Raw genomic sequence first — 144,179 nt, forward strand, 5'->3', positions numbered from 1 at the left:
CTTCAATCATCCTGACATTTGATTTAATAAACCATTTTAGTTTGAACTTTGAATCTGTGTCTTGCTTCAAGATGTTTTCACACCTCCCAGATCAACTGCCCTCAAATGCCCTCAATTGTATATTTTCTGACCAGAAGAGTGTGGTCCATACTGTCTCAGGTTACCAGTATCCATTGTGCTCTGCTATCCTCTTACTTCTCTTACTGCCAGTCTTGGTGGCTTTGCAGGTTGCTGGGTCACACCTGGTTATCGACGCCAGTGCCCTCTTTTACCAATGGACACCTTGTTCCATCCTTAGGACATAAGTGTGTATCTGCTTTCCCACTCATCAATTACCTGGTTACTTCTCTAGTACCTTAAGAGGTGTGCATCCAGTGCTGCTAGCACCAGCTTGTCTGGCACAGGAATGGTACCCTCTTTCTTTGGAAAGGTGAATAGATGTTCCTGTGAGCTGCCTCATAAATCCAGGGTTTATGATGTGCCCATTAGATAACTAACAACCCTTGGTATTAGAAGGGTCCATCCAGCTAATGGCAAGCACAATATAGGGGCAGCATGGTCCTCCCAGGTCATTTCAGAAAGTGGCTCCTGACTTCCTATGTTAATTATGGTTACCAGAAAAGTTTAATCCAACTTGGAAGGCCTACGTGAGATCCTGTGTATCAAAGAATGTGTATTCCTTTACTGCCTCTTTTCCTTTCTTATAAATCAGTGAATATATAAATATAGAGGTCAGGCATTCTAGGGCTGCATACCTTATTGGATGGTTAGACTATTTGGGAATACCCTTTAATTATGCATCTTTTGCTTGACATCTGAGCTACAAATACACCAAAATATTTGTCTTTGTTCCTTAGGGATGTAAATATAGATTTGACTGTGTTTTGTTATTGGTAAAATAATTAAGATAATGAAGATGTATACCTCAAGGCCCTTTCTTTAGTCTTATCTCATTCATAAGAGTGTCAGATGCTGGTGCTTAAGAGTTCAAAGGATGAGTATATGTCCCTAACACTGCTGCATGTTTGTTTTCTCAGAGAGTGAAGACTCCTTCTAGGTTTGAAGAATGCCATTCAAAATCTCACGATCACCCAAAATCGTGCATTGTCTTTTGCCTAAAATGCTAAGAGAACCATTCCCTGACAAGCTCTTTTATTCCCTTTGAATGTCCTTCCCCTGTCTTCTAATGAGTACTTCGGGAGGGCAGGAGAGGGGTGCTACGCATAGGCACCAATTCCTGCGTGATGCGTATGCGGTGTGGGCACTAGAGCGTGATTAGCCATTGAAATGTTGTGTAACTACAAACCAAGCACACACGGAAGAAGGGACTCTCTCATTTGCATAAGGCAAATGCCAGTGCAAATGACTGAATGTCCCATTTTTAATGTGTCCGCAAAGTTAGCAGGTGTTTAATAGGATAGATCTGTGGCACCTTCTGCTCTACAGATAGTGGCTTCTGCAGGGCAAAGATCCTAATGTGCAGTTTATGAAGAAAACACATTTTCATTCATTCCATCCTTGATTGTGTGATACCAATAAATACATGTATTACACTATCTACATATGTGCAAATGTTTTCATAAAATATTCATGGCCTACATGGCCTATGACCTCTATGGCACAGAAAACTTCCCCAGGTCCATACAATAGAAGATACGTTGTTGCTTGAGACCCTAAAGGTATGTAGGCCTTCCGTAGATCGCTTGAGGATGAGAAATCTACACAGCAGACCACACACTTTGGCACCGGGTGATCTCATACCCCAGGCCATGGAATGGGTGCAGTGGACTAAATGCACATAATAATTCAGGACATGCTAATGTTTGGAGTTGAAGATGATCAAGCCATTGCTTACTTCTGAGGCAAAAGTATGCAACTTAAGGATGCAGCCCCTATTATATGCCATTCTTGTTCCCATTTCCCTCTTCATTCTGGTCGTTTTGGTTTGTGAGAGTGTTGGACCTTAGTCTGTGCAAGAGATCTAATATCTTCGACTGTTTTGTGCTGGCCCAGCCTGCAGGAACTCTCAATGCTTCTTGTTCAGTCTGCTAACTCCTATTTAAACCTGATGGGGAAAACAATGAGACAGTGGCATGTGCTCTCTTCGAGCAAGCAATGGAAAATGTTAACTGCAGCAAAAGTGAGTTGGCCTGCATATAAAATCAGAAACAAGATATGTAGTATTTATCATGGCTGGTGACCAACCTAATCCAGTGAAAATGTGTCAGGAGTTAGCCACTCCATCCGTTGCTCAGTACAAAGCAACCTTTTTTTCAGTAAATGTTCTCCTTTGCTCAGTGCCAAATGCACATAGGCTTTTGGATTCATGTTTATGTGACAGAAACAACCTAGGCTCTATGTTCTTATATCGCCAGGCTTTTTTCACTGAGCTTTTTTGCCGACAATTTTTGGCCGAAAAAAACTCATCAAATTTCTTTTTTTATATTTGGGGGTTCCCCCACAACCCCCCTAACCTATTTTGTAGTCCCCATACCCCAAACCCCTCTATCCCTTATATGCCCTTACCCACCCACCCCCTATATTTTTCAATGAGTTTTTCGGCCGAAAATCTTTGGCAAAAAAGGCAGTGAAAAAAAGCCTGGCAATGTAATAACGTCTTACCGTTTTACCAGACCTGGGAGTTAGGGGTAAGAATGTTTCTTTTTTTGAAGAATTGTCAGTTCAGGAGATAGGACAAGGACACTGGCAGTGGCTGAATTGTAACATATTTGTGGCAAATGAGATGAACATTTTGATAGAACAAACAAACTCATTAAACACTCGCTTTGGTTTCAGGCTAAGGCTACCAGTTAGCTCATCTTGCCACCCAGAAATAACAAACAGTGGAACGAAGTAATGTGGAAAGCAATGTTTTGTTAACAACGTTCAGAGACAGTGGAATATATGCCTTGATGCTCCATCTCTGATTTTGTTATTTAATATATTTTGATTCAACTTTGCATGCGCAGACTTCTGAAAATGTCTGGGTCTGTTTCTTGGTATATAAAAATGTAGTAATCAGCCCCGCTCAGGGGGGCGTATAAAATGGGTAAAGACCCACCATTCCGAGCCCAAGTAGGCCAGAGTGAAGCATATTGTGCAAGCACTATCTCCCATAAAAACAACAACAAGATGTCCGCTGCCATAGGAAAAGTGAGTAGTCCCTTTTGTATTTCCATGGTGGCTGCAGGCAAGAGGAGCACCGGAAGTGGTGCACAAAGCTCCGGTCCAGCAGGTAAGTGGGGAGGGAGGAAGGGAGGTGGGGAAAGGGTGAGAGATGTCTTTGGGAGTCAGGGTGGTGGGAATGAGGCTCCCCGTTACCTCCCCACTGTCAAAATGGTTTCACCCAGGGAAGGGCTTAGGGTGGCTGGAAAAAACTGGCAGTACACAGAGTGTTCTCACCTGCTTTTCCAGCCACCTGATTTGCTGAACGCACTTCCCCAGGTGTGAATGTCCTATCCCCTTTCACTCTTCAGTTGGACTGGATGGATCACCTAGCTATCATATTTTCCATTACCTCATCAATTTCCATTGGACAAAAATATTATTTACCTTTTACTGAATTAAATCTATTTACCATTCTAACAATTTGAAAACTGAATGTTTTCATCCATTTATCAAAGATGTTTTTCAAAACATTGAACCCCCTGTCTGCCTTAACCCTCAGATCTATCTTTATACAAAGTTGCTATTAGATATCACTGATTCTGTTGCTGCACACAAAGCTGTTTTAGTGCAACCTTTTTATTAATCCTAGAATCCTCCCACTGTGTGCTCTAAACTCGTGCTAGTAATGAGGGCTCAGAGAAAATTGGCAAAGCCAAATTCTGAGGCCAAAAGACTTGTCCTTAGGAAAGTCAGGACATATAAATGACCTATAAAACAAGCAAAGGAACTTTTCTTTCTGTTGAGATCAAGGCTACAAAAGATTCGAACAAACAGGGGCCAGATTACAGAAATTGTGCACCAGTACAACTGAAAAGCTGCAAGGTATTAGTACTTGGGCAAAGTTTACCTAGTGCAAACACATTGAGTCATATTAGAAAACCTTTGCAACATGACAAGACAAGTGCATTCTTGTACGGTATTAGCACTTTGTTAAATGTTGCCGTGGTGCTAATACAGATCTTCAAAAAACTGAAACCGATAGAGAACAAAACCACTCCCCTTCCCACAAAGCCAATTTCCTTGAGCTGGCACTAACAAAGCCCCAATCGTTTTAAAGAAAAAATAGATACAATATGTTCTTCTCTTAAGACCTCCCAGACTCCCCCCATCCTTATCAGCCCCTGAATTCCCAGCCAGACAAATCTTTAACTACTTTTAATTTCCACCCTTTCTCGGAAATGATTGATTTGGTGCCTAAAATGAATGCTGCATTTTTCTGCAGCAATACTTGGAACACCCATATTGTTCAGGGTTGTATCATCAAGCCCTCTCCTTTTAATACTGATTTAAGTAATGAGTCTCTTGAAACAAGCTCATTGACTACCAATGTGAAAACGGGCATGGAGCACTCCCCATCTAAAAAAAACTAACATTGATCCCTGTGCCGGATAATTACAGACCTATTTCTAACATGTTTTTCCTTGCAAAAAATATTGGAGAGAGTCATAAACACAAAACTACAAATCGTTGCTGAATCCAATACACTACTGGGCTAACATGAGTTGAGTTTCTACACTTAACGTTTGTGATCATCTGCTCTGGAGAGTTGATGAACACTCTGACTCCTTGCTGCTCTTACTCAATCTTTTTGTTGCTTTCAACACCCCAGACCATGATCTGATCCTTCGATGGGTTCATTATGTGGCTAGGATGTCAAGCAAAGCGATTTGCTATTTTGTATTGCTTTCAGATTACATTGTTTGTTTTTACCTCACTTGCTTTAATGGGGTAAGCCCACTTACCTCTGTTATTTAATATCTACTTAAAACTGTTTTACAATCTAACAAAACAAAGCTAAACCAAACTGACAAACTCTCCTCCTTGGAGACTTTAACTTAGGGCTTCATGATATTAATGACAAAAATGCATCAAACATCAGCAATAGCATAAACGATCTAGGCCTCATACAAAGGCTTGCACAATCCACGCACGCCAAAGGGCGACAACTAAACTGGATTACTGATTGCAACTGCAACATTTCTATCATGTCTGACCACCCTCTCGCATGGACAGCCCACAATGCCATCCTCTTCTTCATTCCAAGAGACACCCCTAACTATGAGAAATCCATAGCCCCCTCGAGACTAGCAAGAAACCCATGAAACATAACAGCGGCCAACTTAGTGCCACTTCTACAACCGCTCCTACAGGCAAACATAGCCCCCGAGTCTAATGAAGACCCCTCGCACCTGGTAAATCTCTACAACACTACCATACTAAACGCCATCAACAAAATAGCACCTCAAAAGCTTCGCAAAGCCAAGCCTCACACCCACCTCAATACCTGGTTCACCCCACAATTGAGAACTCTGTGGAAAAACAAAAGAGCAGCCAAATCTAGCTGGAGAAATACCCCATCACTTCTCAATAAAGAACATTTTATATCAGCCTCTACTACCTACAAATCTGCCATGTTCTTAGCCAAATCAGACTCCTACAACAAACATATTCAAAACACTAAATCTAACACCAGAGAATTGTTTAACATCCTCAAAGAATTAGAATCACCCACACCCCCTCCTACAACTTGCCTGAAGGACACCACTTGGTGTCAGAACATCCAAAAGGCTTTATCAGACAAAATTGAGCTCCCACAAAGAAAGATTGAAAATAAAAAAAGCCACTATAACAAATAACCTACCTGCTCCCACCACAAATATACCACCCTCTGCCCAACTCAACGTATTCAAATTTACCCCACTCCGCATCAGAGAAGTAGAAGACATAATACTACGTCTCAAACCGTCCAGATGCATGGGTGTCATTTGCCCAGCACCTATCATAAAAGAAACAGTGAAGGAGATCGCCCCGTTTATCACCTCTCTTATCAATGCTTCCTTTAAATCCAATACCATCCCCACAAATCTCAAGGACGCGTGGGGCATGCAACTCCTTAAAAAACAATCCCTTGACCCCAATAATCCTTCCAACTAAAGACCTATCACCACCGTACCTTTCCTTTTGAAGATCATAGACAGAGCAGCCTATTTGCAGATCCAACACCACCTGGAAAGCAATAATCTGCTAGGGCTACGCCAATCCGGATCTGACCTAGACATGGAACTGAAACAGCCCTAATTGATCTAGTAACCCAAATCCAAAATATCAAGGACTCAGGCAATCTTGCCATCCTTCCCTTAATAGATCTATCAGCGGCTTTTGACTTGGTCGACCATAAAACCCTCTGTAATCATCTCTCCTCAGCAGCCCACTTTTCCAACGAAGCAATCACCTGGATCCAGTCATTTCAGAACAACGGAACAACCAGAGTGTTCGCACCCTCTGCCTCTGCACCCCCTTCGTCTGTCACTTGCGGAGTTCCACAAGGCTCCTGTGTCTCCCCTACACTCTACAACATATTCACAAAACCTCTTTTTGACATACTTGACAAACTGGGCCTATCTTACACTAACTACACTGACGACACGCAAATCCTCATACACATCACAAGCAACCACGACACAGACTCACAACGACTCAACAACATCTATCTTATCATCCAAGAATGGATGGCACAACACGGGCTCTGCCTCAACGATGACAAGACTGAAAGACTGAGCTTCTCCTTGTGGGTACCCAAGCCAGACTCAACAAACTTGACAACAAATTTGACACCTTCAATATTGATTTCAACAATATCAAAGTATCCAAAGACTCCTCCATCTCTCTTGGCAAGCAAATCAACGCTACCGCCTCTAAGACTGCTTACACATGTAAGCTCATCAATGCATGCAGACCTTTCCTGGCGACTGCAAATTGCATCACCTTGGCCTGCGGGCTACTACTAACCAAACTAGACTACTGCAATGCTCTGTACCTAGGCACTAGTCAGCACAATCTAAATAAATTACAGATATATCAAAACAATGCCCTAAGAGCAGCCACCAACTTCCCCAGAAAACTACATATCTCAGAGTTGAGACGGAGTGTTCACTGGATCTCAATCAACCAAAGAATCAAATTCAAAACTCTCTCCCTCTTACACAAATGTATATGTAATCAAGCACCCAAATCCCTCTGCGACAAATTAAAACTACAACCTTCATTAAGACAAACGAGATCTTTCAACTCAAACCCATCATACCAAAGTTCAAACTGCAAAAGGCAGGGGGCAAAAGCTTCCCAGTGCTAGCAGCCAAAACTTGGAATGCACTACCTCCCAACATCAGGTTAGAACCCTCCTTCCGGAAAATTCAGACATGGGGCCAAATTCTGGCTCTGTCTGAACGAAAACTAATCCACCTCATCTGCAATGTCCTAACATTGTTTATCTATAAACATTCTAGTCACTAGTTATCTACAATGAATACACCTACTGCTGCGTACTGTCTATGCCTGTAACTGGCAATCTAGGCCTGTAAACAATGTGATTTACAATCCCTGTAATTGTAAGTTTAGTTTAGTTTAGTTTATTATTTGCAATGCGCTCCAGACCCGAGGGTATTCAGGCGCAAGGCACAAAGATATTCAAAGCTTGGTTCCAACATGTAAAATACATTTTTGTGCAGGTGCCGATTGGTTACATGTGGGCACAATAAGGTTACGATATATACAGGCAGATACATTGAGGCATGCATAGTTTTACAAAGTAGTTGATGCGGTCGGTGCATGCAGTGTAGAGAGGGGTGCCGGGCAAAGTCAGCAAGGTATATGCCTAGATGTCGGCATCTTTGAGCCAACTAGTGATGCTCTGTCTCTGGTAATTGATGCCTGTATTTGTAAATATAAATATGCTCCTATATGTACCCAGGAAATGTGCCCAGTTGCCTCAGGGCTATGTGAGCTATATAAATAAAATACAATACAATAAAACACTACAATCTCTGGAGTTGGTGCTCCATTGTTAGGCTGATGAATCTCAGTTCTATTATAAGCACCAAGGGAAACTTAGCCGGGAATCCATCCTCTCCAATATTAAGAAGTGGATGATTGTCAACTGGCTGAGTCGATTAGGATTCCCTCATCAAGAAAAGGGAAACTCAATCAAGCCTCATTTTACATTTTCACAGTGGACTAACAGCCACGGACTTGAACTCAAAAAGGGTGATCTTTGATTCTTCACTCTCAATGAGTCTTCAGATGAATCATGTTGTTAGATCCGGTAATATCTACTTCAGGCTTTTCTGCCGAGTATGATCTTATCTTTCAAAAGAACATCTTAGTAGCATTGCAAGAGTCATTGGGCCTCATTACGAGTTTGGAGGCAGCCATGCCCTTACCAAGGGCATGGCTGCCTCTAAACTCGGGTCCGGGTTCATGGTCCCTGAATGGGGAAATACCGGGCCTTTCCGACCTTGGAGGGCCCGGTATTTCCCCATTCAGGGAACCTGGACCTGGACCATCCCCATTCCCATTTGAGCCCCCATAGGGCTTAATGGGAATGGGGAGCATGCTAAAACGGGCCCGTTAATGACGGGCCCATTGTTAGCATGCTGCTCCCTTCGCGGGACCCGCAAAGGACGTCTGGTGAAACCAGCCGTCCAGAGTGGGTCCCGCGAGGGGACCTCATTATGGGGCAGTACGGGGTTAACGGCTCCGGCACCTAAACCGGCGCTGTTAACCCCTTACCCCTCCTCCCGTAATGAGGCCCATTGCCTACTCTAAATTAGACTACCCCAATGCTATTTATCTGGGATCCCCCAAAATATCAGTTGCAGTGTCTTCAAATAATACGAAATTGTGTAACTGAAATTGTTACTAGGAACTCGCACATGGATCATATTTCCCCGATCCTCGCACACTTACATTGCATACCTGTGGAGGCTTGAAGTAAATTTAAGGTAGCCACAATAGTCTTTCAATCTTCAACATTTATACATCATACTTGTCTTCCCAAATTGTTTTTACAAACCCTTTAAAACGTTACGTTCCTCCTCTCTCACATTGGCTTAACCCCCTAGATATACCCTCAAACCTGCAGGGGGCAAAACCTTGTCAGCTCAGAGCATAAAATAACACAACAAAACATAAAATGGCAATTCTTATTTAAATTGGCAAAAACAGGGTGAAAATACGAATGCCACAACACCGTCTCTTGTCTTACCCGGCACTTGTTGTGGTCTGTAGTACCAGGAGATGGCTGCTTTGACAGAATCCCACACTATGCCCAGTGCTTTAAGTGGCATACAAAATTGAGGGGGCGGGGGCTCTGGAAAAGGGCATGGCCTAAAGAGGCATGGCCAAACAGGCAGCAGGTAAGTGCCACCTCTTCACCCAACCACTGTGTGAGGGTGATGTTCCCTTCATCTCTTAGATAAAGAGATGACTGTCATTGGCCAACTCCACATCTTCTCTTCCTTAATGCTGGTTCCAGCTGCCGCCAGGCATCCCTTTAATAAAAAAATGCAGCGATCACTTTCAGACCTCTCTGCTGCATTTTATAGTTAAAGGGATGCTTGGAGTGGGCCGGCGCAACCATTAAGGTTGAAAAGGCTTGGCCTCTAAAAGCTGATGCTTTTTTTTCCTAAAGCCTGAAGCTCTTTCAAATGAGTGAGAGCTTCAGGCTTTAGAAAAAAGACCTTGGATTCTAGTGGTTGAATTTTCTTCAATAATCGTGGCACTGGCCCCGTGCATCTCTTGGTTAAAGGGGTGCCTGGCAGGTTCCTGCACCACCATTACAGAAGAGAACGCCTTATATTCTAAAACCTGATGCTCTTGCACATGAGCGAGAGCTTCAGGCTTTAGAAAAAAAAGGCCTGCCCTAAACGGGCTCATTGGCTGGGGCTGCCAGGTGGCTTTAGAGGGCCCGAGCAGCACCCCGTCACAGAACAATTTTTCGGAGACTGCAAGGGCTCTGCCCCGGTTAGCCCTGGCCCACTTAAAGCCCTGACAATGATGAGATGATGGACTAGCTCATGATGGACTAGCTCGATCCGCCAAAACATGTCTGACTGAAAACTTGTTTAGGGACGATTTAGAAAAGTTTTCTTTCCAACCAAACCTTTCAATGTTTTTTGTTTCTTTACTTTTAAACGCTTTTTCGAGTAGCGGTCTGCAAACACAATGTTTGTTTCCTCGTTGTGTTTGCCATGTAAAATTCAAAAATGCCCCTTTGAGGAGTCGAACATACAACAAAAAATGAGTGTCCAAATGCGTTTCAAGAGAAAGATCAATGTTTGGAAAGCAGCTCTCTTCACATAATGGCTCAGATGCGGGCAATCGTCTGTTAGAATGCGGCTACAAATGCGCGCGTGTGGCATTCCATTATGCGAGCCTAAATCGCTTTTTAGCTGAGCAGAACGTACAGCATGATTGCTTTCGAGACTCTGCAAAAGGGAGATCATATCGCATATCCTGGAACAACTTAATTAACTCCCAATTACACAATTACACTAAAAGCACAATTCTATTGGCTTTGCTTGGGATGCAAAATAATATTTCAGAAGAACCTGGCTCAAATGACACAGAGACGATCTTGCTGAAATACATCAAACCAACAAGTTCTGGTTTCTGACCTAAATTAGAAAAGGCTAAAGCAAAGCAGAGGATGCTGCCGGGGTTCATAGTATTCCGAGCTGTTAGAAAACTTCAAGGCATAGTAAGGAAAAGTGATCACGTGTTTCACATTTCAATGGATAAGGGAAGGTGTAGAAACAATACCTAGCTCGCTGGTGATGGCTGGTGAATCTTTAAGCTGCTGTGGCGAAAACAATTTCTCTGAAATGGCGGCAGCAAGCAGGTGAGTGGAAACTCCCTTTGAGGTGGTTGAAGGCTTTTCCCCAAGAAATATACATTAAAAAAAAATAACGAAATCGTTTTGTACAGCTCATTTTTTTTAGTGACGTTTAATCCTAAATGCTATGTGATATTGGCAGTACTATGGGGGGGGGGCGCGTGAAATTTATTTTTTTGCAAAATATTTGATTGATTTTTATGGCAAAAGGCCAGAAAATCGAGGCCATGTCATCATAACAGAATGGCAAATAACAGACGATAACCAACCATTTCCTAATCAAAAACATGAACCTTGCACATGTTCCTCAGTGCTTAGGTTTGCATGGCACCTGAGTTATGCCCAGTACAATAAGAACTCCAGGAGAAGTATTCAGAAACACCACACCAAGAAAAGACCCTGTGCCAGCAAGAAGCTAAATTTATATGTAACCTAGGAACAACATCAATGGACTAGATCCTGAACAAATAATAATGACACTAAACCACGTCATTAAGGTTTTGCTAGCTCACTTATAGTCCACCGGACTGTATGAAAATCCAAATCCCACCCACAACTACATATTTTGTCATTATTGGACCAATAACATGATCATACCTTACCGTGGCTGGACCAGAGATACACAAAATCACCACACAGAGCCCCTAATAAGATACAATAGTTAAACATTTACGACAGACTAAGACTAATAGAATACGGGCGTTACTGAATAAAACCACTTATATAGAGCATGGTGTGATTTATCGAATCAATAATTGATAAAAACCTTCTGACTCCTCTTTGACGGACAAGTAGACTGAATTGATGAATAGGGTTAACCGAAGGCCATATAGCCACCTGCTTGATCCATAGGACTAATTGACCATTGGTACCTAATAAGACTGAACACTTTTGACTTACCTAGACTAGTTGAACCTATCCTGTGCTCTATGTCTAGCCTAGATGGTCTTAAAACCATCTTAAAGAATGGTCTTAACAATGTTCTTAAAACCAAAGTAAATGGTCTTAAAACCATTTAAACAATGAAGAGCAGATTTATCTGCAACACAAATCTCGTTAACGACACAAATCTTGGAAGAGCAGATATATCGGTAACATTAATACCTTTAACACGCCAAATCTTGGAAGTGCGTCAGAGTCAGGACATGCATGGATTGGACAAGACCATTGATACATCTGGTTTGTTGCTTAATATAATTTAAATTTAAGAATAGATTTCTGGCACTGGGCCACATGCATTTTGAAAGTATTCAATTCTTAAATCATGCCAGGCAGGGAAAAGAACTATAAAATTCTGCCAAAATGGGAATATCTGCATGACCCGCGATCGCAGGAAAAATGGAACCGGCCATTAAGGCGAATGACGTCACCGCATTGCAGCAGTTGACGTCATCACGCTCACAGCATGTTATAATGCACTTTCAGGATGGTGGCAACAGAAACAGAAGTGGAGCGCCGCCATCCTGAAAGATTTAAGCCCACACAAGGACTATCACGTAACCACAAGGTAAGGAGCTAGTGTGATGCCTCCTTAGCGATAGAATGAGGACTCCTAACTTTAAAAATGTTGTGGCGCTATTACGTAATCACCAGGTATGGAACTAGTGTAATGCCTTCTTAGCAATAGAATGAGGACTCCTAACCTTAAAATGTTGTGGGGTTATCCTGTGGAGTAAATAGCTAAGTTCTAAAATAATGTTAACAACTCAACTCCAACAATAGATCAATAGATGGTACACTTAATAACGCATAGGAGCATGGATACTGAATGGACACTCTTGAGTGAAATTGGTACTTATACATAGCTTTAATCTTCTTACAGACACACCAAAATGATGAGCACATATAATTTAAATCAATAAGATGAACCCTCGAAGCACCTTACTTTAAACTAAAGGTAAGCCTCTGGCAAACTACTGAAAGGGGCAATAACAATTGGAATTAGGGCATTCAATGGACAACGAGACTGATACGATATCTGACCTTTTCACTCATATACTATCTAAAGGAATACTTGGATCTAATACCAGGAAGACTTCTACCTAAACCACGAGTACCCCGTACCATTTTCAAGGTAAACATAACCGAACCCTGATCATGATTATGCTTCCCTTACATGTTGAATAAGGTGTACTTAAATAAATCAATTTTTCTTTGAAAATTGCAATAACATTACAATCATGGGACCACTGTGAATGCTATGTGAAGCAACATCACATGATATGAGAATCATAAAATATTAGACAATTGAAGAGAAGATAGATTCTGACTCGACCCATGTAAGACCCACATGATAGTAACTGACCAACTCGAAGTGATACAGGACATACCCTACCCTGACCTAACCAACACTACTCCACTTTCTTTCCCTTATTTTTTACTCCTCTCTTTCTCGTCTTTCCTAAACAGAGCTACTACGAATAACTATTGACTTTCAATTGCTCAGAATAGGATGCACATTGATGTATGGGAATTCTGTATGATGTGAGGATTTTTTCTCAAAGCACGGTATATATAGTTTATGAGTAAAATTTGAACATGAACCAACTATATGACTTAGATGCACAACACCGTATTGTACACATTGCTTTTATATCTGTGCCTTGATAAAGCCCAGGTAAGGGCAAAACATTTGCACATGCCTCCAAAGGGAGTAAGTTGGCACCTTCTAAATATTTTTGAAGAAAGAGTCTTTCAAATAGTTGAATTTGATTTGGTCCAGAACCAATAAAATATTTATTTCACAAAAACCTCGGGTTACAAGAATTCTCACTTAAAAGACAAAATGCTAGACACAGGCAACCCAACACCTCCAAGCGGGATACTAACTTTCTGACTGACTAGTGGATATCAGTCACTGTTGGGTTCCGCTGCCAAGCCAGACCAATACAGTAAACTTTGAAACTAAAAATACAACAGACACTCAATTAATAAGTAATTGAGATTAGTTGCCCTGATATTACCCTCTACCAACCTATCACGTGTTTGGTTATCTACCCACCCATTGACTGGCCATGGCCATACTAACCCCTACGGCCATTTGCATCCACTTCCTGCCCCTCCCCACCCAAAAGACGTTCTCCTGGGATCTCTTTGACCTTGCTTTAATCAAGACTTCTCATCAAACTTTGTAGTCAAGTCGCTTGAAGTGTTTTTTTTCAAAACAGTCTTCTGCGAGTTAATGAATTCATTGGAGCTGTAAACGCATTAATGGTATAATACAATGTCTGAACCAGGTCTGCCTACAACCACTCACATTTTATAGGCACTGTGACTGTCCTTCACTGAAGTAATGTTAAATACAAGCATTGGCAAAGCCAGCAGTGTTGGCTTGTGTACAATTATTAGGCATTTGCCAGGCACTGCTGTTATATGCCCAGCTACTCGCACCATTTTGCAGCTGCTACAATTGATGGCCCGTTACTACCACTAGGGCAGTGCCTGGCAAATGCCTTTCCCATGCCTACACAAAACTGTTGGCATTGCTTGTTTATTTTACTTTAGGTGTTGTAAGATGGCCAACACTGTTGCAGCGACTTGGAAGCATTCTGGAAAGGGGGTACAAAGAACAATGTTGTGGTCAGAGCTGAAAAATGAAGACAAACAGTTCAGTAGGGTAACACTGCATTAGGTGTGACGCAGTGTTATCAGTCACAACAAGAACTTGCAAAAAGCCCCAAGAGATCAATAACCATGGTGGCAGAGGTTATGGGGCGGTGCCCCACCTGGGGCTGCTTTCAAGTCTTGATGAGCCCGTCCATATTGGAAAGTAGTGGCATAGTTTTGGCTGGTTCCCCAGCAGGCGTCCTCCACCCCCTTTGCACCAACACCTACTTCAGCCACTGGCAGACGAACGTGGCCTGTCCTGATATGACGTTTCCGTCTCAGCTTTAGTTATGTGCGCATAATTCGGATGCTCTGTGAGCTGAGGCAGTTCGTAGAAAGGCAAGGATGAGTTAAGGTCGGTGGCGAACTCTAAGCAGATTAGGAAGCAACATCTAGGATCCTCCGCGCTTCCCGGTCGGACATTTTTTGTGCCTGTTTCTGAGTTACTGCGTATGCACTGGGAGGGTGCTTGACGAGGATGATTTTACAGATTCAAAAACTCCATTTCCTGCTGTCAAACTCCTTGATAAAATTGAAGTGCAAGGCATATGAGCGCCATGAAATTCCTTTCCCAGGCCCAGGGATGTGTGTCTGATTGTTATGATGTCTCCTCCTCTTGACAGGAATTCCCACAAGCTGGGTAAACACGGGCATTCTTTCCCTGGCCCAGCCTGATAAAATATACGGCGTGCGAGTGCGTGTGCGCGTACACATTCCCATATCATGGAAAACACGGCCAATGTATCCCGACAAACAACACTCCCCCACCACTGGAGAGGGGGGCCTGTCAGATGTGAAGTGCACTTTGTTTTCTGACATCTTAAGTATAGATGCTGTATTAGCCGTCTGTATTATCATCAGCTCTCAGGCAGTGGCATTCCCCCCCTCCCCCCATCACTGGTAGTGTTCGAAGATGCAGAGCTACCTGAAAGCAGGGGTGTTGCTAGGTCTGGGAAAGATCCGGGGCTACGCTAATGTAGGGACTGGCGGGACTCGGGGCTAGCTAGACTTTTGGTTGTAGCTGCTGAGATTCTATCCAGGCTACAACCAAAAGACCTGGAGCTATAGGCCCCTAAGCCCCGCCTAGCAACGCCTCAGCTTGAAAGGCTGCTACCAGCGTGCACCCACAGAACGGGCATGTTACCTGGTGTCAGTGCTTTAAGTGGGATTGGAAGTCGAGGGGTGTGGGGGGGGTAGTTTGGGGTGTGTTGCTTAAGGCACGGCCCCTAACGAGAGCCCCCCTATTAAGGGGGGGGCTGCTGGTAAAATTTGGAGCTGGGGCACACTGGCTTTATTACCTTTGATGCGCCCAGCCCCTCCTCTTAAACAAAAGAAGAGGCTTGCCGCACCAAAAGGCATGACACCAGTGTGCCCCAGCTCGCACGCAACAGGCAGCCCTTTCATTCAAGGAGTCCGCTTTAACCACGGGCTCCTTGAATGAAAGGTCTGTACTTGAAACAGGAGGAGGGCTGGAGGTACCAGCCTCTCCTTTTGTTTTCGGGTAACTAACAAGTCATCACCCAAGATGGGTGATCACTAGTTAGTTACCTGAAACAAAAGGAGAGCTGGGCAGTCCAGCCCTCCTCCTGTTTCAGGTGCATCAGGCAGCCTGCACTGCATGATTACTCCTGCTGCTTAGTGCTGACACCTGCAGGCAGCTCGTGTAACCGTGCAGCCTCTACACGGGCTGCCTGAGGTGTCAGCTTGCTGGGGCGAGTCAGGTGTGGGCCCGGCAGGGCCCCGGCTCAGGAGCACTTTCTGGAGACTTCCGGGGCCTGGCCCGCGCAGGCCCTGGCCCACTTAAAGCCATGCCTGTTGTGACTGGACCTGTGGTCACACAGGCCAGTCTGATCAGTGTTTGGGAGCATGCAGAGCTATTCAGTTGTCACAGTTGCAGGCTGGCTTATAGGGCACACGGGCCAGCCGAGGGGTTGCTGGAGGCACTCAGCAGATACAGTTTCAGGGATCGCCCTGCTGGCTGTGGTCACGTGGCAAGACATCAGCTTCTGGGGGCTCCGGGACACCCAGGTTACACATGCTGATCTAAATTAAAGTTCTGGCAGATGCCGCGCCACAGCTCTCCTCCAGTCAGGAGCTCTATGACACTTGATGCAGCGTGACCCCTGTTGCACCGCTTCCCAGCATGGAGCAAAATGAAGGAGAACTCAGCTTTCCTCTGTTGTTCTTCTTGCTCCGATCCAGAGTGCAGAACCAAAACCTTTCATTTTCCTGAAAAACTATGATCCCCAGAGCGCACACAGAGCAGCCGCTTTAATTTTTCCCTCTCACCGCCCTCTCACTCCTGGCCCGGGGCATTCATGTAGAGCCTTCTCCCCAATTCTGAAAACAAACACGTGCGCTGACTTATTTAATTATTTAAAACTCCGAAACACACGGCCCAGGTTGTTCAGAGGGAGCATTGGCATGGCATGGAGCAGGTGTATGATTTATTTGGGTGGGGGACTTTCAAGTTCCCATTCAGAAACATTTTCTGTTTCAATGCCCCTTGATCGGGACTCCTCTGGGGCGTCTGGGGGCTCTGGCAGCAAACTACCAGCTGACACTGTGGCTTGCGGGGACTCACCTTCTTGCCTCCCAGTCTGGAGATATCTGGCAAGTAAAATGTAGCAACGACTTAGGGATCGCACCTGCACCAGGCTCTCCCATGTGGGGTAGATCTTGATGGCACAGGAAGGCTGCACTCCGCTCTCCCATCAGGCAGGAGATTTTATGCATTGGATGTCCATGCAACAAATGCACTTTCTTAGTGGGGGCATCCCATTGCTGCGCCCCCCCAGTCACACCACCCCCTATGTTCATCACATTCACCCCCCCCCTCTTAACAGACCCCCTGGGGGGAATTTCCCAGAATAGAAGACCAACCCAGTTTTCAAGATGGAAATCACAATGCCAAAGCAAACTTTATTTACATAAAGTCAAGGAGTTATCTTACAGGCGATCCGTTTCTCCAACACACCGCATGTTCTTCTATGCCGGGTGTGGCTTCTTAAGGACGCCCCCCACTGTCCGTGTCCAGAGGACCCTTCCGGTTGAGCCTGTCCCTCCCTACCGATTTTCTCTCTACCCATGGCCATTTCTTGTTTACTTTTCCGAACTTCTTCCACATTCCACAGACACCTTTTCGGTGTCCTTAATCACAGTACATGTTTTCTTCTACTCTGATACACATTTCACAGACACTTTTTTCAGTGTCCTTAATCACAGTACACATTTGCTTCTACTCTGTGCCCCCGTTCCCCTTCTCCGTACCTACTCTTCCTTTGTTTCTTTCCTGTTCCCTTGTTCTACCTCCCAACCTTCTAATTCAAGCGCTGAGTGATTCCTGCTTCGCTTCTATCTACCATTTCCCATCTCGGTGTGCTACTATTCTCCTTCATTCCTCCCCCTTAGCCATCTTCAATGATCTTACCCGAGTCTGATTCACAGAACTAGCCTTCTTGTCCCCCCGGACCCTACCCCCGTTCCATTTAACCCTCCCACTTCACTTCCTGAGTCTCATCCTCCCCACTATTTATTCTTTTCCATTTCGCCCCCCCTTGCCCCCTCCATGTTCTGTTCTCTGTATTCCATTACGCCCGCCCCCCTTTGCCTCCATGTTCTGATCTCTCTATTCCCCAAGTTGACCCGTCTTTTCTCCCCCCGCCTTGCACTTACTACTCCCAAACCACTTAGAGCATTTCCCCCTGCCGCCCCTCGAGCCCTTCCCCGTCCCCACTTACTCTTCCCCTAGGTATTTCCCTTCAGTTATCCCTTCTCCTACTTGTTTTCATTCCCAACCTTACAGTGCCACCTTCTTCTTGTCCCCCCACTTCCCTTCTTACCCTTTCCGTTTTCTTCATTCTCCCCTCCCCACCCCCTACTCGCATTTGGGGTTGGAATGACTTCCAAGCCCCCTAACCCTCCCCCTTTTCCCGGGGCCTCCCAGGAGTCTATTACTCCTGGATGCCGTGGATTCTAAGCTATTGGCTGAGCAGTTCCCCACGGGTCTGCCAGGGCTTTCTAGTGGATCGACCTGTGACTCCGTCAAGACTCTCTGCTGGTTGCCGGCGGCAGAGAGTTCCCCCCAGAGAACAGGTCGTAGCTCCCCGCGGGGACCGGGAGCTAGTCCCATAGCCCCACTCATCCTGTTCCAGCACTCTCATTTGCTCGCCATTCCTTGCCCTGGGGGGACGCCGGAGAGGGGGTGCTGCCCCCCCACATCTGAGTACCCCACATCTCCCTCACCCCGTCACTTGGCCCTTTGTACTGCATGACCCATGCTCCTTAGTGTCTTCACACACACCCCGAACTTGTCAATGCCTCCTTCAAGAAACTTTGAACTTGTTTTTGACATATGTCAACTCAATTGACACCAGGATCCAATTCACGTTCGAGATTGGACATCCGAGTATACATTTTCTGGATGTTTTAGTGACCCCTCAAGTACCCACATTTAACACCAACGTATATCACAAACCAACGGATAAAAACAAGCTTTTACATAGAATGAGTTTTCATCCTCTGGCCACAATAAAAGGTTTACCATATAACCAATTACTTCGGATAAATAGAATCATCAACACAGATGGTCAATATGAACAAGAGAAAGAGAGAATGCTGAACACATTCAAACAACGTGGATACAAAGAGGACGAACTAACAGCTGCATCAGACAAAGTAAGGGCGCAAGACATATCTACTCTGCTGGCTACTAAAACTAAAACCACCACAGAGAAACCACTAGTATATGTGAGTAGATATAGCGTCCAGTCTCCTAAAATCAAGAGAGTCATACTCAAACATTGGCCCATATTTACTTGTGACGACAAGCTCCAAAATCTATTTGAAGAAAGACCAGTTTTTGTGTGATGCTGGAAATGCATCGGAGGGACAGGGCCTCCGTATCCTTGTCCTTACTGCTTTTTATCGTGTGTTCTGTCGTGTTTTCCGCGCAGGAGTTCATGTGGAGCTCTCTTTCTTTTGGTTTGGTGAATGGACCTGTGGGATACCCTTATGGCACCCATGGGTGGGGGTACAACCCTGTGCCCCTAGTGTATGTTTTTGGGCACCTGTGGGTGGCCCACAGAGCAGGGTATGGGCTGGTGGCAGCTCCATGCTGAATTTGACAGGCGCGCTGAGTATCCTCCATTTTGGGATACCCCGGCCCTGCCATTGGGATCAGTTGATCCCTGATGGAAAACAAGATGGCCCCGGTGGCCTCTTGCTTTCTATTACCCTTTCCCTTGTTTTCCCAAAGTCCTGGGGAGCCCTGACTCTGTCCCTTCCCCCTGACTGGCTGTTGGATGGAGAAAGACCAGTTTTTGCCAACCAAAGAAGTGGCAATTTGAGAGATTTGCTGGTCAAAACCAAACCAAAGAAAAATACAAGCTACATTTCAAAGAAGCAAGGAACTTTTCCCTGTATGTCATGCAGCAACTGTAATAATATCATTAAAGGCAACACTGTGACGCATCCCAGAACGGGACAAAAGATCAGCATCAAAAGCTATTCAACGTGCATGACAGAAAAAGTTATATATTGCATTAAATGCCCCTGTGGCTTGTTGTACATTGGTCAAACAAGCAGAAAAGCGCGAGTTAGATGGAACAAGCATAAATCAAACATAAAAACCAAAAATCAGCACTCTCCAATTGCTAGACATTTCAATCACGCAAACCACCAAGTTTCACAAATGCATTGTCAAATTTTGGAAGCCATCAATGTTTCAAACAGTGGGTTAAGCATAACCAACAAACTACAACAACGTGAAGCATATTGGATAGACTAGACAAGGTCTCCCCTCGGGGATTGAAGGAAGAACTGGATCTGCATTGCTTTATTTAATTCACCTGGTGTAATAGGACTTGTATGCTATATGGTCAAAAGAAACAGGCAAAGTGCAACACGCCTGAGAGTGGAGTTTAGCAGCACTGATTAGAATAACACTGCAGTATACATATTTGTATTTTTGATACTTATTGTTGTTTTCATGAATTAGGTACAGCCATGTTTTGATACATGCTAACATAACTAATTTCTCTTGTTTTCTTGAGCAATGTAGGGTTGTAGTCGTTAGTCAATTTTGTAGCTGTGTGAAATAAACAGCAGCAAGTTAATGTAAACAATTAATTTCATACACTTTAAGGTAAGCATGAGTAGACATAATGTATTGAGGAGAGCTATGTCTTTTACAGGTAATCATAAACATTCAAAAGTTTTTATAATTATGCTTCTATAGAATTGGTATGGACCTGTAGTCACACATTAATCAGTATTGCTTGACGCGCATGATCATGCACTCTAAGCTCAAACTAGCCCATGCATTTGCTTATCACAGCAAATGATATTCTTTACCACCTATTCAAAATAGTTTAAATGCTTTTTCACAGCGCGTTGCTGCAGTGTTGTTGGAATTTCCGGACGACCTGCACTAGCGCTAACAACAGCACCCCGGTTGCCTTGGCAACCAGCAGCATTGACCAAGCCGCTTCACAACACACATGTACGCTATGATGCTTATATCTGCGTTACCTTGGTAACGTGTAGTTTTTGGAACTGCCGACATCTCGGCAACAGAACGCATTGAGACGCGCTACTCGTTGCAGCAGCAAGATACAGGTGAGCGATCACAGCGGAGCTAACTTTTATCTGGTCCCCCTCAAATATTGATCGATCCGAGCACTAACTTATAGTCTTGTACAACGCAGGTCCCACGTACATGAGAGCAGACGCGCCAGACACACGCTCTGCACTTCAAATCCACCACGGTTATCACTGCGCTACATAAACTTATGGTATAAGTTTAACTACCTTCATGACAAGGTATGAGGATACATTATTAGTAGGCATATGTTTGAATCATCTAATCTGTTTATAGTTTAATGATACACCGTATGTATTGGGATATTAGAAAGGAATTGTTTTCTAATTACTCCTGCAGAATTCGCAACTGTAAGGATAGTCACATGTAGACTGGATTTGATGAATGGGATCTCACCTTGGACTCCCTTAAGCAGGACAAAATTATCTTAAGTGGCCGCATCAAAAAACATGGCCTAAGTTCATCTATATGCAGGTACTGGTGCTACAATTAATCATATAGATTGCAAAACTGAACGTAAGGGTTTGGTTGAGCCAAGAGGCATGCACTAAGATTCAATATATGTGAATTAACATGTTTAACAACTTAAGATGTATGTGACTCAGATACCAAAGCACAATGTATGTAATATTGTTATTGGATACACCCCGTCGACTAAAATAGGTACTTTTTGTTTGCTTTTTATTAAATAGAATTTGCCCTGAGAAGGACCAAAGGTTGGGTCCGAAATGCATTGGCAATTAGCATGAATTCTGCCTCCTCATTTTAAGATGGACCTCTAACATTAAAATACATTAATTGCAGCATTGGCAAGTCTTTTTATTTAGCCAGTTGAATGGCAATCTATGGACTATTTTTTCAACAGTATATTAATTTGATTTAATTCTGCAGCAGTCTTTAATACACCATTGGCGACCCAAGGTCTTGTGGATGATTGTTCATTGGACATTGTTTTTTTCCCGCAATTCCATGGCCATTAGAGCAGCCCCAACATCGGACAAATGAGTCCTATCAGGCCCAAAATAACCTGGTACTTTCAGTGTGATCAATGGGTGGCGGATCCATCCCATTCCTTTGCTTTTTAAATATCCCCCCCATCCTAGAGTTCACCTTCCTTCTTGCGATTTCTATTGCCCTGTGGCACAATGCCCCCCTCCACTCTTGCCTAGCGATTATTTCGGACCAAATCACCTCCGTTCCCTGAAACACCCTCCCCACCCGCGTGAGTATGGTACTCATGGTCGCCGTCAGGTCTCTTCTTCCCCTCGCCACCAAGTCGTTGCCCCATGTGTAGCACTAAGATGTCATGAGATTTGTGCTATTGCGCTGCCCGTTCCATAGTACCCCATAGTTGGTCCCACCGCGGACCAGCCTTTGCGATCCAGCAAATATGAGTATGCTGGAAACCCATGTTGACATCCCTATTCGCCATCCTCGCTTTCTCTGCTGCTCTGGCCACACTCAGTTGCAGAGAGGGAGGGCAGGAACCGAGAGAGAGAGAAAGCCAAGAGAATGTTGATGGTTTATATAGGCGGTCTCTCTCGGTCCGCGCCCCACCCCCCATGCACTCTCGGGGACGGGAGGTTAGCTGGCCAGGAGCCCTCACTAAGGGCCGGCACCCACCATGGCCTCCTTTGTCGTTGCGTTCGCCTGCCATTCTTTCTTCAAACAGCTCTGGTCATGGAGAAAGCCGCAGGCACAGTTGGGGCCTTGCAGCATGAGTGTGGGCTATTGTACTGGCGAGCGTCGGCTGCGGCAGATGACTGGACAGCCGATGGCATCACAGAAGGGCTCCAAGCCTTCGTCGGCATTGTTGTGACTGGACTTATGGTCACACAGGCCAGTCCGATCAGTGCTGGGGGAACCCATCATGCTATTCAGATTTCACAGTTGCGTGCTGGATCACCAGAAGGGTTGCAGGGATCCACCTGCTAGCCGTGGTCAGATGGCAAGACATCAGCTCCCGGGGGCTCCCAGACTAGAAGCTGTGCTGTGTTCACGCAGCAGGACAGTGGCATGGGGGCACCCAGGTTACAAATGCTGATCTGGGGACACCCAGATCAGCAGGGTGGCAGGACTGTGGTCAAACGGTGTCAGCCTGCAAGCCCAACAAATGAGACACAGAGACAGAAGTGCCATGGAGTCTGCTCGACACGTGTGTGCGGAAGCTCCTTATATTTACAGTCAGTCATGATGTCATGACACATCATTAAAGGGGCAGCACCACATTTTCCAAATAGTGAGTCAATCCCAGGGCATGCTCCTTTAGACATGACTGCTGTAAAACAAATTCTTAGAATCAGTATGTGGGGCCTCTGAGTCGGCCAAGAACCGCATGAACACTAATTGCCAGAAGACACGAAAAGGTCAAAAGATCACAATAATGTTAGCAAATGTAAATAAATAAATGGATGCTATTAGTTATAATTATAAATACAGCCTTTAATTAGCAACCTCCTCCAGATAGGGTAATATGAATGGTACATTCCTTACATCTTTTGCTTATTTTTCAAACAGAGCATTTTATAACACTAAACCCTTGAAGACCCAGACACCATGATAAAGGCAGAAGTGAAGTGAGGGCCTTAAACAAAACTTTGCTACCATTAACCAATACTCACCCCCACTGATGATTTACAGCTCTCAGTAACCAGAGACAATAGATGTGGATTCGGTGGAGTGGACAGGAGTTCAGTGGTACTAACTGGGCTAGACAGAGGAAGATGGGTCATACATATCGTGGAGGAAGCTAAGAAACAAAATTCGGTTAAAGATTTGCGGGAATAGGAGGAGGAGTGGTTGGCTTGGAGCACTGAGAGTGTCAGGGCACTGTGGCAGAGAGGGAACCACATGAGGAACGGGCTTCCCAGAGGAAGCAGGCGAGGCAGTGAAAGAGAGGTCAGCATGTGTGGGACATGCAGTGTCAAGCTTGCCAGTGAGTGAAGCGAAGAACGGGGCAAGCTCAGACCAATAGGTAAGGATCAGGAATTAGCCAAGTGGAATGGCTGAAGTGCGCAAGGCAGTTACTAAAGTCTATTTTATAAATCTTGTAAGTAAGCAATTTGATCAAAATGTAATTCATTGGTTTTGGTGGGTAATGTAGACAGAATGGGCAACAGGATTTAAAGTAGCAGGGGGAAATTTGCACAAGATTCGGAAAAAAAATATATTTTAAGCCAGTGATTTGTGGATGTTTGAGCCTGCTAATGTGACAGAGTGAGTCGCAATTCCAGCATTACCGTAACATTGTGTCATGCGCCCTGCAAATTGGCGCTTGTGGAGCCAGTGGAGGTCTCGCCTCCATTAATGTGCCATCACGTTTTGTGTGCTGCGCTACACGCGGTTTAGTTGTTTCCATCATGGCCAACCACTGGGAGGTTCTTATTCCCCCATCTCCAGTGGTCGAAGTGTATGAAAAGAAGTAGTGGAGCTATGTTCCCTACTGGCCTGCACCGCTCCCCACAAACCCCATTGATGCACCCCCTCCCATGCACAATAAAAACCCCAAAGCACATGCGCCTGATGTTTAAGGGAGCATCCAGTGCAGGGCACTGAAAGTGAAAGCTTCAAAGTGTTCCTACGCCTTTATTTTAAAACGAAACCGTTCCGGAACGGTTTCTTTTTAAAATAAAAGTATAGGAGCTGTAAAACCTATTTAAAAGAAGCATAGGAACACCGCTCCCGACCGCTCCCGCTCACTTCGACCACTGCCCATCTCCCAGTGGTCAGCGCGTTGCAACCCAGTTCCAGCTTTCCGCTTTTGGTAATACACTATTTTCCTCTTTAGGATCCCTAGCTTGCTTTCCGTTTCTCCGGCTCCAGAGGGATTTTCCCTCCACCCTTGCCTTTCTTTCACTTCTCCCACCGGCTCTCCGGTGTCTCTCCCTCGATTTCCCCTTCTCTTCGCTGTGCTGCAGGTCCTGCTCTGTCCGCATTCCTGCTGGTCCTCTCTGTTTTTGCCGTCTCACCCGCCGTTCTCATGTTCTCTTCTATTTTTCCTTTTTTCCCTTAGTCTGTCTAGCGGATCCTTCGTCCGCTTTCCTCTCTCATTGTGGTTGATCCTCGACATTCCTTTGAGGGCTCCTCTCTCCCTGTCTCTGCCCACTCTACGTTTCTTCTTGTAAGAGGATTCAATACAGCACTACAGCTAAGTCAACGCCTAGTCTAGAATACTGAATGAAAACCCTTATTGATATATCTTTATGTCCAGTTCATGTGTTCTGGATGACTACCCCTATATAACACCCCTCTCTTGGAATCCTCCTGACCCCACTGAGCCAAGAAGTAGTTCTGTTTTGCAAGTTGAAAGGTTTATTTGATAATTTAAACAATAGATATATATATCACACTTTATAATAAATTAATAATTGAATATCACACTTAATCTGATATGATAAAGATTAACAACGGAGAATCTAGCATTAGCACACTTCTTTATAATCACTAAGGAGTTGACATGAAATGGATAAGGTAGCACACTGGTAAATAGAGACAGAAGAATAATGTGGTAGAGAATGCTTTATAGATTTCAAATGGATGCAATGTTGAATGAAATGCAGTACAGAAAATACTCAATATGATTTCAACAAAACAATGTAATCGCTTTTCTCTGGCAATTCACCCCCCCCCTTTTATGCAATGCAAGGAAATGGAAGGTAGGCACACAGTTCTCAGAAATGCAATCAAATGTGATTCAGTTCACCCCAGCAACTTAGACTACAGAAGTTTACAACACAGGCAAAATGCTTTGATATGTGCTGGCAATGGAGTGAAAATATGTTAAAATGCTTTTAATTCCCTCTAGAGGTTCAGGGTGAGTGGTATCTAGTTAATATTAGTCCAGGCTCACTCTTGCAATGATTCAGGGATAATTAGCAGGTTAAACGAATTTCTGGCAAATAGAAGGCCTAAGACAGCCTAGGATCTCAGCTTCCAGATGAAAGTTACTGCAAGTCTCTAAGACAAACGGTCGCAGAGATATGAGCGATTTTGTGAAGGTCGTTTTTCAGATTTGAAATTTTTAAGTTCAAAAAGACAAGTGACAGCTAGCAACTAGAAAATGACAGGTGACAGTTAGGAGGCAGTTCTACTTAGATTAAAATAGATTAAATTATATTATTTTAACTAAGAGATTGGTTCTGCACAGTTCTACTAGGTACTCACACTATATTCTTGAATTAAATGGGCCTCATCACGGATCTGGTCAGGTTTTAGACTGGACTCTGGTCTGGTCTCTGCACTTCACAGTGATCTGGGTCAGCTCTGCTCTGCTGGTCTGGTCTAGATAGATTGAAGTCTCTATGTTGGCTTTCTGGAGGTTGATGGAGGTAGAGTATGGATTTTTCCGGCAGAGCTTCCAGCTGCAGATGGAAATGAAGGTCCCTATCTGTCCTGTCTGTCTGCTTTTATGTGTTTTGAAAGTGGGTGTGTGTGCAGCATCACTAGCCCCTACCCCTCTCCACTTGCCATTGGTAAAATTTCCATTTCTCACTTGATTGGGGAAGGAACTGTGAGTCAGAGCGATGTCATTTTATGGCTTGCAGAGAGGACACTCCCCTGTCAAATTGCACACAATCTATATTTGATAAAAAAAGACATATTTGCCCAGGTAAACATTTGTTTAAAATTACATGCACCCCTTACATATCACAGGAGGTACCCCCTGTTCAAACTTTGCTCTTCCTGGGGGCTTGCATTCAGAAATGGCACATATTTCACTTTTTAACTGATTTTGCAATTTCGGACATTAACCCAAATTTACACACATGTGCGCAAGGAGTATGGACATTAATTGATGAAGTGTCAGATTTTTCACATGCACACATTTTGAGTAATATCCTCTTTTCCGCTAAAACCCCCCTGAACATACCACCGGGTCCTAACACGTCTTAAAATGTGGGCAGAAAAATCACAAGAATTATGGTATCATTTATAAAATTTTCACATGTCCGCTCTATGAATGATCCATCTTTTTAGAGTTATGTTCTGGCCCCAAAGGGGTGTGGTTTCCCCCCAGCACAAGGTTGAATTTCTGGTTTTTCCAGTTCTGCCAAGCCAGCTTGCTCTCACAGGCAGTGCCCCTCCCCTGTTCTTCAGGAGGAAGCCACTTTTTACGACCCCCATAATAAAACCTTTGCCTGAGTCAGGACAGGGCTTTGTTCAGAGCTCCTGTATTCTGTGGGGGCTCCCATTAATTCAATTATCAGAGAGATGGCATATCCTTAGTGTGGCCAGCAAAAGGCAGATAGGCCTGGGAACACAGCTGTGACTCAAGTTTCACTCCTGATGGGGGTAGTTGCCAGGCAAAATTGGAATCTCTTTAAGCCAGTTTTTAGCTACATGTCATTTCTGTTCCCCAGTTTTTTTGCATTCAAATAAACTAACAATTTCACATATGCAGCTCGACTGCTGATTCTAAGTTTAAAACTATGACATTTAAACAATTGCAACCTATGTGACACTCAAAAGTAGGTCACTCAGTCAATTTGAACATTTAGATTTTTTAGTGTCTTTCAGTCCACATTTACTTAAACTGCTGAAATCCACAGCTCAGCCAGTCTTGTTATACACCTTCAAGTCACTTCAGAATGTAACTTTACATTGGATCCACCTCTCAGTAAGTCTTTCCTTGGCCTGTTTTGGGTTCATTTATTCAGTTTTACAAACAAAAGTAAAATCTGGTGTTTTAAAACGCCGGCTTTTGGATAGTGGTGAGTACTGGTACTGCACCCATTTTTGGGATTTAAGAAATGAATTCCCCACAATTTTAGGTTGCTTTTTGGCAATCATCATTGCCATTCCCAATGGTTTCAGGCTACTGTGTGGGTAGTCCAATGGTGGTTTTAGGCAGTGTCCTTCTGTGCCCATAACATCGGCAAAAATGAGTGGCAGCCTATTCTTCATGCATTTCCCTGTGCATTTTCTGGGAAGCTCTGGCCATCATGATGTTTTCCATGTCAGTACTGCACAGTTTTGAGGTAGGGCTTGGATGCGTGGATAAAAACATCCCACAAGCCCCCCTCTTGCGATGGCCATTCTATTTCACTAATGGGACTCGCAAGACCTGGGATGTTTCCTCATCTTCTTCCAATAGATGGCACAGTTCAGCATCTTTTCCTCCATCCGGTATTGATTGATCGGTTCTCCTCGCCGGTCCTGATGGGAATATTGGGCGGTACACGGGGCCCCTTGCGTCTCTGCTCCCGGTCTCCGGATCGTCCTCCTTGGCCCGTCTCCAGCTTTTCTTTCTCCTAGGACGACAAAGGAAGAGCGGCAATACCTACTCATAGACGTTTTTCCACCACTGTTGAGATAGTGGGGCAGCATATGTATTTTATCATAACGAAACATTACATTCTTATTTTGACAAAACAAACAGTATAACTAAGAGGCAGTTTCATGCAAATCACAATATTTTAGAGACTAGATGTGGTATGTTTTATGGTTGGAACTGAATTAGTCTGAGACAGTACCCGCTAGGATTCCAGAGGATTCCTCCAGTTGTTGCAGAGTGTGCCTGGGATGGCAACATTTCAACTGGTTTATGTGGACCCACTTGTCTTCCCCCGCTGCCAATCCGCCTTCGGGGATGCGGATCTTGTAGGCCACAGGGGAGAGCTTGTCGATGATCTCAAAGGGTCCCTTCCATGTAGGCAAGAATTTCCGCTGTTTTGCCTGGTTTCTTTGGAAGTTGTATAGATAGACCCGGTCCCCCACCTGATATTCCTACCTGGAAGTTTTCAGGTCATAATGGGTCTTCATGCTATCAGCCAATCTTTCTAGATTCCGCTGAGCATAAGCAAAAGCATGTTGAAGGTGTTTCCTTAAATTCTCCACATACTCATGAATAGTGGAGGCATTTATCAGTGTCTGCTCTTGGGTCCTGTAGAGCAAATGCTGAGGAAGCACCATCTTGCGCCCAGTCATCAACTCGAATGGTGACATTTTGGTTGCAGATGAAGGGGTAGATCTGATGGCCATTAGGACCAGAGGTAATCGGATATCCCAACTTGGCCCAGAATCTGCCACAAACTTCTTTAATATGCTCACAATGGTTCGGTTATATCTCTCTACTGCCCCAGAAGAAGCTGGTCTATAAGCAATATGTAGCTTTCTCTTGACCCCCAGTATCTCCCCCATCTTTGTCATTACTTCACTGGTGAAGTGGCTACCTCTACCTGACTCAATCCTTTGAAGTAGGCCGAAACGGGAAAAGATGTGGTTAATCATCAGGGCAGCTGCAGTTTCTGCCTTGCAATTTGGGGCTGGGAGACATTCCACCCACTTGGTAAACAAGCATGTCACAGTCAACATGTACTTATTCCCCCTAGCAGAGCGAATCACAGGGCCTACAAAGTCGATTTGTAAATCTGACCATGGCAGTGTCATCCCCCTCTTTTGGAGAGGTGCACGGTGCGTGAGGGATGATGGCTGAAATTGTGCACACACAAGACACCCCTTCAAGTATTGGTCGAGGTCCTGCCCCATGTGTGGCCAGTATGCAACCTCTCTTAAGATTTCCAATGTTGTGTGAAACCCCCTATGACTGGCGGTGGCTGCATCATGGGCGTGACTTAACATCAGGCTTCGGAATGAGGTAGGAACCACCCACTGATCGTGGCCAGCTTTGGATTTCCTTACCAACAAACCGTCTTGGATTCGGAACATTTTTGGACATTTCATCAACACTCTTAGGTCCTCTTTCCCAATGTAATCAGTATCCGTCAGGGGAAAGTTCTCAGGGTCCTCAAGGTGCTGGTAAAATTTACCAATTATTGGATCCCCCTTCTGAGCGGTAATCAAATCAGCATCAGGGGTCTCCTTACTCCATTGTGCAATTGAAAGGTCGTTGTGAGCATTTGTCTGGGACCTAGTGATAGCAGTGACCTGGATTTCCGCCAACAGGGACTCAATCTCAATTAGATCCCCTTGGATGGCCCCGGTTTTGGCCAGCTGATCAGCTAAGTCATTTCCAGTTTTGTCTGGTCCCTCTACTTTGGAATGACCCTTGATCTTTTTCCAATAGATGGTCCTCTCATTCGAGGTGACCAGATCATCAATGTTTTGGATCAACTTCCCATGTTTCAAGGGTTTGTTGTTAGCACATAACATGCCTCTGGTTTTCCAATTAACCAGGTGCTCCACGAACCCGTTCCGTACATAATCCGAATCTGTGATTATGACCAGTTCGTGGAGTTGATGCTGGACAGCAGTGAGGATGGCCTGATGCACAGCCATCAATTCTGCCACCTGACTACTTCGGGGACCAATTTTGTATCCAACGGAGGGTTCTGGGGACTCATTCACCCATGCATTCCCTACGCCGGCCACCAGTTCTTTCTCCCCGTTGTTGTCAACATGGTAAGAGCATCCATCCACATAGACAGTGGGCATTCCCTCACACTTGTCTTCTTCAAAGACTTTGTGGGGGGAATTAAGGTATGCCTCCATGTTGTCCTTTATTTTTAGACTTTCGTCCTCGAGACAGTTTTCTCTGGCACAATCATGCAAGTCAGCCAGACCTTGCGCGAGGGGACTCTTCTTGTTTTGGCCATATCTGACCTCCACAGGAAAGCCTTGCATTGATAGAATCCAGGAAGTAATTCGGGAATTACTCACATTTCCGGCCCGGATTCTGTCACTTTGGAGATATTGCAGAGGCTGGTGTGGAGTCTCCACTATGATGTGTTCCCCCTGGATAAACGGGCGGTAATTCTTCAATGCCCACACCGTTGCCAGGAGTGCCTTCTCACAATCGTTGAATTTTTCCTCCACAGAGGATAAAGTTTTGCTCGCATAGGAGATTACTTTATTGACCTTGTCATGCTTTTGGTATAATACTGCCGTCAAGCACGTATTTGAGAACCCCGTCTCCAGGAAGAACTCCTTGTTTCTGACAGGGTAAGCTAGGCAGGGCGCTTGCGAGAGGCTTCTTTTGAGTTGTCTTACTGCCTCGGCTTGTTCTGGACCCCATTCCCACTTGACCCCCCCCTTCAGGAGATGAATCAGGGGTCTGGTGATCTCTGTGTAGCCCTCAATGAACTTTCTGCTGTAATTAGTCAGTCCAAGGAGGCTCCTTAGTTCCCGCAGAGTTGTGGGGTCTTTCAGTTTCTGAAGTGCTTCCACTTTCTTTTCCTGGGGACAGAGACCCTGAGGAGTAATCTCATGCCCCAAGAAATTAACAAGGGTTCTGCACCACTGTGCTTTTTGAAAGGAAAGTTTTGCTCCGGCGGCCCTCAACTGTGTCAGAACATAACGGATCTCCGCTATGTGTTCCTCAACAGTTGAGCTTTTGATGAGGACATCATCTACATAAGCCAGGTTACCCCTCGCACCCAGGTCGGGCATGGCCTTATGTAGGAAAATGTTGAATTCATTGCCGGAGTTGAGGTATCCGAAGGGAGTCCGGGTCCATGTATACTGCTGGCCCCCAAAGGTAAAAGCCAGTTTGTATTGGTCCTCCCTGCTGACAGGCACGGTCCAGTATCCATTGGTCAGGTCTATTGCAGTGAATACCTGTGACCCCTGAATCTGGGCCAGCCCTTGGTCAATGTAGGGAAGAGGCCATCGGGAAGTATGGACCCGTTTGTTGAGCTCCCTGAGGTCGGCGCAGAGTCTCCACTGGCCGTTTGGCTTCAATATTCCCAGCACCGGATTATTGAAGGTGCTGTGGACTGGACAGATTATTCCCCGGGACTCAAGGTTCTTAATTATTTCAGTAAGGGACTCCATTGATGCGAGAGGCAAGCGATATTGCTTCACAAACACAGGAGTCATGCCGGGGTCCGTGGGGATTGTTGTTGTGTGGATGTCAGTGCGACCACAATCATATGAGTCTACCGCAAAGAGATCTTGGAAATCCAAGAAAACTTGTTTCAACTTTTGCTTTTGTTCCAGAGTCACACAGGCATCAGCTAGGTTGACTCTCTCTTCCACCATCTGCCTGAAGCCTGGAAAGACTTCTGGTTTGGCTATCTCAGCGGCCTCCTCCAACTGGGTGGAGAAGTCCCTGGTCAGAGTGCTGATTTGGACTGGAGGCTTCAGGTGGGAAAGGCAGCCCTCATGAACCTGGAAAATCACCTCATCCCTCCTGAAGTCACAAGTCACATCTTCCTTACCATAAGGGCAAGAAGTGTACACCAGGAAGTTCCCCCCATGCCGGGTAAAAATCCTGTCTGGTGTTGTATTGTCCTCACTGTCACTGTCAACGCGGTCCTTGGGGATTGGCCCTAACAGTTCATTACCTAAATCAATGGAAAAATGTCGGTCATCAACCGCCATTCCAATAATGGTGGCTGCGGCTAGAGTAATACTCTTTAAGTCGCTGTTATCCACCTCTATTAGAATGGTGTCATGTTCTATGTTGACTAATGGTGTTGGGTTTACCCCTAACCCTTGCTGTTGGAGAGAAGCATTTAGATGTATGTAAGCATCAGGGTTTTTCAACTCTTGTCCCCTTTTAACTTTCACTTCCAGGGAGAATTGTCGGGTCCTTTCTGGCATGGTGACTTCCTCTTTAACCTGAATTTCAACTGCATAAGGTAGCAATTGAGCTGACCTAAATGCTTTTTCTGGATCATCAAAGCCCATGGGATTATCCGCTAATCGGGACCAAGCTTTGAAGTTTATTAGGTCCAAACTAATGGCAAAGCGATTGAGAATGTCACTGCCTAAGTAAAAGGCGGCAGGGACGTCTCGCACGACCCAACAATTGTGGACTATGCTCTTGTTGCCATTGGAGATTTTGAGCATACACCTGTTTGGCAGGAGATGTTTGGAATTAGGTGCTTCCAGGTCCATTTCCCATTTGTCTATCAGTTTGAAGGTGGGAATGGCTGGATCTTTTGGGAGTTGGCGAAACATGGCTTCGCTGATGAAGCTCTTACCGTTGCTCACACATACTCGGGCGAGAACAGAGTCCTTCCCATCATTTAACTGAACAGGGATGAACAACTGCTCTCCAATTTGCTGAATATCCGCCAGGCTCTGAGCTGATTTCACATCTTCCTGGACTATAGGAGTGGGAGTTTCTGATTGTGGATTAGTATAGAATTTCAGAGTGTTTCCTTCCAGCGTGGAATACCACCTTAAACTGGAAGGAAGGTTGATTTTCAGAAATAGAGAGGACCCCCCATCACCAGTCTGTTGTCCTACTGCTATTACTGTCACGTCTGGAATCTGGTTGTTCTGGAAGTGAAATTCTACTTGGTCAGATTTTTGTTCAACCATGTGGCAGGTGCCGTTTAAACTAACATGGTTGACACTCTGTTTTAATTTTATTGGTCGGCTAGTCTGGGTCCAGAGGACCTTGTTTACGCAATCTATTAGGGGTGACAACCTTCTCAGGAGGTCATTCCCTAGTAAACAAGGAGTGCCCTCTGGGGTCACAACTATGACCGGGTGTTTCAACTTGTGTTGCCCGATCTTAATGTCCAAGTCTGCAGTCCCCTCAACGGGAATTTCCTTCCCGTCAAAGTTCTGCAGTTGTCCAGGAAGAGAGGTGAGAGGAATTTGGTAATTCTCTCCCCTTCCTGCATTCAGTTCGTCAAAGGCCCTTCTGGACAGAAGGGTAGCTTGAGATCCCGTGTCCACCAGTGCCAAAATTGTGCCCTGCCCCTGTACTTGTACTGGGGCATAATATCTTCCCTCCTTCTCCTCAAGGGGGAACAGATAATGTACATTTTTGGACAACTGGTGGGCTAATTTTCTGGTTTTGGACATTGCAAGAGAAGAAATTTGGGCAGAAATCTGTGGAGAGCCTTGGGATTCTGAAAGAAAAAGTTGGCAACTGGAGATCAGAGCCATTGTGGGTTCCCCTGGTTCCAGTTCTGGGCCGCCCCCCCCTTTTTGGAGGCAGTCCTCAGGACGGGTTTGAACCAGGGGATTTTCTTGCTGTTGGTTCTGGGATGAGATGGTGGGCGGCGGTAGCTCAGTCTCCCCATCTCCCCAGTCTGGATTTGCATCCTTAGGGACCCATTTTTCTTTGGGAGGAGTTGCCCCATCTCTGAAGGAGAAGATCCTTTTCCCAGGATCCTCTGAGGATCCCTCTCCCTCAACTTGGAAGATCTGTACCTCCTCCTCAAACTGAGTCTGTTTGGGTCTTTTGTTTCTCCTACCACCCCTCTGCTCCTTAGGAGGCAGACTTTCAGGGGCAGGAGATTTTGTTTCCGGTTCCTGGGTTTCCAGGGGCTGTTTACAAGTGAGGAAGGAAGCTTCCTCCAAGGCTTTACACACCCCTTCCCCTTGTGCCTCCTCCCTGGGAACCGGTGAGTTATCGGGGTGCTGCCCCCGTCATTGTTCTGGAGCACCAGGTCCAGAGTTGGGTGCGTTCTGCACCGGCACGCCGATCTGAGGGTTCTGCTGAGCCCTCAGTATGTGACCCAGATCCCGCGCCATGTTTTGAACCTGGCGCTCTAACTGGGAAACCCGCTCAGGCTGATACGGGGCCCTGTTTTCTCCCCTGGGCTGATCCCGGGAAGGGTAGCTATCCCTTCTTTGGTAGTACCCCTGGTTGGGAAGATTTGGGTACCCCTCCACCCTTGGCCTCCCCTCTCCCGGATTAGGTTGTCTGGGCTCAGGGAATTGGGGAAAGAAGGATGGATGGTTTTGGGGCTGAAAGTCGGGTGGATATCTGGGGAAAAAGTTCTGCCCAGGGTTTGGTAAATTTCTGCCCTCCTGTGGGAAGTTTGGAGGGAAGTTCCCTGGGTTCGGTGCTCGGTTGGATCCCCCCCCTTGGGCTGGGGGAGTCCACACATAACCCAGGATTGGACTGTTACCTTTGTAGCGAGGACTTACATAGTCAGGAGAGCGAGGGACCCCATTGGGGGGACCACCTCTTTCACTCCCTGGCTGTGACTGGCCCGAGGACCTCCTGGGCCTAGGATTATTAGGTGCAGGTAGGTTTTTAGGCCCCCCCATCTCCAAATCCAAAACGGGGGTGACCTTTACCTCTGCCACCTTAGCAGCAGCAGGGATGCTGTTGGCTTTGGGTTTTTTCTGGGCATTACTTTTGCTATCTACCGGTTTCTGCACCTCATAGATCCGGGTAGCCTGTTCAATGACCCAGTCTAAAGATCTTTTCTCGTGAAAATCCCTCACGAGCTGGGTCATTATGTATTTGGGCAAGGCATGAAAAAATGTTTTAATTAATTCTCTACTGTCTGTGCGCACCCTTCTGGTGGTCTGCGCAAAAGCACGCTTTAACTCCTGCACAAATTCTTGTGGGGCCTGAGCCTCCCTACATTGTAAATTGTAGGCTGCCTTGCGAGCCTCTTGAGGATTTCTATGAATGGAAAAATGTTTCAAGATGGCCGCCTTATAGGTGGACCATCTTAAATGATTTTGGTCCTCCAGCCCCGCAAAGAAACTGGAGTATTCCGGGGAGAAGGTCCACTTTACATATTGAATACAGCTTTGGCTGTCCTTCAAATGGAAAGTCTCCATCATTTGCTCAAACAACTCTAAGTGCTCCCAAACAGAATACTTAGCGTTCTTATGGTAAGGCGTGATGACGCTCCTGATCGCCTTAATCTGCTTTAAGGGGTCCTTAAGCAAGGCCCTTTTTGCCTTATTGGCCTTTTTGGTTCGGGTAACCCTTGTCCATTCATCCTCTGACTCAGAGGCACTGCTCCCAGAGGTTCCTGTCTGCTCTTCCAGGTTTTTCCGGATTCTGCGAGCCTGGGAATGGCTGGCAGAATGTGGGGACCTGGTCTCCTGTGTCCTGCGCAGTTCAGAGGAGTCTTCAGATTCCTCCTTGCTGCCAGGATTTGATGGGTACCCCCCCACTGACCTAACTGGGCAGAGGTTTTCAGGATGCCCTTAATGGGCCTACTCTCCTGGGGTTCCCCATTAAATTGCACTGTGCTTGGGTGCCCATACCCGGATGCCTGCCCCTCCATTCCTGGGTGGTACTGGCCTATGAGCCCCATGCTTTTGGCTGGATAGTAATCTGCCATCCCTGTGGCCCTGTGCTCATGTGCGCCAGGGGACATGGGGGTGGCAGAGTCCAGGGACTGAAAGGTATGAGGGCCTCTGGTACTAGGGCTCCTGAGGTTATGCTCCGGAGTTTCCATTTCCCAGCGAACCTCATCTCTATCCGCCCCTGCTCCCTGTTGCAATGCAAGAGCCTGCATTTGTGCCTTCAGTTCCTCAGTCAAGGCCTTACTAGACTCTATCAGTCTCTCCTGCATCGCTACCTGTTGTTGGAGCCTATCATTGTGTTGACAGAGGGCCTCATTTTCCCTCTGTGCTTCCTGATTGGTCCTGGAGCATTGGGCCAGTCTTTGCTGCAGGAGGGTTACCTCCTGATTCCCATCCCTACTGGCCTGCTCCTTTCTTGCCAGAGCATCTTCCACCCTTCTGGTGTGCTCTAACAAGTTTGCATGCTCTTTTTGGAGATCACCCAGCTCCTGGAGGGCCAAGTGATTTTCTTCCATTTTTCTTTTTAACTGGCAGACTTCCTGGCCTAAGGTGTCCCTTTCCTGACTAAGAGCCTGCATCTGTGCCGCCAGGTCATCCCTCTGCCTTTGAAGGGCACCAGCTTTCCGGCGCTCTTCATCAAACTCTGCCTGGGTATCCAGGTCTTTCAGAATCAGTTTATTGCTTTCTGCCTTTTCCCTATCTAGGTGGCCTTGCAGGGTGACTACCTGCTCAGAACATACCCTGTTGAAGTCCAGTTGTTGCTCCAGCCTTTTCTGGCTTTGCAGTAGGGAGTCCAAACCTTCTTGGTGTTCCTTCTGCAAGGCCAGAAATCTGGTATCCTGTTCTGACTTTTCCTTTTGCAGCACATCCATATCCTCCTTTATTTTAGTGATGTACTGTCTGGTCTCATTTTCTGACTCCTGGCTTCTGTGCAGCCTTTGCTCAGAAGAGTCCAGATCAGATTGGGCCTTCTCTAACGCCATCTGTTGCCTTTTTGCCAGATCATGGCCTTCAGCACATTTATTCTGTATGGCTCCCATATATAAATATAAATATGCCGCTATCCTAACAATCTTGTCGTGTTCATCTTTGGCCTTAGGAGCCATATATAGTTCACTCAGGGCCACATGTAATGGACCCTGATCTCTCCATAGGTCTGACCCTGTTTCAGTGGCCTGTCGCGTGATGGCCTGCAACCAGGCATCCTGGCCCTGCTCAGCCCATTCACCTCTCACAAATAGTTTATGTAAGAAGTGCTCTCTGGCTATTTTCATATCTACCAAGGTCGTCATTCTAGGGATTGGTCTCTGTCCTGACTTACAGAAGTTAGTATTTTATTTTTGCAGAACAGAACTTTTCTTGGAGTGTCCCTTTTGAGGAATGCTTCACAGCGTAATGCAGCGTGGTGATCCGACTGGATGTATGTATCCCGTCAGTTAGCACACTGTATTAAGCTGCACAAGTGGTATTCTAACCCAGAATCCCGGCTACGAGCCCCCAATTTGTAAGAGGATTCAATTCAGCACTACAGCTAAGTCAACGCCTAGTCTACAATACTGAATGAAAACCCTTATTGATATATCTTTATGTCCAGTTCATGCGTTCTGGATGACTACCCCTATATAACACCCCTCTCTTGGAATCCTCCTGACCCCACTGAGCCAAGAAGTAGTTCTGTTTTGCAAGTTAAAAGGTTTATTTGATAATTTAAACAATAGATATATATATATCACACTTTATAATAAATTAATAATTGAATATCACACTTAATCTGATATGATAAAGATTAACAACGGAGAATCTAGCACTAGCACACTTCTTTATAATCACTAAGGAGTTGACATGAAATGGATAAGGTAGCACACTGGTAAATAGGGACAGAAGAATAATGTGGTAGAGAATGCTTTATAGATTTCAAATGGATGCAATGTTGAATGAAATGCAGTACAGAAAATACTCAATATGATTTCAACAAAACAATGTAATCACTTTTCTCTGGCAATTCACCCCCCCCCCCCTTTTATGCAATGCAAGGAAATGGAAGGGAGGCACACAGTTCTCAGAAATGCAATCAAATGTGATTCAGTTCACCCCAGCAACTTAGACTACAGAAGTTTACAACACAGGCAAAATGCTTTGATATGTGCTGGCAATGGAGTGAAAATATGTTAAAATGCTTTTAATTCCCTCTAGAGGTTCAGGGTGAGTGGTATCTAGTTAATATTAGTCCAGGCTCACTCTTGCAATGATTCAGGGATAATTAGCAGGTTAAACGAATTTCTGGCAAATAGAAGGCAAGCAGCAGCAGATTTTTACACGTGAAGAAATTTGCAAATCGGGCGCGATTACAGAGGAACTACAAGGATTATCACTATCGTTTTGGGGTCCAAAGACAGCCTAGGATCTCAGCTTCCAGATGAAAGTTACTGCAAGTCTCTAAGACTAACGGTCGCGGAGATATGAGCGATTTTGTGAAGGTCGTTTTTCAGATTTGAAATTTTTAAGTTCAAAAAGACAAGTGACAGCTAGCAACTAGAAAATGACAGGTGACAGTTAGGAGGCAGTTCTACTTAGATTAAAATAGATTAAATTATATTATTTTAACTAAGAGATTGGTTCTGCACAGTTCTACTAGGTACTCACACTATATTCTTGAATTAAATGGGCCTCATCACGGATCTGGTCAGGTTTTAGACTGGACTCTGGTCTGGTCTGGTCCCTGCACTTCACAGTGATCTGGGTAAGCTCTGCTCTGCTGGTCTGGTCTGGGTCTGGTCTGGATAGATTGAAGTCTCTATGTTGGCTTTCTGGAGGTTGATGGAGGTAGAGTATGGATTTTTCCGGCAGAGCTTCCAGCTGCAGATGGAAATGAAGGTCCCTATCTGTCCTTTCTGTCTGCTTTTATGTGTTTTGAAAGTGGGTGTGTGTGCAGCATCACTAGCCCCTACCCCTCTCCACTTGCCATTGGTCAAATTTCCATTTCTCACTTGATTGGGGAAGGAACTGTGAGTCAGAGCGATGTCATTTTATGGCTTGCAGAGAGGACACTCCCCTGTCAAATTGCACACAATCTATATTTGATAAAAAAAGACATATTTGCCCAGGTAAACATTTGTTTAAAATTACATGCACCCCTTACATATCACAGGAGGTACCCCCTGTTCAAACTTTGCTCTTCCTGGGGGCTTGCATTCAGAAATGGCACATATTTCACTTTTTAACTGATTTTGCAATTTCGGACATTAACCCAAACTTACACACATGTGCGCAAGGAGTATGGACATTAATTGATGAAGTGTCAGATTTTTCACATGCACACATTTTGAGTAATATCCTCTTTTCCGCTAAAACCCCCCTGAACATACCACCGGGTCCTAACACGTCTTAAAATGTGGGCAGAAAAATCACAAGAATTATGGTATCATTTATAAAATTTTCACATGTCCGCTCTATGAATGATCCATCCTTTTAGAGTTATGTTCGGGCCCCAAAGGGGTGTGGTTTCCCCCCAGCACAAGGTTGAATTTCTGGTTTTTCCAGTTCTGCCAAGCCAGCTTGCTCTCACAGGCAGTGCCCCTCCCCTGTTCTTCAGGAGGAAGCCACTTTTTACGACCCCCATAATAAAACCTTTGCCTGAGTCAGGACAGGGCTTTGTTCAGAGCTCCTGTATTCTGTGGGGGCTCCCCTTAATTCAATTATCAGAGAGATGGCATATCCTTAGTGTGGCCAGCAAAAGGCAGATAGGCCTGTGAACACAGCTGTGACTCAAGTTTCACTCCTGATGGGGGTAGTTGCCAGGCACAATTGGAATCTCTTTAAGCCAGTTTTTAGCTACATGTCATTTCTGTTCCCCAGTTTTTTTGCATTCAAATAAACTAACAATTTCACATATGCAGCCAGAATGCTGATTCTAAGTTTAAAACTATGACATTTAAACAATTGCAACCTATGTGACACTCAAAAGTAGGTCACTCAGTCAATTTGAACATTTAGATTTTTTAGTGTCTTTCAGTCCACATTTACTTAAACTGCTGAAATCCACAGCTCAGCCAGTCTTGTTATACACCTTAAAGTCACTTCAGAATGTAACTTTACATTGGATCCACCTCTCAGTAAGTCTTTCCTTGTCCTGTTTTGGGTTCATTTATTCAGTTTTACAAACAAAAGTAAAATCTGGTGTTTTAAAACGCCGGCTTTTGGATAGTGGTGAGTACTGGTACTGCACCCATTTTTGGGATTTAAGAAATGAATTCCCCACAATTATAGGTTGCTTTTTGGCAATCAGCATTGCCATTCCAAATGGTTTCAGGCTACTGTGTGGGTAGTCCAATGGTGGTTTTAGGCAGTGTCCTTCTGTGCCCATAACATCGGCAAAAATGAGTGGCAGCCTATTCTTCATGCATTTCCCTGTGCATTTTCTGGGAAGCTCTGGCCATCATGATGTTTTCCATGTCAGTACTGCACAGTTTTGAGGTAGGGCTTGGATGCGTGGATAAAAACATCCCACATTCTCAAACCGCTGCTGCTGTGGTTCGCACACTGTGTGCACGGATCCGCTGCTTTCTACCTGTTACCTTTTTTATTTAGTCGGTCTGATCTTCTTGTCCTGGAGGATATCCTGGTGCCTCACGTAGGAATTCAACTTACGGCTCCTGATCACCTATCATTCAGGGTTTTTTGTGGCATTGGAGGCTTTTTCCCCGCTTCCCTGGGTATTCCGGGAGAGGGGCCACTGACTCTGTGAATACCCAACAGTCACAGTGGCTTCCTTCTGGGGTAGGCCCAATTTACACAAAAAAAGGATTTCAGAACTCGAGGACGAAAGAAGGTGCCATCTCCTAGCTCCAGTTCAGCAGGTGAAGAGGAAGGGGACTCATTTAAAACTGAAAGTGAACCTTCGGAAGCCAACCTTGACGCCAACAAGATACCATGGCAACAGCCGAGCAAGTCCAAGAACTAGTGGCCGCGGTCTAGGCCGTTACATTGGAAGTACAGAATTTGAAGACGGAAAATACTGTTCTCCATCAGCTGGTTACTACTAAGAACAAAACCCTGCTGAACTTCCTCCTATGGCTTTAGCCTCTGGCAAATATGACGGCTCTCCTAAAAGGTTAAAAGAATTCATTGAAACCCAGTGCATTTTACCTTCAGAGCTGGCTATTACGCCAAAGACCACTCAAGGGTTGGTTTCATGATTTCCAACAGTGTAGGCAATGCCCTGGCTTGGGCGACTCCTCTGGTCACCTCTGCCAACCCAGTGCTTCATGATTACGTAGGATTTCTGACCCTGTTGAAGCAAGCCTTCGAAAGACCAGAGACCACTTATGTAGCATGCAAAGATCTCCTCGACGTGTGCCAAGGCAATACCGACTTACTGTTTTACATCACAACATTCAAACAACTAGCCTCCACTGCAGGTTGGTCTGAGCAGGCTCAATTTGCCATTTGTAGGCGAGGACTTAAGGAGGAGATCAAAGACGAGCTTGCAAGGACCCCACGTCCGCCTACATTCCCCAATCTGTTATTTGATGTACTGCAGATCAACTACAGGCTCTCCGAACGCAGATCCGAGCGAAAGAAGATGAAAAAGAGCTTTTTGGCGCCCCGCGCTTTCTGGAGCTGTTCCTCAATCTCCTTCCCGCCCCACCAAGACACTCACCAGTAGCCAGGCAAACAATTTGTTGATCGAAAAGGAACTTCTGGCCATGAAGGCAGCTTGTGAGGAGTGGCGACACCTGTTACAGGGAGGTATCCATCCATTCCTTATACGGACCGACCATATGAATCTTAAAGTCATCCAGCAGATGGAGTGTGTCAATTCCCACCAGGCTCGGTGGACACATTAGTTACTTCTCACAGTTTCACTTCTACATCACCTATCTCCCTGGTACTCTCACCATACTGGCGGATGGCCGATCCCATCGTGATATGAGAAATAAGAACTTGGAAGCACCAGTCGAACGTCTTTTCCCAAGGAACAGGATTGTCTTGGCAGTTTCATCTTTTTGAAAGGAAGTAAGGGAGACCAGGATTCCGGTTATCCTCGGAATATCTTGGTTGCTCAAACACAATCCTACTATTGATTGGGCAATAAAACAGCTATGTTTCAAGTCAACTCACTGTCGGGGGAACTGCCTCAACACGGCTGAAGTGGAGACTCTTAAGGCAGCGGCGGCGATGGAAGCAGTGGGCATTCATTGTTTACCCACCCGCTTCTCCCATACAGTCCCCCACCCACTTCTCTTCTGCACTTATCAGATATACCCTATCTGCTTAAACTAGCACTTGCCACTTGCTGGCTGCACTACCAACTTTATTTAATTATTTATTTTATTTATTCTGTTCTCTCCTCTGTTCCGCACTTTCCCTTCCATGTACTTTACCCCTTTTCCCTTTACCTTGCACTTGCGTGTTGTCAATATCACTGGGCCTAGTAAGATAGTTGTTTTGTTCAACCCTGTTCTACTCCCTTTGCCTGGTTGCTCTCTGAAACACTTGTGTATGAGTGTGATATAAATAAAATATCATATATTATATCATATCATATATCATATCATATCATACCCACAGAAGTCAAGGAATTCCAGGAGGTTTTTGTGAACAAGGTTCCCTTTAAGCTCCCTCTGCACAAACCAGAAGACTCTGCTATAGATCTGATTCCCAACACTCTTGTGCCTTTCTGCAGAATGTACTCACTCTCCCTGAGGGAAAAGAACATTCTTAGGAAATATTTGGACCATCTCATTCTCCGGCAGGTGCTTCCCTATTTTTCATACCTAAGAGGGTTTCACAGGAACTTAGGCCGTGCATCGACTTCTGTGGTCTCAATAAGGTCACTATCCGGGATCGGTACCCGATGCCACTCATCTCCAATATCTTGGAAGCTGTCCAGGGAGCTAAATATTCACCAAACTCGATCTTCGGAATGTTTACCATCAGCTCAGGATTTGTTCCGGAGATGAATGGAAGACGGCCTTTTGCACTCCATTCGCCACTTTGAAAATAAGGTCATGCCTTTTGATCTCATCAACGGACATGTGATATTTCAAAGATTCATGGACCGTTTCTTCTCGGACTTACTATTCCATTCCATCATAGTATATCTTGATGACATCCTGGTTTTCTCTACTTCCGAACATGACCATCATTATCATTTGAGAGAAGTACTGCACTGGCTTCAGACTCACCACCTTTTGGCCACACTGGAAAAGTGTGCATTCGGGGTGAAGTCTATTTCTTTCCACCTTACTGTCGGGCATCAAAGTAGGGAAGGAACCTTGGATCTCCTTCAATGTTCTTTCTATTGTCTGGGTATGTCAAGGGATGTCAAGGAGTACACCAAGGCGTGTCCTGTATGCGCTTGCAGCAAACATCGCACCCAGAAGACCATTGGTCTGCTTGAACAAGGATCTCGCCAACACATCATTGGAGTCACATTACCACCGACTTTATAGTAGAATTACCAATCTCCCAAGTTTGTTTTTGCAATATGGTTACGGTGGATACCTTCTCGAAACAAACACATTTCTCTACTCTCTCTGGGTTACCATCTGCTCCTAGGATGTCTGAAGTGTTTAATAAGGACATTTTTCGTATTCATGGTCTACCCGACAAGATAGTTTCGGACAGAGGCAGTCAGTACACTTCCAGGTTCTGGAAAGCTCTTTGTTGTAGGCTCGGGATCAAGAGGGCATTATTATCCGGTTACCATCCCCAAACCAATGAACAGACTGAACGCATTAAGAGTACTCTTGAAAAATACCTCTGCTGCTTTGCTAACCAGTCCCAAGAAAATTGTGTTTCTTTCTTGCCCACAGCAGAATTAGTTTACAACAATTCCCTCCATTCTGTATTGGTCATGAGTCCTTTTTTTTATGCACATATGGACAACATCCTCAGGGTATTTTACCCTTACTTCCTCTTCGGTCTAGTGTTCCCTCGATTGAGGACAGTTTAGCCCAAATTACCATAGCACACCAAAAGGCGCTTATCAGCCTTCAGGACAGTGGGAACAGATACAAGAAAAAAGCAGATTGCCATCAAGAGGAGGGTCTACATTGGGAGGCCGGATCTCAAGTCTGGTTGTCCACCCAATAACTACCTCATTGGGTCTGCCCTTCTAAACTCTCTCCCCTCTTTTTAGGCCCCTTTGAGATTCTGGCTAAAATCAATCCCGTGTCCTATCATTTGAAGCTCCCTTGAGGTCTCAAACGCATTCATCTGGTCTTCCATTCATCCCTTCTTTGCCCAGTCGATCCTGACCCAGCACGCCGACCTATACCTCGTACTCACTCTGTTTCTACTGATCTTATGATCTCCCAGAGGAGTACGAGTGGCACAGATTTGTCCGGAGGGGACGGGTGGAATACCTGGTGAGATGGAAAGGGTATCCCACTTCAGAAAGTTCTTGGGAACCAAGCTCTCAAGTTCATGCCCCTCCTTTGGTCCATAAGTTTCATCGGGCACATCCGGGGAAACCTGGTTGCCCCCGGTTGACTAGGGGGCATACTGTCACGCGCCCTGCAAATTGGCGCTTGTGGAGCCAGTGGAGGTCTCACCTCCATTAATGTGCCATCACGTTTTGTGTGCTGCGCTACAAGTGGTGTAGTTGTTTCCTTCTTGGCTGCTAGCTAGCAGGTTCTTATTGCTCCATCTCCCAGTGCTTTGGGTAATACTCTGTTTTCCTCTTTATGCTTGCTTGCCTGCTTTCCCTTTCTACAGCTGCACAGGGATTTTCCCTCCGCCCATGCCTTTCTTTCGCTTCTCCCACCGGCTCTCTGGTGTCTCTCCCTGGCTTTCCCCTTCTCTTCGCTGCACTGCAGGTCCCGCCTTGTCCGTGCTCCTGCTGGTCCTCTCTGTTTTCGCCATCGCACCCGGCGTTCTCTTGCTCTCTTCTATTTTTCCTTTTTTCCCTAATACTGTCTAGCGGATCCTTCATCTGTTTTCCTCTCTTCTTGTGGTTGATCCTCTGCATTCCTTTGAGGGATCCTATCTCCCTGGCTCCGCCCGCTCTGTTCTTCTCAGACCGCTGCTGCTGTGGTTCACGCACTATGTGTACGGATCCTCTGCTTTCCACCTGTTACCTTTGTTGTTTCGTCGGTCTGATCCTTTTGCCCTGGAGGATATCCTGGTGCCTCACGGGGGAATTCAACTTTCGGGTGCTGATCACCTATCATTTGGTTTTTTTGTGCCGTTGGAGGCTTTTTCCCCGCTTCCCTTGGGTATTCCGGGAGAGGGGCCAATGACTCTGTGAATACCCAACAGTCACAGTGGCTTCCTCCCGGGGTAGGCACTATTTACACAAAATAAAGGATTTCAGAATGCGAGGACGAAAGAACGTGCCATCACCTAGCTCCAGTTAAGCAGGTGAGGATGAAGGGTTCTCATTTGAAACTGAACGTGAGCTTTCAGAAGCCAACCTTGACACATTGTGCCCCATGATTTGACACAGAATTATTCTCTTATTTAATATAGTGCCTGATGGGTTGAGGGTGAAACCTCAAACATGTTAATGTGTTCCAAAGATGTTGCAAAGTTGGGAGTTTCTTTAAATTCATCCTGAATTGGTTAAAACAGCACCCTGATCCTCTACATTATGGCACAGCCTTTATTGGATCAATTATTTGTACCTGGGAATTTACTGTGAGATATATTCTTGTTTTAGCTTCAATATTTTTGGGGGGAAATTTGAGCAGAAAATGGCAATGCAGTGAGCGAGAGTTGCCAGGTATTGGTTGAAAAGCCAGGGTGAGAGGTTAGACCCCTGGGGAACCCCACAGGTGGATAGGAAGGTAGATGATAGGAAAGACCCCAGTTGGACCTGGGAGGGTCGATCAGAGAGGAAAGAGGTCAGCCAGGCCAGAGCCTGATCAGTGATACCCAGATTATCACAGAGACGGTTGAGCAGGATGGTGTGGTTGACCGTGTCGAAGGCAGAAGAGAGATCAAGAAGGATGAGGACAGAGGGAATGTTAGAATCAAGGTTGGAGAGCAGATCTTCACGGATATTGAGGAGAGCAGTTTCCCTGCTTCTGGCCACTCTGAAGCCAGACTGTTGGTCATGGAGACAACCAACAGAATCTGAATGAAAGTTAAGCTGAGAGATGGCCAGCTTTTCCAGGAGTTTGCCCAGAAAGGGGGTAATGGAAATTGGGCGATAGTTTGCCAGACAGGAAGGATCAGCTGTGGGTTTCTTGAGAAGAGGATGCACAAGGGAGTGCTTCATAGGGGAGGGGAAGGATCCTGAGGCAAATGAGTGGTTGCAAAAATCAGCAAGGGCAGGAGCGAGGGTGTCAATCTGGTCCTTGATGGTTTTGGAGGAACAGGGATGAACCTGTTTTGACGAGGCTTTCATAGATCGGACTTGTCTAGCGACCTCGTCAGGGGAGAAAATAGGAAAGGAAGAGAAGGATGGTGGGGGGTGCTTAAAGGGGGGTCTCCAAGCACAGACTGAGAGGGAATAGGAGAGGGAGGGGAGGTGAGGGTGGACAGGATGTCCTAGGTTTTAGAGTTAAAGTGCGAGACAAGGGTATTGCAGAGAGCCTGGGAGGCAAGAAGAGGGGAGTAGACTGCTGCAGGGTTGGCAAGCTCCTTGAAGATTTTAAAGAGTTCGGCCGAGTTGTTGGATGCCTCAGAGACACGGTCTTGAATGTGGGCTCTCTTCTTAGTGTGGACAGAGAGTCGGTATTGCCTTTGGAGCAGGCGAAAGGCCAGTTTGTCAGAGGATGAACAAGAAGACCTCCATTTCCTCTCAGCCGCCCTACACTTACGTTTAAGTGTAGCTAGGTCGGAATCATACCAGGAATTGCACTTGGCTTTGGACTTAAAGCAGATCCTCATGACAGGGGCAAGAGCATCAAGAGTATCAGAGATGGAAGAGTAGAGAAGGGACAGGGTTGTGTCGGGGTGTGAGTCAGCCAGGGGTGTAGGAGGGGAGAGAAGGTGGTAGCGAAAGCCTCAGCTGACACACGCTTCATTGGTCTGATGTCCGAGAAGGTAAGTGGAAGTATTTGGGTGTGGTTGGCTTGGGGAGAAGAGAGTGAGAGATGGGAGGAGAGGAGGCAGTGGTCACTCCAGGAGAGAGGAGTGGTCAGGGGAATAGAGAGGGGGAGATCAGGGAAGATCAAGACATCAAGTGTGTGTCCTGCAGAGTGCGTTGGGCCAGAGGGGAGGATAGAGAGGGAGAGGGTATCGCAGAGGTTGTGAAAGAGCAGCGATGAGGGACAGTAAGAATCGAGGTGAATGTTGAGGTCACCAAGGAGGAGGAGTTGAGCGGTTGAGGCCAGGAGGGAGGAGGAGTGGTCTGCCCACTCAGAGAGAAAAGAGGTGATTTGCCCGGGGGGCCGATAGAGAGTAGCAACAGTAAGAGAGTGGCTAAGAGATAGTGAGAGCCTGCAGACAAGGCATTCAAAAGAGGAGTAAATCTGAATGGGAATGATAGTGGCAGGAATCCACTTAGGAAAGATCAGGGCCACGCCCCCTCCAGGTCGAGTGGATCTGGGTGTGGAGAGGATCTTGTAGCCCTCAGGGAGTAGAGTGTCAAAGCTTGTGACAGAGCTAGCTGTGAACCATGTCCCCGTAAAAAAACCGAGGACATCAAGGTCAGGTTCTTCAAGGAGGTGGCAGATGTTAGAGGCGTGTTTGACAGCAGAGCGAGTGTTGAGAGTGGCAAGATGAAGAAGGTTGCCGCCTTAAAGACCTTCCGGGGAGGGGTACAAATCAGAGGTACGCCCTGTGGAGTTGTGGAGGTAGCCTGAAGAGTGGCAGAGGAGGAGGAAAAAGTGGGTAACTAACTTGAAGGACGCGTGGGTTCTCCCCTTACTTAAAAAAGCTACCCTCGACCCAACTATCCCAACCAACTACAGACCGATAACCACAGTCCCCTTCCTACTTAAAATCATCGACAAGGCAGCCTACCTCCAAATCCAGACATACCTAGAGGTAAACCATCTCCTAGGGCTCAGACAAGCAGGATTTAGACCTCTCCATGGCACTGAAACAGCCCTAATAGACCTGAAGACTCAGATAGACCTAATAAAGGACAATAGACAATGCGCACTACTTCTTTTATTGGACCTATTTGCTGCCTTTGATCTGGTAGACCATAGGATACTTTGTGAGCATATCTCTTCTGCAGCAAACTTCTCACCTGAGGCTACAACTTGGATCAAGTCCTTTCTAAACAACAGAATGATGAAAGTCTTCTCTCCTTCAGATGCTGCCGACCCTATTCCCATCTCTTGCGGAGTGTCACAAGGATCTTGCGTCCCCCCGACACTTTATGATGTGTTTAGCAAAGCATTATTCGATATCCTGGACCACATGGGTGTCATCTACACTAACTATGCAGATGACACCCAGATACCGATCCCACTTTCGGGCAACTACGACGTGGACAGCGACTTACTGAACAAAATGTACCTCATTATTTTTCCAAGTTATGATTCAATTTCCATATTATGCTTGTTGTATTTTGCGTGTTCTCATGTAAAGCACTTTGGTTTAAAGGGCTATAAAAATTCAATAAACTACAAATACAAAATACAAATTATTCAGGCCCGGATGGCGACCTATAGCCTGTGCCTGAATGACGAGAAGACCGTAATTCTCATATTAGGTGCCCCCACCTACCTCAAAAAACGTAGTCCTAAATACACCTCGTTCAACATAGACGGTAACCTGATCATAACGGCTAAAGAAACAAAAGCTTTAGGCTTTCATCTCGACTCCGCTCTGAACCTTAGGAAACAAGTCAATGCCACTGCGACATTGACCGCCTATATGTGCAAACTTATTCATGTTTGTAAAAACTACCTCTCCACCAATAGCCGCTTGATCTTAGCACGTGCTTTAATCCTGGCCAAACTTGATTATTGCAACACACTCTACGCAGGGGCGATCAAACAAGTGCTAAACAAACTTCAAACCCTGCAAAATAACGCATTAAGAACTGGACTGAGCATTCCAAGTAAGGACCATATCACTGAAACAAGAAGGAGCTACAAATGGCTCTCCATCCAGGACAGAATCTATTATAAACTTGTCTCCATCTCTCACAAATGTCTAAACAATGCGACTCCGAAATACCTAATAGACAAAATAATTCCTAAAACATCAGCTAGACCTACCAGATCAGCTAACTCCTTCTGGATTCTCTCACCACGCTTCAATTTAAAAAAAGCCAGGGGCACTAGTTTTCCGGTACAAGCAGCACTAGCGTGGCGTGCCCTCCCACTCAACTTACGTTCAGACCTAAACTTCCATAGCTTCCATACCAAAAAATGGCTCCTCACCAATGACAACACTGGCCTTCAGGGACAGAGTTTGTAAATGAGAACCTACCTTATTGCCTGAGCTTGTAAGTTAGGATCCATTATGTACTGTGATCTTTATGTACTATGCTTGAACCATATGTATTTTGGACTGAGCTCTAACTGTATGTATGCATGTATGTATTCCAAGATGTCTTGCAAAGCGCCCAGATACCCTAGGGTGTGGCGCGCTCTATAAATAATAAACAAACAAACAAACAAACAAGAGTGGACAGTACAAGACCTCATAAAATTAACATTAAGAGATCACAAAACCTAAAGCCAATGGGCCTCATTACGACCCTGGCGGTAAGCGAAAAACGATGGCGGTAAATGATTACCGCCATCGTTTTCTGCTAGGTCCGATTATGACCCTTGACCGTTAACTACGATGCCATTAGCGGCATCGTAGTCAACGCTGCCGCTATCTGCGCCAAGGACGCGCTCACGCGACCTCCCACACCGTACTTAGCGCCATGGCGGAAAGGTACGCGAATGCCGACCCAAGCGGACATGCACCTAACGCCATCACCCAGCCCGTTAAGTACCTTACCGCCATGGCGCTAATTACGCCATCGCGAACCAACCGTAAATGGCCATGTAAAGTGAATCCAGCTGCCACAGTTGCACAGAAACAGCACAGGTGGAGGCAATACAGACTCAGGAAGTACAAAAAGAGCACATCCCACCCCTTCCCACACCCAGTCACACTCCACAATGATACCAATATGACTTGCAATGTTGGGGCTGGAGGACCTGATAGCAATGCAAGTGCTACTACAACAACAACAACAACAACAACAACAGGCAGCACAGAGGAGACGCAGGAGGAGAAGGAGGGCAAGGCAGGGCCAGCAAGCCCCACCAGCACAGCCAGTGCCACCACGCAGGCAGCCCCCAATCCCATGCATCAGAGCCAGTCCATTCAACCTCACTGCTGAGCAGATCCACACCCTGTACCCTTTGGACGAGGACACCATCAACGCCATCGTAGACATGACACAGAACGACATTGTCAGCATGATAGAAAGTCCAACCGCCATCCCACCCCTACTGAAGGTAGTGTCTGTACTCCACTTCCTGGCCACAGGCACCTACCAGCACACAGTGGGGCACTTGCATGGCATTTCACAACCATTATTCTCACGTACACTCATCCAAGTGCTCGATGCCCTCCTCAAGCACACAGACGACCACATCTCATTACCACGGACTGCCCAGGAGATTGCAAACACCAAAGTGGGTTTCCATGCACTAGCCGGCATACCTGGTTGCATTGGTGCCATCGACTGCACCCATGTGGAATTGGTGGTTCCACGTGCCATGGAGGTACCGTACCGCAACCGGAAACAATTCCACTCAATCAACGTGCAAATGGTCTGTGACTCCAACAATATCATCACACATTGTTGTGCCCGATTCCCCGGATCAACCCATGATTCAATGGTCCTGAGGAACTCCACAATACCACGCTACATGGAGCGACATGCAGGCCCAAGATGGCTACTCGGTGAGTCTAATGTCATGACCATGGAAATGTGAAGTGGGTAGGTGAACGACGTACCAATGCATACTCCACCTGGCTGAAAGGGGGGGGGGAATGATGCATACTCCACCTGGCTGAAAGGGGGGGGGAATGATGCATACTCCACCTGGCTGTGAGTAGCAGAGAGAACGGAGACAGATGATACCCTAAAGCAACCCAAACTCCACCCAACACCAGTGAAGCCAATACCCAATGTATGCAGCCCTACCATGTGAATGAGGTTGTGTCCCAACCATGACACAACCATCTGCAAGTGCATTCTATCAATTCAGACCACATTGTCAACAATGAAATGCACCTACATGCACGTCACCAAACACCATCAACCGAAAGGCCTGTCCCCCATAACTGCCCACGAAGGAGGCACATGACGGACAGAAACATCAACACACCATTACACAGACAGCAGGGCCCCCAAAATGTCCCTATCAACATCAGCATTGCTCACTGGGGTCATGATGAGGCCCACAGCAATGTTGCAATGATGTGCGCATTGACATCACAGGACACATGCCAGGCCAACAAAACAAACGGCATGAACGGACACAGTGGATGGGCACTCACAATGCACTCCACCCCTCTGCATACATTGGGTGATGGCATGCAAAACAGGCCATGAGAGCCATGAGCATATACTGGTTGCATTGTGTGAATCAATTAGTGCATTTAGAAGTGGTCCAAAGTAACAGTTGGATGCAAGCCATGGTGGCACATCATGTTCTTGATCAGACGTCATGACTGACACATACATTCTCGCCTACATACAGGTGATGCAGGCTATCCCCTGAAGAGGTGGCTCCTTACACCAGTCCGGAACCCGCAGAACCAGCACGAGGAGGACTTCAACCGTGCACATACACGTACCCGTGTGGTCATTGAGCAGACATTCGGCCTATTGAAGGCACGGTTCCGATGCCTCAGCAGGTCTGGTGGGGCACTCCTGTACCGCCATGAGAAGGTGGCAAAGATGGTCATGGCATGTGTCATGCTACACAATATGTGCGTCAGACGAAATGTGCCCCTGCCCCCTGACGCAGAACTACAACCACCTGACGATGAGGATGAGGAGGGTGCAGATGGGGCCGCACCTCATGGAGGAGGCGATGCACAGGAGGGGCGTGAAATGCGTCAAAATATCATCGACCAATGCTTCTAGCACACAGGGCTGGTGTGTATCACATGGAGACGGCACTTGGGGCACTGTGTGTCTCTGGGACATGCACACTGTGGACTGTACACGGCGATGGAAGCAGTGGGCATTCATTGTTTACCCACCCACTTCTCTTCTGCACTTATCAGATATACCCTATCTGCTTAAACTAGCACTTGCCACTTGCTGGCTGCACTACCAACGTTATTTAATTATTTATTTTATTTATTCTGTTCTCTCCTCTGTTCCGCACTTTCCCTTCCATGTACTTTACCCCTTTTCCCTTTACCTTGCACTTGCGTGTTCTCAATATCACTGGGCCTAGTAAGATAGTTGTTTTGTTCAACCCTGTTCTACTCCCTTTGCCTGGTTGCTCTCTGAAACACTTGTGTATGAGTGTGATATAAATAAAATATCATATATTATATCATATCATATATCATATCATATCATACCCACAGAAGTCAAGGAATTCCAGGAGGTTTTTGTGAACAAGGTTCCCTTTAAGCTCCCTCTGCCCAAACCAGAAGACTCTGCTATAGATCTGATTCCCAACACTCTTGTGCCTTTCTGCAGAATGTACTCACTCTCCCTGAGGGAAAAGAACGTTCTTAGGAAATATTTGGACCATCTCATTCTCCGGCAGGTGCTTCCCTATTTTTCATACCTAAGAGGGTTTCACAGGAACTTAGGCCGTGCATCGACTTCTGTGGTCTCAATAAGGTCACTATCCGGGATCGGTACCCGATGCCACTCATCTCCAATATCTTGGAAGCTGTCCAGGGAGCTAAATATTCACCAAACTCGATCTTCGGAATGTTTACCATCAGCTCAGGATTTGTTCCGGAGATGAATGGAAGACGGCCTTTTGCACTCCATTCGCCACTTTGAAAATAAGGTCATGCCTTTTGATCTCATCAACGGACATGTGGTATTTCAAAGATTCATGGACCGTTTCTTCTCGGACTTACTATTCCATTCCATCATAGTATATCTTGAAGACATCCTGGTTTTCTCTACTTCCGAACATGACCATCATTATCATTTGAGAGAAGTACTGCACTGGCTTCAGACTCACCACCTTTTGGCCACACCGGAAAAGTGTGCATTCGGGGTGAAGTCTATTTCTTTCCACCTTACTGTCGGGCATCAAAGTAGGGAAGGAACCTTGGATCTCCTTCAATGTTCTTTCTATTGTCCGGGTATGTCAAGGGATGTCAAGGAGTACACCAAGGCGTGTCCTGTATGCGCTTGCAGCAAACATCGCACCCAGAAGACCATTGGTCTGCTTGAACAAGGATCTCGCCAACACATCATTGGAGTCACATTACCACCGACTTTATAGTAGAATTACCAATCTCCCAAGGTTGTTTTTGCAATATGGTTACGGTGGATACCTTCTCGAAACAAACACATTTCTCTACTCTCTCTGGGTTACCATCTGCTCCTAGGATGTCTGAAGTGTTTATTAAGGACATTTTTCGTATTCATGGTCTACCCGACAAGATAGTTTCGGACAGAGGCAGTCAGTACACTTCCAGGTTCTGGAAAGCTCTTTGTGGTAGGCTCGGGATCAAGAGGGCATTATTATCCGGTTACCATCCCCAAACCAATGAACAGACTGAACGCATTAAGAGTACTCTTGAACAATACCTCTGCTGCTTTGCTAACCAGTCCCAAGAAAATTAAATTGGGTTTCTTTCTTGCCCACAGCAGAATTAGTTTACAACAATTCCCTCCATTCTGTATTGGTCATGAGTCCTTTTTTGTATGCACATATGGACAACATCCTCAGGGTATTTTACCCTTACTTCCTCTTCGGTCTAGTGTTCCCTCGATTGAGGACAGTTTAGCCCAAATTACCATAGCACACCAAAAGGCGCTTATCAGCCTTCAGGACAGTGGGAACAGATACAAGAAAAAAGCAGATTGCCATCAAGAGGAGGGTCCACATTGGGAGGCCGGATCTCAAGTCTGGTTGTCCACCCAATAACTACCTCATTGGGTCTGCCCTTCTAAACTCTCTCCCCTCTTTTTAGGCCCCTTTGAGATTCTGGCTAAAATCAATCCCGTGTCCTATCATTTGAAGCTCCCTTGAGGTCTCAAACGCATTCATCTGGTCTTCCATTCATCCCTTCTTTGCCCAGTCGATCCTGACCCAGCTCGCCGACCTATACCTCGTACTCACTCTGTTTCTACTGATCTTATGATCTCCCAGAGGAGTACGAGTGGCACAGATTTGTCCGGAGGGGACGGGTGGAATACCTGGTGAGATGGAAAGGGTATCCCACTTCAGAAAGTTCTTGGGAACCAAGCTCTCAAGTTCATGCCCCTCCTTTGGTCCATAAGTTTCATCGGGCACATCCGGGGAAACCTGGTTGCCCCCGGTTGACTAGGGGGCATACTGTCACGCGCCCTGCAAATTGGCGCTTGTGGAGCCAGTGGAGGTCTCACCTCCATTAATGTGCCATCACGTTTTGTGTGCTGCGCTACGAGTGGTGTAGTTGTTTCCTTCCTGGCTGACAGCTAGGAGGTTCTTATTGCTCCATCTCCCAGTGCTTTGGGTAATACTCTGTTTTCCTCTTTATGCTTGCTTGCCTGCTTTCCCTTTCTACAGCTGCACAGGGATTTTCCCTCCGCCCATGCCTTTCTTTCGCTTCTCCCACCGGCTCTCTGGTGTCTCTCCCTGGCTTTCCCCTTCTCTTCGCTGCACTGCAGGTCCCGCCTTGTCCGTGCTCCTGCTGGTCCTCTCTGTTTTCGCCATCGCACCCGGCGTTCTCTTGCTCTCTTCTATTTTTCCTTTTTTCCCTAATACTGTCTAGCGGATCCTTCATCTGTTTTCCTCTCTTCTTGTGGTTGATCCTCTGCATTCCTTTGAGGGATCCTATCTCCCTGGCTCCGCCCGCTCTGTTCTTCTCAGACCGCTGCTGCTGTGGTTCACGCACTATGTGTACGGATCCTCTGCTTTCCACCTGTTACCTTTGTTGTTTCGTCGGTCTGATCCTTTTGCCCTGGAGGATATCCTGGTGCCTCACGGGGGAATTCAACTTTCGGGTGCTGATCACCTATCATTTGGTTTTTTTGTGCCGTTGGAGGCTTTTTCCCCGCTTCCCTTGGGTATTCCGGGAGAGGGGCCAATGACTCTGTGAATACCCAACAGTCACAGTGGCTTCCTCCCGGGGTAGGCACTATTTACACAAAATAAAGGATTTCAGAATGCGAGGACGAAAGAACGTGCCATCACCTAGCTCCAGTTAAGCAGGTGAGGATGAAGGGTTCTCATTTGAAACTGAACGTGAGCTTTCAGAAGCCAACCTTGACACATTGTGCCCCATGATTTGACACAGAATTATTCTCTTATTTAATATAGTGCCTGATGGGTTGAGGGTGAAACCTCAAACATGTTAATGTGTTCCAAAGATGTTGCAAAGTTGGGAGTTTCTTTAAATTCATCCTGAATTGGTTAAAACAGCACCCTGATCCTCTACATTATGGCACAGCCTTTATTGGATCAATTATTTGTACCTGGGAATTTACTGTGAGATATATTCTTGTTTTAGCTTCAATATTTTTGGGGGGAAATTTGAGCAGAAAATGGCAATGCAGTGAGCGAGAGTTGCCAGGTATTGGTTGAAAAGCCAGGGTGAGAGGTTAGACCCCTGGGGAACCCCACAGGTGGATAGGAAGGTAGATGATAGGAAAGACCCCAGTTGGACCTGGGAGGGTCGATCAGAGAGGAAAGAGGTCAGCCAGGCCAGAGCCTGATCAGTGATACCCAGATTATCACAGAGACGGTTGAGCAGGATGGTGTGGTTGACCGTGTCGAAGGCAGAAGAGAGATCAAGAAGGATGAGGACAGAGGGAATGTTAGAATCAAGGTTGGAGAGCAGATCTTCACGGATATTGAGGAGAGCAGTTTCCCTGCTTCTGGCCACTCTGAAGCCAGACTGTTGGTCATGGAGACAACCAACAGAATCTGAATGAAAGTTAAGCTGAGAGATGGCCAGCTTTTCCAGGAGTTTGCCCAGAAAGGGGGTAATGGAAATTGGGCGATAGTTTGCCAGACAGGAAGGATCAGCTGTGGGTTTCTTGAGAAGAGGATGCACAAGGGAGTGCTTCATAGGGGAGGGGAAGGATCCTGAGGCAAATGAGTGGTTGCAAAAATCAGCAAGGGCAGGAGCGAGGGTGTCAATCTGGTCCTTGATGGTTTTGGAGGAACAGGGATGAACCTGTTTTGACGAGGCTTTCATAGATCGGACTTGTCTAGCGACCTCGTCAGGGGAGAAAATAGGAAAGGAAGAGAAGGATGGTGGGGGGTGCTTAAAGGGGGGTCTCCAAGCACAGACTGAGAGGGAATAGGAGAGGGAGGGGAGGTGAGGGTGGACAGGATGTCCTAGGTTTTAGAGTTAAAGTGCGAGACAAGGGTATTGCAGAGAGCCTGGGAGGCAAGAAGAGGGGAGTAGACTGCTGCAGGGTTGGCAAGCTCCTTGAAGATTTTAAAGAGTTCGGCCGAGTTGTTGGATGCCTCAGAGACACGGTCTTGAATGTGGGCTCTCTTCTTAGTGTGGACAGAGAGTCGGTATTGCCTTTGGAGCAGGCGAAAGGCCAGTTTGTCAGAGGATGAACAAGAAGACCTCCATTTCCTCTCAGCCGCCCTACACTTACGTTTAAGTGTAGCTAGGTCGGAATCATACCAGGAATTGCACTTGGCTTTGGACTTAAAGCAGATCCTCATGACAGGGGCAAGAGCATCAAGAGTATCAGAGATGGAAGAGTAGAGAAGGGACAGGGTTGTGTCGGGGTGTGAGTCAGCCAGGGGTGTAGGAGGGGAGAGAAGGTGGTAGCGAAAGCCTCAGCTGACACACGCTTCATTGGTCTGATGTCCGAGAAGGTAAGTGGAAGTATTTGGGTGTGGTTGGCTTGGGGAGAAGAGAGTGAGAGATGGGAGGAGAGGAGGCAGTGGTCACTCCAGGAGAGAGGAGTGGTCAGGGGAATAGAGAGGGGGAGATCAGGGAAGATCAAGACATCAAGTGTGTGTCCTGCAGAGTGCGTTGGGCCAGAGGGGAGGATAGAGAGGGAGAGGGTATCGCAGAGGTTGTGAAAGAGCAGCGATGAGGGACAGTAAGAATCGAGGTGAATGTTGAGGTCACCAAGGAGGAGGAGTTGAGCGGTTGAGGCCAGGAGGGAGGAGGAGTGGTCTGCCCACTCAGAGAGAAAAGAGGTGATTTGCCCGGGGGGCCGATAGAGAGTAGCAACAGTAAGAGAGTGGCTAAGAGATAGTGAGAGCCTGCAGACAAGGCATTCAAAAGAGGAGTAAATCTGAATGGGAATGATAGTGGCAGGAATCCACTTAGGAAAGATCAGGGCCACGCCCCCTCCAGGTCGAGTGGATCTGGGTGTGGAGAGGATCTTGTAGCCCTCAGGGAGTAGAGTGTCAAAGCTTGTGACAGAGCTAGCTGTGAACCATGTCCCCGTAAAAAAACCGAGGACATCAAGGTCAGGTTCTTCAAGGAGGTGGCAGATGTTAGAGGCGTGTTTGACAGCAGAGCGAGTGTTGAGAGTGGCAAGATGAAGAAGGTTGCCGCCTTAAAGACCTTCCGGGGAGGGGTACAAATCAGAGGTACGCCCTGTGGAGTTGTGGAGGTAGCCTGAAGAGTGGCAGAGGAGGAGGAAAAAGTGGGTAACTAACTTGAAGGACGCGTGGGTTCTCCCCTTACTTAAAAAAGCTACCCTCGACCCAACTATCCCAACCAACTACAGACCGATAACCACAGTCCCCTTCCTACTTAAAATCATCGACAAGGCAGCCTACCTCCAAATCCAGACATACCTAGAGGTAAACCATCTCCTAGGGCTCAGACAAGCAGGATTTAGACCTCTCCATGGCACTGAAACAGCCCTAATAGACCTGAAGACTCAGATAGACCTAATAAAGGACAATAGACAATGCGCACTACTTCTTTTATTGGACCTATTTGCTGCCTTTGATCTGGTAGACCATAGGATACTTTGTGAGCATATCTCTTCTGCAGCAAACTTCTCACCTGAGGCTACAACTTGGATCAAGTCCTTTCTAAACAACAGAATGATGAAAGTCTTCTCTCCTTCAGATGCTGCCGACCCTATTCCCATCTCTTGCGGAGTGTCACAAGGATCTTGCGTCCCCCCGACACTTTATGATGTGTTTAGCAAAGCATTATTCGATATCCTGGACCACATGGGTGTCATCTACACTAACTATGCAGATGACACCCAGATACCGATCCCACTTTCGGGCAACTACGACGTGGACAGCGACTTACTGAACAAAATGTACCTCATTATTTTTCCAAGTTATGATTCAATTTCCATATTATGCTTGTTGTATTTTGCGTGTTCTCATGTAAAGCACTTTGGTTTAAAGGGCTATAAAAATTCAATAAACTACAAATACAAAATACAAATTATTCAGGCCTGGATGGCGACCTATAGCCTGTGCCTGAATGACGAGAAGACCGTAATTCTCATATTAGGTGCCCCCACCTACCTCAAAAAACGTAGTCCTAAATACACCTCGTTCAACATAGACGGTAACCTGATCATAACGGCTAAAGAAACAAAAGCTTTAGGCTTTCATCTCGACTCCGCTCTGAACCTTAGGAAACAAGTCAATGCCACTGCGACATTGACCGCCTATATGTGCAAACTTATTCATGTTTGTAAAAACTACCTCTCCACCAATAGCCGCTTGATCTTAGCACGTGCTTTAATCCTGGCCAAACTTGATTATTGCAACACACTCTACGCAGGGGCGATCAAACAAGTGCTAAACAAACTTCAAACCCTGCAAAATAACGCATTAAGAACTGGACTGAGCATTCCAAGTAAGGACCATATCACTGAAACAAGAAGGAGCTACAAATGGCTCTCCATCCAGGACAGAATCTATTATAAACTTGTCTCCATCTCTCACAAATGTCTAAACAATGCGACTCCGAAATACCTAATAGACAAAATAATTCCTAAAACATCAGCTAGACCTACCAGATCAGCTAACTCCTTCTGGATTCTCTCACCACGCTTCAATTTAAAAAAAGCCAGGGGCACTAGTTTTCCGGTACAAGCAGCACTAGCGTGGCGTGCCCTCCCACTCAACTTACGTTCAGACCTAAACTTCCATAGCTTCCATACCAAAAAATGGCTCCTCACCAATGACAACACTGGCCTTCAGGGACAGAGTTTGTAAATGAGAACCTACCTTATTGCCTGAGCTTGTAAGTTAGGATCCATTATGTACTGTGATCTTTATGTACTATGCTTGAACCATATGTATTTTGGACTGAGCTCTAACTGTATGTATGCATGTATGTATTCCAAGATGTCTTGCAAAGCGCCCAGATACCCTAGGGTGTGGCGCGCTCTATAAATAATAAACAAACAAACAAACAAACAAGAGTGGACAGTACAAGACCTCATAAAATTAACATTAAGAGATCACAAAACCTAAAGCCAATGGGCCTCATTACGACCCTGGCGGTAAGCGAAAAACGATGGCGGTAAATGATTACCGCCATCGTTTTCTGCTAGGTCCGATTATGACCCTTGACCGTTAACTACGATGCCATTAGCGGCATCGTAGTCAACGCTGCCGCTATCTGCGCCAAGGACGCGCTCACGCGACCTCCCACACCGTACTTAGCGCCATGGCGGAAAGGTACGCGAATGCCGACCCAAGCGGACATGCACCTAACGCCATCACCCAGCCCGTTAAGTACCTTACCGCCATGGCGCTAATTACGCCATCGCGAACCAACCGTAAATGGCCATGTAAAGTGAATCCAGCTGCCACAGTTGCACAGAAACAGCACAGGTGGAGGCAATACAGACTCAGGAAGTACAAAAAGAGCACATCCCACCCCTTCCCACACCCAGTCACACTCCACAATGATACCAATATGACTTGCAATGTTGGGGCTGGAGGACCTGATAGCAATGCAAGTGCTACTACAACAACAACAACAACAACAACAACAGGCAGCACAGAGGAGACGCAGGAGGAGAAGGAGGGCAAGGCAGGGCCAGCAAGCCCCACCAGCACAGCCAGTGCCACCACGCAGGCAGCCCCCAATCCCATGCATCAGAGCCAGTCCATTCAACCTCACTGCTGAGCAGATCCACACCCTGTACCCTTTGGACGAGGACACCATCAACGCCATCGTAGACATGACACAGAACGACATTGTCAGCATGATAGAAAGTCCAACCGCCATCCCACCCCTACTGAAGGTAGTGTCTGTACTCCACTTCCTGGCCACAGGCACCTACCAGCACACAGTGGGGCACTTGCATGGCATTTCACAACCATTATTCTCACGTACACTCATCCAAGTGCTCGATGCCCTCCTCAAGCACACAGACGACCACATCTCATTACCACGGACTGCCCAGGAGATTGCAAACACCAAAGTGGGTTTCCATGCACTAGCCGGCATACCTGGTTGCATTGGTGCCATCGACTGCACCCATGTGGAATTGGTGGTTCCACGTGCCATGGAGGTACCGTACCGCAACCGGAAACAATTCCACTCAATCAACGTGCAAATGGTCTGTGACTCCAACAATATCATCACACATTGTTGTGCCCGATTCCCCGGATCAACCCATGATTCAATGGTCCTGAGGAACTCCACAATACCACGCTACATGGAGCGACATGCAGGCCCAAGATGGCTACTCGGTGAGTCTAATGTCATGACCATGGAAATGTGAAGTGGGTAGGTGAACGACGTACCAATGCATACTCCACCTGGCTGAAAGGGGGGGGGGAATGATGCATACTCCACCTGGCTGAAAGGGGGGGGGAATGATGCATACTCCACCTGGCTGTGAGTAGCAGAGAGAACGGAGACAGATGATACCCTAAAGCAACCCAAACTCCACCCAACACCAGTGAAGCCAATACCCAATGTATGCAGCCCTACCATGTGAATGAGGTTGTGTCCCAACCATGACACAACCATCTGCAAGTGCATTCTATCAATTCAGACCACATTGTCAACAATGAAATGCACCTACATGCACGTCACCAAACACCATCAACCGAAAGGCCTGTCCCCCATAACTGCCCACGAAGGAGGCACATGACGGACAGAAACATCAACACACCATTACACAGACAGCAGGGCCCCCAAAATGTCCCTATCAACATCAGCATTGCTCACTGGGGTCATGATGAGGCCCACAGCAATGTTGCAATGATGTGCGCATTGACATCACAGGACACATGCCAGGCCAACAAAACAAACGGCATGAACGGACACAGTGGATGGGCACTCACAATGCACTCCACCCCTCTGCATACATTGGGTGATGGCATGCAAAACAGGCCATGAGAGCCATGAGCATATACTGGTTGCATTGTGTGAATCAATTAGTGCATTTAGAAGTGGTCCAAAGTAACAGTTGGATGCAAGCCATGGTGGCACATCATGTTCTTGATCAGACGTCATGACTGACACATACATTCTCGCCTACATACAGGTGATGCAGGCTATCCCCTGAAGAGGTGGCTCCTTACACCAGTCCGGAACCCGCAGAACCAGCACGAGGAGGACTTCAACCGTGCACATACACGTACCCGTGTGGTCATTGAGCAGACATTCGGCCTATTGAAGGCACGGTTCCGATGCCTCAGCAGGTCTGGTGGGGCACTCCTGTACCGCCATGAGAAGGTGGCAAAGATGGTCATGGCATGTGTCATGCTACACAATATGTGCGTCAGACGAAATGTGCCCCTGCCCCCTGACGCAGAACTACAACCACCTGACGATGAGGATGAGGAGGGTGCAGATGGGGCCGCACCTCATGGAGGAGGCGATGCACAGGAGGGGCGTGAAATGCGTCAAAATATCATCGACCAATGCTTCTAGCACACAGGGCTGGTGTGTATCACATGGAGACGGCACTTGGGGCACTGTGTGTCTCTGGGACATGCACACTGTGGACTGTACACGGCGATGGAAGCAGTGGGCATTCATTGTTTACCCACCCACTTCTCTTCTGCACTTATCAGATATACCCTATCTGCTTAAACTAGCACTTGCCACTTGCTGGCTGCACTACCAACGTTATTTAATTATTTATTTTATTTATTCTGTTCTCTCCTCTGTTCCGCACTTTCCCTTCCATGTACTTTACCCCTTTTCCCTTTACCTTGCACTTGCGTGTTCTCAATATCACTGGGCCTAGTAAGATAGTTGTTTTGTTCAACCCTGTTCTACTCCCTTTGCCTGGTTGCTCTCTGAAACACTTGTGTATGAGTGTGATATAAATAAAATATCATATATTATATCATATCATATATCATATCATATCATACCCACAGAAGTCAAGGAATTCCAGGAGGTTTTTGTGAACAAGGTTCCCTTTAAGCTCCCTCTGCCCAAACCAGAAGACTCTGCTATAGATCTGATTCCCAACACTCTTGTGCCTTTCTGCAGAATGTACTCACTCTCCCTGAGGGAAAAGAACGTTCTTAGGAAATATTTGGACCATCTCATTCTCCGGCAGGTGCTTCCCTATTTTTCATACCTAAGAGGGTTTCACAGGAACTTAGGCCGTGCATCGACTTCTGTGGTCTCAATAAGGTCACTATCCGGGATCGGTACCCGATGCCACTCATCTCCAATATCTTGGAAGCTGTCCAGGGAGCTAAATATTCACCAAACTCGATCTTCGGAATGTTTACCATCAGCTCAGGATTTGTTCCGGAGATGAATGGAAGACGGCCTTTTGCACTCCATTCGCCACTTTGAAAATAAGGTCATGCCTTTTGATCTCATCAACGGACATGTGGTATTTCAAAGATTCATGGACCGTTTCTTCTCGGACTTACTATTCCATTCCATCATAGTATATCTTGAAGACATCCTGGTTTTCTCTACTTCCGAACATGACCATCATTATCATTTGAGAGAAGTACTGCACTGGCTTCAGACTCACCACCTTTTGGCCACACCGGAAAAGTGTGCATTCGGGGTGAAGTCTATTTCTTTCCACCTTACTGTCGGGCATCAAAGTAGGGAAGGAACCTTGGATCTCCTTCAATGTTCTTTCTATTGTCCGGGTATGTCAAGGGATGTCAAGGAGTACACCAAGGCGTGTCCTGTATGCGCTTGCAGCAAACATCGCACCCAGAAGACCATTGGTCTGCTTGAACAAGGATCTCGCCAACACATCATTGGAGTCACATTACCACCGACTTTATAGTAGAATTACCAATCTCCCAAGGTTGTTTTTGCAATATGGTTACGGTGGATACCTTCTCGAAACAAACACATTTCTCTACTCTCTCTGGGTTACCATCTGCTCCTAGGATGTCTGAAGTGTTTATTAAGGACATTTTTCGTATTCATGGTCTACCCGACAAGATAGTTTCGGACAGAGGCAGTCAGTACACTTCCAGGTTCTGGAAAGCTCTTTGTGGTAGGCTCGGGATCAAGAGGGCATTATTATCCGGTTACCATCCCCAAACCAATGAACAGACTGAACGCATTAAGAGTACTCTTGAACAATACCTCTGCTGCTTTGCTAACCAGTCCCAAGAAAATTAAATTGGGTTTCTTTCTTGCCCACAGCAGAATTAGTTTACAACAATTCCCTCCATTCTGTATTGGTCATGAGTCCTTTTTTGTATGCACATATGGACAACATCCTCAGGGTATTTTACCCTTACTTCCTCTTCGGTCTAGTGTTCCCTCGATTGAGGACAGTTTAGCCCAAATTACCATAGCACACCAAAAGGCGCTTATCAGCCTTCAGGACAGTGGGAACAGATACAAGAAAAAAGCAGATTGCCATCAAGAGGAGGGTCCACATTGGGAGGCCGGATCTCAAGTCTGGTTGTCCACCCAATAACTACCTCATTGGGTCTGCCCTTCTAAACTCTCTCCCCTCTTTTTAGGCCCCTTTGAGATTCTGGCTAAAATCAATCCCGTGTCCTATCATTTGAAGCTCCCTTGAGGTCTCAAACGCATTCATCTGGTCTTCCATTCATCCCTTCTTTGCCCAGTCGATCCTGACCCAGCTCGCCGACCTATACCTCGTACTCACTCTGTTTCTACTGATCTTATGATCTCCCAGAGGAGTACGAGTGGCACAGATTTGTCCGGAGGGGACGGGTGGAATACCTGGTGAGATGGAAAGGGTATCCCACTTCAGAAAGTTCTTGGGAACCAAGCTCTCAAGTTCATGCCCCTCCTTTGGTCCATAAGTTTCATCGGGCACATCCGGGGAAACCTGGTTGCCCCCGGTTGACTAGGGGGCATACTGTCACGCGCCCTGCAAATTGGCGCTTGTGGAGCCAGTGGAGGTCTCACCTCCATTAATGTGCCATCACGTTTTGTGTGCTGCGCTACGAGTGGTGTAGTTGTTTCCTTCCTGGCTGACAGCTAGGAGGTTCTTATTGCTCCATCTCCCAGTGCTTTGGGTAATACTCTGTTTTCCTCTTTATGCTTGCTTGCCTGCTTTCCCTTTCTACAGCTGCACAGGGATTTTCCCTCCGCCCTTGCCTTTCTTTCGCTTCTCCCACCGGCTCTCTGGTGTCTCTCCCTGGCTTTCCCCTTCTCTTCGCTGCACTGCAGGTCCCGCCTTGTCCGTGCTCCTGCTGGTCCTCTCTGTTTTCGCCATCGCACCCGGCGTTCTCTTGCTCTCTTCTATTTTTCCTTTTTTCCCTAATACTGTCTAGCGGATCCTTCATCTGTTTTCCTCTCTTCTTGTGGTTGATCCTCTGCATTCCTTTGAGGGATCCTATCTCCCTGGCTCCGCCCGCTCTGTTCTTCTCAGACCGCTGCTGCTGTGGTTCACGCACTATGTGTACGGATCCTCTGCTTTCCACCTGTTACCTTTGTTGTTTCGTCGGTCTGATCCTCTTGCCCTGGAGGATATCCTGGTGCCTCACGGGGGAATTCAACTTTCGGGTGCTGATCACCTATCATTTGGTTTTTTTGTGCCGTTGGAGGCTTTTTCCCCGCTTCCCTTGGGTATTCCGGGAGAGGGGCCACTGACTCTGTGAATACCCAACAGTCACAGTGGCTTCCTCCCGGGGTAGGCACTATTTACACAAAATAAAGGATTTCAGAATGCGAGGACGAAAGAACGTGCCATCACCTAGCTCCAGTTAAGCAGGTGAAGATGAAGGGTTCTCATTTGAAACTGAACGTGAGCTTTCAGAAGCCAACCTTGACACATTGTGCCCCATGATTTGACACAGAATTATTCTCTTATTTAATATAGTGCCTGATGGGTTGAGGGTGAAACCTCAAACATGTTAATGTGTTCCAAAGATGTTGCAAAGTTGGGAGTTTCTTTAAATTCATCCTGAATTGGTTAAAACAGCACCCTGATCCTCTACATTATGGCACAGCCTTTATTGGATCAATTATTTGTACCTGGGAATTTACTGTGAGATATATTCTTGTTTTAGCTTCAATATTTTTTGGGGGAAATTTGAGCAGAAAATGGCAATGCAGTGAGCGAGAGTTGCCAGGTATTGGTTGAAAAGCCAGGGTGAGAGGTTAGACCCCTGGGGAACCCCACAGGTGGATAGGAAGGTAGATGATAGGAAAGACCCCAGTTGGACCTGGGAGGGTCGATCAGAGAGGAAAGAGGTCAGCCAGGCCAGAGCCTGATCAGTGATACCCAGATTATCACAGAGACGGTTGAGCAGGATGGTGTGGTTGACCGTGTCGAAGGCAGAAGAGAGATCAAGAAGGATGAGGACAGAGGGAATGTTAGAATCAAGGTTGGAGAGCAGATCTTCACGGATATTGAGGAGAGCAGTTTCCGTGCTTCTGGCCACTCTGAAGCCAGACTGTTGGTCATGGAGACAACCAACAGAATCTGAATGAAAGTTAAGCTGAGAGATGGCCAGCTTTTCCAGGAGTTTGCCCAGAAAGGGGGTAATGGAAATTGGGCGATAGTTTGCCAGACAGGAAGGATCAGCTGTGGGTTTCTTGAGAAGAGGATGCACAAGGGAGTGCTTCATAGGGGAGGGGAAGGATCCTGAGGCAAATGAGTGGTTGCAAAAATCAGGAAGGGCAGGAGCGAGGGTGTCAATCTGGTCCTTGATGGTTTTGGAGGAACAGGGTTGAACCTGTTTTGACGAGGCTTTCATAGATCGGACTTGTCTAGCGACCTCGTCAGGGGAGAAAATAGGACAGGAAGAGAAGGATGGTGGGGGGTGCTTAAAGGGGGGTCTCCAAGCACAGACTGAGAGGGAATAGGAGAGGGAGGGGAGGTGAGGGTGGACAGGATGTCCTAGGTTTTAGAGTTAAAGTGCGAGACAAGGGTATTGCAGAGAGCCTGGGAGGCAAGAAGAGGGGAGTAGACTGCTGCAGGGTTGGCAAGCTCCTTGCAGATTTTAAAGAGTTCGGCCGAGTTGTTGGATGCCTCAGAGACATTGTCTTGAATGTGGGCTCTCTTCTTAGTGTGGACAGAGAGTCGGTATTGCCTTTGGAGCAGGCGAAAGGCCAGTTTGTCAGAGGATGAACAAGAAGACCTCCATTTCCTCTCAGCCGCCCTACACTTACGTTTAAGTGTAGCTAGGTCGGAATCATACCAGGAATTGCACTTGGCTTTGGACTTAAAGCAGATCCTCATGACAGGGGCAAGAGCATCAAGAGTATCAGAGATGGAAGAGTAGAGAAGGGACAGGGTTGTGTCGGGGTGTGAGTCATCCAGGGGAGTAGGAGGGGAGAGAAGGTGGTAGCGAAAGCCTCAGCTGACACACGCTTCATTGGTCTGATGTCCGAGAAGGTAAGTGGAAGTATTTGGGTGTGGTTGGCTTGGGGAGAAGAGAGTGAGAGATGGGAGGAGAGGAGGCAGTGGTCACTCCAGGAGAGAGGAGTGGTCAGGGGAATAGAGAGGGGGAGATCAGGGAAGATCAAGACATCAAGTGTGTGTCCTGCAGAGTGCGTTGGGCCAGAGGGGAGGATAGAGAGGGAGAGGGTATCGCAGAGGTTGTGAAAGAGCAGCGATGAGGGACAGTAAGAATCGAGGTGAATGTTGAGGTCACCAAGGAGGAGGAGTTGAGCGGTTGAGGCCAGGAGGGAGGAGGAGTGGTCGGCCCACTCAGAGAGAAAAGAGGTGATTTGCCCGGGGGGCCGATAGAGAGTAGCAACAGTAAGAGAGTGGCTAGGAGAGAGTGAGAGCCTGGAGACAAGGCATTCAAAAGAGGAGTAAATCTGAATGGGAATGATAGTGGCAGGAATCCACTTAGGAAAGATCAGGGCCACGCCCCCTCCAGGTCGAGTGGATCTGGGTGTGGAGAGGATCTTGTAGCCCTCAGGGAGTAGAGTGTCAAAGCTTGTGACAGAGCTAGCTGTGAACCATGTCCCCGTAAAACCGAGGACATCAAGGTCAGGTTCTTCAAGGAGGTGGCAGATGTTAGAGGCGTGTTTGACACAGAGCGAGTGTTGAGAGTGGCAAGATGAAGAAGGTTGCCGCCTTAAAGACCTTCCGGGGAGGGGTACAAATCACAGGTACGCCCTGTGGAGTTGTGGAGGTAGCCTGAAGAGTGGCAGAGGAGGAGGAAAAAGTGGGTAACTAACTTGAAGGACGCGTGGGTTCTCCCCTTACTTAAAAAAGCTACCCATGACCCAACTATCCCAACCAACTACAGACCGATAACCACAGTCCCCTTCCTACTTAAAATCATCGACAAGGCAGCCTACCTCCAAATCCAGACATACCTAGAGGTAAACCATCTCCTAGGGCTCAGACAAGCAGGATTTAGACCTCTCCATGGCACTGAAACAGCCCTAATAGACCTGAAGACTCAGATAGACCTAATAAAGGACAATAGACAATGCGCACTACTTCTTTTATTGGACCTATTTGCTGCCTTTGATCTGGTAGGACATAGGATACTTTGTGAGCATATCTCTTCTGCAGCAAACTTCTCACCTGAGGCTACAACTTGGATCAAGTCCTTTCTAAACAACAGAATGATGAAAGTCTTCTCTCCTTCAGATGCTGCCGACCCCATTCCCATCTCTTGCGGAGTGTCACAAGGATCTTGCGTCCCCCCGACACTTTATGATGTGTTTAGCAAAGCATTATTCGATATCCTGGACCACATGGGTGTCATCTACACTAACTATGCAGATGACACCCAGATACCGATCCCACTTTCGGGCAACTACGACGTGGACAGCAACTTACTGAACAAAATGTACCTCATTATTTTTCCAAGTTATGATTCAATTTCCATATTATGCTTGTTGTATTTTGCGTGTTCTCATGTAAAGCACTTTGGTTTAAAGGGCTATAAAAATTCAATAAAATACAAATACAAAATACAAATTATTCAGGCCTGGATGGCGACCCATAGCCTGTGCCTGAATGACGAGAAGACCGTAATTCTCATATTAGGTGCCCCCACCTACCTCAAAAAACGTAGTCCTAAATACACCTCGTTCAACATAGACGGTAACCTGATCATAACGGCTAAAGAAACAAAAGCTTTAGGCTTTCATCTCGACTCCGCTCTGAACCTTAGGAAACAAGTCAATGCCACTGCGACAGTGACCGCCTATATGTGCAAACTTATTCATGTTTGTAAAAACTACCTCTCCACCAATAGCCGCTTGATCTTAGCACATGCTTTAATCCTGGCCAAACTTGATTATTGCAACACACTCTACGCAGGGGCGATCAAACAAGTGCTAAACAAACTTCAAACCCTGCAAAATAACGCATTAAGAACTGGACTGAGCATTCCAAGTAAGGACCATATCACTGAAACAAGAAGGAGCAACAAATGGCTCTCCATCCAGGACAGAATCTATTATAAACTTGTCTCCATCTCTCACAAATGTCTAAACAATGCGACTCCGAAATACCTAATAGACAAAATAATTCCTAAAACATCAGCTAGACCTACCCGATCAGCTAACTCCTTCTGCATTCTCTCACCACGCTTCAATTTAAAAAAAGCCAGGGGCACTAGTTTTCCGGTACAAGCAGCACTAGCGTGGCGTGCCCTCCCACTCAACTTACGTTCAGACTTAAACTTCCATAGCTTCCATACCAAAAAATGGCTCCTCACCAATGACAACACTGGCCTTCAGGGACAGAGTTTGTAAATGAGAACCTACCTTATTGCCTGAGCTTGTAAGTTAGGATCCATTATGTACTGTGATCTTTATGTACTATGCTTGAACCATATGTATTTTGGACTGAGCTCTAACTGTATGTATGCATGTATGTATTCCAAGATGTCTTGCAAAGCGCCCAGATACCCTAGGGTGTGGCGCGCTCTATAAATAATAAACAAACAAACAAACAAACAAACAAACAAGAGTGGACGGTACAAGACCTCATAAAATTAACATTAAGAGATCACAAAACCTAAAGCCAATGGGCCTCATTACGACCCTGGCGGTAAGCGAAAAACGATGGCGGTAAATGATTACCGCCATCGTTTTCTGCTAGGTCCGATTATGACCCTTGACCGTTAACTACGATGCCATTAGCGGCATCGTAGTCAACGCTGCAGCTATCTGCGCCAAGGACGCGCTCACGCGACCTCCCACACCGTACTTAGCGCCATGGCGGAAAGGTACGCGAATGCCGACCCAAGCGGACATGCACCTAACGCCATCACCCAGCCCGTTAAGTACCTTACCGCCATGGCGCTAATTACGCCATCGCGAACCAACCGTAAATGGCCATGTAAAGTGAATCCAGCTGCCACAGTTGCACAGAAACAGCACAGGTGGAGGCAATACAGACTCAGGAAGTACAAAAAGAGCACACCCCACCCCTTCCCACACCCAGTCACACTCCACAATGATACCAATATGACTTGCAATGTTGGGGCTGGAGGACCTGATAGCAATGCAAGTGCTACTACAACAACAACAACAACCACAACAGGCAGCACAGAGGAGACGCAGGAGGAGAAGGAGGGCAAGGCAGGGCCAGCAAGCCCCACCAGCACAGCCAGTGCCACCACGCAGGCAGCCCCCAATCCCATGCATCAGAGCCAGTCCATTCAACCTCACTGCTGAGCAGATCCACACCCTGTACCCTTTGGACGGGGACACCATCAACGCCATAGTAGACATGACACAGAACGACATTGTCAGCATGATAGAAAGTCCAACCGCCATCCCACCCCTACTGAAGGTAGTGTCTGTACTCCACTTCCTGGCCACAGGCACCTACCAGCACACAGTGGGGCACTTGCATGGCATTACACAACCATTATTCTCACGTACACTCATCCAAGTGCTCGATGCCCTCCTCAAGCACACAGACGACCACATCTCATTACCACGGATTGCCCAGGAGATTGCAAACACCAAAGTGGGTTTCCATGCACTAGCCGGCATACCTGGTTGCATTGGTGCCATCGACTGCACCCATGTGGAATTGGTGGTTCCACGTGCCATGGAGGTACTGTACCGCAACCGGAAACAATTCCACTCAATCAACGTGCAAATGGTCTGTGACTCCAACAATATCATCACACATTGTTGTGCCCGATTCCCCGGATCAACCCATGATTCAATGGTCCTGAGGAACTCCACAATACCACGCTACATGGAGCGACATGCAGGCCCAAGATGGCTACTCGGTGAGTCTAATGTCATGACCATGGAAATGTGAAGTGGGTAGGTGAACGACGTACCAATGCATACTCCACCTGGCTGAAAGGGGGGGGGGGATGATGCATACTCCACCTGGCTGAAAGGGGGGGGGGGAATGATGCATACTCCACCTGGCTGTGAGTAGCAGAGAGAACGGAGACAGATGATACCCTAAAGCAACCCAAACTCCACCCAACACCAGTGAAGCCAATACCCAATGTATGCAGCCCTACCATGTGAATGAGGTTGTGTCCCAACCATGACACAACCATCTGCAAGTGCATTCTATCAATTCAGACCACATTGTCAACAATGAAATGCACCTACATGTACGTCACCAAACACCATCAACCGAAAGGCCTGTCCCCCATAACTGCCCACGAAGGAGGCACATGACGGACAGAAACATCAACACACCATTACACAGACAGCAGGGCCCCCAAAATGTCCCTATCAACATCAGCATTGCTCACTGGGGTCATGATGAGGCCCACAGCAATGTTGCAATGATGTGCGCATTGACATCACAGGCCACATACCAGGCCAACAAAACAAACGGCATGAACGGACACAGTGGATGGGCACTCACAATGCACTCCACCCCTCTGCATACATTGGGTGATGGCATGCAAAACAGGCCATAAGAGCCATGAGCATATACTGGTTGCATTGTGTGAATCAATTAGTGCATTTAGAAGTGGTCCAAAGTAACAGTTGGATGCAAGCCATGGTGGCACATCATGTTCTTGATCAGACGTCATGACTGACACATACATTCTCGCCTACATACAGGTGATGCAGGCTATCCCCTGAAGAGGTGGCTCCTTACACCAGTCCGGAACCCGCAGAACCAGCACGATGAGGACTTCAACCGTGCACATACACGTACCCGTGTGGTCATTGAGCAGACATTCGGCCTATTGAAGGCACGGTTCCGATGCCTCAGCAGGTCTGGTGGGGCACTCCTGTACCGCCATGAGAAGGTGGCAAAGATGGTCATGGCATGTGTCATGCTACACAATATGTGCGTCAGACGAAATGTGCCCCTGCCCCCTGACGCAGAACTGCAACCACCTGACGATGAGGATGAGGAGGGTGCAGATGGGGCCGCACCTCATGGAGGAGGCGATGCACAGGAGGGGCGTGAAATGCGTCAAAATATCATCGACCAATGCTTCTAGCACACAGGGCTGGTGTGTATCACATGGAGACGGCACTTGGGGCACTGTGTGTCTCTGGGACATGCACACTGTGGACTGTACACCAATAAAGCACACATATGCAATGAAAATGTCCACACAATTCATTTCGGAAAAAGGAAAAAGTGTATTTTAATCATAAATTGTCGTGACATACCCCCTCCCCCCTCCCCCCTGCACACCCCAACACACCCCCTCCCCCCTGCACACCCCAACACCCCCCCTCCCCCCTCCCCCCTGCACACCCCAACACACCCCCTCCCCCCTCCACCCTCCCCCCTGCACACCCCAACACATCCCCTCCCCCCTCCCTTCTCCCCCCTCTCCCCTGCACACCCCAACACACCCCCTGTGAGTGTCTACAGATGCCTGTAACAGTGGGCACAGGCTATTACAAGCCCCCTCTCCCGGCCCCCGGGGCACCCCTGCCTGTGGAGCGCAGGTTCCGTCCTGAACGTCGGACGGGGCTGCTCTGGGCAGAACTGGCAGCGGAGGATGTCCCTGCCTGCTCGCATGCATGCATGTCCTGTAGGGTGTGGGAGAGCTCAGAGAGCACACGGCGCACCCCGGCAAGTTCGCCACAAATGTCCCTTGACATGGACTGCATTGCATCCCTCAGGGTGTCAGTGCTCTGCGCAATTTCGGCCCTTAGGGTCTCCGTAGCCTGTTCAATGGCTGCCCTAGCCCCCACACATTACGCAGCATGCTCGGTGAGTAGCGTGGACAGCTGTTCCTGCCATTGAATGATGTCCTCAAGGGACTGTTGCCCCTGCTGGGCCATGCCCATTGCTGGTGGTGTGATGGAGGGGCTGCTCCCCTCCTGTGGACTTAGAACTGGGCATGGGGTAGATGGCCACTCCTCTTCCTCTGTGTGCCCCTGTGTGGGATCCTCATGGGGCTGGCATGGGACGAACAGGGGGAATGTGGAAGGTCAGTGGGGTGTCTGACGTCGTGCTCCTCAATGTTGGAGTCTGAGCATGCTGCAATGGCAGCTGATTCTCCAATAGTGCTGCTGGCCGCAGAACCGGTGCCTTCTGTGGCAGGCAATGTTGGAACAGGTGGTGCTGCTGCTGCTGGCCTGCTGCCTACTGGGGTGCTTGACGGTGGGCCGTCCTGTTTGCTGGCAGTGGATTGTGCTTGCTGCTGGGTCTGGCTCACTGCAGCTGAGGTTGAGGGTGCGTGAATGGTTGTCTTGGCCTTCTTGGCTCTTTTTGTCGCAGGGGTGTCCTCGTCCTCGGGGTGTGATTCTGAGCCTGTGGTGGAGCAAAGGAGGGAGAGCGTTATTGATGGGTCTGCGGACATTGGAATGACAATGATTGACATGATTTTGGTCAGTAGATGAGGCACATTTGAGGCAGGGGCATGCAGGTTGTCTCCTTTTTGTGTGGAATGAGGATGGAGGTATGTGGGTGCCGGCAGTTAGGGTGTGCATGCTACATGTATACAGGGTGGAGCTCGCATGTGGCTGTGGGCAGTGTCCAGCTAATGTGTCACATTTACAGTACATTTACACTCTAGGGCAACATTGTGCTACACATGAATGGACTTCAGTGACTATGGCATGTCTTGATTTGAGGCACCTACCTTCATCGCCTGATGTCGGTACTCCTCTTTCCATCCCTCCGACGCCTTCAATGCCTTCCATGCCAATCGTGCTGGCACATATTTCCTCTCACGGTTGGAGTTTCATTGGGGATTCAGAACCTCCATCGGTAGCCAGAGCAAGGTTGCGGTTGGCAGAGATGATGCTTCTTACACGTAGCCTAAGGTCATCCCACCGCTTCCTGAACTGCTGTGGGGTGCGGGGTACGGTCCCCACCGCGCTGACGCACTCTGCCACCAGGGCCCATATGGCCTTCTTTTTGGCTATCGCCGGGCTGGTCATTTGCGGCGAAAAAACAACGGCTGCATTGTCTTGTAGGGTCTCCGCGAGCATGCTCAGTTCCTCCCGGGTGAATCTGTCCTGGGGCTGGCGGAGCATGCCTTCTTGACAATTTTGGGCATTTTTGGGTGGTTAAGTGGGTGGGTGATGGGTTGGGACAGGTGTCAGGGTTGGATCTGGTGTTGTTGGGAAGGATGGCAATGGATTGTGTTTTTAAAGATGGCCGCCTTGCTGTTTCCCGTTCCGCAACGATGACGCTATTTCCGGTTCCGCTTTTTACAGTGACCGCTAATTGCGGCCACCGCTGATTACGGTGGCCGCTAATTACGGTGGCCGCTGAGATGGGTGGCGGTAGTGCACCTTGCGCGGCCTACGATGCCGGTAGGGGCCCTTTCCGCCATGGCGTTATTTACATTACCGCCATGGCGTAATGCTCGTGCGCGATGGGTCGGAATGTGGCGCTCTTTCCGCCATCGGTCCACGGCGTAAACGTTCATTACGCCATGGCGGTAATGTCGGCTACTTACCGCCAGGGTCGTAATGAGGCCCAATGTCACAATAAATGTGGCTTTCTCATAAAAAGGGAAAGGATTGAGGAACTCTACCTCAAGCCTTCCTGTTTCCAAACTCTCAAAGCCATAGTCTTCTTTTCTCAGTTCTCTCGTTTGACTGGTCGCTTCTATTCCACCTGGCCTGGTTACTGGCACCCTTTGTATGCCTGCATTCACTACTTTCCTCATGGTAATCTCTTGGGATCACCTTTTTCTGCTTTACACTCCCACTATACACCCAGTCACTCAGGGACTGTTTTAAGAAAATAACAATGGCATATGTTTGCAATTAATAATCCATACCTTAGTTTGATAATACTGTAGGGATTTATAGACAATTGTTAATAGTCCTATTAAAATATAGATACTGGAACAATGGAGATAATAGAATATGCAACACTTTTGATATTACACATGTACAACCAAGATAAAAGCAGAGAATGAGAAAAGATGTGTGAATTGTTAAATTCAATCACAGATTTAATAGGAATGCAGCAAACCAACATATATAACAGTGAATAAAGCAATTGAAGAGGAAAAGGCAACGCAAACTGCAAATTGGTTGACATAATGGCTTATACATTTTGGCAACAATAAAGTTAATTGTCTTCATCAGGACCTAAAAGAATTACCAGAGGACCTTACATAATTACCATATTTAACAGCAATAACACACCCATCTTAAGGGAAACCAATAGCCCTCAATGGTTATTATGAGGAAATGCCAAAAACCAATTCACTTCTCACCAGTATTTGGGGGCACAATCTTGGACGGAAGTGATATCTGATGCACAATTCAGAACTGAGGTGCCATGTGCATTCCTTAAATGGTAAGTATTATCTTAGCAGAAAGAATGTATACATTTTCTTCTGATGGCAATATTATATCTGTTATTCAGGATATTGTATATCATATAAATTACCCCCAACTTTACGCTATAAGGTTATTGCAAGCGACTGAGGAGTTCTCTGACCTTTATAAGGTCATGAAACTACAGGGTGACTTGCAAATATCCTTTCTGTGCACAGTAGGGGGTATTTTATTCATTACAATACATGGCCACACACTTTCATCTCCTTTACTACCTGCCCTTTTGCTTAATCTAATGTGAAAGATCTCCCATTTGGTATTCAACAGAATTAAGTAGAATGCATTTGAATTACAAAAAAAGCTATTTTGCAAGCACAGAATTTGAAAAGATTATTATGGCTTTAAGTGCAGCAGTCACCAACCTCCACAGGGTATAAGCCCTACTATTAAGTAGTACGTATATTGTATCACACACAAACCGATATAAAGTATGAATTGCTTTAGGCATGAGTAGTTCAAGAGAAAACAGTAAATGAGTCCACTAGCACTTTCCCTGGTTAGAAGCACACCCTATCCCTGTAGGGTATGCTGTGCCTAGGTCAAAGCTGGTGTGCCGACTAACTAATAGAAAAGGCAAGAGAGAGAGTCTATCCCAATGTGTCTTAAAAAGAGCAGAAAAGTTGAGTCTAATCCCTTCACAGTCTGGACATTTCTGAGAGGAATATTTCCTTTTGGCTATGTGCCATTTCTTTATTCACCCCCGAAGAAGTGTGTGCACAGAGTGAAAAACAACGGATCTTTTATGCCTCAATATGTTAAAAAAAAGTTTTTTTGTCAGGAAACAATTCAATAAGGCAAATAAACTGCTTCTCTGGTTGCTCCAATCCTTAGCTCCAGACTTCATCCAAGCTTACAAGTTTAGTCAGACAGGTAATGCCAATTTTATGTTGGTTACACAATCGACAATGGTCTTATATTACATATACCGTACCCCCTGATCGCTTTAGGGATATCGTGGAGATATGGGGTCGACCGTTTTTGATGACATATTTAGTGCAGTCATCTTCAGGACCAATATTTTGGACGTGCACTCAGTCACAGTGTGTCGTGTGTTTTTGGGCATGTGGTTGCCACAGCTACCCAGAATTTTGGGTGGGGTGGCCTCTTATATGCATTGAGTGTTTGAGGGGATTGTCAGAGACTAGGGGAGTGGAGGAGGACCATGAGGGGTGGAGGCGGTGCTGATAGGCATGTCGGGGACAGTTTTTGGAGCTTGATGCAGTGGAAAGGTAATTTCTGCAGTTTCTACAAATAGTCGCGGCTACAGCAGACATCTAGGAGGGCTCTTATATAGCCACATCTATCGTCTATAAAAAGCATGTGTGTAGGCATGTCAATACTACCCTGTATTTCATTTGTTACTCCTGGATCCTTCTATATTTATACTTGCGTCTATACATATACATTTTCTGTGCAATGATCATATGTTCATGTGGATAATATAGTTCCTAATTTTGTGTGTTTTATTTTATGTACTTAGTTGTTCATTTATTTGATTTGAAGGTTTGAAGGCCAATTTAGTTTGATTTGGGGCTTGCACAAAAATGTGAGTGCAGTCGCAGGTACAAATCAGGATCTGTAGCCGCATCAAATAGCCGTGGTTATGAAAAATGCTAGGTGGAGTAAAAATGGGTTTGTGCCAGTTTCCTTGTTTGTGATTGGTTGGTGTTACTTTTGCATTTGTGTAGGGCTTAGTGATAGGTTGCGCTGAAAATGTGTCAGCCATCTCAGTAGTTTTATTGGTATATAGTCCTCTTTTTTGGTGTTTGTTTTGGAAAGTATAAACACCACCATTTTATGCAGTTGTGTCCTTTTGATCCATGAACTCTGACTGTGCACATGGCAGGAGTGTGGCTGATGTGGAAGTGTTAGTCTTTATTTACACATTTGAAAGTTTATGTGCAATGTTGTGTGTGTTTTTGTTGTAGTGTCCATTGGTATCAGATGTTGTTCTTTATTATTTCCTTCATCTGCTGTTCTTGTACTTTTAATGTATTTTGATGTATGAAGTACTTGTAGGTGTTTGGAGTGTTTTCTGAGGTAGTTTAATTGCTGGTGTTGTGCAAGTTCATTTTGTAATGTGCTTATTTTTGTATTTTCTTGTAGCTGCATTGTTGCCACCATCTCAGTGGATTTGCACTAGATGTTGGACTGTTTACTCCTGCCAAAGGTCTACCTATATTCAAATGATAGTGGTACTGCTGCAGATAGAGCAAAAACAAAGAGGTGATGGCTGGAAGGTTTAGACTGAATCTTAACCACTGGCATTGCTCGGGGCAACCCTCCAGACCATCGTTCTTCGCCTGCCAAGCCATTACAGAAGGGGAAAAACCATATGCAAATCAGGCTTGGCCCCACCCCAAAAGGGGAAGTCCAGCCCGAACTGCTAGGTCACATCCCTTCTGCACGAGACCACAAGCATCCCCAAACATGTTTCACCCTTGTTGGGGCTCATCAGTGAGGAGTAGCTTGGTGCTCTAGGCCCAGCAGGCACGGGACCCACGTCTGGGCATACCCGTCCCACTCGGGGTGACAAAGCAAAAACAAAGAGGTGATGGCTGGAAGGTTTAGACTGAATCTTAACCACTGGCATTGCTCGGGGCAACCCTCCAGACCATCGTTCTTCGCCTGCCAAGCCATTACAGAAGGGGAAAAACCATATGCAAATCAGGCTTGGCCCCACCCCAAAAGGGGAAGTCCAGCCCGAACTGCTAGGTCACATCCCTTCTGCACGAGACCACAAGCATCCCCAAACATGTTTCACCCTTGTTGGGGCTCATCAGTGAGGAGTAGCTTGGTGCTCTAGGCCCAGCAGGCACGGGACCCACGTCTGGGCATACCCGTCCCACTCGGGGTGACAAAGCAAAAACAAAGAGGTGATGGCTGGAAGGTTTAGACTGAATCTTAACCACTGGCATTGCTCGGGGCAACCTATGTGGCCTAGCAGTTCGGGCTGGACTGCCCCTTTTGGGGTGGGGCCAAGCCTGATTTGCATATGGTCTTTCCCTTCTGTAATGGCTTGGCAGGCGAAGAACGGTGGTCTGGAGGGTTGCCCAGAGCGTTGCCAGTGGTTAAGATTAATTCTAAACCTTCCAGCCATCACCTCTTTGTCTTTGCTATGTCACCCCGAGTGGGACGGGTATGCCCAGACGTGGGTCCCGTGCCTGCTGGGCCTAGAGACCCAAGCTACTCCTCACTGATGAGCCCCAACAAGGGCGAAACATGTTTGGGGATGCTTGTGGTCTCGTGCAGAGGGGATGTGGCCTAGCAGTTCGGGCTGGACTGCCCCTTTTGGGGTGGGGCCAAGCCTGATTTGCATATGGTCTTTCCCTTCTGTAATGGCTTGGCAGGCGAAGAACGGTGGTCTGGAGGGTTGCCCAGAGCGTTGCCAGTGGTTAAGATTAATTCTAAACCTTCCAGCCATCACCTCTTTGTTTTTGCTATGTCACCCCGAGTGGGACGGGTATGCCCAGACGTGGGTCCCGTGCCTGCTGGGCCTAGAGACCCAAGCTACTCCTCACTGATGAGCCCCAACAAGGGCGAAACATGTTTGGGGATGCTTGTGGTCTCGTGCAGAGGGGATGTGGCCTAGCAGTTCGGGCTGGACTGCCCCTTTTGGGGTGGGGCCAAGCCTGATTTGCATATGGTCTTTCCCTTCTGTAATGGCTTGGCAGGCGAAGAACGGTGGTCTGGAGGGTTGCCCAGAGCGTTGCCAGTGGTTAAGATTAATTCTAAACCTTCCAGCCATCACCTCTTTGTTTTTGCTATGTCACCCCGAGTGGGACGGGTATGCCCAGACGTGGGTCCCGTGCCTGCTGGGCCTAGAGACCCAAGCTACTCCTCACTGATGAGCCCCAACAAGGGCGAAACATGTTTGGGGATGCTTGTGGTCTCGTGCAGAGGGGATGTGGCCTAGCAGTTCGGGCTGGACTGCCCCTTTTGGGGTGGGGCCAAGCCTGATTTGCATATGGTCTTTCCCTTCTGTAATGGCTTGGCAGGCGAAGAACGGTGGTCTGGAGGGTTGCCCAGAGCGTTGCCAGTGGTTAAGATTAATTCTAAACCTTCCAGCCATCACCTCTTTGTTTTTGCTATGTCACCCCGAGTGGGACGGGTATGCCCAGACGTGGGTCCCGTGCCTGCTGGGCCTAGAGACCCAAGCTACTCCTCACTGATGAGCCCCAACAAGGGCGAAACATGTTTGGGGATGCTTGTGGTCTCGTGCAGAGGGGATGTGGCCTAGCAGTTCGGGCTGGACTGCCCCTTTTGGGGTGGGGCCAAGCCTGATTTGCATATGGTCTTTCCCTTCTGTAATGGCTTGGCAGGCGAAGAACGGTGGTCTGGAGGGTTGCCCAGAGCGTTGCCAGTGGTTAAGATTAATTCTAAACCTTCCAGCCATCACCTCTTTGTTTTTGCTATGTCACCCCGAGTGGGACGGGTATGCCCAGACGTGGGTCCCGTGCCTGCTGGGCCTAGAGACCCAAGCTACTCCTCACTGATGAGCCCCAACAAGGGCGAAACATGTTTGGGGATGCTTGTGGTCTCGTGCAGAGGGGATGTGGCCTAGCAGTTCGGGCTGGACTGCCCCTTTTGGGGTGGGGCCAAGCCTGATTTGCATATGGTCTTTCCCTTCTGTAATGGCTTGGCAGGCGAAGAACGGTGGTCTGGAGGGTTGCCCAGAGCGTTGCCAGTGGTTAAGATTAATTCTAAACCTTCCAGCCATCACCTCTTTGTTTTTGCTATGTCACCCCGAGTGGGACGGGTATGCCCAGACGTGGGTCCCGTGCCTGCTGGGCCTAGAGACCCAAGCTACTCCTCACTGATGAGCCCCAACAAGGGCGAAACATGTTTGGGGATGCTTGTGGTCTCGTGCAGAGGGGATGTGGCCTAGCAGTTCGGGCTGGACTGCCCCTTTTGGGGTGGGGCCAAGCCTGATTTGCATATGGTCTTTCCCTTCTGTAATGGCTTGGCAGGCGAAGAACGGTGGTCTGGAGGGTTGCCCAGAGCGTTGCCAGTGGTTAAGATTAATTCTAAACCTTCCAGCCATCACCTCTTTGTTTTTGCTATGTCACCCCGAGTGGGACGGGTATGCCCAGACGTGGGTCCCGTGCCTGCTGGGCCTAGAGACCCAAGCTACTCCTCACTGATGAGCCCCAACAAGGGCGAAACATGTTTGGGGATGCTTGTGGTCTCGTGCAGAGGGGATGTGGCCTAGCAGTTCGGGCTGGACTGCCCCTTTTGGGGTGGGGCCAAGCCTGATTTGCATATGGTCTTTCCCTTCTGTAATGGCTTGGCAGGCGAAGAACGGTGGTCTGGAGGGTTGCCCAGAGCGTTGCCAGTGGTTAAGATTAATTCTAAACCTTCCAGCCATCACCTCTTTGTTTTTGCTATGTCACCCCGAGTGGGACGGGTATGCCCAGACGTGGGTCCCGTGCCTGCTGGGCCTAGAGACCCAAGCTACTCCTCACTGATGAGCCCCAACAAGGGCGAAACATGTTTGGGGATGCTTGTGGTCTCGTGCAGAGGGGATGTGGCCTAGCAGTTCGGGCTGGACTGCCCCTTTTGGGGTGGGGCCAAGCCTGATTTGCATATGGTCTTTCCCTTCTGTAATGGCTTGGCAGGCGAAGAACGGTGGTCTGGAGGGTTGCCCAGAGCGTTGCCAGTGGTTAAGATTAATTCTAAACCTTCCAGCCATCACCTCTTTGTTTTTGCTATGTCACCCCGAGTGGGACGGGTATGCCCAGACGTGGGTCCCGTGCCTGCTGGGCCTAGAGACCCAAGCTACTCCTCACTGATGAGCCCCAACAAGGGCGAAACATGTTTGGGGATGCTTGTGGTCTCGTGCAGAGGGGATGTGGCCTAGCAGTTCGGGCTGGACTGCCCCTTTTGGGGTGGGGCCAAGCCTGATTTGCATATGGTCTTTCCCTTCTGTAATGGCTTGGCAGGCGAAGAACGGTGGTCTGGAGGGTTGCCCAGAGCGTTGCCAGTGGTTAAGATTAATTCTAAACCTTCCAGCCATCACCTCTTTGTTTTTACTGCTGCAGATAGAAGCAGGAGATGTATGGAAATCTTACTTAGTGACCTTTGCAGTATTTATCATGATTTTTCACATGGAGTGGAATCTCTCCCATTCCTTAACTGTGGCATCTCCCTTGGCTACCCATTTGAGGCATTGTCCACACAGGGCTTTCATCACTGAATCTGGGAAGAGTTATGAGCCAGTGCACCTGCTAAATGTGCACTTGGTTAGGATACAGCTGTTGAAGTTTAGAAAAAAAGGGGGGAAAATAAATTGCCACTAAAAAATAACAACGTACTATGACAGGTAATCTGGTGTTCTGCGATTAAATTCAGCCGTTAGCTAGATGTGGCTTTTTCTTCAACTACCCAGTTGCAGCATTTTGTACACATGACTTTCATAATGGTTAGATTGGGTGTCAGTAAGATGAGTTTGTGTACTGGATACCACTGCTGATGTAGAGGCTTCATTTACAGTTGGAGCTGTGGATGCATTAGTGGATGAAGGTTATGTAGGTGGTGCTGACCACCTTCTATGCATTTTATTTGTGATTTACATGTGCTTTACAATAGTTATCAACCTCATTCCAATGGATTCATGCTAGATGGTTAATCATAATAGATGTTCCCAGGCTTTGAGATGCAACATCTGAAGTCCCACAGTGTAGAGTTTTATTGCAGAATTTGTACAGTACATACTCTGCCTCTTTTCTGGAGCAGTGTTCCTTTACTTACTTAAGAAGCGCCAAGTGTCAGCTGTTTTTTTCATTTGCTTCTTCCTTGGTGGTGAAGTATTGTCGATCCAAATGATGATGATGTTGTCAGCACTCGAGGTCTCATGTCCAGACATTTGGAATGTCTTAATAGAAAGGAAAAAGTAAAACTTTCAAAAAGACAAGACAAAAAAGACAATGCTGCAAAAAATGGAAAAGTTTAAAAAAAGGAAAAGCAGTTTAATAAACTTGATCTGTTTGGTGATTTGTTCTCCAAGTTTACTCATCCTACCCTATTTTCTATTGTTCTCCAAGTTTACTTGACCTTCCCATCCTTTGTCCGGGATGGAACTAGTGTAATGTTCTTTGTTTATTTTCACCCAGATTATATTTCCCTGTTTGTTTTTTTTAGTGGTATTTTCTTATAGTTTTTTATATTGTTGTATTGTTTTTTTTTATCCTGGTTGTATTTTTTCCCAATGATTAGTATGTGCAATGTTGTATCTTTTATATAATGCATTTGATGCACTGCATATAAAATATGAGGGTTGTAAAAATGTGTGTATTAAATTGTGTTTAATAGTGTGTGTGTCCAGGTTGCCGCTCTTTCCCCCACTTAGTAAGCCCTTCCCACCTGGTGCCTTCCTGGTTGTGGCTCTTTCTCCCTACTTAAGGAGTCCTCCAGCCTCTTTTCCTTTGCATATGGGGAGCAGGTACAAGTGGATCTAGGTCACCTGGCCTAAGCACCACCCACCTTTTTAGCCCTGCCTCTTCCTTCCTGCTCTTAACTCTTAGATCAAGGGCGTCTCTCGCCTGGGCGTCCGAAGCGAAGGGTTGACAAAGAAAAGGGCAATTCCTGTTTGGACCTGTTCTGAAAAGGAGGACCCAGGGCCCGACCCACAGCTCAGACAGCAGGTAAGCATGCACCAACATGTGTTTACTCCCTCTGTCCTCACAGGTCATCCCCACCCCTTCTGGACCCTCTTTGATGCTCCCTTGTGCACCCCTCCCTTCTCGCACACAGTTGTTTCCTGTTTTGATTGATTCGCCTACCCTGCTCCCCCTCCCCATGATCCCCTAACCCCCTCCAGCCTACTTCTGAAGGAGTCTGTCCTCATACATTCCGGTTTCACCATCACCGTCTTGTGGCCAATGATGGATTTGACTTTTATGGACTTCATTGATTCACGGTGCGACACCCTTTCTCAACTCTCATGCTGGACTTCCTTTGCATCCTGTACTCTTGGTGGCCCTGAATCATGCTGTTCCCATCTTCATCTTGTATCCTGGCTTTCAACATTATGTGTTACTTCTGACATCTGCAATTGTATTAGCTCTGCCCTCTTGCTTCTCCGCTCTTTTTGACTGCTTACTCTCTCTGTTCTCTCCTCCTCTCCCTTTCTCACTTTTCCTGTCTGCCCCCCCTTACTTTCTTCTATGCAGTTACTCTATCAGAATTGTCCCTGGACCTAGTATGATAGCAACCTCATATGTCTCCTCACCCCTTCCCTTATTTGTTCCCCTCCCCTCCAGCACTATCTGAAATGTCATCAGGCCTAGTACGATAGTCGCTTGTTTTGTTCCTCCCCTCCCTTCTGCACCACTCTCCCTCACCTTTTGCTTTTCTCTGGCACTACCAGAAATGTCATCAGGCCTAGTACGGTAGCTGCCTGTCTGTTTCCATTTCCTTCCCACTCTCCTCCTCCTTTCCTATCTATGTTTTAGCTCTTGCACTATCTGAAATGTCGTCAGGCCGAGTAGGATAGTTAATTTCACATCTTTACTGTTCATGGCCTGTAAGAATGTCATTGTATTTTCCCTTGTTCCCTACCTTGCCTTGAAGTGCTTTGAAGCACATTGGGCCTCATTACAACCCTGCCGGTCTGGAAAGAACGGAGGTGGTAAATCCGCCACCACCGTTCTTTCTGGACCGGCTGATTAAGAGTCCTGCAGGCGGGAGCTGTCACTCCCGCCAGGTCTGACCTGACGGGTTTAACACTACCCTCCTGCAGGCGGACATGGAAACATCGGCACCATTACACCATTGTGCCGGTGTTTCCACTTCCCCATTCCCATAGACTCCTATGGGACTCCATGGGAAAGGGGATTAACAGAATTCTGCCTTTGGAATTACCGGGTCACCGGGGTTGTAATGCCCCAGTGATTCCGGCAATCACATAGGCAGAATGGTAATACGAGTCCGGCGGTAACCTGCCGTAATTTCCGGCACGGTTACCGCCGGACTCGTAACGAGACCCATTATGTATAGGCGCTATATAAATAGACTATCATATCATATCATTGAACTGATTCTGTTTTCTTTTTTTCAGATAGAAGGATATTATTATTATCTTTTGTAAAACATAGATGTATATAGTCACAACTGCGATGCAGCCCAGTGGTCCATCAGCATTTGCAGATGCGGGTTACCGGAGCAACGACCAGGGGATGTCCTAGACGCGATTTGGATGATGCATACTCGCGGCTATAGCTGTAATGTGTGAAAAGTATATTCTTCACATACCCCCTTTTTACTGTGACTTTTGTTATAAACATTTTGCATTAGATTCATGGAAAGAAAGACACACAATCACATAGTCACGGGTATCAGATTTGGGGAGTAATTGGATATTTGGGTGGCCACGGCTAAACATTTTATTTGAAAAAAAGAAATGAATGTGGAACATTTTTAAATATGTATTGAGTGCACTGATTGCAAACAGTTAGGGTAACATTTGAAATACTTTGAAATCAATATTAATGCATATAAGTGTACATACTTGAAAAGGGTAAATAAATATTCAAACACAGTTTGTTGTACAAAGGTTTATTTGGGATGGGATGTGGTTGTGGGTTTTCTTTCTGTTTTAGTTAGAACACATGATATTTCTTGTTCTGTAGCCCACATTTCTGGAATTTGACTGTCCATGATTACTTTTAAATGTCCAATGTCTTTTTCATTGATTGCATGTATTTTTGCATATTCGTCAATGGGACTTTTAATTCAGTCAAGGAATCCATAGTTAGATTGGTGGGTTCTCGTTGTGGTGCTTCCTTTTTGAATCTTCTAGACACTTGAATCACTTCTTCATCTGTTTGAAAATATTTGAAATCTTTTTAAACAATTGAAGATATAATAAACTTCCAAAATGTGTTTTTTGGTTGTATACACATTTGATAGTTTGATAATTGGTAGATAAATGTTATGTTTTTGGTGACTGAAATTTGTTCCTGTAAATATAATTGTTAGTCCCATTTTACATGAATATATAAAATGTACTTACACAATCCTGATTGTGGAGTATTTTCTTCTGAGCATTGTTTTCAGTGTTTTCTTTTTTTATCTCTTCATCTGTAGGGTCATTCTCCTCTAGCTATTCATTGTACTGTTGCATTTTAGTACTGAGAATCACTTCTTTTGAGTTCAGAGTTAGAAATGTGGAATGCAAAGTTAATGAGGAGAGAAGGTGGAATATTTGTGTTTGCTTTGTGATTGGTTGTTTATTTTTTGTGTGGTGGTTGGCTTCCAATAGGAGTTCAAGTACCTCAGATGCCGTTGAAGTGTATAGACCTGTTGAGAGAATGTATTTTTTGAGTGATGTTTATATATTCCAATACAATTGTAGATAATATTGTATTATTATATTGAGTTTTTGTACATAGTACATTTTTATTGTTTGACGGTGAGGTGTACCTTTAGGAAATAGTGCTGTTTTTAGGGTATATTTATTGTTTAATTTGATATTTGAAACATGGAGCCAATTTCAGAAGGAGAGGAATCTCTTTGTTCAGAAGATTGTGGAAAATCTTTTCAGAATGGGGCTACTAGTGATGTTGAGGACATAGGTGATGAGTTCTCAAAGCATTGGCTTACAAGTTTTTTTTGGTTTTATGATATTATTTCAGATGGAGTGTTTGAAACAAGAGGTATATGATGCAATTGTGGAAACACATTTTTGACAGGGAGCACAGGTTTTTTTTCTCTTTGGGAAAAGAAAATGAATGAATCATCTAAAGAAAGAGCACAGACAAGTTTTTCAAAATGTTTTGAATCATCATACAGGTGAAGAGTATTTCTCTGATTGAAAATGCTGGTGATATGTTGGTAGAAGAACCCAAAGGCTCTTTTAAGATCCACCCAGAGAACTTTTTAAGTATGTTGGAAAAGGAAAATACTTTTGTTGCGATTTTTTAAAATTGTTGCAGATACGGTAGCAGCCAATGGAACGTTGTCTCCTGTCAGGTGTATTGCAGCCTGCAGCCATGGGTAACAACCACGTGACAGGCTACAGCCACGGGTACGAGTAGGCAAATGGCATGTGCTGTGTTTTTGGCAGGTGAAGACGTGGCTATAACTGTCGCGCTTTAAGCGCGGTTATGAACACACCCTTCGCATGTTGTGGTCTTTGATAGCCATGGGTACAAATCACAGGATAGCCATGGGTATTGACAGGCTAATGGCATGTCGTGTATTGTTGCAGTTGCAGCCATGGCTATTACTGTCGCACCTTAGCTGCGGGTAGGAACGCACCAATCTTATGTTGCAATCTTTCATAGCCAAAGGTACAAACAGGCAAATGACATGCTGTGTATTTTTGGCGGGTGCAGCCACGGCTATTACTATCATTCTTTAGTGCGGGTAAAACCATTCTAATTTCTATGCATAGATCATGTTGTTCCATTGATTTTACACCACACAATTTCACATGTGTTTCTGATTTCATGCCCTCATGTGTACCTTTATGTTGTTTGAATTGTTACAGCCTGTAAATATGTCTTTTTGAATCTCTAAAAATGGTACAGGTAGCTGCGACTACAGGCGTTTGATGCGTTTCGCGGCTATTAATGGGCCAATTGGATGTCTTGTGTTTTTTTGGTGGTCTTTGATAGCCGCAGCTATGGATCCATCACTATAACCGAAACAATAGCTGGTTGTATTTTGGTGCAGTTATCATATTATATTATGGGAGCTTTAGCTCAGATTTTTACATGTGTTTCTGGTTGGATGTACTCACCTAAAGGCTAATGTGAATTGATTTTGAAATCTTTGTAATATGTATTTTTGAGCGCACTAATAAAAATAAATGTATTTTCTCATCTATAGGTGACTTTTCATTGTGTAACCAGGGTTATAGCTGCGGTTATGATATTTGGAAAAATGAGGGGGAAAATACAAATTTATGTTTAGTGTAGTGTGTAAATATTGTATAAAGTATTATTTGAAGAATTATGTTGAGGTATATTGATTGATATAGCTGTTTGTCATTTAGTGACAGTTGTGTGAACTATTGACAGTCTGATTTGATAATCTAGAGTGTGCATGTGTTCTGTGTTTGGCTATGGTGAAGATCTATTCACTATTTGGAGCAGCTGAAGGTGAGTGATAGTGTGTTTTTATGTATTTTATGTACAGTTTGAATTATTGTATTCATAAGATAATTGAAGTATGTTTAGGGTTCTCGCTTGGTCAAGTTCATAAGTATTGTTTGCAAAGTAGCGTTTTCTATATTTTACTTCAGTGTTTTTAGGACAATGATGAAGCAGTAAGACATGGTATGCTATGCTTATATTTGACAGAAAATATATTTGCAAATGAAGGTTGTTTCTCAGTGACATTGGAAGATGTGATATGAATGAGGGTGCATAAGAAATCCCAGGGTGAACCAAGCAGTATAACTATACGCTTGACAACTATTGTGGCTGCGTGTGTGTTTTGTAGTTGGATATTAAGCTGTTTTTTGTGACCCTATATTGGTGATATTCTACTGTGATAGAATTGTGGAAGTGTTAAATTATGAAGTGAAGAAGGTGAAGTTATAGTGGCTAAGTGGTTAGAGTTACATAGTACATCGGACATTTTTGTATACTGCAGGATTTTCACTGTCATGTAATTGTTGGTAGTAATTTAGAAATAATAATCAACAATCATATTTGGCATTTTTCCAATTTTCTTGCAAACGGTGTGCTTTGGAAATAGAGAAATCTATTTGGGTCACGTGCTATGTAATGCAATATGTTGTTATGCAATGCACTGACATAGAGAGTTGTAAAACAAATGGGGGTGCATAGTGGGTTGGGGAAACAGTAACATGGATGAGGTTTGCTAACATGGTTTTCTGGGTCTGCTTAGGTCACATGGCCATTGGCTGTTTAGTGCAGTGGGGATGGGTAGTGAAGGTAGGACATACATGTTAATATGTTTTAGTGATTAGTAGTATTAGTGATTCTTTTGAAGCACTCGCTCTTGAACTCTGTGTCACTCCCATGTCACTCTCTATGTTTCACTTACCAAGGAGACATGCCAGTTGTCCCATGTGTGTGGCCATGAATTCATCCAGGTTACTGTTTCACAGCACCATCGAGTCCTGTGTGGACCGTTGGATCCTGGTGAAACAGGGTGTGCAGGTCATGTCTACATCAAATGTAATCTGTACATTTAAGGTTTGGTATTATTTACAGTTCTGGAGGACATGCTTCCTCCCAATGGGTGACACACATGGCATATGGCACATGTGTGCAGTTCAGGAAACCATTGGTGTTTGGGAACTGTTCAATGGTGTAAAATCATCTTTTTATACCGTCTGTTGCCCCTGGGATTTTGGATAGCCATGGTTGCTGTTGCATGGTCTACGGGAGCTATTACCACCTTTGTCAGTATGTGTGGAAATGTTGACTTCATCAGGTCATGACGCATGCCAGCAGTGTATTGGGAGGAGTCTGTTTAAAACAATGACATTGTAGGAACCAACTTCAAATGGTGTGACATGGCAGTGTGTATATTTCCTTTGTCTTCAAGGTTTCTCTCAATGAGTTGGAGTATGTAGATGATGGTGGGCTGGTGGAGCTAATACGTTTCCTCATTTTGTACTCTGTTTGTCCCTATCGGGATAGTCTGACCCTGGGTATGTGTGACCATCATGTTCTCCTCCTTACTTGCAGGGCCATCTGCTGCATGAATGTTATTATGCCTTTGATCACTACGTACAGCTGCACAAGAGACAGCAGGAGGACAGCAGGTTGCATGGTACTCTGAGTGTTCTCTGGGGTACAGGTAGGCTTGTCATGTCCACAGCGGGTCAAGTGGATGCACCTCTGCTTCCTTTCAGAGCATGTGACAGTCATGGAAACCTCATTAGTGGTGGAGGTTATTTTGGTGGTTTAATGTGCTATATTAGTAGAGTGGGGATGGACAGTGAAGGGAGGCCATACATGTTGATATATTTTTGTTGATTAGCAAGTGTTAGTCATTAGTTTGTAGGGGAATGGCAGGATAGTGCATTAGGCTATTGTGTTATTATGCTAAAATTGGTGGAATCAGGAGCTCTAGTTAATTCTGAATGCTTTTTAATGAGGATGGCTAGGGAAGACTAATTAAATGGGTGCTGAGAGAAGCAAGGGTGTTGTAGGGCCTAGTTTTGTGAACACTAACACACTTAATGCTGTGTACTTGCAGTTGTCTTTTAGCTGTTAAGTAGAAGTTTGTGAAGCATTTTATGGCTTTACTAGGGGACTTAGCCATTCAAACTGTAGTGATAGTAGGGATGGCTAGTGGAGGGAGGGTGGACATGCTGATTTGTTTTGTTGAGTAGTAGTAGTCATTTTATTTGTATTATGGTGGCCAATTTGGAATCATTTTTTATGTTTGCTGTCAATCGAAAGATAACAAGTGTCTTTTTGATTTAAATCAAGATGGCATATATTTTTTCTGGTGGGAGGTGTACTCACTTTAGTATATATCTTGTCAGGAATTTAAAAAGAGAAAATGATCTGCATGCAGGAAAATTCCCAGGTTGCTGCGAATAACTATTACACTTGTGCTGATGGGCAGACACAGGATTATCTGTTCTGCAGCTCTGAGTGAGTGTCTTGTGTCGCTTGGCCTTACAAATCCTGGGTTGGTGAGCCCTTAAAGTCCATCTCCACCTTTTAGCCGGAGCTTGAAACTTATATTTTGTATTGACCATATCAAGAAACACAATGTGTGAACTTAATCATTTCACATTTTTTATGCAGTTTTGTTTGTAAGATGCCGTCAAGAAAACAACAAGCTATAAGAAAGGGTCACCTGGAGGGAAGTAGAGTTAAAAAGTATCATTTTTTAAAAAAAGTAGCATTTATAAATATGTAGAGACACATTCTGTAGACAATGCAACAATCTCTAGTGTTGAGGATAGTTTTAAAAATGTAGAAGCTGAAATGAGCGATATACCAACACAAAGTTTTGCTGGAAGTGATAATGTTTGCATTGAAAGTAAAAAGAAAATGTTTCAAATGTGTTACCAGCTAGTAAAAAAGGAAAGCTTTTTAGAAAAAAAGGTAGCTAATGTGCTATCAATTTGAAACAGGGGAATAAGGATATGTATAGGAAAACGTAACACTCCTGATTTTTTACCAATCTTTGGAGCAGTGTGAAACCGAAATCTTTATATGTGGTAAAGAGTTTTTTTCAAAAGAAAAAAGTAGAAGTAATCATTAGGAAAGCTTTTGTTATGAAAAGAAAATTTTTCATTTTTGTATTATATAAACTTCATAAATTACTTAAGGTGTCTACACCATTCTATAGAAATATACAAAGAGTTAATGTGCTTACACGTGACAACATTTTTGTGACATTTTTGGTGGAGAGTAGAAACACACTTCTCATACTAAACTTTTTTTTAAGGAGGAGAGTTACATTCAAGGAAATAATGTTCCACTAGCTCTTGATGAGAGTGGACATAGCTATGAAGTCTGAAATGGTGTGATTTCTAAAAAAGAAGAAAGCATACAGTGTAATAATACGGAAATGGAAACTATAGGTCAGTCAAAAATGAAATGAAAGAAGGATTGTGAGGTATGGACTTGCAATTTTTTGTGCAATATTGGTACATTTTCTTGTAAAGTTTTAAGATTTTTGCAAGTATTGCAAAACAATGATAATGTTCAAAGACAGATCAAGATGCTACACAGAATAGATGACTGTGAAGTTTTTGAAAACACAGGACTTTTGGGTCACTCTCTAGTTTGTCTTGACAAAAGTAGATGTAAGAGTCAGTTTCATCATATACGGATGCTGGCTGCAGATCATACTAAAACTATTCACCTTTTAGTTAAACTGTATTAGTGCAAAACATCAAGTATGTCTCTTGCACTTTTAAATCAAATACATTTGACTGGAACTGTATAAAGTTTAGTTTCTACAATGCAAATGATAAATATGATGCATTTTAAAAAGTATGTTTACGTAGATGAAACACTTACAGGAAGTGGAAATGATGATCCTATGCTTTCAAAGGATTGTATTTGTCAACAGTTAAAAAGAATTTCAATGTTTGAGTTGTCTTCTACTAAAACACCTGACATTGTTGGTGTATCTTGTTGACACACTATTTATAAGTCTCAAGTGCAACTAGTGTATGTTGAGAACAAAATTAAACACACTGTAGAAAATGTTTGGAAGGAACTTTATCTGTATTTGTTTGTGGAAGAATGATTTGACACAAGTGAGGCACTTTATGTCTATAGACACTGTGTTGGATTTTATAATTAAACACGTATTCTGCTCAGAAGTGTTTTAAACAATATGGTAGTGCCTGATATCCCTCTTGTGCTTCAAATTTTCACATGTTTGAAGTGATTGCATTGTAAACTGTTTATCCTTTTCAATTTATTGTTAAACTGCAAACAAAGTCATTAGTGCAAGGTGTGAGAGGCAATGTAGTGTATTTACCCCTGAATTTGGAAGAAAATGTTAATACTCTAGGAGTGAAGCATGACATTGCAGATTCTTTTAGTAAATGGTGTTGCCCCTAAAGATAAGAGAATTTGAAAACAGCTCATCAATACTGGAAACGTGAAAAATGCATTGGTGTTTCTATTGGAGCACAATGATTTATTCACAGGCAGCCTGAATGTACCAGACCTGTCTATGCATGATGTTCAGTCAACAAACAAAACTATGAAGGTCAGTTTCAGTGTCTATCTGTTGCAGAAGCGGATAGTTTGTATGAACATTACACTATTCATCCACTACACTGTCGTGAAGTCACCGGTGACAGTTTAGAATTGTATCAAATGAAGCAATGAAAGGTGCACCAAATAGTATCTGGGAAAATACATTAGAAAGCTGTTGTTTTCCAATGCTTTTTCAAACTGGTACTGGAGGGAGATTGGGTGACTGGAAGGTGTGAATCTCTGTTTCAGAATATCGTTGTACAAGAATGTATTCAGAAGATTCACGATTCCACACCAATGTTGAATATATTTTGCACTTATTGTATGAAAGGGAATTTTCAACATTATGTTATGCTGTTGCTCATACACTTCTGACCAGAACTAGATTTCAAAATCTTTCTGCATGTGAGATTGTGCAACAGGTGAAAGAATAAAATGAGTTTTTAGAGGGCAAACTTATGAATATTCTTGCTACAATGAGAGGAACTAAAAAATATTGGTATAGGAGACACTCCGAGGTTAGATGCACGATCAGAAACGTGGGATTTCCACCCTGGTTTGTGACTTTAAGCTGTGCTGAGTATGGTTGGGATGATCTTGCAGAGTGGATTTGGGAAACTAATGGAGAGAAAGACAACATAGAACACATGACACCAGGAGAATTGTGTTCTATGGACCCTCTAAGTGTATCATGTTTTTTTATCGCAGATTTTTAGCCATGTAACACTTTATATGTAATAAAGAAAATGGTCCACTAGGCCATGTAGAACATTTCTTTGGGAGGAAAGAGTACCAGGCTCCATTATCAATATGCTGTTGTGTATTAGAGATGCCCCTCAGTTCGGTAATGAAAGTGATGGCTGTGTGATGGAAATCATTGAAAAATATGTTATTTGTTCTATTCCAGCTCAGCACGTGAATGCTGATCTATGGAACAAGGTGGAAAGGTTTCAAAAGCATTAATGCAGAAAGTACTGTCAAAGAAAATACAAATGTAAAGACAAGTACTACACTCAGTGCACATTTGGCTTTTCAAGGCTTGTGACACCAGTTGCTTGAGTGAATAGTTTAATGTCATCTGTTTGACACCATGTCACTGGTAAGTCACAGAGAAATACCTGTCATATAAAAAGAAAAAAGGAATGCCAATGTATTAATGATTACAATCCTGTCATTGCTCAGCTATGGAATGTAAATACAGATGTACAGTTTATTGCAGATAATTCAACAGCTGTTGTTCGTTATGTTACAGCATACATGAGAAAAGCAGAAAAGAGCAATGCAGCTGAAGTATGGGCACATTCATCATCAGATAAAAGTTTCAGTCAGAAACTTGTAAGCTTTGATTTAAAGATGCTTTCACATAGGGAGTGTGGTAGTTATGAAGCTGCAGATCGGCTAACTAGTTTGCGTCTGTATGGGCGTAGCATTAATGTAGTTTGTTTAAGTCTCGGATTAGCTAATCCTAGAAATTGGCCTTTGACTGAAATTGAGCAGTTAGCTGAATCAGCACCTTACAGTACAGCGATTTTGAAAACTAACTTGATTGATACATATTATCTAAATCAATCTCAATTGTTGTAGGATCTTTGTTTATATGAAGTAGCACAGCGCTACTGTCAGGAGGACACTAGTGGCAAGTGTGAACAGGGGGGCTCTACGCCAGGTTAAACATATGTGTGACCCCAAAAGGGGGCCTCAAAGCCAGAGACATCCGTATTACAAAAGGCTCCTCTGTGAAGGTTTTATGTTTGTAGTTTATTGTACTCCTTTTTTCCCTTTTTCATTCTATGTGTCTTCTTAATTTGATGCCTATGTTCTCAAAATTCTGCAATAATGTTCAAGACTGTATATGATTGTTTTATGTATTGATGAAATCCTTTATTTTATTTTTTTATTTTTATCGGCATTTGTATAATAATATGTTGTAATTTTGAAAGGTTGATTATTCAGCCAACCAAAATAAAAAAATAAAAAAAAGGCTCATCTGTGTTATATGCAGGACAAGGGCTTTGCAGGCTCTGAAAGCACTCCAGAGCCTAAAAGAAACCAAGATACTACATTACCCCGAAGGCTTGCATGGCCACAAAGCTTCTGGGTTCCTCAGGACAATGCCCAATGCACTGTGCAAGCCGCGTGATGCGCATGGACAATGCTGCTTGTGCTTATGGACACAAGAGGAACAAGACGTGCGCACAGAGTCCCCCATGCCCTGCTACAGATAACTGCTATTGCTATTACTGGGATAGTATTTGACGCTCATGCACATAGCGCTTGGGGGCAGGCCATACCATAAGGGCATTTGAGACCGCAAGTCGCATTAGGCGAACGCAAGTAGCATTCAAACAGCTGATTGTCGGATAACGTGTGAGAGAAGTGCCAAGGTGCTTCCAGCTGACAGGGGCCACCAGACATTGTTGTCCATCACCGGCACCTAGACTAATCGCCATTGCATTCTTTACTCCTCCGGAGGGCGGACACAGTTGTAGCCTCATAAACCATGTGTGAGTGTATGGACGCATTTACTAAGTAGTCTCACATGATCCTTTGTTTTCTTTATAGCGGCGCACACCGTAAGAAATCGGGTACGAACTTGGAACAGCAGCCCCTCAACTGCATGACGCAAAGCTAAGCGTTCTGTTCTTTTGTTTGAAGATCAGTTTGAACGTGTTGGTTGTGACAAGTATCAACCAGCACGTTGTATGTATTATGTCCTAACCAGCCTGTTGCATGCAAGTAATGCAAAGTAATAGACACCATTCCAATGCCTAAGAAACCAGGAGGCATTTCACTAGTGTGCATGTGAATAATGCAAATGTTTAGCATCAATCTGAAGGTCATAAGATTGTTATGTTAGCACCCGAAGTCTAGATCAGGCAGGGTTTGGGGGCATTGTGTATGCAAGTGTATGTGGGCGATTGTGCGGAGCACCTACGATTTCAGGAACCCCAGGAAGGGGCAACGGCAGCATCTATCCCTGAATCCCCCCAACCCATCCACTACCTCTTCCTCACCCTCAACCCGGTTTCCCTAAATCCCCCCACCTATCCAATCCAGTGAACCCCTAACCCTCTTTCACCGGCGGGTCGCTGAGGCCTGTGTTTGTGTACCTTGAGGGAACCAAGACCCTACGGGGAGGCAGGTGTACGTGCTACCTCCGCACAAGACTCAAGCAATCCTGACAGCTACTCATATCGGTATATTGAAGCAAACAGTGACAGAGGATGGTTCAAAGCACATGGATGCACTGTTTGTCTAGTGAGACATGAAAAGGCAAGTCTCATTGCCACATGAAACTGTCCTGCCAAAGTGCAGATAAAAAGGAATTATTTTATTTTTGTATTTTGCAGTTGTAATTCCTATGGCGCGCAGAGAGTGATTTATTTGGAATTTTTTTGTTGTTGTTTTTTTCCAACTTTTATTTACCAATTTCAAATACCAAAAGCATCGAACAATACAATTATCAGTGGTTCAACAAAACATGCTTCTCATTGTACATTGTTACATAGGTCAAAATTCCAAGACAAATTTAGTTCAACTATGTCATCTACATTACTTTCAGTCAAGATAAATTCCTCCTCCTCATGTACATTTAGCCAGCCAGAAATCTTTTGTATACTGAACACCAACACTAAAAAAATAATAAAACAACCGCAAAGACTGGACAAGGCAAACCAACAACTGGACAAAACAAACAATAACCAAACACTGAACTAAAAAAAAAAAAAATCTAAAAAAAAAAACAAATACACAACACAGGACCAAACAAACTGAAAGATTGCAAATCAACACCCAATCTTCACTATCAATTCAATAAAACATATTGGACTCATAAAATCCCCAAACACTCACTCACCATATAATTCATTAAATGGCACCCAGAAAGATAAAATACTTATCTCCTCTGCCCTGTCTTTGGAAAATTACCCTCTCAAACCTTCCCTCTCAAACCCAGATAATATCAATACATCATTTATCCAATTCGTCACTCATGGCTTTTTCCTTGTTTTCCACACCATCAACACCTGCTTTGCTGCAATCATAAGCACCTTACCAATCCACTGCTCATATTGTCGAGCAATTTCGCATTACCCCTTCCTTGACAGTAGTAACACCTGGAGAGGCATCCTAGGAAGACTTATAGATAATATTGTATCTTATCTTTCTAACATTTCCATCCAGAAGTCCAGCACACGAGAACAGTACCACAACATGTGAATGAGTGTTCCCTTCTCTTTCCCACACCCACAACACAAATCATTGTCACTTAGAACCAGGTTACACATACGCACCGGCATCCAATACAAACGTCCTAATATTTTCTGGTGGATAAATCTTAATTTAAGATCCAATTACTCCTATATCCCACACCCCACATATCCTCCCACTCTTTTTCCGTAATCTCACATCCCAATTCCTCCTCCCACTTCTCCAATATTTTCTTCCCAGAATCAATAAACGCACAATTAGCTGGCATTAAATTAGTGTACATGCTTACCATTCGTGGTGATGACATAATAATCTTGCAACCCAACGGTCCTTCCTCTAACGGTCTCATTAACATCTTACTCCTTTCAATCAACATTCAAAGAGGCTCCAATTCATTTTCTATTAATATTTAGTATACTGTTTTCTTCAATATAAACCCTTTGTAATATTTCTCCGAATTCGGGTATCCAAAACCCCCCTTTATAGTATAATGTGCCAAAATGAACTTGGTCTCTTCTTCTAACCCCATAAAAATGTTTGAAAAACTCGATCAATAGTATTTATCTTTTTTTTTAAGCTTCAAAAGCAAGGATTGCATGACATAAAGCACCTTTGGTAAAAGAGTCATTTTGATAGCATTGATTTTTGCCAAAATCCCCATAGGTAACAGTTCCCACTTCCTAATATATTTGTCTAAAGTAGCCACTATTTTCCCCACATTGAATTCCACCATCTTATGTATATCTTTAGTCAGATAGACTCCTAACTACGTCACATGGGACTCAATCCATCTACAGTTCCAATCTGAAAAATCATCCCTTATACAATCCTAGCAAGTAGGAACACTTCCGTCTTAACCCAATTAATCTTATGCCCCGAGAGATTGCTCAGCTTGTCAAAGATTCTCTTCAGGGATACACTTCCCGCCTCCGGATTGGCAAGAACAACCACAATATTGTCTGCATACGAAAGAACTTTAATTTCCTTATGTTCGAATTTGAAACCCTTGATACTCTGTTCTCTGCGTATTCAGGCCAATAATGGCTCCAAAGTGATATTGAACAAAAAGGCGAAAGGGTGCCTTGTTCCCCGAGTTAGTTCAAAAGCCTCAGACAACACATTATTTATCCAAATCCTTGCTTTTGCACCACATTGAAGACATCTATTACCCCTAGAAACTTATTTCCAAAACCCATCTTTTCCATTGTGAAACTCAAATACCTCCAACACACCCTATCAAATGCTTTCTCCGCATCCATGAAGACCAACGCAGTATTCGATAGCTCATTTTGCTGTAAACTCAGTATGTCAACTATGGTTCTTATATTGTCATACCCAAATCTGGTTGTCATAAATCCTACCTGCTTCCCCATACATGTTTCCAACCTATTTGCCATAATCTTTGCAAATATATCTTCATCCACATTCAGCAATGAAATGGGTCTATAATCGCTAATATTTTTTTTTTAAAAAGTTAGCAGGCGCTCCTCTCCAGAAAGAGCATTGCATGATAACCTGTTCTGAGATGAGAGTTTGCAGCACACACTTTTTGCTCACTGTACCTTTCACGGATGAGAAATATCCATTTGTATATCAGTCTTTGTCCCGCCCACATGGGCAGTCCAGCACTGAAATGCTATGGCATATGGTACTCTCTGAACAAGAGTACCAACAGCAACCCCATACACTTGTTTCATCCTTGTTGGGCCACATCAGTGTGGTGAAGCTGTGCCTTCTGAGCACAGTGAGCAGGGAGTCCATGTCTGGTTGCCCCCAGATAACTCAGGGTGACCAACCCCAAGTTCCTTGCAAATATTTCAAAAAAGGTAGCAGGCACTCCTCTCCAGAAAGAACATGGCATAATAACCTGTTCTGAGATTAAAGTTTGCAGCACACGTTTTTTGCTCACTGTACCTTTCACAGATGGGAAATATCCATTTGCATATCAGTCTTTGTCCCGCCCACATGGGCAGTCCAGTACCAAAATGCTATGGCAATTCCTCTCTGAACAAGAGTACCAACAGCAACACCATACACGTGTTTTAGCCTTGTTGGGCCTCATCAGTGAGGTGAAGGTTATAATTGTTACAATTTTTATGGCCTCTTCCCTCTTTTGGTATTAAAGTAATCATTGCTTCACTCATTGATTGGCATATATCTCCCTCTTGCACAAAAAGATTGAAAATTTACATAGAATAGGTGCTAGATAAGTCTTAAATTTCCTTTAAAACTCCACAGCTTTACCATTCATTCCTGGAGATTTTCCTATCTTAAGTTGTTCAATCACCAGTAGAACCTCATTTTTCTCAACGTCCATATCCAAATACTCTCTTTCCTCTGATGCTAGTTTAGGAAAGTCTATAGCTGCAAAAATAATCCTCTAATTCAACGAGGGAGGCAAACACTTCTTCTGTATATAATTTCTCATAGAATCTCTTAAAACATTTACATATATCTACATTTTAAGTACCCTGTCCCCTTATGCATTCATAATGCTCTGTATAAACGACTTATCCGCTATCCCGTTTAGTCTATTAGTAAGAAACTTCCCACTCTTGTTCCCACATTCCCAACATTTCTGTTTCGTAAAGAAAAGGCCTCTCTCTGCCAAGAAGTCTGTCTTACTTGCCAACATTTTTTGGGCTTGGGACATCTCCAACCTATCTTTGACTTTACCTGACTGTGCATATTTTTGTTGCAAGCATGACAATGTATTCTCCATTGATTTCTATTCATCCAAATGTTTATTTCTGAGATATGCTGCATTACTTATAGATTCTCCCCTCATCATAGCCTTAAAACCATCCATACCATCCTAAACACTGTAGACTCTTCATTCTCCTGTAAATATCTCTCCATTGATGTTTCGACGCTCTCCTCAAAACCTTCTTCTTCCAAAATCTCCACTTTTAGACGCCACCTCACAAAAGTAGGCACCTCTCTATCTATGTTCATGCGTAAAGCCACAGGAGCATGGTCTGAGATTTCTCTCTAATATTTACACTAACCGTCTTGTCTATTAATTTATCCATGACTAATACGTAGTCAATTCTAGAAAATGTATCTTGTACAGGCGAATAAAATGTGTACTCCCTTGACGGATGTAACTCCCTCCATGCATCCACCAAGTTGAACTTCTGCAAGAAAAAGTCAAACTCCCTACATACACCAAAATGTGAGTACCTACATTAACTGGTCCGATCAATTTTATAATCACGAACGCTGTTAAAATCACCCCCCAAAATAATCATCTCCCCATGCATTCCAAGGATTCATTGCAATATTTCATCAAAGAACACCCTCTCCACTGAACATGGGCCATAAACACATCCTAGCGTGATTATCCTCCCACTGTACTTGATGTCCACGAAAATCATTCAACCCTCCCCATCCAGTATTACCTTATCAATGCTAAACCTTAAACCCTTCCTAAAAAGTATGCTAACTCCTCTCAATTTAGATGAATAACAACCTGAAAGTTCTTTTACGATATCTAAAATTAAGCAAAAATTGCCTATCCTCATCCATCAGATGTGATTCTTGTAAAAACAGTATGGGCCTCATTACGACCCTGGCGCTACGGGGTAAACGGCGCCATAAAAGGTGCCGGCGCCGTTAACCCCTTACCGCCTCATTACGAGCTCCCCTCGCGGAACCCAGGAAGCAACGCCTGGTCAAACCAGGTGTACTTACCGGGTCCCGCGAGGGGAAGAGGGAGCAAACAACGGGCCAACTCGTAATGACCGGGTCCGTGTCCTTGGAGGGAGGAATTACCGGGCCTTCCGAACTCGGAATGGCCCGGTAATTCCTCATTCTGAGGACCCGGACGCGATTTCGGTGGCAGCCATGCCGCCAATAGCGGCATGACTACCGCTGAGGTCGTAATGAGGCCCTATATCTGATTTTGCCCTCCATGATCTTGCCATCACCTTCCTGTGCGTACGTGGACAATTGAACCCTTTAACATTCCAAGTCAATGTTGTTAGCGCACCCATTTCACTATACTGATTTTCTTTGGTATTTTACTCTCAATCGTAACCAGAGCCAGTGCTATGTCTTACATTATCACTCACTAAACAAGCAAGTATTAGAGTTAAACATTATTATAGACTGTCAAGCATTTAACACACCAACCCATTATCGTGTTGTTTCTGGGATCTCTGACATCAGACAACGCATAAACAGAGGACACTAGACAAATAAAAATACAAAGACATGAACCCCAATTCATTTTTTTAAGACGTTGTACAATCTGGAACCATTTTCCAGATAATTTCTGAGCACACATCCCCCCCATTGATAGCGTATTCCAAACCATATCCTCCAGAAATTCAAGCCCATGCTACTCGTATTTCAAATACGTTTCTTCTCTCTTATTACAATTCCAAAGACTTCTTTGTATATTTCCCAGTTTTCATCTGTAGGGTCAATATAAATGCAACACCATATGATATATCACATATCAATGAATAGCCAGCATTTCTGCACATTTCATATTCTTAAACACCTAGCTTTATGTAGCTATAACAATTGCACTTCCCCATCACATCCACCCCTAGTCCCTTTCCCCCATTATTGCTCCCACTTACATCATACCCAATTCTGCATTCATTTGCTCACGCTACTACTTATCATTTATTCTGTCCGACCTTAGAGTACCCAAACACAATACACCTAAGGCTTGCAATCATACAAGTCACGATTGTAGTCCAATCCTAGCTATCACCAAACCCATTGTTCATCCTTGACATAAATAGTTATTAGAACATCTTTCCTCAAAGACTACATACTGCTTCAAGTGGTATCATTTGTACCTAGCAACAAGGAAATTGCACAGTTGGCATCTCTGCATCATACTATATATGTCCCACAAAGCACTCCATTCATCCAACTCATTCCCCACTTATCATTTCCTAAATTAACCATATACCCCAGAGATATAAAAAGCTTAAAACCAGCAAGCATATGTCAGGACAAATTCACTATACTTATATCCTACGTATAAACATAAGTAACATGAACATCTTTGCCACATTAGAACTCAATTTATCCCCAACGTTCCAAACATATTTGCATTGCATTAACCCTCCGTTACGCCAAGCAGTTATCATTGCATCTCTCATGTCATAAAAAAATTGGCATTCTCCCATGACAGCATCAGCATGTTCCTTAATTATCAGCCATCAACATCACCTTAAATCACAAATATCATTTTGGTTAAGCACTTGTTACCAGCTACAATGTAGCAATTGCTAAATGAGCCTAACAAACTTCTATTCCCAAGTGGCCTCTTCAAGCGTGATGCGTAGAATTCGGACCACCGATTGAACAGGACCCCCAAATCTTGCTTGTCTGGCCCGTAGGAATATCCTTCTGCAGATGAGAAAGGGGATTAACTGTCTGCTGAATAGTGTGCTAGCTCCTCCCTTTCCCCCCTTCGTTCTTCTCGGACTTCCTCCAAAACCCCCGGTTTAAGCTCACCTTATGGTTTGGAGGGATGAACTCTCCATCCTGCGTCTGGTGCAGGGGCGCGCGTTCGTCCAGTTACTTCACTGGTTTTCAGAAAGGCGCTGACACATCCACTTGACTTTTCTGAGCGATACGCCGTAAGTATGAAGATGCAAAAGTTCAAGTGTGAGCCTCCTTTTATGTTGGTTTTTTCTGTCCTTTATTTCAGGTGCAGAACAAAGGCGATGCGTTGAGGGGTTAAATTGCCGGTGGTAAAATCAGGTGAGTTAGTGATGAGGGCGACCCCTCTAAATGTCTTTATAATTCCCCAGTAATGTCTTTTGTCCTTTCCCCATAGGGGCCGGGGTGCGGTACCTGCCAAAGATGCGGCGCCGACCCGAGATGTGGAATGGTTCACCAAGAAAAGCCGGTAAGTAATATGGCTGAAAATTCGGCTTTCCTCTTGTGTTCCCTTGCTCACCTTTTGTCTCTTCTTCTCTCCCCTAGGTGCAGAGATGTGGCGACCGGTGCTGAGAGCCGCGATGGAGCCGGGCGGCGTCTCGGGAAAAGGTGAGTGAAGCGCGGCGCTGCAGCGAGCAACGCAGTGCTTTCAAATGGAAGTCTTCCTTCAGGAATGCTGGCGTGAAGATTCCGGATGCAGGTAAGAAGGTTGAATAAGTTCTTGGTTTTCACCTTTCTCTTCTCTTATTCCCTTACAGGTGTTCCAGGTTCGAGCTGGGCGTGGCTGGAGTCCAGGTGCAGGAGCAGACACAGTGAGCGTTCAGCTGCTGGGATGCAGAACAACGCGAAGCACGTGTGGCTGTCCGGGCGTGGCTTAAATAGCTTTGGAAGAAGTTCCAGGTGAGTATTCTTCCACAGCCCCACCCAAGTAACAAAATAGTTCCTTCAGAAAAATAGTCCCTCCTAAGCCTCATTTGGCTTGGTTCTTCATGCAGCATGGTCTGCATCAGGTGAGTGTGCAGCATGGTCTGCTTCAGGTAAGTGCACCAAACACTTCCCCTTATGAGCCTGGCGCCTATGGCGCCAGGACTGATGTCCAACATGAGCCTGGCGCCAACAGCGCCAGGACAGAGTCCAAAGAGCCCCTATAAAGGGCCGCTGGGCTTTTACCCGGGGGCGTGATGCCTGCTCCCGGGGGTGCTGGGCCTGGCCTGGTGCTCCGGGAGTAGGCATCCTGACAGATGGAATGTTCTTCATTATAAAAGTAACATCCTGCTTTAAAAGTCCCTTCATAAATATAACAAGTGGCACAGAGCCCCAGTGCGGAGACATAGACGACAGTTTATAACAGTTGCACACCAGTCTCCCATAGGAGTAAAAGCAACTGAATGGCCTCGCATTTGAAAATACATAACTGTGCATATTTCACCTGTCTTCTTTTCCTATATCCTTGGAGCTCCGTACCATTTAATCGGTTTCATCCATTACTCTGCCTATTTGCACGTCATCACGGCACGCACGCTGTTAGAATAGGATCTAAGGTTCCTTCCTCTAACATTTCCATTCTGAGCCCATCTGATCGTGTGTTTCTTTTTCAAATAAATATAACCGTAAAATGGTTCTAACAGTATTTTAACCAAAAATTATAATTTATCAAAAATACTAACACTAACCAAAACAAAAATTATAAAACATGTAAAGTAACATCTGAGACATTATGATGCATATGCAGCACAGCTCATCTTTTCTTCTTTCCAATGAATCAGTTTCTCTGCACACTTGAATCCTCCACGGGCTCCACTTCTAAATCAGAAAGAAAGGCTTCTGCACAATGATAGTCAGTAAATGAGTGAGTTTGGCCATTGAATATCACTGTTAGTATTGTCGGGTAAACCATATAATATTTCAGATGTTTGCTCCTAGCCCTCTCCTTCGCCACATTAAAGGCTCTCCTTTTTTCCACAAGATCTTTGCTTAGATCTCCAAAGATCATTATTTTGTCCCCTCCCCCCCAGTTTAAATCCTTCAGCTCACATTCTCTTCTCAGTATCAATTCTCTCACTGGGAATCTCAAGAATTTAATGATGAAGTGTCTGGGCCTCTGCCCAAGAGCCAGTTTTGGTCCTAGAGATCTATGAGCCCTCTTTAGCTCTAGAGGGGGTTTTGGATCCAGCTTAAGCATTTTGATCAATGCATTTTCCAGAATATCCGTGGGGCATCCTTGTTCAAAATTCGCTGGGAAACCTGATATGCGTACATTATTTCTCCTTGAGAAATGTTCTTGTTCAGAGAATTTCAGGTTCAACTTCTCTGTCTGAGTTTGCATTTCCCTTATTTGTTCAGCCATCCTTCTTGTCTCCTCATTTACGATGCTTAAATGACTCTCCACAGAGGAAATCTTGGTAGTCAACTCATCATACCTCTCTTCTGAGGTAAATAATTTGGCCTTAATCTCTGCAATGTCAACAGTCACTGTGGTCAAGAACTCCAACATCTTGTCCTCTCTTCTTCTTCTTCTTCTTCTTCTTCTTCTTCTTCTTCTTCTTCTTCTTCTTCTTCTTCTTCTTCTTCTTCTTCTTCTTCTTCTTCTTCTTTTTCTTCTTTTTCTTCTTCTTCTTCTTCTTCTTCTCCTTCTTCTTCTTCTTCTTTTCCTTTCTGCCTCTTTGATGATTGTGATGGTTCAGAGGTCTTCTCAGCCATGGTGTACAAATAAGCAGTTAAAACAAACAGAGAGATAAGTACAGGGCTCAGGAGCTCATCCCTTAAGCTGCCATCCCTGGAGCTGCAGGTTCTAGAATTGTATTTGAAAGTTTTTAAAAAACTTTTGAAAATTCATTTTTTGCAAAATAAAATGCTTAATTACATATCCAAAATGTGAGCAGTATTTGAGTTACTGGAGAAAGAACTACATCAAGAAGAATTGGCAAAAGAGACTCCCGAGGGCAGTCAAGATTCTGCAGCAGGAAGTCAAAATGTTCTTGGCGAGCCAATTATTAAAACTGATGTTGAAGTATGGTTCAGATGTGAATTGTCGTGAAATTGTTAGTAAACTTAATATAGAGCAAAAAGAAGTTTATAATAAAATTAAAGATAGGTACTTACATGGTTTACTGCATGAGAAGCGTAAATGCTCTTGTGTGCAATACAAACCTGTATGCTAGTGGACAAGCAGGATCAGGTACATCTTTTTTAATTAATGCAATAAGAGCTATGATCAAAAAATACCAGATTTCTCTTTGTGATGTTCGCAACTGCTACAACATGTTTAGCAGCATTTAATGTAGGCGGTGTTATTTTGCGTCGCCTGTTAATGTTACCAGTGGAGCATGACAACAAACTAGAATATCGGAAACTTGTACAAAGTGCAGCCCAAGAAGTAGGCAAAGTTCTTAGAAAATTAAATACCGTGATTGTAGATGAAGTAAGTATGGTGTCTAACTTGATGCTAGCTTTCATTGACTTGCCAATGCAAGAGGTTTTGAAGACTGACTACAACATTTTGTTCAGAGGTAATCATGTACTTGTTTTTGGAAACTTGTTGCAATTAACTCCAGTGAAAGGTCAACAAGTGTTTAGAATGCTGCAATCTAAGGATGCTCAAAAAAGTATAGGAGGTATTGGTCATTTTAACCTTTGGAATTCTTTTGAATTCCAGGAAAGTACGGTTAATATGAGGCAATGAGGAGGCTTAGAGTATGTAGAAATGCTTTATACGATTCATATAGGTGTTCTTGAGGAAAATGTGAAAACAGTCTTAAAGGGAAGACTGATTTCTTACATGTTTCATGTAGATTGCAGTCCGTGTGATGTTATGTTAACGCTACAGAAAACAAACATTGTTTGTGTTGCTTTGATGTGCACACTTTCAGAGTGCAACAAGTTCAACTCTACAATGCTACCGTCAGAGAAGCAAAATATTGTAGAGATAAAGGGGCTGATTCATGGAATTTGTGCGCCGAAAAACTGGGTTTTGTGCGCCATTCTGGCCACGAATCCCCATTTGTTAAACAGGGATTTGTGGGTAGAATGGCGCACAAATCCCTGTTTTTTCGGCACACAAATTCCATGAATCAGCCCTAAAATCATGTGATGTTTTAGATGGTCATGTTATGCCTTTAGAGTTGGATAAGAGAGCAAAAGCTTGATTAGGTCAACTAGAGAATTCAATTTCTAAATCTACTTGTCTGGAAGGAGTTCTAAAAATGTGTATCAATGCACGAGTAAGGAACTTGAATGGTTGTATACTTGGAATACAATCAGTATTTTTTAGCATCATTATGAGAAAAAAACATAAATACTTTTGTATGTATTTTGTTATGATGAACACATATTACCACTGCAGTGGTGATAGTGCATGGTGTAAATTGCCTTTACCATTAATATTAACTAATATTAACTACAGTTCATATATGGAAGAAAGCGGCAAGGACATAGAAAGGTAAGACTTTGGATAAATATATATATATATGTGTAATGTATGTATGCACATACAAAATATGTATATTATTAGTATTTCTAGCTGTGGATTTATTTTGCCCAGCTAAGGTGAGCAACGGCTGGAGAGCTTGTAGTCAAGGCTCTGATAACTGCAGCTACAGGCAACAATTGACAATTTTGAGTACTGAAACTGCATAAAGTAAATTACTGTATTATTTTGTTCTTGCATTTATAATTTCCAGGAATAATAATGGTTCCCTGTAAACATGCACCCACTGACCTGATCCAGTAGCTCGAATGTGTTGAATATGAGAAGCCCCCCCGGGGGAATCTCTTCCTATCCCATGATAGATTGCACCAGGAAGGAATGAACTCCCCAGGGAAACCCTCTGGGGAAGAAAACCCTGACCGCCTCAGTTGTTGGACGTCTTCTCTGTTAAGCAGGTTGGGTCGAGTCTCTAGCACAGTTCCAGGTGACTGAATGCAAATACCACAAAGAAAATAATGAAAGCATAGATTAGAGAATGGTAAGTTTGCACTGAAGGACAGAGTGGAAGCAGAATATCAGTTGCCAAATAGTTACCCTTTATAAAGGAGATTGTGCCCTATAATGTCTCAGGATTGCATGTGTACGAATTCCTTCTGTGAGACACAGAGAGTGAGAACTCGTGGATATCGTGATGTAACTTCGGGAATCTAATATGATATGTAAGGGAAACATGAAAGACCTGAATTTAGAACAGGCTGACCTTTCTGAAATGCCATAGGAACAGATGAGAAGGAGAGAAGGGTACCTGACAGCAGATTCGGATTGTGATGCAAAGAAAAAGCCTTCTGAATTACACAGTCGGGAAATGAGTGAAGAGGCTGAATCGAATCAATGTATGCGAAGTGTTCAGACCAGTGCGATTGGAAGCGGTTACAGGTGAAATGAAAAGGATCTGTTTCGAGCCGTTCTGGCACTCGAAAACAGAGGTTAGGAGGCGGAATCTCTGCCCTTGGAGTACGACAAGAAAGCTTCTAAAAGACAGAAACAGAGGAAGGTATTAGCAAGGTGCAATGAGAAATCAAGTAAGAGTATAAGCCTAGGGGCGAACTTACGAAGCGCTGACTGGGGAGAATAGCAACGCACTCGAGCGTTGTGCCTGCCGCAAGATAACCGGATCCTTGCTGAGGGGGTGGAGCCATAATTGCAAGCATCCCTTGCAAGGCTGGAATACTGCAATCGGATGACGCCGCCATCTTGGGAGAAACAATGGCCGCCACCCATGATTGGGACCAACAGCGCCACAATGACCATCTCCTTCTGTGGGATATGACAGTATGCCCCCTCCAAAGAGCAGACGTACCCGGTTTGCCGGGATGAGAACGATGAAACCGGCGAACCAGCTGCGTATTGATATATATTGTAATATATTTTTGTAGTCTGTGTTTAATGTTCTCTATTTTTGTAACATAAAAGGTGTCCCTGAAAAGGGGCATTTTGGGGGATAGAAAGGGGTGGGTGGAAACGGGAAGGAAAATACATAAGGATGAAACATTTAACAAAGGGAATTAAAATAAAATCGAACATATAATTTTTTTAGTTTTTTGTTTTTTTAGGAAAAAAGGAGGAAGAATGGCCCCTTAAAATAAAAATAATAAACATGACAGGTAATCTGATGATCAGCTATTATCTTTAGCCATTGCTCAATTGTGGCTTCTCCCTTGACTACCCATTTGCAGCATCCATTACACATAACTTGCATCCTGGAAAGGTCAGGTGTCAGTAACAGAGGAGTCAGTGTAGTTAATACCACTGCTGATGTCGAGGCTTACTTTCCACTTGGCGTTGTTGCTGTACTGGTGGTTGGAGGTTCTGCAGGTGGTGCTGATCTTTGTCTATACAAGGAATGGGTCCCATGTATTTTTCTTTTGTGATGTTCATGGGCTTTACAATATTCATCATTGACATCATCCTAGAGGACTCTCACCAGATGATTAATCATTATCGATGTTCCCAGACTTTGAGACGGAATATTGGAAGGCCCATGGTGTAGAGTCGTGTGGCAGAATGTGCACAGTACCTCCTACACCACTTTCCTGGAGTGCTGTTCCTTCACTTTAAAGAAGCACCAACTGTATGCAGTTTTCTTCCTGCTTGTGTGCTTCTTCCTTGGTGGTGATGGATTGGTGACCCAAATGATGACATCATTCTCACTGCTTCTACTGTCAAGGTCGGACATGTTGCAATGGCCAACTGGGGAGGAAACAATAAATGAATAAAAATGACAACACGAAAAAGACAATGCTGCAAAAAATGAAAAAGGTTAAAAAAAGAAAACTAAAAAGTAAAACAAAAATAGACAAACTAAAGAAATTACAAGGACAAAGGACAATCGGATTTTGGGAAAACTGGGTAAAAAGGATGAAGACATTAAAGGGTAAAGTGCCAAAAGTGCTTGCAGTTACTCAGAAACACTTTCACTAGCAATTACAGAAAGCAATGATTAATGTAGAGTTAAATTTTTGTGGGTGGGGTGGTTATTCGCGACTACAAACTGCAGCACCATCTGATTGAACAGTCCTGTATGTGCGGATGTCATCAAACGGCATGGGCATAGCCACATCGATACAGTGCAACGTTTGATTGGATGGTTCATAGATGCGTGTACAAGTGAGGTGTAGATGCAGAGACGCAGCGCATGCTATGATTGGCTGATTCATTTTGCGAGAAGAGGCATAGCCGCGTCACAGGAGTTCTACATCCCATTGGCTTATTCATACATGTGGGCTACGTCAAAAGGCATGGGCATACTTGCATCCATACTTTGCAATATGTGATTGGTTCATTTGTTGGCGTCTATGATGTGCAGGTGCGGAAACGGAGTACATGAAACCATTGGCTGGTGTATTAGGCATGAAGATGTGTAGCCATGTTGATGGATGCAGACTTTCTATTGGTTCAATTTGCACACATGGGTTTAACCATTCCCCCCAGTCTTTGCTGTGCATAGCCACGCGTGTATACTTAGTAGGCATGGCTATAAAATATATATATATGTATATATATATATATATACATATATATGGGCAGTGGTCTTGTAAATATTTATTTTAAAATATATTTCCAGTTACTCTACGACCTTAATAACTATTCATGAATAGTACATTTACAGGTAAATACTTTAACAAGTTAAGTACATATGCAAACTCATTTTTTTGTAACAACTGGTTTATTTGGGGGGAATGTGGTAGTCCAATTGCTTTTTATTTTACTTTCTAGACATAATACAGTGCTTTGATTAACTGAATTGTCTGTATTATTAATGTATTAATGTCAATTATGTATGCAATAACAAAACCCTTGAAATTCAAGAAAAAACCTTTAGTTGCAGGGACGTTAAGGTGAGAACTTACTGCAACAAAAACCTGGAAATTCAGCTAAAGCCACCTTAACTTCGCGCCCTGTGTTGCACAGCCTATGACCACAATGATGACATTACAGATCACATCATTGATGACATCACTAATTATATGTTGTATGAGAACACTGATGCCATCACTTGTGGCAACATGAATTACATTGAATATAACTGATTACATCAATAATGGAATTGGGATACATTTGATTTGTAAAATGCGGGATGCAAATGCACCAAACCTACCTCTGACACCTAATTAGCAGGGGAGAGGAGGGTAATCTAAAAAGTATCCAGTGCTCAAATAGAAAAAAACAAAATAACTACCCATAAAAAATATGCTTCGCGTACACCAGCCACAACACATTTAGCTGTGCTAGAAAATAAACAATGCAATATTTTTTTGTAAACCTGCTGGGCACAGGTATAAAGTGCAAAGTGCAGGTGTGAACTGTACACAGCTGCAAAGTGCATAGTGCAAATGTAAACTGAGCGCAGATGTAAAGTGCATAATGCATTTCATAAAGGGAAGTTCCCTGAGTCACAATGGAATTCCAAAAATTACTAATCAGAAACATGGTATAACAGAAACCTGGGTCAATGACAATGAATACACTACTCATGCTCATGCCACCTGAAAGAAAGACAAAATAGACCATCAGAATTGTACCACCCCTACTATAATACACACACGATTATGTAAAAATAAAACAATTCACAGAGGTAAACACGCAGCCCATATACCTACCACATTGATAACAGAATACAGTCAACTACAAAATGGACCATTGTTTCAAGGCCCACTTAAACCACAATATAACCCCCACTATGATAGTAAGGGAAATATAAAAGGGGAGAAAAAAAGGAAGAAACAAAGTAAAAAGATCAAAAGACAGAAAAAAAGAAAACAGACTAACCATTCTAATAACCATTCACTGTTACATTTCATATGTTATCAATATCAAACAAATGGAGATGCATATATTAGAAAATATATATTAACACTTTGTAGGTACATCAAACACAGAGTAGGCCTCACCATAAAGGTAGTTCGTAGGCCAGTTAGATTTTGGTTGGCCTCAAAACTTCATGGATTGTTCGACACAGTAAAATGTATTCATTTCCAGTTCATGCATGAGAAACGCACTGACAAGGCTAGAAGCCTTTAACCCGGTGTAAAGTCATGCTGTGATTGGTTAGGAGTCTGCAGTGAAATTCTTTCCCAGGCACAAGACAAGGAAACGTGACTCAATTAGATAGTGTTACCAGAAGCAGACCGGCAAGCGGAAGATGTAGAATGCCACATAGGGATTGGTTACAAACAAGAATGGTTCAGCAAAGTTCCATATGTCTAACAAATGAAAAATACAACTATTAAAGGTACTGCTCATGTTCTCAGAAATTAATAAACTGCAACGGCACAGCTCTGGTGGGAATAAGGCTATATGTATAGGCATGCACAGGACTGAGTCATTCAGACAGAAGTTGCATATCACCCCCTGTAGGAAAACATCCATCTAAGAGTGGAGACACATACACTGAATAACGTGCAATATCAGCTCAGGAACAGCTCGGAATGCAGGAATAAGAGAAATCAGAGGCCTATCTTATAACATAGGATGTAATAAAGGTTGTACATAGAGTTATGACACATTCATGAATTATAGAAATGTATTAAATAATGAAATCATACATTTAGACACATTTTGAAAACACATTATTTAGACTGATACTTGGTCTCAGAGCAAGAGGCCAAGGAGTCACATGAGGTCATATACACAAACCATGGGAAAGGAAGGAGAGGGCATACTTGTTCCCTATAAGAAGTTGAGCAGTTTGAAGGGTGAGAATGGTAAGATGGTGCCAACGTTTATACCTCATGGGAAAATGATGCAAAGAATACTATTGTTGCCACACTGTTCACACGTCACAATTTTATTGGTCAACAGTGACGAAGAGCCCACCCCAGGATGGCCAAAGGACCTACACCAAACAAATTGCAAAGATTATATGAAACATGTTAAAGTGTTGACTGTCCAATCATAATCCTGAGAAACTAATGGTACCACCATTAAGTCATTATTATGAGGTAGCTGGTAGAATGGTCACAAGGATTATGATAGGCAAATTGGGCTAGATATTGTATAGATTCAATCAGTGAACAGTATTTTTAAAGAACTCTGGAACAATGGTAAGTCAGGTGCTAGTAAAAATGTTCATCCCCATTCCCGTGGAGTCCCATGGGCCTCCCGGGAATGGGGACAACGGAAGCAACAGCACCTTTAATAATGGTGCCGGTGCTTCCGTGAAAGTCTGATGGCGGGTGCCATTCTGCCTGCCAGGGTCAGACCTGGCGGGCAGAACAGCACCAGCCAGCAGACTCGTAGTTTGCCGCCCCGGAAACAACAGTGCCAGTAGTAAGCTTACCGGCACTGTTGTTTACGGATCAGCAAACTGGTAATGAGGGCCAATGTTTTGCAATGTCACTCCACTCGCTACTATATAACACCATCTTTTTGTAATGTTATTTAAATGATTTTTGATTGTTCCCAACAGTGGTTGCATGTAATACATGTTTTTATTGGATTACTTTATTATATTGATTTTTGGGTCTTACCCTACATTTGGTGTCCCTGAACCGTGATCCCAGGATTTTTACTGGGAACCCAGAAGCTCCTCTTCCACATGCCCTGGGCATGCAGCGCCTGCCTGAAGGGAGCAGAAACTGCACCTGCCTGCAGCGAGCAGAAACTGTGCAATCCAGGAGTAGGCCAGCAAGCGCCAGAGTGGCTTGCCTGATTGTTGAAGGTTGTGTCACCACACCCAGGTATGCAGGCCTTCTTGAGGGGAGAGATGGCATTGGACGACCTTGGAAGAACATAAAGAGTGAAGTGCACCTGATGAAAAGAACAACAGATGGGAGCGTGAGTATATGTATGAGAGTGTAGTACGTGAAGAGTGAACCACGTGGTGTAAACTTTTAGGATATGTTTTGATTTTAGTAGAAAGAGAATAGGACTGCCATGGGGGAAGCAGTGATGGGAAAGTAGTAGTCATTGTGGTTACTGAGGTTTTCATGTCCCTCCATGAGGAGAGAGGGCAGCGCTGTTTAACTAAGACTGGGAAGTCCCACACTAGCGAGGAATGTAACCCTCTATTCCGCGGGTAAGGGACACAAGGAGGAAAAATAAAGAATTGTGTACATAAGTGCTGAATTCAATTATGTTGTTTAAAGTGTAGATATAAAAAAGTATTAGATATGAGGCGAGAGTAGTTTGGTGTCAGTGTGGAGAGTGGGCATAAAGCTTGGGTGAGAAGATAGTATTGGGAGAAGTTGTGTTGAATATTTTTGATGTGCTGCGGAGATGCACAGTGAATTACATTTTTTTGTTTTGTACTTTTTGTGGCAACTCAGGGGTACCCCATAGGGGTCAGCCTCAGGAGGTCGTTTTAGCAAGTATTGGTGTTTTGTTGACTGTGGTAGTTAGTTGTTGACGAGTACATTATTATGACATCTGTGTTGTCAAATATGTGCTCACCAGTTGAACACACGTGTACAGAGCTCACAACATAGAGGGATATTAAACTTAAATACAATTTAGAGTGGTCAGAAGGGACAGAAGGGAACATTTTTACACCATGGACAGCAGAAGGCACACATGATAGGGGCATATGTACACACACTTGTTATCAACATGCAAAGGCAAAAAATGAAATGGAGGCAGAGCACATTAGAGCTCTGGAAATCTTACAACGACGTAGAAGAGTAGTGAGAGGGAGGGGAGAAAACACCTGTTGAAACCTCCAACCCTCCACTTGCCAAGGACAATACAAGCACAACACAGGCTGTCATGCCTGTACAGTCGTCAGGTCAAGACAGCATGAGTTTGGCACAGGCTTGAGTACCTGCAGAGCCAATATGTCTGCCCATATTTGGAACCTGTCCCCTAAAACCTTCAGCGGGATATACAATTCTCCGGTATAAACCCAAGCAGAACTAATGGTATCATGGAAGCCACTGAAAACTCTAGAGACAGATACCCTAATATAACGAAGCTAGAAAATAAAGCATGCAGGGACCTAGAAGCAGCAATTCGGAAAACAGGAAGAGCTTCCGCGGGTAATAAAGGGAAGAGAATTAGAGAGACCATGTCCTGTGGTTAATGCTGATACAGGGACATCAAGGGAGGTTTTCTGAAATTGAATAGAGCAGTGATCAAGAATGTAAAAATAGTGATAGAGGATGACATACAGTCAGAAGGGAGAAGCGAGGGAAGCTCAATACACAGAGAACAGAATAAGCAAACGTTTCATTATGACTCAACAGGAACAGATAGTGACTAGGATCAGGAGGAAGATGAGTAAGACTGGGAAACAAAGGGAGATAACTCCATGGGGGGAGCGGTTATGCCCCACCCTTCAACCATAGCATTTTCAAGAGGGAAGAAAAGGGCTAGAATGGATAGCACGTGGAAAAAGGGACCTAATTCCCATTCATACAGAAGGGGATAGGAAGATCGCATAGTGTACCCTGGCAATATATGGGTACAAATAATTTGATAAAGACGATTCCTACTCTTAGAGCAGCAGCTGGTAAGTGAACATACGCACTTGAAAAGCCAACAGCGGGAATCACATTTAAATGTGGGAGACATGAAGAGTTTACGCACCAGCATATTAGGGGAACAGATGAACACTCTTTGGGAAAAAGCAGGGTGTCCAGGAGTTCAACTAGAAAATGATGCACATGATGGTGCTCCATTTAATAACTGCAGAGCCCATGTATGGAATACTTTACAAAGAACATACCCAGACAAACCTGAAATCAATCATGGCATGCACATTGCGGGCTCATGAAGACTCAGCATTATATATTCACTCGATTCAGGAGGGAGGAGACAGGCAAAGCATGGGATATAACCATACTGATATTTTACCTTGTATTATGCAGGGGTCTTCCCACAGAAGTACAAACAAAGCTAGATAAAATAGGGGACATTGAAGCAAAAGTATGGGGGGAATCCAAGCACATATAGCACATTGTTGCAGGCTCAAGCATGAGAAAGGGAGAGGAAAGGATGAAAAAGCACAGTGTGCAGAAGCAAAATGAGTCCAGAAAAAGCTAGCAAAAGTAAGTATGGAAGACAATATCAGGAGCCTCAGCAAGGAAGAACACGTAGTATGGGAAATGATAGAAGAAACACAGAACATGAGTTAACTCCCGAGGAGGGTGATGGGTTGGATTTGGAGGTTTGAGACTAAGATTTGGAGAGGCATGTTGGACATGCAGTAAAATTGGATATGTAGGACGAGACTGCAGAAGCAGGCAACTCATGCAATATCATCCAGGTGCCCCCCAAATCAGTATCCAAATTATGACTCATATAAGGCACCCGCACATGGGGAATACACTCCAGGGTCCACACAGCTGCAACATCCAGGCCCACAGCAGATAACAGCCCTCACACAGGAACAGACCATACAGTACCCAACTCCAAATATCATGCAGACACCACAAAGCAGACACCATCTGAAGCAATTACACCACCTTGTGAACAGAACGCACTGCTGCGAGGGACATTAATACACTATACAGGAACGGGTGTCATGGGAGAAAACACATTCCCGCTCCCAGGGACAACCATGTATTCACAATACGACAGCCCACAGCGAGCCCAGGCATGCCCAGTCCTATCTGTCACCCAGAACCCAGAAATGGAACCTAATGTGGGAGTGTAGATAAGAGACAGAATGTGTACCTTCATGACGGATACAGTAGTTACAATGTCCTGTATAAAAGATGGAAGGTTCCCTATAACCAACAAATGCATGGACATGCAGGGATTCTCTAGGGCTATAACAAAGGTTCCTCTTACTGAACATTTACCTATCACTAAAGGGACACTAGAGATGCCATCACCATTACTATACAGTACTGAGACAGTGGATACAGGAGCTGCAATGTCCTGTGTAAAAGAAGGAAGGTTCCCTTTAATCAACAAATGCATGAACATGCAGGAATCCTATAGGTATATAACAAAGGTTCTTTTTACCTAAGATATACCTATCATTAAAGGGGCACAAAAGATGCCAGCACCATTACTATACTGTACTGAGACACCCATAACTCTACTGGGCCGACATCTATTAAGCATACTAAACAAGATAATATCATTCACAGACAAGGGAAGAGTATACCCTACACCAGGCATGCATTACACCAGAGTAGGTGCAGTAGTCCAAGCATGGTGCCGCACTAGCGCAATTCAAGCACAACCATTGCATGAACAAATGTTCATGTACGCAGTGAGTGTCCTGATTGGATGCTTCCCATGAGTTCAAAACGTGATATTTCGCCTGTCAGCGGAATTCCTATTCAGAACAACAGTCCCACAAGAAAGAGCACTAGGAACAAAGTTTACTTTACATATTGATGTAGTAATATCCAGAAAAGTTGCCATCATTCTAACAGGCACAGGTGAAGAAGGGATAGAATGGTGCCTGGTATTAGGAATAGGACTGAGGGGAGGCAGACGAGTAAGATTTCTGTTTTTTTGTCATCCAGACAGCGAGAGTAGGCGACCAACCAGGATTCAACAGTTAGGTAAACAGAGTTTAGCGTAGCAGAGTCTTGAAGGTAGTTATCTGATAACGGTATGATAATCTGAGTATCATCGGCATAGTTGGTGTAAGATATGCCAATCGAGGCAAGTGAAGGAGAGACACACGGCCATTGTGTGATGCCACAGGATGTCGGCCCTGGGCGGTGGGCACAAGCATTGTCTGCAAATTCTTTAGGTCTATAAGGTCAAATGAAACAGAGCGGTCGAGGAGAAGCATGAGAGCGGGCTTCCCTGTGTCCTTGATCTCATCTAGCTGGTTCTTTATATTGAGCAGAGCGGATTTTGTGGCATGACCTGGGTGGAAGCCCAATTGCCGACAGCCCAGGATGTGGTTGGGCTCACAGTACTTCTGGATTTTAAGATAGGCTCCCCTATCCAACATTTTTAAGACGAAAGCGGACCTTTGTGAAGGGTACTTAGTTCATGGGGATGGTAGGATCCAATGAAGGTTTTAATAATAAAGGAAGAACCCAGGCTTCTTTGAGTCTGGTAGGGACATGGCAGGATGAGAAGGAGGAGTTAATGAATGTTGTGATGAAGGTGATTAAGGCATCTGCACAGTCTTTTACAATTGTGGCGAGGCATGTGTCCCAGTTACATCTGGAAGGTTCGTAACTTTTTAGTATGGAGCTGATCTCTGGCTCAGAAACTGAAGGGAGGTGTGTCACAAACAGGTGTTGGAGTGGTGATTTGGTGTGGTGGGACACCATTAGAGCTGATGGAGGCTTGCTTCAGTTGGATTTTCATATTGAACATGGCCATTTTTATCAAGGAAGGCGTTTTGGATCTTGGTACACCAGGATGCGTCTTTTGGCAAATCAGGTATAGGGGGCCAGGGTGGCTTGAATTCTCAGAGAATTGTGAACATTTCTTGTGTATAGCAGTTAGTCATGGTCTTTCTGGTGTTGTATGTGGTGGCTTTTGCTTGGAGGATGGCTAGCTTATAGGTTTTTGTGGCAAAGGTAAATGAGGATTTGTGAGTGTTTGAGTGGGATTTTCTCCATTATGCCTCAGGGTCTCGTTTTTTGGTGCGTGTAAGTTTTAGTTTTTCGGGGGCGAGAGGAGCAATAGTTTCAGCTGCATGTGACATGGCTTTGCAGTATAAATCACCAAGCAAATCAGGGTGGGGGAGAGATGCTCTGGTTACAGTATGTTCAGAAAAGTCAAGATTCAGGCTTTTGTGATGATACGTGAATTCTGTGCTATGATAGGTGGCATGGGTGTGGCTGGGTAAGAGGGAAGGCTTTTGTGAGGATTGTGAATGCTATAATTTGATTATCCTTCCAAGGGAATGGTATATTGGAGATGATGGTGACTTGAGATCAGCTAACCAATCTAGGGTTTGACCTTTTACATAGGTGGGTGCTTTGATGCACTGTTTGAAGCTGAGGGTTTGGAGGGCACTGGCTACAGAGCTAGCATTGGTGTCTTCTGGGTACTTGAAGCCTAGCTTGAAGTCACTTAGGATAATCATTTTTGAAGTTTGCTTAATGTTGGTCCCGAGTAATTGTAGGATGTTCTCCTTGAAGCAAAGGAGAGGGCTGGGCGTGCGGTAGATCAGGTGCAGAGTTATGGTTTCAGTGTGCGATAGAGTTAGTTTGAGGGAAAGTAGGTTGCTATTTTTGAGCTGCGTGGCGTTAAGTTGTCTGATAGCGAGTGAGCATTTTGCTATGACAGTGACGCCGCTGCCTTTCACGTTGGGTCTGTAACAACATAGGATGGTGTATTTGGGAGGGATAGCAATGGATAGGGTGGAGCCTTAAGTGGTGTGCAGCCACGATTCTGAGACAGCTAACAAATCTAATTTGCTAGCTAATGTTAGGTCATGGATATTCAATGGATATGATATGATATGATAATTTATTTATATCGCGCCCATGCACAAGTGTTTCAGGGTGTAACGAGGCAAGGGAGGGGTACAAGGAAGGAACAAAACAGCGATCTTACTAGGCCCAGTGACATTGAGAATGCACAAGTGCAGGGCAGAAGGAGGGGGAAGTGCAAGCGGAAGGAGAGGAAGTGGAACGTGCTGAACAAGTGAACAACAACAGGTGGTGCAGCCAGCAGGTGTCCGATAAGTGCAGGAAAGGGACTGTAGGGTTGCAGATACAGACCCAAGTGAATGGGTTGTCAGGAGGCAGTGCGGGTGCGCAGCTGGGTGGGCAGGGATCTGGGCCCAGAATCAGAGGGTAACCAGGGGCCTAGTGCCAAAACAGACAGGAAATCGGCAAGGGAGAGGAAGAGAGAAGGCAGAAGCAAAGAGGAAGTTCTTCAGGTGATTCTGGAACCGAAGATGGTTCTTCTCAAGTTGCAGAGAGTGAGGGAGGCTGTTCCGCAGGGAGGCCCCAGCTGAAGAAAGAGATCTACCTCCAACTGGTTGCTTGGAGAAGCGACTGACCCTGAGGGATTAGGAGGAAGAGGAGCGAAGAGCTTGAGTAGAAAGGTATTTCCAAAGGGAGAGTTGAATGTATTGCAGTTTCAGGCCCCTGAAGCACTTGTGGACAATGCAAAGGGTCTTGGACATGATCCTTGCAGCCACTGGGAGCCAGTGAAGAGATTTCAGGGCTGGAGAGATACAATCCCTGGGCTTGAGGCCAAGGACAAGTCTTGCAGTATGGTCCTGGATGAATTGTAGCGTGCAGAGAGCGGAAGCAGGCAGATTTAGGAAGAGGCTGTTGCAGTAGCCAGCCCAGAGAGAACCAGAGCTCTAGAGACAGTGAGCTTCTGGGGGAAGGTGAGGAAGAGAAGAATACCTCTGAGGAGGTTCAGTTGGTAGTTTGACTTCTTAGAGACATCAGAGATGTGTGGAGAAAATGAAAGTGTTGGGTTGAATATGACCCTGAGGTTCTTAACCTCACAGGTGGGTACAGGGAGAGGGCCAAGGGCGGCTAGCTAGAGAGTGACAGGAAAGGAAGGTGCAGGAGTGCTAATGAGGAGGATCTCTGCCTTACTGGAATTAAGGCAAAGGTTGTTTGGTGGCACACCACTCCTGGATTGCAGAAAGACAGTCAGAGATGAGAGAGGGGGAGGAGGTGGCAGAGGGGAACCTGAAAACTAGCTGAGTGTCATCCGCATAACACTGAAAATTGGAGCAGAGAGCAGCAATGAGGTGGGCAAGGGGTGCCAGGTATTGGTTGAAAAGCCATGGAGAGAGGTTAGAACCCTGGGGAACACCACAAGTGGAGAGTGAGATAGAGGACAGGAAAGACCCAAGTTGGTCCTGGGAGGATCGGTTGGAGAGGAAGGAGGTCAGCCAGGCCAGGCCCTGTTCACTGATACCCAGATTATCACAGAGGTGGTTGAGCAGGAGTGCATGTTTGACCGTATCAAAGGCAGAAGAGAGATCGAGTAGGATGAGGACAGAGGGGAGATACAAATCTAGGTTGGAGAGCAGGTCTTCACGGATGTTCAGGAGAGCAGTTTCCATGCTTCTGGCTTCTCTGAAGCCAGACCGATGGTCATGGAGACAACCAACAGAATTAGTGTGAAGATTAAGCTGGGAGATGGCCAGCTTTTCCAGGAGGGTGTACAAGAGAGTGTTTCAGAGGGGAGGGGAAGGCTCCAGTGGAAAAGGAGTGGTTGCCGAAGTTGGCCAGGGAAGGAGCGAGGGTGTCGATGTGGTTCTTGATGGTTTTGGACGAACAGGGAAGAACCTGTTTTGCAGAGACTTTCATAGATCAGACTTGTCTGGAAATCTCGACAGGGGAGAACAGAGGAAAGGAAGAGAAAGAGAGAGGAGAGGTGGGTGTAGCGGGGCACAGGTAGTGGAGAGAGAAGAGAAGAGAGGAGAGGAGAGAAGAGGAAAGGAGAAGAGAGGAGAGAAAAGGAGAGGAGAGAATAGGAGAGGAGAGGAGAGGAGAGAAGAGGAGGAGAGGAGTGGAGGGTGTACATGATGTCCTGGGTTTTAGAGATGAAATGAGAAGCTAGCGCAATGCAGAGGGGCTGGGAGGGGACAGGATAAGTAGAGACTGCAGCAGAATTGGCCTGCTGCTTGCAGATTTGAAAGATATTGGCCAAATTTTTAGATGGCGAAGAGACTCTGGCTTGGATGTGGGCTCTCTTCTTAGTGTGGACAGAGAGCCGGTATTGCCTTTGGAGCAGGCGGCAGGCAAGTTTGTCAAAGGATGCTCACAATGCCTGTCATTTCCTCTCAGCCACCCTACACTTGCGTTTAAGGCTGACAAGGTCAGAGTCGTACCAAGAGTTGCACTTGGCTTTGGGCTTTAGGCGGATCCTCATGACAAGAAAAACAACATCGAGAGTGCCACAGATAGCAGAGTGGAGCTTGGAAAGGGCAGTGTCAGGATGAGAGTCAGCAAGAGGTTGAGGGGGGGGGGTGAAAGTGGCAGCGAAAGCCTCAACTCCCACAGCCTCCTTGGCCTGGATGACCGAGAAGGTAGGTGGCAGTGCTGGGTCAGTCTTGGCTTGCAGGGTGGAGAGGGAGAAATGGGAGACAGTGATCACTCCATGAGAGAGGACTGGTGATAGGGTTGCAGAAGGGGAGTTCATGGGAGATGAGAACATCAAGAGTGTGCCCTGCAGAGTGGGTCGGGCCAGAGTGAAGAGTACAAAGAGAGAGAGAGAGTCATAGCGGTTGTGAAAGAGAACAGAAGAGGGGCAGGAAGCATCCAAGTGGATGTTGAGGTCTCCAAGGAGGAGGAGTTGAGTAGTCGAGGCCAGGAGTGAGGAGCAGAGGTCAGCCCACTCGGAGAGGAAAGAGGTAGTCTGACCAGGTGGCCAATAAATGATAGCAATGGTGAGAGAGTGGCTAGAAGAAAGAGCAAGCCTACAGCCTAGGCATTCAATGGAGGAATAGGCATGCGTAGGAATCACAGATGCAGGAATTCATTCCCGGAAGGTCAAGGCTACATCCTCACTCGGGTGGCTGGGTCTGGGCGCTGAGATGATCTTGTAGCCATCAGGGAGGAGAGTGTCAAAGTTTGTGACAGAGCTGGACGTGAAGAACCAAGTCTCAGTGAGACCGAGGACATCAAGGTAGAGTTCTTCCAGGAGGTGGCAGATGTCAGAGGAATGTTTGACAGCTGAGCGAGAGTTGAGAGTGGCAATATGGAGAAGATTGCCAAACTTAAAAGACTTCTGGGGAGGGATAAAAATCAGAGTTATGGCCTGCATAGGTGTAGAAGGAGCCCGATGAAGGGTAAAGGAGGAAGGAGGAGAGGGCAAGGTAACCAAGGAGAAGGCAGAGGGGGGAGGCAAGGAAGCTGAAGAAGGGAGATAAGGGACAGCAGGAGAAGAAAGGAAATTGATGAGACATGGGAAGCATCTATCAAAGAGGAGAAGGTTGGCCTAAGAGCCTTGGACCCAGACGGTGCCATTCCGATAGACACTAATGATTATCTTACAGCAGTGGAAGCAGTGGAAGTTGTCCACGAGGGCCTGCCACCGGTTGCCACCAAGTACAAAATATTAGCAGAAGGTGCAAAAACAGGCAAGTACAAAATATTAGCAGAAGGTGCAAAAACAGACCGGTCACAGGCAATAGGAGTGGGAGCCAGGTGAGAAGGGGTTAGGATGGAAAAAGTCAGAGGTGTAGGAGTAGTAAGTTGAGGTAGAGGAGACTAACCCATGGTTGAAGTGAGAGTGTCATCATAGTTAAAGGTCTGATGACGAGTGTCGGAGCTCCATCCTCAAGGTGCTTGCGAAGGGTACAGGGAGACCTCACGCCAGGAACTGGCAGCGGATAGGGAGCAGACAGGTCCTAAACTGTGGGCCTTTGATGAATGGGCTGGTTCCCGCCTCCCGGTGCCACCAATTGGTTGAAATAGGACAGGAAGCCAATGGTAGGGGGTCAGGCCCAGGCTACAGAGACAGTGAAATGAAGAGTGCTGCCATCTTGGAGGGGAGAGATCAGTAAGGCTGTGCCCATGAAAGAGTTGAATCCCTTTTCTTTCCAGCAAAACACATGTATTGGGTGCAATTCACATAGACCGCACCAAGCAGAGATCAAGAAGCACAAAGGTTGCTTCAAAACATGTGCCTTATCACAAATTCGGCAGGGTGGAATCATGCAATGGAAACTTGCCAAATGAAAGTGCCAGTAAGTCTAGTCTACTGTGGAGATATTTAGAGAACCTTATAAATTTTAGCAAATAGTCCATCACAAGTAATGTATCCTATGGGATGGACTATAGGTCCAGTACTGTGTGTGACTATAATAATAATTAGAACAAATATATGAGTTGCTATTTTGCTGAATATATAGTGTTGGGGGTGCTATGACAGGGGTGCAGGCATGGAACCCAAACTAAATGTAACCCAATATATAATTGTATTATGACTTTAGATATAGTACAAGTGTAAGTTTGGAAACTGATGGATTTGCCTGATTGTTTTCTTTGATATCTCACAAAGCTATTTGTTATTCACCCCCCCCCCCCATGTTTCAGATAATTGTCAATAAAGATCATGGAACAAGCAGGGAAATTATAGCATGATACTTACCATTAGGACTGACAAACATGAACTGTATATGTAAATCAGGAATGTGGTTTTTGTAGGATATGTATTACTGTGTGTGGTTAACTATATGACTCAATTCTGACATTAACTAGAAAAGGCACAGGAGGGCCAAACATTGGCACATGCTCTCTAATCAGTTATTGTGCAATATGGATATGTAGGATATATATATCTGGACATGGATATCACTATTGGTCTTAGTCATGTGATTGGATTTAATGTAATTTTGAACACAATGCTCATGTTTCTGGTCCTTTTCATTTTCTTGTTGTTCACATTGGTTGTTTTGGAGTGTTTCAACCACCAGTTCACTGTTGGTGCAGTAGTGGTTTCATGTACAGGTAATGATGCTATTGCCCTTTCTTAAAATTAAATACAGTCTTGCAAAATAATTATTAATTTACAGGAGCGCAGTGTCCCTGTAATTAACACTTCAAACCAATATGGAAGGAAAGTTGTGACTGATGGGAGCATCGATCGAGGTGATGTTTTGCACTGAAATTGGAGTGAGCCATCCAACGGTCTTAGTTGGTGAGTGGTTGTGAGCAGCTGGTCGGTCGGTGGCAGTCAATGTGGGAAGCAGCTTGCTGACAGGCCTTTATGAGCACTGAGCTTCATAAGATGCTAGGTGAGGTTATCCTGGCAGAAAGGGCAATAGAGGTGATTTACAGGAGCGCAGTGTCCCTGTAATTAACACTTCAAACCAATATGGAAGGAAAGTTGTGACTGATGGGAGCATCGATCGAGGTGATGTTTTGCACTGAAATTGGAGTGAGCCATCCAACGGTCTTAGTTGGTGAGTGGTTGTGAGCAGCTGGTCGGTCGGTGGCGGTCAATGTGGGAAGCAGCTTGCTGACAGGCCTTTATGAGCACTGAGCTTCATAAGATGCTAGGTGAGGTTATCCTGGCAGAAAGGGCAATAGAGGGGAGTGCAGTGCTTCCACATACTTCTGCAATGGAGATAGGCAGATATGATCGTAGGTGCCGTTTAAGGACTCTACCTGAATATCCTTAATGGTGGCTTGTATCTATATTTGCATTTCACCGCCACGAGGACAGCATTAAAATGGCCGCCGCCATGTGTTGTTTACACGTTGCCTAGCAACAGTGATTGCTGAGATCCGTCCTCCGATTCAGTCCGCCACCTTTATCATTTGAACAACGCCACCGGAAGACGCTAGCCGGTCCTTCCTCTAAAGGCCCCTCTTAAGGCCAAGAAGCCTGTCTGAGCCAGACCAGAAGCCACGCATCTACGATCAAGGGAGGGCAGAAGCCCATCCTTCTTCACCAAGCAGCAGCTTCAGAAGAAGCGTGTCCACACTGCTGGCTCCGGAATCACCAGGGTAAGCCTGCCCAAACTGCTACATGTGCTGGATGTAGAACTGTGTGTCCCAGCAGGGCACTTCTTCACTGGCCCTCCACCTGAATATCCTTGATTGCAGCTTGTATCTATAGTTGCCATTCACTGCCACGAGGACGGCGTTAAAATTGCCGCTGCCATGTGTTGTTTATGCATTGGCTAGCAACAGTGATTCCTGAGCTCCACGCTCCGATTGGGCCTTGCACCTTTATCATTTGAACAGCGCCACCGGAAGGCGCCAGCCGGCCCTTACTCTAAAGGCCCCTCTTAAGGCCAAGAAGCCTGTCTGAGCCATCCGAGACGCTATGCGCCTCAGCCAGGAACCCTGCATCTTTCCCACTTCGCATGGAGCGCCTATTCTAAGAATTGACCCACTTCTCGAACGATTGATTATTCTGGCTTCAAACATATGGTAAGCACCAAACTACCGCAAACTGTGCCTTATGCTTATTTGCCCATTTCATCTACACTGCAATAAATTGCCCGAACTCACCTCACAGCCGCGCCCCTTGACTTTATATGTGCGGCATATTGTCTAATTTCTCACAGGTGATTTTACTACTTCTAACACTCCTACTGCCTTTGCGTTTATGGAAATTAGCTACCGTGTTACCCAATCCGGCCTATTCACGCTCGGCCGCCCGCCGCAAGCTGGCTGCCGTTTTCTTACACACCATACTGCGACCCTAGCTGACTGTCACCCACCAATCACGCTAAGTCTCAGTGACTGCTACAACTCTCATAGTTAGTGTTCCGCTCATGTACAATCTACATTGTGCACTGCATTGTAGTACACTGCATTCTACAAGTTGCTGCTTTGCATCATATTGTTGTTAATGCTTATTCTGCATCCTGCATTGTATCGTAGTATACCACATTCCACAAGTTGCTGCTTTGCATAATATTGTTGTTCATGCTCAATCTTCATCCTGCATTGCATCGTAGTATACTGCATTCTATAAGTCGTAGTATCGAATCACAGTGCACTGCATTTAACTAATCACTGCCCCTTATGCCGTGATTCTAACTCTTTTAAGGGAGTATTATTCATGCATATATTATACTAGGCAATACCTGTCGTTGCCACAAATGTCAGAATAGCAAATTTGTATAGTCTGCACTAACGCCTCACGTCCCTTTGCTTTGCTTAACAAAACAATGACAGTATATATAGTGGACTAGAACTCTGTACGCCTGTATTGTCTGCAAACCAATCTGCTACCCTACCCAGGGGACCATAATCTTCTGGCTCACAACCACAGGCCTTATGTCCTATCTCACCTTCTACACAGAACACTGCAGACCACAGTCCCAGCCTTAGCTCACCCCCTCATAGCTGCGAGTTGCCAGCTACCCAGCACACATAGTCTAGATCTCAAATCTTTCATGGCTCATCTAGGGTTGACCCTTCTCATAATAGGCAGTTTGCAAATCGCTCCGAACAGCCTTATAGCGATATCATCACCAGAAACAACTAAGCAGGGCCTTCCTCCCAAGCCGTTGACCACAGAATCAGATGGCAAAAACCTCCACCTATCTCCCACTCAGCAGCCACTACACTATACCAGCAAATCCAATCTTAACTCACCATGTACCCTGGAGCGCAGAAACTCCACACTTGGCTATCAAACTGTATCCCAAGCACGTAGGCATGCCAGTCATTGCACCCAAACCACTTCCTTCAATGATGTGCACCACAAACCCAACAGCACTAGGCTCTCGCCCCCTCTACATAAGCCCAACCGCACAGCAGTGCTCCTTCAAAAAGCAAGCACCAATCTTAAAGGAGCGCTCATAAATGCCAGATCCCTCATTGCTCATGCATTTGACATAGCTGACCTCCTCTCTTTCAACAACCTTGACTTGTTAGCAGTCACCGAAACTTGGCTGCACTCAGCAGTAGGTCCCTCTCTCATGTTTGCCATTCCTGAAAACTACACTATCATTAGAGCCGATAGAACAACAAACAAAGGGGGTGGAGTTGCTCTAATTTCCAAACCCCAGCTTGATATGAGGGAATTTGCCTGTCAACCTATCTGCTCTGGAGAACTCCTCTACGTCAAACTTCCACTATCTCCCAACGCACACTACACATACACCTGATCTATAGACCACCAGGCCCTCTGTCCTTCTTTGATGATGACATCACAAATATACTCACTCACCACACCAAACCTAATTTCCGAATTCTATTATTAGGCAATCTAAACCTTGGCTACCGCGACCCACAAGACCCCAATGCTAAAGCCTTAGAACACTCCATTCTAGAACAAGGTTTTACTCCGCACTTAACAGAATCCACACACAGCAAAGGCAGAACCCTGGATTGGGTTACTGACTTAAACTGCAATACCAAAATACCTTCAAACTCACCATGTGTCTGGTCAGACCATCACATCATTCATTTCGAGCTCCAGAACCTCACTTAGTCACTGCCAACCACTTCACAGGCTCCACCTGCCATTACTAGAAACAACTGGTTGATTACTTTAGAGAACATACTTCTGCTGATCCAACCCATCACCAATCCACTGCCGTCCCATAATCTGGATCCTGCTACTCTAGTAGACTCCTACAACCAAAATCTGCTTCTAGCACTAGACCAAATAGCTCTCCTGAAAACCAGAAAAGCCAAACAACCCAGTCATCTAAACAAATGGTTCACACCTGATCTGAAAGCCCTGCAGAAATCCAAAAGATACACGGAAGCCAATTGGAGGTAGAACCCCTCATCCCAGAATGAAGAGCTCTTCAATATTGCCACTAACTCATACAAACTAAAAGTGACACCTTTGATAATAGAATACTAAATGCCAAATCCAGTTCCAAAGGACTGTGAACTATCCTAAAATAACTGGAATGCCCCACTCCACCTCAGGCAGCTTGCAACAATGGCACCCCATGTTGTGCTAACATCCAAAAGGCTCTGTTAGATAAAATTGCACTACTACAAGCAAAAATAGAAACCAAAAGATTTATCCTTGCCTCTAAAGGCAAAGCCAATTCTAACAAACAACACTCACCCACACCGAAGGTCGGTAAACTTTTTGAATTCTCGCCAGTCACCACTAAAGAGCTGGAGGCCATAATATCCAGCCTTAAACCCTCCAAATGCCAGGGGGATATTTGGCCAGCCTCCATCATCAAAGAAGGAGCCAAAGAGCAGCACCCTTCATCACTTCCTTCATCAACTCTTCTTTCACCTTCTGCTCTGTACCCAAGAATCTTAAAGACGCCTGGGTCATGCCCCTCATTAAAAAGCCCACTCTTAACCCCAATATCCCTACTAACTACTGACCAATCACTACTGTACCGTTCCTGCTAAAAATCTTTGATAAAGCAGCATACATACAAATTCAGATCCACCTAGAAATTAACAACCTACTAGGCCTCCGTAAATCAGGGTTCAGGCCAAGACATCGCACTGAGACAGCTCTTCTGGATTTTAAAATCCAGATGGACGAAGCTAATGATAAGGGTAACCCCTCCCTACTCCTATTACTTGATCTGTCAGCGGCTTTTGATCTGGTGGACCACAGCATACTGACTAATCACCTAACCAACTCAGCCTCATTCTCACCCAAAGCAGCCAAATGGATCCAATCATTCCTCTCTGACAGATCCATGAGTGTCTTCTCATCCACAGACTCGGCAGCTCCTTCGCCTATTACCTGCAGAGTCCCACAAGGCTCTTGTGTCCCCCCAATGCTGTATAACATCTTACAAAGATGCTGTTCGACCACCTAGATGACATGGAAGTCCCTTATACTAACTACACAGACGATATGCAAATTCTCACAGTCTTTGTCTAAATGATGACAAAACCGAGCTCTTAATCATTGGCATTATGTAACGCCTCAAAAAAATGAACCCACAATACAAGTCCTTTAACATTGATTGAAACCTCATTGCTGTGTCCAAAGATGCCAAAATGCTTGGAGTCTACCTCGACTCAAACCTCTCCTTAACGAGACAAGTTAATGCAACTACGTCCTCTACGGCTTACACCGCCAAACTAATAAATGCTTTTGAAATTCACTCTGCATTCATAAAGAACATTTCTGTAAAATAAATAATTTCTTTATGAAGGCAGAGTGACTACAAAAATAAACTTTCTTTTTGAAGTCTGAGGGCCCCCGTACCCAATGACATGGAAGACGTCATGGGGTGGGGGGGGGGGAAACCCTATGCCTTCAAAAAGAAATTGTTTGTTTTTGAAGCCACTCAGCCATCATAAAGAAATTATTTTGATTATGGTTCGGTTCTTAACTGAAATAATTTCTTAATGAAGTTATAGTGACTTAAAAAAGAAACAATGGGGCTCATTCTGACCATGCCGGTCCGGAAACAACGGTGCTGGTAAGCTTACAGGCACTGTTGTTTCCGGACCGGCATATTACAGGTCTGCCTGGTGGGGCTGCCGTGCCCGACAGGTCTGACCCTGCCAGGCACAGCAGACCTGTCACGGAAGCACCGGCACCGTTAACAATGGTGCAGGTGCTTCTGTGTCCCCATTCCCGTGGAGTCTGGGGTTTAACGAAATTACCGGCACCTGATTTCCCAGCCGCCGGACTTGAAATAGCACGGTGGCACCGGGAAGTCAGGCCATAGTAATTTTTTATGGGTCTGGCGGCAACCCGCCGGTAGCACCGGCACGGTTACCGCTGGACCCGTAATGAGCTCCAATTTCTTTTTTAAGTAATAGGGCCCCCCTCAACTCCATGAGGTGTGCGTGTATGAGTCTATGGTGAGAGGGTGCACACTCAAATGTATAGCCGGCTGCCTGTGTGTGTATGGTGAAAGGGTACACACTTAAATGTATGGGTGGCTGTGGGGGTGTGCCTGCATGGTGAAAGGGTGCACACATAAATGTATAGGTGGCTACCTGTGTGAGTGTATGGTGAAAGGGTGCACACTTAAATGTGTGGATGACTGGGTGTGTATAAGGTGAATGGTGTGTGTGCTTGTGTACAGGGGCACAAGAAAACCTTCATTTCGGGGGGGCTAACCCTTCAAATGTTGGGGGAGGCGCTAACTTCACATGCGGTGGGGAGGGGGAAACCTATTTGTGTGGGCGCATCCAAATTATTTATGCATTTTAATGAGACTATTCTAGTGCAGATTCAATGTTACAAGCAGTTAACTCTCTCCTATAAGTCTCCTGTTCCCTCTCTACACTTCCAATCACTCCCCTGGCATGCAAGTACTAAACCCACATCACGATTTCAATCGCCTAAACAATGTGGCATTTGAATGCAGGTACTAACAGTGAAATGCTTTACGTTGGTAATTGCTGGGTTCTTGTTAACAGCAAAAACCAGGTGCCGTTTAAAATCTGTGTCCTGTTCGGTGGGGAACTGCTCTAAAGGTTAGCCAAGTTGAGTCAATATAGCCCAAAATGTCAGGGGGTGGTAGTGCTGAAGCCCAGTCAACTCAATGGTGTTGCGCTACTACTTGTGTTTAATGCCTTGCTTACTCCTAGCCCTATTCTTCCTCGTCCCAGTACTTATATACGAGGCAGTACGTGTGTTTGAGGCACTCTGCCTCATACAAAAGTACTGGGAAGAGGTAGAGGTACATGGAGTTAATGCCTGATTTAGCTACCTGTAATCTTCATCACTCCTAGTCCCACTGTTCCTCATCCCAGTACTTACCTATGAGGCAAGGAGCCTCATACGAAAGCTCTGGGACAAGGAAGAGGGACGCAGAGGTAATTCTGGGCCAAGGAGCTGATTGTGGAGGTTGGGGTGGTGGGTGGGAGGGAGAGTGGATGTGTGGGAGGGCAGGATTGTGTGATAAATCATAATGGTTGTCCATGTCCAGGCTAAGCAGGCATGATATGTGGTATTAGTGGCTAGAGAGGCATTTTGATTTAGCCAGTCTAGTCATTCCTCAGTTTGGTATGACTTTCTTTTAACTGGACATTTCTGATAAAGTAGTCCTGCTAACTTTAATTACCTGGCTAGATTGGCATTTGGGTGCTGCCAGTCTAGCCATTTCTTACTGCGGCATTGTATATTTTTTTGGGCATCTGTGATAAAATGATATGATGTGATTCAAGTCATTTATAATGCGCCTGTACACAAGTGTACACAAGGGAGGGATGATAGAGGGAGGACAAGACAAACGATCTCACTAGACCTTGTGTCATTGTGAGAACGAGAAGTGCAAGGGAAAAGGGAGCAGGAAAGTGCAAGTGAGAGGGGAGGGGAAAACAGGGCAGCAATGCTCTCAGTAAGTGCAGCCAGGGCAGAGCAACTATTGGTTGTGCAAGGAGAACAATGGACTGCAGGGTTACAGTTACAGCCCCTAAGTGCATGGTAGGCCCGGAGGCAGTGCAAGGGTGACCAATCAAGAAAGAGCCTGGACTCAGAGACTCTGAGGGTAGCCAAGCAGCCAGTCAGTACAGCAGACAGGTAGGTCAGGTAGGTCAGCAGGGGGGAGAGAGAGCGAAAGCAGCAGAGAAGAGGAAAGCTTTTAGCTGCTTCCGAAACTTCAGGTTGTCCTCCTCAAGTTTGAGAGGGGCAGGGAGGCCATTCCAGTTGGAGGCACCAGCAGAGGAGAGAGGTCTACCCCCACTCTCTGCCTGGAGAAATGTCTAAGCCTTAGAGAGTTGGAGGTAGCTGAGTGAAGGGTTAGAGAAAGAAGGTATTTTGGAAGAGAGCATTGGATTTAGTGTTGGCACTGGCCCCAGAAAGCCTTGTGGGCAATGCAAAGGTTCTTGAACTTGATCCTTGCAGCCAGTGGAGAGATTTCAGGGCTGGAGAAATACAATCCCAGGGCTTGAGGCCAAGGCTAAATCTTGCAGTCCTGTTCTGGATTATTTGCAGATGACGGAGACTAGAGGAAGACAGATTGAGAAAGTGGCTGTTGCAGTAGTCCAACTTAGAGACAGTGAGCTTCTGGTGGAGAGTGAGAAAGGGAAGAGTCCCTTTGAGGAGGAGCAGCTGGTAGTGGGACTTCTTGGTGATGTCCGAGATGTTAGGAGAGAAAGAGTGTGGCGTTGAAGATGACACCAAGGTTTTTTGCCTCGCAGGAAGGCAAAGGAAGAAAGCCCAAGGTGGTCTGCTATAGTGAGAGAGGAAACACAGTGGCAAGGGTCCCAATGAGAAGGATCTCTGTCTTACTGGCATTAAGGCAGAGATTGTTGGAGGCGCACGAATCCTGAATCGTGGATAGACAGTTAGGAATGAGCAAGAGAGGAGATCAGGATGAGGGGAGCCTGAAGGAAAGCTGAGTCATCCGCACAACACTGAAAGGTAGAGATCAGGGAGGCCAAAGTGGCCAGGTAGAGGTTGAAAAACCAGCGTGAGAGGATAGAGCCCTGGGGAATGTCACAGGTAGAGAGAGGTGGCGGAGAGAATGGGACCACGATCGACCTGGGAGCGGAGTGGCGGTCCAAGTGGAAGTAGGTCAGTCACTCTAGGGTCTGATCTGTGATGCCCAGGTTCTCACAGAGTCGATTGATCAGGATGGCGATGTTGACCCTGTCGAAAGCAGAGGAAAGATGAAGGATGAGAATAGAAGGAATGCTGGAATCAAGGTTAGAGAGCAGCACAGGTGTTAAGGAGAGCAGTTTCCATGCCTCTGGCAGCTCTGAAGCCAGACTGATGGTCATGGAGACAACCAACAGATTCAGTGTGGAGAGTAAGCTGGGAGATGGCAAGCTTTTCCAAGAGTTTGCTCAGGAAAGGTGGAGATTGAGCGATAGTTTTCCAGCAGGTAGGATCAGCAGACCGCTTCTTGAGGAGTGGGTGCACAAGGGAGTGCTCAAAGAGAGAGGGGAACATTGCAGTGGCGAAAGAGTGATTACAGAAATCGGCCAAGGCTGGAGCGAGGGTGTCAATATGGGCTTTGATGGTTCTGGAGGAGCAGCGGAGCACCTGTTTGGACGACACTTTCATAGATCGGACTTGTCTAGAAACCTCGTCTGGTGTTGTCAGAGAGAAAGAGGAAAAAGGAGGAGGAGAGAAGAGATGGCCAAAATGGGCCGAGAGAGGAAGAGGACATAGAGGACAGGATGTCCTGAGATTTAGCAGAGAAATGAGAGGCCAGAGCTGTACAGAGGGCATGGGAGGGAACAGAAGAGGTATAGACCACAACAGGATTGACCAGTTCCTTGCAGATTTTAAAGAGTTTGGCCGTGTTGTTCGAGGCCATGGAGACACATGCTTTATTGTGTGCTCTCTTCTTGATGAGTGTTATTGCTTTGACTGGCATTTTGCTGAAAACAGTCTAGGTATGTCTAAATGTGGCCTGGCATTCTGTACTATAATGTTATTACGTGTTTACACTGGTCTACATTCTGCAGCCAGTTGGAAGCTTTAATGTTCCTTTGCACTGTTGGTGACTTGCATGTATTGGATTGTGTTACCCTACAAAACAATTGCAAACACTCTGGCTTTATAGCCAATTTATCTCAGAAAGTGTGCTGTATATTGCATTAAAACACATATGTATATCTTTTTCCTAGTGCAGTGTGCGGCATACCCCTTCAGTAGCACGTTCATGCGTATTGTGCAAGCGTGACAGTCTAGGCCGGCCCAGAGTGTGGCGCAACCCGTGATTTGTTGCCGAGTTGGGGGGCCCCCTCAGCATGGCTCACAGGGGGGCCCCCACATTTTGTGTTACGCCACTGAATGCTTGCAGTCTATTCTTATATACCCCTAACTGCATCATGCTGGCCAGAGCCATTATACTCCCCTGAAGCACTCCCTTGTGCACCCTCTTCTTAAGAAACCCTCTGCCGACCCCTCCTGCCTGGCTAACTATCGCCCGATCTCCATCACCCCCTTCCTGGGCAAGCTCCTGGAGAAACTGACCATCTCACAGCTTAATCTCCACACTGAATCTTTTGGTTGCCTTCATGACAATCAGTCTGGCTTCGGAGCTGCCAGAAGCATGGAAACTGCTCTCCTGAACATCCATGAAGACCTGCTCTCCAACCTTGACTCTAATACCCCGTGCGTCCTCATCTTGCTTGATCTCTCTTCTGCCTTCGACACTGTCAACCATGCCATCCTGCTCAACCGTCTCTGTGATAACCTGGGTATCACTGGTCAGGCTCTGACGTGGCTGACTTCTTTCCTCTCCGACCGACCCTCCCAGGTCCAACTTGGGTCATTCCTCTCTGCTATCTTTTTCTCTACCTGTGGTGTCCCCCAGGGATCTAACCTCTCTCCTGTTAAACCAATACCTGGCACTCCTTGCCCACTGCATCGCCGCTCTCTGCCCCAACTTTCAGTGCTATGCGGATGACACCCAGCTCATCTTCAGGCTACCCTCGGCCTCCTCCTCTCCTTCCCTCATCTCTGACTGTCTGTCTGCTATGCAGGAGTGGTGTGCCGCCAATGACCTCTACCTTATTGCCAGTAAGACTGAGATTCTCCTCATTGGCACACCCACTCCCTCCTTCCCTGTAGCTCTCTGGCGGCCTCTCTTGGCCCTCTTCCTGCTCCCACCTGCAAGGCTAAAATCCTCTGGGTCTTCTTCGACTCCACACTCTCCTTCTCTCCTCACATCTCTGACATCTCTAAGAAGTCACACTACCAGCTGCACCTCCTCAGAGGTATTCTTCCTTTCCTCTCCTTCCCCCAGAAACTCACTGTCTCCAGAGCCCTGGTTCTCTCTAGGCTGGACTTTTGTAACAGCCTCTATCTAAATATGCCTGCTTCTACTCTCCGCCCTCTGCAACTTATCCAGAACAGGACTGCGAGACTTTTCCTTGGCCTCAAGCCCAGGGATCGTATCTCTCCAGGACTGAAATCTCTGCACTGGCTCCCAGTGGCTGCAAGGATTAAGTGCAAAACCCTCTGCATCGTTCACAAGGCCTTCTGGGGCCTGGGGCCTCAATACCTTCAACTCTCTCTTCCTAAATATCTTCCTTCTCGAGCTCTTCGCTCATCCGCCTCCAACTCCCCCAGGGTCAGTCGCTTCTCCAAGCAACGAGTTGGTGGTAGATCTCTTTCTTCAGCTGGCACCTCCCTCTGGAACAGCCTGCCTGTCTCCCATAAACTTGAGGAGAACCATCTCTGGTTACGGAAGCGCCTCAAAACCTTTCTCTTTGCTTCTGCTTTTTCTCCTCCTCTTCTCTGCTGACCTCCTGGCTGTAACCGGAACTGCACTGGCTACCTGGTCACCCTCTGATCTCGGACCCAGGTCCTTCCCCCGCCAGCGTCACACACCTGCACTGCCCACCTGGCAACCCTGCACTTGGTGACTGTTTCTGTATCCCTACCGTCCCCCTACCAGCCCTTGACTCCTGATGCCCGCACTTACCCATGCACTTGATCCATTGTGAGTGTGCGACTCCATTGCCCACGAGGAGTTCTTCCGAATCTGCCTGCACCTTAAGATGGCCACCGCCCAACACGATTGGATTCTGTTTATGTTGGTTGCCTAGCAACCAGCCCCACTACAGCTACTAAGTCAATAGCGACTGACCGGAGGCGGAGGCCGGCCTCGCTCGACTAAGGCCTCCCGAACAAGTCCGTTACCTGTCCGTGTCCACTTCTTTCCAGACCATCGACTGGGCAGGAACGCCCCCTCCTACCGACCAGGGCTGCAGGAGCAGCGCCTGCCACGATCTGCACGACTGCCGAGCAGTAGCCATACTGCAGGGTCTGCGCGATGAGTGCTCGCCCTTCATTCCCCTCCGCAGCATTATCTCCTAGATGTGCTGCATCGCATGGGTTGCTGTGGCTTGATTGTGCTAGATACCACATGCACACTTTCTGCACAGGATCTGTTGTGAGTGTGCGACTCCATTGCCCACGAGGAGTTCTTACGCATCTGCCTGCACCTTAAGATGGCCACCGTCCAACAAGATTGGGTTCTGTTTACATTGGTTGCCTAGCAACCAGCCCCACTACGGCTACTAAGCCAATAGCGAGCGACCAGAGGCGGAAGCCGGTCTCGCTCGACTGAGGCCTCCCGAACAAGGCCGTTACCTGTCCGTGCCTGTCCATAGCCATCCCTGCTGTCTGCCAGAGACTCTGCAACACTTATATCCTGCCCAGCTACGTGAGTATTGTCTATGCCATCCACTGCTCTCAACCTAAATTCTCATAGCTAGACATTTGCATGTCTTATGCTTAAACAAATATCTATGTTCACAGCTCTGCCCACTCTGGTTAGCTGCCGCAGTACCTCGGCAGAGACCGAATGGTAGTATACTATAACAACGCTCTACACTAGTTACGGCCACTACTTAGGCGTGCATACTGCGAGACTTTGCAAATCGAGGCCCGCTGCCGACACATCCTTTCAGAAGACTTTGCCCAACTATACGCCTGTCATTGACTTGCTTTCCTTTGTGTACATTTGAATCAGACTAATTTGCATGCAACTGTTATCTCTGTTTACCTGCTCATACTCGATCCAGTATATTGTACAAAATATAGACCTTAGCCTACTTTGAGCACAATAGATTTAGCACCAACATATGCAAAGTCTAACTTAGATTACTTGCCCTGATGCGATCTATCCAAAGAAGCCAACTTCTTGACTTAGCTATTGGTATATTCCCGATTTTAGCCCACTCTACCCACTATGGATTCAGTTGATTTATATGCAATTTGTACTTAGCGAACTCTACGTATGTGTCTTAGGCCTCCTAGTCCAATGATACCGTATTTGTATTAGCCATTGTTTGCACTCCCAATTCCAGACTACGTCTGCTTATTGTAATTTAGCACATTGTTTGTAAAGTAAAATTTAACATACCTGTTCAGATTTGTTTCAGCATACGGCACATACTCATGAATCTAGCCCATTAAGGTTGTTACTTATTCCTGCTTATCCATGTGATCTTCAATTCACTCCACATTGCTTATTCGCGACTTAGCTTAGCCCGCCCAGTTTTGGTTATAACCCACCTGGCTGCCCACTCTGATTTAGCCTACGTACTCTATCCAGCCTTTAATGCTGGCATTAGATCCTGTTTACTTACGTGCTGTAGAACCTAGACTCTACTGACTATACCTGAGCTAGCCCATACCACCCAGATCGGAAATAGCCTACCAAGTGCCTCACTAACATCTAAAATGCTTACAGTCTGGTACCGTCTCCCTTTCCTCAGTTTATTATTAGACTTAACTTGCATGCACACTCCTCTCCCAGCACCATACCACCACACCATTTCTAACTACAGTACTGCCCAAAATATATTACATACTAATAGCCTAAATTGCACTAAACAGTTAGTTAAACAGAATATGGACTTCCAAAAACCATATGCGATTCACTACCAACCTTGCAATACCACTGCAAGAAATAAAAGACTCCGCCCTAATTAGAACTCTTACAGTTCCTAATAAAAGAACCAACTTATGTTCAGACACTCCTAATGCGATAGGAAAATGCCATATGAGATCACTCTCAGCATATTCATCATTTAATCACACCTCACCTAAAACCCAAAGCTCTAAAGCCATGCCTCTATCAGCATCAGCTAACCCCAGCCTCAAGGGCGCACTGATAAAGGCAAGATCGCTGATTGCTCAAGCAACCGAGGTATCGGACATTATCCAACTAGAAAATCTCGATTTCCTAGCTATTGCCGAATCTCAGCTGCATGCGGCCGCAGGCCCAGCCCTCTCACTGGCTATACCTTATGGTTACACTATCTTAAGATCATACAGAAACAATGCTTGAGGTGGAGGCATTGCCCTCATCACTAAAACAAACCTAAAAGTTAGATTAGCGCCACCCTCTGACACTAATTCTTGCGAGCTTCTCAACGCCAAACTTATTATTAACAAAGTACAGACTCTCATGATCCACTTGATATATAGACCTCCAGGCCTTATCGGGACCTTTGAGGACATCTCCAACATTGTATCTAATAACCTAAAAAACTCCACACAAGTACTCTTATTTGGGGACATGAACCTAGGACTTAATGATCCTAAAGACGTACATGCGACTAGTGTAACTAACACCCTTACCGAATTAGGCTTTACCCAGAGAGTGCTTCTACCCACTCAAAACAAAGGCTGAATACTGGACTGAGTGGCAGATTACAACTGTAATGCCTCAATCTCCCACATATCCCTTCAGATTTGGACCGACCATCACCTTGTAACCTTCTCCCTTACGACGGAAAGACCTACCCCTATGCCGACTGTACTAGCTCCTGCCATTCTTACCAGGAATAAAAAGAACATCACTCACGACAACCTACTCCCTCTCATTCTCCCTACGCTCAATGCACTTCCAGATAACTTGGGCCCTGTGTAACGCTCACCTGATTCCCGCAGAGGCGCCGGTCTTGACTGGGTGAATGCCGTATCTTCAAAGGTGATGTGTAACACACGGTTGGCTCTTTGGGCTGGACCTCTGTGCACTGTATGTCTGACTCGAAGAGTAAGATGTCTGCAGATAGAAAATATGGGATTAATGAACTGGGGTTATTGGGTGCCTCTCTCCTCTTCCCTTTCTCTTATCCTGTAGAACCCCAAAGGTTAACGCCCTCACCTTAGGTAAGTGAACGCCGAGCTCTCCATCTGCCTTGGGGCAGGGTGCCGTAACCAGTTTCTTCACTGGATAAGGGTGCAGGCCTCTTGACCTCAGAGGACTGCTGTCCGTCGTTAACTGCACGAACTGTAAGTTCTGGGCACTTCAAATGTCTTAAAAGTCTTTTGTAATGATATCTCTTGTTTTGCAGGGTTCCGGCGATGGCGGATGGCGGGCTGATGAGAGTTGAGGATCGAACTGGCGTGAGGAATAGAAGCGCATGGAAGCATGTAAGTAAGCGCTTGTAGCCTGCTTCACGATGCGCACTAACTGTCCCTTTTATCTTGCAGGTACAAGTTCGGAGCTTTAGAGAAGCTGAAAGGTGCTGGAATACCCACTGGATTCGGCGTGGGAAGGAGTAATGGCACGTGAGTAATAAAGTTGCCCAATGTCTTTAAACGCACCTTCTTTTGTCTTTCAGATGCGGGATGCAGCGCCGAAGGCCTCCGGAGCGTGCGAAGAGCTGGTAAGCTTTTGTCTTTCAGATGCCGGAATGCAGTGCGAAGACCTCCGGAGCATGCGAAGAGTAGGTAAGCCTTTGTCTTTCAGATGCCGGAATGCAGCGCGAGGCGTTGGTGACAGCCGATGGACCAGGTAAGAGATGCGCTGCCACTGAAGACCGTAGTGCTAACCTGTTCTTTCTTTGTCTTTACAGGTGCTGCTGGAGACTGGATTCCAGGATGGTAAGCCTTTGTTCCCTTAGGCCCAGGATCAGAAGCAGAAGACACGATGAGCGTTCTGCTGCAGAGAATGCAGAATAACACAAAGCAAGATTCATCCATCGGGTGTGGTTTAAATAGCCTCCTGTAGTGCTTAGGTGTCTCCTTCCACAGCCACGCCTAGGTAAGAAAAGAGTTCCTGCTTTCCAGAAGAGTTCCAGTATTCTGAACCTAGGGAGTGGCTCTTGCCCCACCCAACAGGAAAAGTAGTCCCAAACAGAAGAGGATCAGGGGTTCAACTGGCAGTTAAGTAAGCAGCATGGTCTGCTGCAGGTAAGTCCACCCAAGCATTATGAGCCCGGCGCTTCCAGCGCTGGGACTGGGCATCTTTATGAGCCTGGTGCCACTGGTGCCAGGACAGGGTCCAAAAGGTCCCAATTGGGACTGGCTGGCACTCGGAACCGGGGTTATGGGTCTGCTTCCAAGGGAGTCGGGCAAGTCCTGATCTTTTGGAAGCAGAGATCATGACAGCACCCCCCTCAAGGCCCCTCCCAAACCGGGCTTCTCCGGGGGTTTGGGCTTGTTAGGAAATGTTTGATGAAATCTTTTGATTAGACGAGGCGCGTGGACATATTCTGCAGGTTCCCAGGATCTTTCTTGGGGACCGTAGCCTTTCCAGTCAATCAGGTAAAATAGTTTAGATTTGGAGATCTTGGAATCCAGGATGCTTTTGACTTCAAACTCGAGTTCTCCATCAACTAGAATAGGTTTTGGAGATGTAGTTAGTCGGGTTTGAGGTTGCACGGGTTTTAATAGAGAGACGTGGAAGACCGGATGTATCTTCATGTGAGGGGGCAAGTCCAACTTGACCGCTACTGGATTTACTATGGTAGTGATGGAATAGGGACCAAGGTATCTTGGGTTGAATGTGCGTGGTTCTTTTAGAGGTAGATATTTGGTGGATAACCAGACTTGATCTCCTACTTGATATTGGGGGGCTTCCTTCCGATGTTGGTCTGCTCCTTTCTTGTATTGTTCTTTAGCCCTTTGAAGGTGAGAAACGGCTTCCTTAAAGGCTTGGGTGATTGTAGAATGCAGGTGGTCTACTGCTGGTGTTCCAAGATCTTGGAGTGGATCCAACTCCGAGGTTCGAGGGTGACTACCGTATAAAAGAAAAAACGGGGTCTTCCCAGTTCCCGAGTGGACAGAGTTATTGTAGGCATATTCGGCTATCCAAAGGATATCTTTCCAAGTTTTTTCAGTTTGTTGTAGCATGCAGCGCAAATACTGTTCCAGAGTTTGATTGGTCCTCTCGGTTTGTCCGTCGGTTTGAGGGTGGTGGCTGGTCGAAAGTCTCACATCAATTTGAGCCGACCGACAGCAACTTCGCCAAAAATGAGAAATAAATTGACTACCTCGATCCGAAATTAGAACTGAAGGAAAACCGTGCAGTCGGACGATGTTTTCGAGAAATTCTCGGGCCAGAGTTGCTGCTGTTGGTAAGACTTTGAGTGGAATGAAATGCGCCATCTTGGAGAATAGGTCCACGATTACTAGGATCGTATTGTATCCGGAGCATGGAGGTAGATCGGTGATGAAGTCCATAGAAAGCGTATGCCAAGGGCGAGGCGGGATGTCAATAGGGCGTAAGAGGCCGGCTGGTTTTTCCTTTTGACTCTTGTTTTGGGCGCATACTCCACAGGACATTATAAAGTCTCTGATATCTTTTTTCCAAGACGGCCACCAGAAGTAGCGCTTGATCTTTTCCGAGGTCTTGGTCATACCGGGATGTCCTTCCATTAAAGAATCGTGATAACAAGATATTACCTTTTTCTGTAAATCTGTGCTGGGCAGGTATAACCGTTCTTGGAAATATAATAGGTTGTCCTTCACCGTAAAGTCCTTTCCCTGCAGATGCCAATTCTGTATGTCTGCTGGAGTTACCAGTAGCCTGGCTTTATCCTTAACTTCCTCTATGGATTGTGTGGTGATTACACCTAGAATTCTTTGTTCGGGAATGATAGGTACAGGTTTAGGATTGATCAAATGTTCTTCCACTCCCATCCGAGAAAGGGCATCAGCTTTACCGTTTTTTGTACCAGGTCGATAGGTAATTATGAAGTCAAACTCGGCAAAGAATAGTGTCCAACGGAGTTGCCTCGAGGATTGATCTTTTGCGGTTTTCAAATATTGCAGGTTTCGGTGATCTGTAATCACAGTAACGGTGTGTCGGGCCCCCAGAAGATAATGCCGCCAAGCCTTAAAGGCGGACTTGATAGCTAGAAGTTCCTTATCAGTAATAGTGTAATTGATTTCAGGAGGCGAGAATTTGCGGGACCAAAATGCCACGAGATGCAACTGATTGGTTACTGGGTCCTTTTGTGATAGAACTGCCCCCATGGCAAGGCTCGAAGCATCAGTTTCAACGATGTAGGGGAGTTCTGGGCGAGGATGTTTTAAGATCGGTGCAGAGATAAATCTAGTCTTCAAATTCTGGAAAGCTTGTTCCGCCTCGGTAGACCATTCAAAACGTTTGTTTTTCTTTAACAAGGCGGTGATGGGCTGGACTATTCGAGAGAATTCGGGGATAAACCTGCGGTAAAGGTTAGCGAAGCCTAACATGCTTTGAACACCTTTTACGGTTGATGGCGATGGCCATTTGAGAATTGCATCGACCTTCTTTGAATCCATACGCACTCCTCTAGGTGATGATATGAATCCCAAGAATTCAACTTCAGTCACGTTGAAAACACATTTTTCCAACTTAGTGAAAAGTTTGTGTTGACGCAATCTCTCGAGGACCATTTTCACGTGTTTCCGATGTTCAGTTTCCGATGAAGAATAAACGAGGATGTCGTCAATGTAAACAACAACACACACATCTATGAGCTCTCTGAGGACATCGTTCATAAAATATTGAAAGGCGGCCGGGGCATTGCAAAGTCCGAAGGGCATGACCTGATATTCAAATAGCCCATACTTGGTGCGGAAGGCCGTCTTCCATTCATCACCCTCTTTTACTCGTACCAAGTGGAAGGCTCCTCTAAGATCCAGCTTTGTATATATGCATGCTTTTCTGACTTGGTCCAGGAGTTCAGGGATCAAAGGTAACGGATATCTATTCTTAACGGTGATCTGGTTCAGGGCGCGATAATCTATACAAGTTCTAAGGTCCCCTTCTTTTTTTGGAACGAAGAACAAAGCTGAGGAAGCAGGGGACTTGGAAGGACGAATAAACCCATTCGCTAGGTATTGATCCAGGTATTGTCGGAGGTGAAGATTCTCAGGCTCGGTGAGGGCATACATTCTACTACAAGGAGGAGTAGATCCAGGTATCAGGTCTATCTGGCAGTCATAAGACCTATGAGGAGGTAGAGAGTTAGCCTGATCCTTTCCGGAAAACATCTTGGAATTCTAGGTATTCAGGAGGTAACTGGGGAGCCTCCGAGGAAATTGCTGCCAGTGCAACACCAGGTCGAGGGTGACAAGTAGAGACACATTCTGGAAACTGAACCGTTCTTTCTCGCCAATCGATCTGAGGATTGTGCTTCTCTAACCAAGGAATTCCTAGAATAATCTGGAACTGAGGGGCCTTGATCACATCGAACACGATCTTCTCATGATGTCCATCTTGACTTACTAGCGTCACTTCTTGGATGGTATGCGTTACTGGTCCGGAGGCTATCTCCGTACCATCCACCGTAGTAATGACGTCCTTTACAGCCTTTGGACAAAGAGTCAGATTCATCCTCAAAACCATTTCATGATCCACATAATTGCCGATGGCACCGCTGTCGACGTAAGCTTCAATCGCATGTAATCGATCCGGATGTTCAGGGCTAATGAGGACCATAGGTATCATGAAATTTGCGGTCACTGAACTGGTTTTAACGCTCAGCAAGAGGACCTCTATTCTTGTCGGGCGAGGTCGTTTCCCTGCTCAGAGTTTGTGACCCTGGTAACTGCAGCTCCTACTGCCTTCTTGGCTGGTTTCACCGGACAGTCTCGAAGAAAGTGCCCCGAGTTTCCGCAATAGAGGCATAATTGCAGCTGTTTTCTCCTTTCCCGCTCCTTTTGTGTTAGTGGTCCTTTCAGGCCCCCTATTTGCATGGGTTCCCCGGAGTCTACTCCTTTGGTAGGAGTTGGTGGTTTGGAAAATACTCGAGCATCAAACTTGGAACGATCGGCCTTCCTGTTCTGCAGTCTGTGGTCAATTTGAACGACTAAGTCAATATAGTCCGAACAGTCTTGCGGGGGATTCACTACTTGGGTTAACACATCTTTGAGCTCTCCACGTAGACCTCTATAAAACAGCGTAATCCTTTTGTCCTCAGGCCATCGAGTTTCCACTATCAGTCTGTTGAAAGACGCAATATAAGCCAAAAGGTCTTGATTACCCTGTCGCAATGAAAGGAGCTCATTGTCCAAGGCCTGCCCCTGTGAATGTCTTGCAAACAGTTTTTCCATACTGAGCTGAAAAGCTTGAAAATCATGGAGAACCGGATCATCTTGATTAACTAGAGGGATCGACCAGTCTGCCGCATTGCCCTAAGGTACGAAAGCACGAAAGCTACCTTAGCTTGATCAGTTGGAAAGGCTGCTGGCCGGCATAAGAAGTGCAACCGGCACTGATTAATAAATACTGCAAACCTCTTTGGGTCACCAGAAAATCGTTCGGGCGGAGCCAGAGGTACATTCCCAGGTAGGTTGATCTGCACTGGGTTCGTAGAGGATGTTGAAGGAAGATTTGCCCCTGATGCGGGTAACGGAGTTTGTCCGGCTTGTGACTGTAGCAATTGTCTAGCGAGATCGTCTGTTCGCTCCTTGGAAATAATCAGTTCCCTTCTTAGAGCATTCGTTTCCTGACGGGCTGCATGCACTTCTGCTCTTAGTTCCCCAAGTAACTGGGCTAGCTGGTCAGTATCTGAGGTTTCCATAGCGCCTGGGTGGGAGTTTTGCGGTAGGCTTTGTGTTCTGTAACGCTCACCTGATTCCCGCAGAGGCGCCGGTCTTGACTGGGTGAATGCCGTATCTTCAAAGGTGATGTGTAACACACGGTTGGCTCTTTGGGCTGGACCTCTGTGCACTGTATGTCTGACTCGAAGAGTAAGATGTCTGCAGATAGAAAATATGGGATTAATGAACTGGGGTTATTGGGTGCCTCTCTCCTCTTCCCTTTCTCTTCTCCTGTAGAACCCCAAAGGTTAACGCCCTCACCTTAGGTAAGTGAACGCCAAGCTCTACATCTGCCTCGGGGCAGGGTGCCGTAACCAGTTTCTTCACTGGATAAGGGTGCAGGCCTCTTGACCTCAGAGGACTGCTGTCCGTCGTTAACTGCACGAACTGTAAGTTCTGGGCACTACAAATGTCTTAAAAGTCTTTTGTAATGATATCTCTTGTTTTGCAGTGTTCCGGCGATGGCAGATGGCGGGCTGATGAGAGTTGAGGATCGAACCCGCGTGAGGAATAAAAGCGCCTGGAAGCACGTAAGTAAGCGCTTCATGATGCGCACTAACTGTCCCTTTTATCTTGCAGGTACAAGTTCGGAGCTTTAGAAAAGCTGAAGGGTGCTGGAATACCCACTGGATTCGGCGTGGGAAGGAGTAATGGCACGTGAGTAATAAAGTTGCCCAATGTCTTTAAACGCACCTTCTTTTGTCTTTCAGATGTGGAATGCAGCGCCGAAGGCCTCCGGAGCGTGCGAAGAGCTGGTAAGCTTTTGTCTTTCAGATGCCGGAATGCAGTGCGAAGACCTCCGGAGCATGCGAAGAGTAGGTAAGCCTTTGTCTTTCAGATGCCGGAATGCAGCGCGAGGCGTTGGTGACAGCCGATGGACCAGGTAAGAGATGCGCTGCCACTGAAGACCGTAGTGCTAACCTGTTCTTTCTTTGTCTTTACAGGTGCTGCTGAAGACTGGATTCCAGGATGGTAAGCCTTTGTTCCCTTAGGCCTAGGATCAGAAGCAGAAGACACGATGAGCGTTCTGCTGCAGAGAATGCAGAATAACACAAAGCAAGATTCATCCATCGGGTGTGGTTTAAATAGCCTCCTGTAGTGCTTAGGTGTCTCCTTCCACAGCCACGCCTAGGTAAGAAAAGAGTTCCTGCTTTCCAGAAGAGTTCCAGTGTTCTGAACCTAGGGAGTGGCTCTTGCCCCACCCAACAGGAAAAGTAGTCCCAAACAGAAGAGGATCAGGGGTTCAACTGGCAGGTAAGTAAGCAGCATGGTCTGCTGCAGGTAAGTCCACCCAAGCATTATGAGCCCGGCGCTTCCAGCGCTGGGACTGGGCATCTTTATGAGCCTGGTGCCACTGGCGCC

Source organism: Ambystoma mexicanum, chromosome 5q (assembly GCF_040938575.1).
Source record: "Ambystoma mexicanum isolate Mex_15411 chromosome 5q, UKY_AmexF1_1, whole genome shotgun sequence".
NCBI lineage: Eukaryota > Metazoa > Chordata > Amphibia > Caudata > Ambystomatidae > Ambystoma > Ambystoma mexicanum.